The sequence below is a fragment of the Rhinolophus ferrumequinum genome, chromosome 20 (assembly GCF_004115265.2).
Source record: "Rhinolophus ferrumequinum isolate MPI-CBG mRhiFer1 chromosome 20, mRhiFer1_v1.p, whole genome shotgun sequence".
NCBI classification, from domain to species: domain Eukaryota; kingdom Metazoa; phylum Chordata; class Mammalia; order Chiroptera; family Rhinolophidae; genus Rhinolophus; species Rhinolophus ferrumequinum.
In genome coordinates, this window is record NC_046303.1 from 25,382,979 (window position 1) to 25,527,157 (window position 144,179).

General features: G+C 35.6%; 1 long non-coding RNA gene and 1 other non-coding gene across 2 annotated transcripts; one reads left to right on the plus strand and one right to left on the minus strand.

Moving 5' to 3' along the window:
- Positions 1–12,406: 12,406 nt before the first annotated feature.
- On the plus strand, positions 12,407–12,504 carry LOC117012600 (small nucleolar RNA SNORA76). The gene has a single exon (XR_004421204.1). It is a non-coding gene; the product is annotated as a small nucleolar RNA SNORA76 (small nucleolar RNA).
- A 28,000-nt stretch (positions 12,505–40,504) lies between these two features.
- On the minus strand, positions 40,505–113,474 carry LOC117012156 (uncharacterized). Its single transcript, XR_004421136.1, has 3 exons — positions 113,305–113,474; positions 43,662–43,863; positions 40,505–40,626 (listed from the first exon to the last, which is right to left on the minus strand). It is a non-coding gene; the product is annotated as an uncharacterized LOC117012156 (long non-coding RNA).
- Between the last annotated feature and the right edge of the window lie 30,705 nt (positions 113,475–144,179).

The window sequence follows — 144,179 nt, forward strand, 5'->3', positions numbered from 1 at the left end:
CATTTGTTTTTGTCGTAGGAAAACTATTTGTAATCACTCCGTATTCTCATTTATTGTTTACAGATTGAATTAACAGTGGTTCTATAGCTCTAACATTTTCAGCTCTTGGGTTACCAAACACACCATCTAAATTTTGAAAATATTGGTGTTATGAGTTTTCAAATATACAAAATAGTTCTCCTTCAACTCTCTTGGGTAGAGGTGAAAGAGTTTTATAAATGCTAAATTTCACAATGGGAAAGGGGGAGGGAATCACATGCTTTTCTGATGCTACCTGTATTGAGTTTTATCTAATCCCCAGAGATTATTTAGACGAGGAAAATCATTCTGAGGATCAGCAGTAGAAATAACAGTTAAAACTTTTTTTTTATTCCTGCTCCCAAGGCATCTTGCCTCTTTACATTACATAGACATTGCTTAAGCATTTAAAATGTAATTAATTATATCATTCAAAAGAGGAGAGAAACTGCAAGTATGAGAAAGGAGAAAAGACTGCTCCCAACAGGACAAAAGAATACAGAACATAATTACTACTCTTAGAAGGAATTGTTGATAAAGGCAAGAAAAGCATTCAAAACTCTGGAGAGGTGAGTGAGTCTCTCAGTGGCAAACGGGGTAAGGAGCAGTCAGTAAGGAATTGCTACCAAGGTACATAAATACTTTTCTTGGAACTTAAATGGTAAGGAAGCAAGAGTATCTGAAATTGTTTTTTAAAAAAAGTAAAATTCATGAGGGTTAAATTAATTGAAGGACTAGGAAATAAACTAAGTGAAACATGTAATAATAGCATGTTTACCCTAATTCAGTGTTCTTTTAATAAGGGTATTAGAGATTATATTAAACTGAATATATATTAGGTTGGCGCAAATGTAATTGCAGCTTAGAAGGTTAAAAAAAAACTGCAAAAACTGCAATTACTTTTGCACCAATCTACTAATATAACTGAAGGAATAAGTTAAATTAAGCCACAGAACAAGAATGATAAATGGGTGCAAAGTGCAGCCATTTGTGAAGTACTAAAAGGACATAGCTGGTATTGGAATCTTGCTTTTTATATTTTTAAAACTATTTTAGGGGACACATTTAATGTTCCTGTGATTGTGAGAGCCAATTATGAAACAAAGAAACACTGAGAGTCACATGCAACATTCCTTCTAATTGCCGATTTCAGTGTTCTGGAAAATATACATTGGTTCAACATAATGTCTTTCTTGCACAAGATTCCCAGGTAATGGTCAGCTAAAAGACGTTTGACATTTTTGAACAATTTGTTATACCTGAGAAGTAACGGCATGCTAGAGGATAATCAAATTGCAAGAAAATTCAGCAGAGCAATGAAACTCTCCAGATAATTAATGCTCAAGTCCATTGGAATTCAGCCCTTTCCCAGATAAGGGTCCAAAAGGATAACCTCTTCCCACAGTAACTCGAAGACAAACCAGCCTTCAGTCTGCCTCACGAAGACCAGGCTGTGAAGGTCCCTGATGGGTTCACAAGTATCTTATTACTTAATCCACAAAACACCCCTTTGAGGAAAGATTTACAATTGCCCCAGATTTATAGCTGAGAAAATGGAGCCTTGGATAAGTTAAGTTCACACAGCATGAAATTGGAAAATATGAAATATAAGCAAGAGGTCTCCAAATGAAAATCTTGTGTACTTTTCAGTGTGCTATCTAGAATTTATCTCAGTACTCTACATCCCCTAACAGAGATAATCTAAAATTGGCAGAACTTTGGGAAGACTCTTTATGAGATTACTCATTAGGGTGAATCTGAAATAATTCAACATGTACAGGTAAAAAATGGAAAAAGTTACATGCTGTTGAGTTATATCATTTGTCACAGGGCCAGACATGCTTAAATGCATAAATTTCAATGCTTCGTCTGTATTTTTTCTTCTTAACTTTTCTCACATATTTATTAAACTGATCGATCGCAGGTACACATAGCAACATAAACCTGCTATTTTAAGTTTAGTATCTATAAACAGTAACAAAATGTCATTCATTGGAAATTTGGGGATTTCTCGGTATCTTTTATAATGTCTTGAAAGATGGCCAATGTGTTTTGCCTCACCTGGCTTTCCTTAAACTGACAACAACATGTTCTAAGCACAGGCCTTAATTTTCTACAAGCAGAGACCTGAAATAAAAACATGAGTAACAGAAAATGTGTAAGAAGTTACTTTCCTTTTATGTATTCTATATAGAAACTTAAGATGGGGCAAAAGAATTCTCCATTAGTCAAAAAATAATTAACTAAGTCGTTAGAGAGAGAGTGAAGAAATCGTTTTAAAATGACGTCTCATCTCTGGGATATAGTCTTCTGAATGAAGCAAGGACAGGTTAATTTAGATGCACACGTGGAATGAGTTATTCATGCTATGCAATGTGCGGCTCACCATACGGCATACAAAAAGGAATGAGATCCAGCTTATGTCCTGGGGAAACTCTTCAAAGAGAGAAAGAAATTTGAACGATTACCCTAAGTAGAGTACAATTTTATAAGTGTCATTATGAACTTACAGCAATAGTGGCCAAGTACAATAGCAAAAAAAAAAAAACAAAACAGTTTTGCCTACAGATACTGGAAAAATTTTCACAATTGAAACACGTTATGCAGGGTGTGATGGAATATGCCCTATCAAGAAGAGGAGTAAGAGAGTAAATATAAAGGTACAAGGTTGAAAGGCCAGAATGCCATCAGGCAACAACAGCTGAAATGAGCAGGAGGAGAAGAACAGGAGATGAAGGTGATGAAAATTTAAAACAGTTCATTCCTGTGCAGTCATTATCCAAATCCCAGGACTGGTCTTAAAGATGTCTTGGCAGCTGTGAAAACACATACCAGGGTAGCGGATCTCATATATTAAACATACATGAAATTCATGAGGATTAAATTAATCGAAAGATTTAAAAATATAGACTAATAGGGAAACATTTGTGGTCTCAAATATGTGCGTAAAAGTTACATTCAGAGTTTATTTTTTTAAAAAAATGGTTCCGATTTTATCAGACGTCCTAATCCTAATCTATAAGGTCTGAGGTAGGGTTCCAGACCTGCTTTCACTTGGCCCATAGAGTGAATTTTGATGCTGGGAGACTGCAGGACACACTCTAAGAAATATTACCATCCTACAATTTCAAGGGGGGAGATACCAACCCAGAGGTCCCATGGCTTGCGTGGATTGGCTGCGAGAATCCAGAGAATAGTCTAGTTCACAACACTAGTGGAAAACAGATTTCCATTTCATTGCTATCTGCAGGGAAAAAGCTCAAGGGCTTTGGAGATTATGTCTTACTTTAAACTGCAGGTAGGAAAATGTCACCTAGATTTAGAACTGAAATTCTCAAATTTCAGTTTACATAAGAATGGCGCAGAAGAGGTGTTTTAAAATGCAGATGACAGATGACTCACTTTCCAGAGTTCCCGATTCAAAAGGATAGTGTTAGGCCAAGTGCTCTACATTTTTAATGAAAGTAAAATAAAATAAAATAAGTCATACACCAGTGATTCTGACGTGACTGATCCTCAGAAAATACCTGGAAACATTGCCCTAATGGGAAAGTTATAAACATTTTATAACATTGATTCTTGTTAGACATTTTTATCTGATTCATAGGAGGTCAACACTGATTATCTTAGCAACTATTGACATTTAAAATTCATAGATATTGACAACTTAATATACAAATGCTTTGTTTCTTCACCATTATAATTATCTGTCTAAAGAGCCATTTTCTTGATCACTGTCCTGTATATCGTGTGGGAAACCTATTTTTATTTATCACAGTTACTTCTTAGTGACACATGATCTCTAGCCAATCAGAGAATCGTTTCATTTAGGTGCATAAGTGTCAATTAAGCAACACAGGCCAATGTTTAGATCATAACTCCCCATTACAAATTATAAAATAAAAAACTCAATGCATACTTCAGTAAGTCAATTATACACAAGTTTACAGCATAATTAAAGTATTGTCTGCTCTACGAGGAGAGATTTTAAGGGTAGATTTCCCATTAGCAAAAACTTGGGTTGGCCATAACAATGCTAGATCAGAAGCCATTTTCAAAGCATATGTTATTGAAAATGGATAATTTATTGGCTCAACAAATTATGAAATAAGAGACCAGAGAAAGCACGTAAACTGTGTACCCACTGTAAATGTGGGTGTATTTGGCCAGGCGTGATGGCAGTTGGGCAATAGGGACAACAGTTCTTTCACACACCACAAGGCTCCAGTTACCTCAAATGAGTGGAGCTGATGACTGGAACCCCAGTAAGCCCCATGAAGGCAGTGATTATGATGTTTTCCTTGTTCACTCTTCTAGCCCCAGCATCTAACATGGAGGAGCCTGACACATAGGAAGTATTTAATATTATATTTGTTGGATCAAACCCGCCTCCCAAACAACTGAGAAAAAGTGCACACCATTTGATCTACCTAACTGCATGCCTCAGAAGAAGGAGCTCAGTCTCCTCTATGAGGGAGTCTGGACCCACCAGAGCAATCAAAAGACACTGCTCAGAGAACAAAATGAGGCCAGAAATTAGTGATCATGGGGATTTCTCCCCTGCTCTGAAGCTTCAAGAAACAGGAATTCTACTTATGCTAGAAATCACGTGTATCAATTATGACTCTCAAACCTGATTTTCTAAACTTTACTTATAAACGTGATTTTTATACCCAGGCCATATCATTCCCTCCCACCCACCTTCAAAATAATACATTTTAGACTTAATCACTTAAAAATGGTTCTTACTTTAAAACAGAAAGTGGTAGCAATAACTTTTGCAGTTAACCTTCCGAAGAGAGCTACAAGTGTCTCTTTCAATGCCACAGAAGTATGATTTTGCTACTCCACATAAAACAGTTGCAGTCATTTGTAGAGCTTGATGAATTAAAATGATCTGTGTCATTATTATATAAGGGCTCCAGAAACTTAATAAATATAAGCATTTATCATCAAATTAAAAAACAAAACAAACAAAAAAACATTTAGGAAGTAAAAAAAAAAGAAAAGAAAGGCAAATAAAATTATCTGTGCTTACAAAAATTTAATTCGGTAAAATAATAACGGAATTTCAGACATTCGTATAAAGTAATTTTCAGTGTCTGAAATGAAAACTATCATCCCTACTTAACCATCTCATTGTTCTAAATTTATTCTCTTCCCTAAAATTTTGACAGGATATAAAAACTTATCTGGTTTTATTCAGACTATCAGACTATATGGATTCTTCAACAGCCTTTATATTTTTTATTTAATTTTATTTTTTCTTAGTGTCATCTATCCTTTTATTTTATTGTTCTCTTGGGATGTTATATATTTTTTAATTTTTTTAATTTTTCAATTACAGTTGACATACAATATTATAGTAGTATACGACATAGTGATTAGACATTTATATTACTTACAAAGTGATCACTCCAATGAGACTAGTGCCATCTGACACCATATACAGTGATTACAATATTATGATTGTTCCTTATGCTGTAATTTACATCCCCATGAATATTTTTATAACTGCCAATTTGTACTTCTTAATCTCTTCAATCAAAACAGCATGGTACTGGGCAGCCGAATGGCTCAGTTCGTTAGAGCACAAGCTCTGAACAACACGGTTGCCGATTCGATTCTCACATGGGCCAGTGAGCTGCACCCTCCACAACTACATTGAAGATAATGAGCTGCCGTTGAGCTTCTGGAGGGATGGCCAGATGGCTCAGTTGGTTAGAGCGCGAGCTCTCAACAACAAGGTTGCCGGTTCAATTCCCACCAGTGATGGCAGCCCCTGCAACTAAAGATTGAAAACGGCGACTGGACTTGGAGCTGAGTTGCACCCGCCACAACTAGATTGAAGGACAACCACTTGGAGCTGACGGACCCTAGAGAAACACACTATCCCCCAATATTCCCCAATTAAAAAAAAATTATAATCATTTAAAAACAAAAACAAAAAACAGCATGGTACTGGCATAAAAGCAGGCACATGGGTCAATGAAACAGAATAGAGGGCTCAGAAATAAATCCTTGCCTAGATGTTCATTTAATCTATGACAAAGGAGGCAAGAATACACAGTGGGATAAAGACAGTCCCTTCAATAAATGGTGTTGGGAGAGCTGAACAGATACATGCAAAAAATGAAACTTGACCACTTTCTTATACCATATAGAAGAATAAACTCAAAATGGATTAAGGACTTAAATTAAATGTAAGACCTGAAACCATAAAACTCCCAGGAAAAAACATAAGCAGGAAACTCTTTGACATTGCTGTTGGTAATATTTTTTACATATGTCTCCTCAGGCAAGGGAAAAAAAAAAAAAGAAATGAATGGGACTACATCAAACTAAAAAGTTTTTGCACAGCAAAGGAAATCATCAACAAAACGAAAAAAGCAACCTACTGAATGGGAGAAGATACTCACCAATAATACATCCAATAAGGGTTCAGTAGCCCAAATATATGCAGAACTCATACAACTCAACACCAAAAAATCCCCTAAATGATCTGATGAAAAATGGGCAGAGGACCTGAATAAACATTTCTCCAAAGAAGACATACAGATGGCCAATGGCCACATGAAAAGATGCTCAACATCATTAATCATAACCCAAATTAAAACCACAATGTGCTATCACTTTTCACCTGTAAGATAGTTAGGAAAAGGTGACGACAATTGCCCATAGCCTAATATCTTAAAGGTTAGAAACTCCAAAGCAGACTATTGTCCCCTCCCTATCAGGTATCTTTTTCATGCTCACCCCTGCTCCTCATAATATACCGGAAAAGCAATTTTCAAAATTTTCCTAAAGTAAAAGAGAGAGAGAGGACTATAAAAAAAAGGATAATAATGGAATAAAATGGTGACAAGCAGAAAAAAAAAAGTCTCTATTACTCTTGCTTCCTTTCCTCTCTTCCTTCTCACTTAGGAAACAAAAATAGGTTTAGGTGATACAAATTGAATTTTAATTTGGATCTGCTTTAAGAACGAAAAAGGTTGGACAACGCTGACTGGAATCAGGATCATAAGGAAACTGTCAAGAGTTTTCTAAGGGAGCTGATTCACCAAGACTTCATTCTGTCCTTTCATGGCTTTCAGAATTTAGACCAACATGTAATTTGATTTTCAAGTATTCATTGAAGTAAGTTTTCCTTTAATTAAAAGAAAAAAAGAAAGAACGGCTTAGGGAAACACTGTATAAAATTACAAATTGATGCTTTGTTTTGAATATTTCAAACCAGAAAATGGAAAATGACTCAACTCAAAAGTATTGTTTGAAAACAAAAATTATATATTGACAACCAAAATAACAAAATATCCAACTAAATATTACATGAATCTTTGCACAAAAATATACATGAAACAATAAGTAGTTCAATAACAACGCCTATGGTCTTAAAAATACATTTATTTTTGAATCTTTTGAAAGTGATATTGAGATAAAATGAATAACTGAAGCTTTGGGTTTTGCTTTTTCAGTCAGATCTATTATGCCTCATCTAAAGAGATGTAATAAAAATGGCACCTGACTTCTATTTGTCTAGTATAAGTGGCTTATTATATTCTTCAAGATTTTTACATATTGTCCCATTCGGAGTTCAAAAAAACCTAGTGAGCTAGATCAGTATATTATGATGTCCATTTGGGACACGTAATAAGAGAAGATAAGAAAGTAACAGCTTTTTAGAAGCAGGTCTCTATTATTATCATTTAGTCTTTAAAAAAAAAAAAAAAAGGATTAACAATTGCTATATTCACAACATTGGGTTAGGCCCTCTGTAAGAATCAAAGAAATAAGCAGTCTTGGCCTTCAGTTAACCCTCAGTAACTTCCAGTTCCCTCTTTTCTTTCCTCTAATCTATGTGCCTTCCCCCACCCCAGAAGTGAAATATCAATAGTTACAACTGTGAAGGGCCCAAATAACGGTCAAAACTTGTTGTTAAGTCATTCCATTTTTTAAAAAGTAGTAATAATTTAAATTCCATTTGGATATAACTATTTCTTAAGTCAAAAGAATCTGAACTATGAAAAATAATAATGGAATTCTTACACATCTTTTATATGCAAAACATAATGGGGGAAATATTCACTAAGATAATTATGGAGACTGGACCTTAAGAGATGTGAACCATATAATTAAGTGTCCTATCAAATAGACTAGCCAGCACTTTGCCACAGGCCATTTACATTTGATGCAAAGACTATAGTTAGTAAATCACTAAGTAGTATCATTTGGAAAATTGAAATTGTCCTTTGGTTCAATTTAATGTGCTAGGAAATGGCCCTGCATGACATTTCATTCCTGTAAACAATATTATTTAGAAGTCCTTATAATCTCCTTCAGAAATTTCTACAAATGAAACCACAGTTTGTTAAAAAGTCGTTTGAGTAAACATGTAACATTCAAGTTTTTGACAAATTACAGCATGTTTCTCCTTAAAAGATCTACATTGAGTTTCCAAATTTTATCATGATTAAAAGACTCCAAGTAGATACGCTTTAAAGGTAAGATATTCTGTACTGAAAGTAAATTAAATATTTCCACTGTAATGTTTATTAAGTAAATTGTATCTCACTGCAAATTCCCATGTTCTTCAAACAGGGAAAGCAAGTCCATTTTATTCACAGACAGCACAGAATTTTCTTCCACATTCGAAGAGATTTAAGAATATACAGAAGTGGAAACACAATACCACAGCAAAGGAGAGGAACAGAAGCTAAATTGTGTTTCAAAATAACACAAGTTTAAAAAAAAACAACTTCTGAAAGTTGTTAATAATCATCATGGCACTTAAATGGTGTGTTTGGGGGGTGGGCGTGGGGGGGCAATGGTTGTGCACTCTTGTTTATGTCATATCACAAAATTACCCAATCACCCAGGAAAGTGAAGCAATATATTTGTTGTAAGGGAAGACTGAAAAGCAAATCCCTATCCATGTCTGGTTGGCTACTATGCTCCAAAGAACAGACTTTCTTTCATATATTATGTTCTTTTATTTACAGTAAATGACCCGATAATTCGGTACAGGGGAGGAGTCATGACTTAGTTCTCTTCATCTGAAACTTCTAGTCCAAATGTATGTATTGGAAGATTACTGTCCTCTTGATAATTAGTGCAGTAATACACTATTCACAAATTCCTGGAGGTCACTGAAATGTGGGCGGAACCTTCAGTTTTATTAATGAGCAAGTAAAGTAGTTACCGAGTTCCTGTGTTCATATAGATAACTCATCCTTATCATTGAAGTTGGGAAAGAAAAAAGAAATTATAATTCCAAGACATATGCTTATCTGACATCCAGAGGATGGTATATGGACTTCCCCTCACTTGCCTACTCCACCTGATGGGTAATGGCTGCCCAGAGAACCATGTTTGAGAAGGAACTGGGGCTGCACACAGGCTCAGCCACAGTGAGTACCCCGGATGCTTAGCAATTTCGTCTGTCAAGGTGAGAAGCAACGGTTTCTATGTCAGTTATGTGAAGAACCTGTCTTAAATGATGTAGATTTATTGCTTGCATTGATCAAGCTCACTGAAAAATACAAAATCTTTATTGTCAGATTTTGTTGTGTCTTTTGGAAGTTAGCACCACTGAAATAAATAATTTTCTGTGAGCTTTCAACCTGCTATTTGAATAAGAGAAAAAAAATTAAAAAATAAAGCTATAGTTGATAATATAGAAAATTATAAAAACAACAAAATAGAAATATACCATATATTTAACATTTAAGCATAGAAAAAAAAGTTCAGAATAATTGATATAGAACTATAGGAAAATTACTTTTTCTCTGAATATTTAATAAGGTTTGACTGTCAACAAAAATTAAAATATCCATTCTGGAATTTACTTTTACTAACTGGTAGTTATTGAACATGCTTTATTAAAAAATAATTTTTAAAACCTTCAAATATGTGAAATTATGCAAATTCCTACATATTTATTAATTTAAATAAAAATTAAGTATGACATGCACAAATATGTCTGAGTTTATTAATTTTATTAGCCTTTAAACTCTTAGAGATAAAATATGGCTATAGTATTATAATTGCAACATATATAGGCTATTGTATCAAAATTAACTATGTAAATACCATTTAAAGGAAAATAAAACAATTAAAAATTTGCACATATAATTTTGGGTTATTTTTCTTGGTAAAAGCTACGGTGAAAAATGTAAGTTTACCTGAATAAAATATAAACCAAAAAAACTTCTCTTCATCTTATTTAAAGCAGAGACATAGGAAAATTACCCTTTTTTTAATAATCAATGAAAGCTGTGCATTGCTAATTATTAGTTTTATTTTAATTTAAACAAACATATCCGTGGTCAAGATAAAGGGTCATCAGCACTCATTTTTTTTTTTTTTTACTGAGAAGTTTCAGTAAAGGCAGATCATGGCTTCAAGTGTCCCTAGATAAGACACTGTGGAGTAAGATACAGGAATAGAGGAGATAAAAGAAAGAACATAGGAAGAGGAGAGATAAAAGAGAGAAACCAGAAGTAGAATAAACAGTTTACAATGCCTATGTGGCTTAGTTATGAGGTAGTAACAATGATGTTTATTATGTTCATGTTATGTTTGAGGCATAGTGCTAAGAATTTCTACACATTATTTCACTTATATCTCAGACAACAAGCTAAGGATTAACTTTATTTTTTAAACAGTGTTGAGATATAATTCACATATAAAACAATCAACTCAAAATGCAATTCAATGTTTCTTGTTTTTTGGTTTTATATTCACAGGTATGAACAACCATCACCACAGTTATTTTAGAATATTTTCATCACCTCACAAAAGCTGGGCAAGCTAATATTAGGATCAAAGATTTGTCAAAAAATTCATTGTATATATTTTGGCTAAATCATAGCCATCATCACACATTTGTGCTATTGGTGGTCTTTAGAAATCACTAGGGGGAATTACTTCAAAAACTTTTAATCAAAAATTCTCTTGTTAGCGGAGGAGAAAAGAGAGTAAAATAGACTATGCACAATGTACAAAATGGAAGTACTGAGACACCTTCAAACTCCTCCTGAGTAGAAATGCTGTGTTTGTTTTTCTTGGAGGCACATGATTCCCATAGTCAGGACCAAAATAAAGGATGAAAATATAGTTAGAAGGGGAATGAAGATGTTTCACTACAGAAATGCTGAGGCAATTCACTTATCAAATGGAATCAACAAAGACGAACAAACTGAGCAAACATTTGTTGAGTATATTCTGTGTACCATATCATCCTTATTACTAAGGAAGAAACAGAAGTATTAACTTCATTGTACTGGAACATACACTATACTGAGCCTTTGCAATGGAATAAGTACAATGAATCCAAAGTAATCATAAAAGTTCCCCTTAAAGAAGTTGTAAATTGACAAACCTTTAGTTAGACTAACAGAGAGACACGGGGAGACAGAGAGAGAGAGAGAGAGAGAGAGAGAGAGAGAGAGAGAGAGAGAGAGAGAGAGAGAGATTCAAAATCAGAAATGAAAGAGGAGACATTTAAACTGATACTACAGAAGTATATAGGATTATTAGAGACTACTATGAACTATTATATGCAAACAAATCAGGTGACTTAGACAATAAGTTCTTAGAAACACACAACCTATCCAGACAGAATCAGGAAGAAATAGAAAATCTGAGGAGACCAATAATGAGTAAGGAGATTGAATTAGTAATCAAAAACCCCCTAATCAAGGAAAACCCAGGACCAGATGGCTTCATCGACAAATTCTACCAAATAAAGAAAAATCAGTTCCAATCCTTCTCAATCTCTTCCAAAAAATGAAGAAGAGAGAATACTCCCAAACTCATACCAAATCAGACAAGGACACTACAAGAAAAGAAGATTATGGACCAATATCTCTGATGAATATAGATGCAAAAATACTAGTAAACATAACGTAACAACATATTAAAAGGACTATGCATCATGATCAAGTGGAATTTATCCCTGGCATGCAAGAATGGTTCAACATTTGCAAATCAATAAATTGATATGTGATATTAAAAGAATGACAAAAATTATAATTATGTCAGTAGATGCAGACAAAGCATTTGGCTAATATAACATCTTTTTTGTGGTTAAAACTCTCAACATATTGAGTATAGAAGGAATGAACCTCAACATAATGAGGTTCATATGATAAGCCTACAGCCAAAATCATAATCAACAGTGAAATATTGGAAGCTTCTCTAAGATCAGGAAAAAGACAAGGGTGCCTATCTTCACCACTCTTTTCAATAATAGGTACAGAAATTAGGTAAGACAAAGAATAAAAGGCCACCGAAATGAAAGAAATCGAAATGAAAGAAATACATTTATCATTATTTATGATGTGATTTTATATATAGAAAATCTTAAAGACTCAAGAAAAAAAAAATTGTGCCCCGGGGGTCAGCCTGCAGCGCCAGAGCACACACTTGCGCATAACTGGGCTGTCTGCTCTCCGCCGGTGGCCCTTTTAACCGCAAGTGACATGGCAGAAAAAAGAAAGAAAAAAAAATTGTTGCAATTAATTAATGAATTCAATAGAACTGTAGGATGTAAAATCAACATACAGAAAACAGGTGCATTTCTATACACTAGCAATTAAACAAAATTTCATTTCTTTCTGAAAAAGAAATAAAGAAAACTATCCTACTCACAAGAGCATGAAAAACAATGAAATACTTGGAAATAAAACTAAGCAAAAAATTGAAAGATCTGTACAATGAAAACTATAAGAGCTTGATAAAAAAAAAATGAAGAAGACACAAGCAAATGGAAAGATAACCTGTGTTCATGGATAAGAATTAATATTGTTAGAATGTTTATATTACTGAGAGACATCTAAATTCAATGTCAAAATTCCAATGGCATTTTTCACAGAAATAGAACAAAAAAACCCTAAAATATCTATAGAACCAGAAAAGACCCTGAATAGCCAAAAGAATCTTGAGAAAGAACAACAAAGCTGAAAGCATCACACTCCTAATTTCAAGCTGTACTACAAAGTTAGTAATTCAAACAGTATGGTACTGGCATAGAAATAGACATAAATCAATGAAACAAAATGGACAACCCAGAAATAAACCCCTGCATATAAGGTCAACTAATATTTGACAAGCGAGCCAAGAACACTAAATAAGAAAAAGATAATCTCTTCAACTAGTGGTACTGTAAAAACTGGATAACCTCATGCAGAAAAATGAAATCGGACCACTCACTCCACTCACAAAGATTAACGCAAAATGGATTGAAGACTAAGATAAGAAATGATACCATAAAACTCCTAGAAGGAAAGAGATAAGAAACTCCTTGACATTGGACTGGGCAATGATTGTATTTTTGTTTTTTGTTGTTTGTTTTTTTGTGGTTAAGACAACTAAAGAACAGACAGCAAAAGCAAAAATCAACAAGTGGAATGATATGCACAGCAAAGGAAACCATCAACAAAATGAAAGGCAACCACCAAATGGTAAAAAATATTTGCAAATCATGGGTTTGATACGGGGTTAATATAAAAAATATTTTAAAAGTCATACAACTCAACAAAAAACAATCTGATAAAATGGGTGGAGAAACTAACCATTTTCCCAAAGAAGACATCCAATGGCCTACAGCTAGATGAAAAGATGCTCAACATTACTAATCATCAGAAATGCAAATCAAAACCACCATGAGCTATCACCTCACACCCGTTAGAATGGACATCATTAATAAATCAACAAACAACAAGTGTTGGCAAGGATGTGGAGATAAGGGAATTCTTGTACACTGTAGGTAGGAATGTAATAGATTCAGCTACTGTGGAAAACAGTTTGGAGGTTCCTCAAAATTAAAAATAGAACTATCATATGATCCAGCAACCCTACGCTCTATATATATCCAAAGGAAATGAAATCATTATCTCAAAGAGATATCTGCACTCCTATGTTTATTGCAGCATTATTCACAATAGCCAAGATATGGAAACAACCTAAGTGTCCATCAGTGGATGAATGGATGAAGTTTATATATGCATAAAGAAGTTATTGTATATAGATAGAGTGAAATACTACTCAGCCATGAGGAAGGAGGAACTCATGCCATTTTGACAACATGGATGGACCTTAAGGGAATTATTTTGCTAAGTGAGACAAATATTGTATGATATCACTTATATGTGAAATTTTAAAAAGCCGATATTGTAAAAACAGAGTAAAATGGTAATCATCATGGACTAGGGAGCTAAGGGATTTGGGGAAATGTTGTTTAAGGGTACAAACTAACAACCAGTGGGTAAGTCCTAGAGATCTAATGCACAGCACGATGATAATAGACAACTATAATGTATGACAAACTTCAAAGTTGTTAAGAGACTAGATCCTAATTGTTCCCAAGGGGGGTAAAATAATTATATGATGTGATGAAGGTATTAGCTAAAGCTATGGTAATAATCATATTGCAATATAGCAATGAATCAAATCAACATGTTGTACAACATACATTTACATAATGTTATATTCAATTATAGTTCAATAAAAGAAAAATTGTAATTTGATAACAATTACCTACATGAAGATGAATATCAGACGTTAGAATAAAGAAATGAAGTAGTGAGCCAAATTTTTTACATTGCTGTAAATCTTAACTTTAGTCCAGCATACATTCTAGCATGATCTAAGATCCTAACCCACTCATGTATATTAATAACCACATTCCTTCCCCCATCTTGGATTCCATATTTACGATGCATGATATTAGCCATACAATAACACACGGGTAAACATCTAATGCCAAAGCAGCTCTTGTACTAAAGAACATCTTTTATTTAGTAACATTTGTCTCATGCATACAAACCTATGATTCTTGAAATAATGGGTAAAGTCTATTTTTTTCTAATGGTTTCCCATCATGCTGTTTCTTTCTTAGCGGATTCATCATCTGAATTAATGGCTCCCAAAGTTAAGGTCAGGACTAATTTTCTTTTCAAAGGCTGTAGAAGCTGTACTTTATTTTATTCTAGAGGAAGAACTTAATGTCAATATCATTAATACCTCATCACCTTTAAGAAATGTCAGAGAGAGGCTCAGGGGGGAAGCGGGGGTGGGGGGGAAACAGGGACACTGACACTATTTTACCAAGAAGGGGAAACAAGTGGCCTTCGCTCAATAGTGCTAGCCACACAGAATGTCATCCTCTAGGTCCCCCTTTCTTCTCTTCATCTATCTATTTTTTTTTCAATAGATTAACTTTCTTTTGCTTTTGCTTCCTACAGTTGCCCGATTACTAGCACTTTAAAAATCAGAATGGGCTGTTTTGTGACAACTTTATAATAGAGTTGTGATATTTAGAATTTCCAGCTTGATTCTCATTCATCATTTGCATATACTAATCGTGAGTTAACGCATGCCATTGGTTGGGTTGCTTTGGAGAATACAGCGTTATTTCTAGGGTCTTAATAATATACCAGGATTCCAAAGAATCTAAAATTGCCCCTTCTCACCTATTGACCAGTCATATTCCTTGGGGGTGGCAATTTATAGTCTTCATTTTACATCCTTGTGTAAAAGAAAGGATAGGAAAAAACATTCGATGTGAGCCAGGAGATGGTACACTAAATGCTGAGAGGAAGCAGTTAGTAACTTACTCTTATACAAAGTTTACAGTTACAGAGAGATCTCAGGAAACATTCCTCAGCGTTGGGAAAGTCAGTACTCACATCATTAAAAGACTGAAGGACATGCCCTAAGTTCAGGTGGTGGTGGGCAGTGAAGGCTCCAGGTGGGGTTGGAGCAGCAGGGAGCAACAGAAAAACAAGCTGCAACACAGGCTGCCTCTAGAGAGGATGTTAAAAGGAAAATAAACAAACAAAATACCCCAAACCAAAGACAAACCCTCTATTCTGTAAATATACTATAAGGGCTGGGGGTGCTTGAAAAGATTACACATACTTAATGTTACAGGAATATGAGAGGGACAAAAGTTTTACCACCCTGAAGCTGCCTTTTTGGGATGTTGATTTTAAGATGTTTAATAAGAAACAAAAGACTCAAAAGGAACATTTGACCCTCCCCCCTTCCTACCAAAGAGATTCAAATGGAAAGGCTTATCCCAGGAAAGGAATTTTAGAATGCTGGTTTAGCTTAATTTGAATTAAGTATGGTTGAAAAAAAAGGGGGCCTGTTAGCTAGATAATCCCTGTGTCCCATTATTTCTGAGTTGTCTAGCAAGAATTTCCCTGCCGTGTGTCTTCCACTCTTCCTCAACTACTTGTAAATTGTCCATCTCATTTCTGAAATCAAAGACCCTTATTCCCCCACTTTTCTCCTTTGTCCAAAATACCATGTATACCGAATGTCGCCTCACTGTCTTTAGAATTTTCATGCATTTGTGAATTCTCCATGTGCATATATTAAAATCTGGTTTTCTCCTTTTTTTCTGTCTTTGTTAATTTGATTATTAGCCCAGCTAGAAGAACTGAGAAGGCAGGAGGAAAAGTATTAATTTTTTCAGCCTCCACAAATAACATTAAAGAAATAGTCAGACACAAATATATAATATTCTTTCCACAGTTCTCCACTTATTACTGAGACAAGCTTAATTAAGAACTTCTTACTGTATGGAATTTTCCATTAACCATGGGAAATTTAGCTACCAACATTACAAAGCATCATAATTCACCTTCAAATAAAGTCTATAGACTTAAAATTATGTTCTCCAAATTCCAAGAGGTGTTTGTCAGGATTTTTACTAATGTTTGATTTCAACTTCTTTTTTTAAACATATATATATATGTATATATATATATATACATATATATACATATATATACATATATATTTAAATTTTTACATATATATTTAAATTTTTACATTTAGATATTGAAATGTGTGTGTGTGTGTGTGTGTGTGTGTGTTTTACTCTGTAATTAAAAACCATTTATAGCTAATATATACCAGAAAGCTTTAACACTGGTGACTCCTATTCACTAACTTGTACTATCAGACTAGTTATTTTGGAATAAAATTTGTAATAAATCATTTGCCATTTCTGTACATGTATGTGAAAGTTGCATAAATATATCCTTTATTGCAATTGCTGTCCATCTGCAACAGCTTTTTCTTTTTAATTCAAGTATGAACTTGCATGCTGACATAATATCAAACCTGCTAGAACTTTTACAGTTTACTTACATGCTAAGCATGGCTCAGGTAAAATCTTTCTTCTTATGTTCAACCCATGAAACAATAGCATAAAACATACATTATGGCTTACTCTTCTGAGACACTATGTTATGAATAGTTTTAGTACTTAATAAATTAAGGTACTTCTTGAATGACTTTTTATTTATAACTTTTTAAATATTTTTCTCTGTGATATGAAATAGTACTCCTTAAAAGTAATTACTGTTTTATTTATTACTATAGTCAAATAGAAATTGTTATATAGAAAAGTATTAATTCTAAAGACAACATTTTTCAAAAATGTTGATAATAGTAGATAATTTATCTATTTTATTAAGTTTCAGTCTTTAAAATGTGGACTTTTCTGAGGAAGTCATGGGCAATAAAGTCCAGAATTTACTTTGCCAAGCTAAAAGTCATTGGTTTCCTGAGGGCAAGATGCCAGTTCAAGTATATCAAATGAAATGAGATTACATTTTTCTGATAAAGCATACCAGCGCCTTAGCGAAATCTCTCTCATTATAATGCAGCTGTATTAGCTTCATTATCTCGCTAACAATTTTACTGACACGTACATGACTTTGTCTTACAAAAAAAAAACTCAATTGTGGATTAAAAAAAAAATTAACAAAAACCTTTTGAACTGCAAAACAAACCAAATTTCGTTGACACTTTTTGAATGTCTATTAGACGTAGTGCTCATTCCCGGCCTAACTACTCTCTGTATAAGGACACGGTCTCTGTGTTCCCTACCCAAGATCTTGTTCACAAGCATATGTTGAGGTTTTCCATTCTGACAGGTGGGGGCAAGAAATATTTTTGTCCCTGTCTGAGTACCAGGTACTGTTACCCCTAATTATTTTGAGTGATGCGCCCCACCCCCACACATATTGGTATCCAGTAGTTTTCTGATGTTTGCTGCTCACAGATTCATCCCTTTTTAAAATCTGAAGATTTTAAGCTTATATTTTATAGCAGTATGCAGATCCCAAAGTCACCACTGAAGATTATACTGTTCATCCTTGTGTCAATTTTTCATCTAAGTGTTCCTTACACAATCTTAACACTCATCTTTAACTCCTATAAAGTACAGTTATGTAATTCTATCTGAATGTGTAAAATTGTTTATTTCAAATAATGGTGACAGTGATCGGTTCAGTATATAACAGTAGTATATTATCTATCAGATCAGATTTATAAATTCAAGCCATTTTCTGTGTAACCATTGATTCTAAATATGTCATTCCCTATTTTCTCAAGGGAATTATGTTGATTGCTTATGAATCTTGTCACAATATCTCTTTCTACATGAGACATAGTTAATTCAGCTTATAATTCACCACAAAGATGCAAAGTGATTTTTATCACTTGTTAGCTCATGTAAATGCATTAATTGTCTGATATTAGAAAGATGATAAAAAGGCTTAAGCCTGGTATGAAAACAAAATATAACTTGGTTAGCTTGAAAACTGATGCCATCATGATTAATTATAGTCTATAGATTATCTCACTTGACATGCCCAATTTGTGCAGCAAAGTTTTCGTAAATAAGAGTTAAGATGACTCCTTTTAAAGTTTAAGATTGGGTACCTGTTGACCTAAGTTTATTATATTCAGAAGGCTTATACATTCATAAAAAATGTTTATTTTGTTTTTTATATGTCATCACAGTGCTTTTTGTTGTTTGGTTTTCTTTTTTTTGCTATTTTTGAACAAACCATTATTTCAGAACACCCTCAGATTTACAGAAAAATTACAACTGTAGTATAAAGCATGTCAAAATCCCGTTCTTTCTTCAAGGGCTGTTCTCTTTGACTCCCTCTTATACCTACCTCCTACAGACATACTACCTAGAGAAGAGAGGTTGGGGGTGGGAGAGAATGGAACTAATATTTGTTGAAGAAGAAATATTTGAAGGCATGATGCTGAGTTCAGTGATTTACACTACTAATTCAGATAATATAATTTTATCCTTCTATAGTTTTTATTCTACTTATACCTTCCATTTTAGTGTTTATATCAGCCTGCCGGATTGCTCCTTATGAGCCGATTTCTGGTCTTTCAAGAGTAAATTTAGTTATCCTATTCTTTTCAATCTTTGCCAAATTTCTAAGCAGTTTTTCACTCCCCCTAATTGAAACCCCATACCTTTACATACCTCTACTAGAGTTTGTAGTCATAACATAGCATAATAGCTTCTATTTATTGAATGCTCCAAGTAAGAGCTGTAAGTGCTAAATTAGCATTAGCCGAACAAAGATTCTATAATGTATGAGTAAATATTACCATTACTCTCCTTATATACTTGAAATAACTGAGGACCAGATAGAAAAACTACTTGTCTAAGGTCACTTAGCTAGCTAACCCTGGTCTGTCTGGCCCCCAATCCTGTGTTGTGGGTAAGAGCATTTGTAACCAGAGCCCTAGATTTGCAAGAGTCCAGAGCATCACTGTGGCTGTTCAGGAAGCAGTGGGCTCAGTTGCTCATGTGACATGATTTGACTTTTACCAGCCTCTGCAATCCCTGATGGACCTAGCAGACAGTACCCAGCCAATGCTGGTGCTGGATACAAATGAGTCAACCATTCCTTTTGTATCCAAATCTCATCTTTTGCTTTTTCAAAAGAAATTAAATTGTGTTAACAAGTATACATTTCTTCATTTTTTATTATATTTACTTAATCCAAGTATAAAACAGTGAGTCTCAAAAAAAAAAAACTGTCTGAAAAGAAATGAAGATTTCTCTTATTTAATATTGAACTGTTCTTTTAAAAATGTTAAATGTATAAAGATGAATGAGGTTTCATTTTATGAAGAACTTCAGTATCTCTGGAAAAAAATCTTCAACGACAATTTTCCTAACATCAGAACAATATTTCCCTCATATTTTAACATTTACAGAAAGCCTGTTGGATGAAGAGAATTAGAATATATCAAAGATATCCTTATTCCTGATTTTGTCAGATTCTTTCACATATATACCACAGGAAGTTATGGGAGCTGTTGACTAACATATTTTAAAGTCATTCAAAAACAGTGGGAATTTGAGGAGTAGCCTCCTCCAAATAAGGTATCCATTTACTTCCAAGACAGGAAGTTTAAAAGAGGGGGTCACAAAAGTTTAGTGTTTTAAACAAGAAGTGTTAAATCCACTAAGTGTGGTTAGAAGTCTACTTTCTATATCTTGACCATAAGAATACACCTGTGCTGTTTATTGCTTTGTTTCCCTCAAGTGTATCTCAGTTTTTTTTTTTTATCATGTCTTTTAAGTAAATCCATCCCAGGAATAATGTGTTGCACCACAGAAAAAAAAAGGAGGTTTAATTTTTGCTACCCAGAGGGCAATGGGGCTCAGGTTAGCTCTTGAAGTACCTGTAGGGGTTGGAGATGTGGATGTCTCACATATTTCAATCTGCCATATTGGGAAGGAGAGCTGAGCAGCTGGGGCAGGAACCACAGAAAGCACCAGGACAGTGAATGCATTTCATCACAGGTTCAAAGTTCGTCCCTGCAGTTTACGTTAGTACATCAAGTTTTATTACTGTAAACAACTTGTCCTCATGCATCTAATTGATTTTAATTATTGGAAATCCAGAGAAACTTAAATGGATATATTATGAGTAAATATGTGTTCAAGATTTGTGTTTTCATTTCAAAAATAACTATATACCTATGTAACTCTCACGTATTTAGGAGCTCCGCAGGTAGAAGGCATAAGTTCAAAGTTAAAACAGAGGACCTTAAGACAAAAGTTAAATTGTCAAGAAAGATGGAGTATATTCATAGAGGTCCCTGTTTAGCACAATTGATAGTTGTAATATTTCCAGTGTATCTACCATAACTGGCTTTCTTCTCCATGTTAATTGCTCTAATAAGTTAATATTGAAAAAATAAAACGGTATGCCTAAAATAGAATTATTTCAAAACTTGCTTCCTGAACTAATTATATTAAAACAGAGCTGTGTTGGACAGTAAGCCCTTCATGTGCAAAGACTATGTTGTTTTTAGTTCTCTTACTTATCACAGCACCTAACATGTAATGCTCTTAAATATTTGCTGGAAAAACAAGTCACAGAAATGTAAGGGAAACAGAAAGGTAATTTGTTGTGATCTTACATGAAAGAGAATGGTTGAAAAGCAATGAGCACAGGAGTCTGAAAGTGACCTGGTTGCCCATTCTGAGTTGCCTGTACAAGGAACCTTTTTGGAGCCTAAAGAAAAAGAGGTGCTTCTCTCCATACCCAAGTTGGTAGGCAGCACCTAAACTCAGCTTTCACAGGGAACAGTGTCTCCCTACCCCAAGCATAAGGGGCCATAACATGCCATTTGTCTCAAATCTCTTGGTGCTGGGCAGCTGACATTCCGAGGTAACTTATTAAACAGTTGGTACCCCGACTGACTTCCTGGTGCCTGATGTGTGTTGGCCCACAGACAAGGTGGTTCTCAGGACTGCACCATAGAAAAGAAAAGTAACTGAAGTGGGGGTGAGTTCTGTCCACAGAATACACACCCACACAGCTGTGGACCAGGTGTGCCGCATGCTTGCATGGCTCTCAAAGGCATGATGGGACGGTCAGGGACACTCCTACTTTCCCTTTGCTTTGTGAAATTTTACCTTTCCCAGTAAAGCTTATTTCTTAACCTACACTGTATTACAATATGGAATTAGGTCCCAAGTCCTGCAGCATGACAGATGGAAACCTAAAGGGATGGATTTTACAAGGCAGATACTTTATTATCTCCTCATTATAGGTCAGTTCAATTCAATTCAATTAACATTAAATATTTGCTACATAAAAAACTTTGGACTAGACAGGGTTGTGAATACAACCATTCATACTTGACTTGCTAAATTATAATCTCGTTATGGAAAACTTTGAAAACCAGTATTTAATTAGGTAGAAGAAAGATATTATCAGATGTAAAATAGAGAAACCAGCAGCTAGTTCTAAATAGCTGAAGGGGGATCTACGTGTATTGGAAGGCTTTGCCAAAGAAATGGATGTGAATTAAGCACTGAATAATAAAAGAAGAGCTTCAGCTGGGTACCAGTATTCCAGGAGTTATAAACTACCTGAGCAGAAACACAGAAGAGAATTGTTCCCAGAATAGTCAGAAATACTGTGTGATTATAGATGAAAATTTCTGGAATAATGTCAGGAAGCTAAAGGTATGGATTGGGCCTATAAATGTGTATATGCATATATGAGTTATATATGTTTCATTTAAACTACAATAGTTTTGTATTTTCTTATGAAATAGAGACAAAAAGCTAGTATGTCTCTCTCTATTTTTCTCTCCTTGCATAATGTATAGCCCTCCCCCAACAGGATGTCAGGTCTAGGTTAATGTAACGTGATAATAATTAATGTCATATGAATTATTATAAATTATTCCACTGAATCCTAGTAAATGCATCTCTTCCTTTGGAAGAAAGAATGGAAACCTGCAGGATCATTTAATGCAACTCTTAAAGTAACTATAGCCTATGGAAGTTTAAATCAGTATAAAATTTCTGGAGAGCAACTTAACATGTATTAAAGAGCATAAAAATGCTCATGACTCAGACCCAGGAGTTCCAGATCCAGAAATTTACCCCAAAAAAACTAATTAGAAGAAAACACAAATAAATATAAGAGGGTTTTTATAGTGCTATTTATAATAGGTTAAAAACAACCTAAATTATCATACATTAGAAAGTGGTTTAAAGATAACACAATACATCCATATAACTGAGTATCATACATCCTTTTTTTCAAAAAAATCACACTTTTGAAGAATAGTTAATGATATAAGTGTTCATAACACAGATGGATACAAAACTGAGTTATGAGTAATTATGAAATAAAAAGAGAACAGGAAATAAAAAGAAAAGAAAAAGAGAAGCGAAGACAAGAAACACAAAAAAGAATATAGTACAAAAAGTTTAGAACTATCTATGGGCAATTTGATTTCATGCGATTTTTAATGTTTGCCTATGCTGAATGAAGAACTGCCTGTTCATGTTTCTTTTGACAGAAGTGATATAAATCTATCAAAGGAAGAGTCTCTCAATAACGTTGGATATTTAGGATATTAATGGGCTTTTGGGCTAGGGAAGATGAGACTTCCAGGGTGTGTTCTAAATAGGAGGAACTGTACTTGGCATATTTTAAAAGACGTAATGAGACCACGTAAAGATGGTTGAGAACTTGAAACATCTTTGTTGTCTTCTTCCTGTCATAAAATGTGGTTCACTACGATGCAAAGAAATACCTTAGTTTCTGAGGAAAAAAATATTAACAGTTTATTTTAATCTAGCTGTTTACTGTTCCTGATAATGTAATCATGGTGGAAATCTAGAAACCTTAACAAAAAAATCCAATGGTGAGCAGACATACGACAAGATAGGGGAAAAATGCCTTTCTAAAAGAAATTGAAAGCAAAGATTGATTTATCTTTACTAGCTTTGTCAAATAGTTTATATCATTTAGCCTTAAATAATGTACCTTATTGCTTTACATAATAAATGCCACTAAACAAAAGAATACCAATCTTGTCTTTACAATCTCTTGACGAAATTCAATGACGTATGTATGCCTCATAGACTCAAAAATTTTCTATGTGAAAATGTGCCAGATAATTGTATTGCTTTGGGATTTGACTTTTATTATGTACACAATATTGAGAAGAGATCAACTGTGGTGTGATTTACACTTTCCTTTTCAGGACTTCTGTTTCAGAACCATTTTCTCTGGGCCTCACATTTAGGATATGGTTTAAATTTAGACTTTGGTGTTATCCCCAAGTGAGTTTATGCCTAATTACTTTATGATTACATAAATATTACAAATGCTTGTTTACACTAAATATATTTAATTATAAATAAAAATGTAGTGAGGATAATATTTTCATATTATTCATATATTTATTATACCTCAGTGATTCCCTTGTTGGATCATAACTGGACCCCTATTTTAGGTAACAGCTAAGGTAAGGTTGGCTTCTCACCCCAGAAAGGGGAGGTCATAGCTTATAAAGACAGGGAGTAAAAGAGTTGGTCTTCAACAGTTCCATGTCAAAATAAAATTTGTGAAAGTCCTGGCAGAGATGGAAGATGAAAGGAAGCAAATACCTGCACAAATAACATATTTGAGAAGGATGAATGATGATCTTAAGTGGGGAGAGAGGAGAAAGAAAAAAAAAGCAGGATATTAAGAGCAGTACTTGTGTTTCTGAAGCAAACCTGCACACTGCCCCACTCCCCAGGATCATGCCCAGAGGGAAAGAAGGTGGACCATGCAACACAAGCAGCTGCATACTGCATTCCTTACAAATTTGGATTAGTCAAAGAAAAGAACAGTGTCCACTATCTTTCTGGAAACCTAGGAAGTGACACCTTGGAAGATGTTTCATATGTCACACTAGAATAAAAGCAATAAAGTAGAGATTTCTAAAAAGGTTGTCCACGGTCATCGATGGCCCAACACAGCCCAGAATTTTCTGTGGCTTTGAAGATGAGGAGGGGAACAAGCTGCACCGTCCAAGGAGAGGACAAGGTCACTGCATTCTAAGGCATATCAAAGACGCAACTCAGAAAAAGTCTGAGGAGATGAGCAGGTGTTGCAGTCTGAAGCCCAGGTAAGAAATAAGTGTACCTCACCATATGCCAACTTAAAGGAGGCTGACACTAACGAACAGGATGGAACATCTCGCTTATGTCAATTTAGACAGAAGTTGAGAACTGAGAAACATATGTCTTTCCCAAAGTATACCTCCATAACATGTGAATTGACTACATTTTCTGCCTAAATGTAGAATAGAAACCTGAAATAGGAATTAAGTGAGCAAGAAAAATAAAGTTGTTTCTTGCACAGCCAAATTCATAAACTGACTGAGACAAATAAGAAATTAACCAAGACCATGTTTTCTGTCATCAGAAATAAATAAGGACTCAACTATATATTAACTTAAAGAAAAAGTTAATTTTTTCTTTACCCAGATTTATAATTTGACAAATTTATACTCTAATACATATATTACATTATCCACAATTGTAGTAACCCTGTTTTGGCATTGTTGATAGTCTCAGAATGTGGAAGAGGCCCTGATATCAAGGTAGCATAATCTCTTTCTACTCTTTCATTGAAAATTTGTTTAATTTGGTTAATTGCTATTATCTTGTGGAATCTGCTGTTATTAATACAGTATCACCTAGCAACTAGAATGGAAGCTTGATAAAAAGAAACTTAACAGTGTTTGGGTAAAAGGACATAATATAAGTTACATATATATTTCCAGCACCGGATTTTTTAAGCAACAGATTAAATGCTCCATTCCAAAAATAATATATCAGAAATGGACTTAAATCCATTCTAAACTGGATGAGTATTAAATAATTAGATTTCAGAAGAGTATCTTCATAAAATGAATTCTATACAGAAGAAAATATGGCCAGTTGCATATTATGCTTCTTACATTTTGGGGAACTCAAATATGTCATTGTGATATTTACTGCCATAACTTTCTAACAGATCAGAATTTTGCACTGAATCTCATACGTAATCAGTTTCAAACCCAAGTTTAGAATGCTGATTTTAGATACAGAGATGCTCTACAAAGTGGCTTGTAGGAACTTATCAATTACTGAGTTACTTAGCATCAGAAGCTTTAGTCACTATTGTGGTTAAATTCTGTAAGTGGAATCACAATCTACTGAAAATTTTGTTCTACCATCTACTTCAAAAATATGTACTTTTGGGGATAACTTACCTAACCTGTCTGTCTGTATACCTTTCCACAAGTTCTCCAGTTAAGTGAATTGATTTCATGGAATATTGCTGTATTGGTTCATATGCTTCCAGCTTTCTTGTCTGCACACTTAAGAATATCAAAATGGAAGACAGACTGCAAGCCCTCTTACTAGCATTAAATGGCATATGGTTCTGAAATTTTAATTGTCATTATTTGCATTGACCTTTCTTCATTGATTGTTGCTTGAAGAGGTGGAACCTCATTCCCTACTGGTCACTATATACTAGGTAACCATCCCAATCATTTACCTTCCATGAAGCAATAAAAGAGGATCTGGAATTAGCTGTCTTTTCAGATTCCCCTCAACTTCCCCTCTAGTAATTTTACTCCAAAATATTTTATTAATAAAAGTTTTATATTAAAAACAAGATAGAAGAAAGTTATCTGTCACACTGAATAACATAGTGAAAGCATATGTATGGTTGTGGTTTGTAATTTCTCTACAAAATCAACCAGCCATGAGGGAATAAAGAGAGTTAGAAAGAGTAAATATATTTATATCATTGTTTGAAACACTTCAAAGCACAAAAATCATCATACTAATTTTTAAGTGCAAAGAAAGCTCATAATGAAATAGACTTTAAAAACTACAAATAAAAATCTGTACATCAAGCACAACTTTAAGGTGATAGCACTACGAAGAACTAGAAGAGGGACTGCAGAGAGAGGAACCATCACATCAGGTGTTACAGGTCTGGCCCATTTCAGCTTGCAGGACCATCTCCTCTTTTCTCAAGGGGAAAGTGTCAACTGGATTGAAGAGGGTCACAGGTGTCATCAGGGAAACACAGCACTCCTTGTCCACACCTTGCTTATCTACTAGCACCACACTGAAGGAATAGAGTGGGATTTGCAGCAACCTGAGCTGCAGAGCTACGGCTGGAGGAATAATCTTTGCTTCTATCCTTCTGATGAGTATGGGGAATGTGCCTACCAGCTCTATCACAGAGATGGGTCGGAGATCCAGTCTACACTACGATTGCTGCAGCCTGTAGAGGAGGTTTCCGGGTGTGGGTGTGGACACAATGAGGACTTTCTTTTTCTCATAAAACTGACCCAGAAGTGCAACTGCTGTTCTGATACCCACATTGACGTTCATGGCTTTTGCAGCATCTAGAGGCTGCCTGCTTTCCTTAGCTCGTGGCCCTTCCTTCATCTTCAAAGCCAGCAGGATAGGTCCTCCAAATCCCTCATCTTGCTGACCTCTGCTTCCATTATTTTTCTCTCTGGCTCTCCCTCTAGTAATTTTAATATCATGCTTGATTCCCTCCATCCTTGAGCCACTGCCTATACAGAGGCTAGTTTTTACTGTACCATTACAGTGGAAATATTGTTTGTACAGATTCTTCAACTACTTATTTCAGCTGATGATACTACAAAATAAAAATGTAGGATTTACATGGATCACAGTCTTAACGTATTTGTAGATTGTGTAGGCAACAGATATTTGACCAAACAAGATGTTACTCATGTGCCCCAAAATAGATAATGTTCACAGAACATTCATTTTTTTTCAAGACATTACTCATACTGTTATTTTGGACATTCTTATCAGTATATTAGACAATTCCTTACAAAAAGGGATTCGAAAATATCTATCCATCATGACTCATTATTATTATAGTAAAGCTGTTATAATGGAGTGTAGCATCTGTTAGGTAAAAGGATTACAGTAAAACAATCCATACAGATTTTGTATAACTCAAAAGAAAATACTTCTCAATCATGCTAAGTCCATTTCAAAATGGCTTCCATGAACTTTATTTCATCTCAGACCACTACTGTATAACAAAGCTGTATAACAGGTATTTGAACATCCATATATCCAAGCATTTATCTTTCAGATAATGGTTGACATTCATCTCCACTGAATTAATGAGTGGAGAGCTATCTCGTCCAGGATGTCACTATCAAATCTGAAGGAAATGAGTAGGTAGAGAAGATCCTACTCAAGACTAGGATTCCTTAAACTAAACTTGGAGCTAATAAGCCAGTAAGACCTGCCAGATCACTTTATTATACTACTTTTTAGATGAGATTGCCCCATACCTCAACTAGCTCTCTGAAGAGTTTCATAAAGCATTTAAAAATAAACAAAAACATTTTAATTACTGTTCTTTCTACTTAGGGAGTCTTCACTCATTTTTACCATAAGAAGTTTATGCAGTGTAGCTCTGGCCAGCAGAATTTTAGACGCAAGATCTGTGTCAATGAAGGTCCAAGAGCTTAATTAACTCTCGTGATATAACTAAGTTTATCAATTTGGAAACATTTTATGAAAGAATTTGAAAGAGTAAACCCTGAAAGATCTTTCTGGATTGAGAAGTGGACATTGTTTCTAAAAGAAGTCATAATGCTATAACGCTATTACAACTGTTGAATTTGTCACCAGGCATCTTTATATACTTCAATACAATCAACAGGCCTCTAAAGTTTAAAAGGGTACATTCTCTTAACAGTGTCTATGAAATAGGAAATAATCATATACATATTTATATAAAAATTATCAATTTCCTATTAACAAGTCCATACTGTAAATTTATAAAGAGTAAAACTTTAACAAGCTGAACCATAGGCTGTCATGAATTTAAAAAAAACAACATTTTTTCTATGTATATGTTTGTTATTACACAATAAAAAATCTTTGCTAATAAGACACACACACACACACCTCACACTGGCTACAGAAATATCACTTTATCCTAATAGCAGTCTCCATCATTATATATTCACATAATGCATAAATTTAAAACATTCTGTTTTATACATTTTTAAAATTTTTTGAAAGTTTTATTCACATGTGGCACAAATTTCCTATTACAAAGTAGGTTTATTTCCTACTGACAATATTATCAATTGGGAACAAAACAAAAGGAAGAGAATATATGCCCTTTTTAAAGTCCCATTTGAGAATTAAATAAAATTGAACCTCTTTTAATGGATATAAACAATATTGAAATGTATATTATTTTGAACAGAAAATTATTTTATTCAAAAAGACTCTGTATTTGTCTCATTCATAAAATGAAAGAATGGCATTTTATAATATATTACTTCCTGACATTAAAGGTTTTATGTAATGGAATCATCCAGTTATCATCTTTCAACACATTGTACTGGCTGACATTTAAAGTCTCTAGAAGCTCATGTGGCATTTTAGGCCCAACTGTCATTACTCTGTTGCCTTACAACATATTGTCCTCAGGAATAAAACCCAGTGACCCAACTAATACCACCAAAAGAGTAGAACTCATTAAATCCAAGTAGATCTAATAAACCAAATCAGTAATCCCTTAAAATATTTTGCTTCCCAGAAATCTTTTGTTCCTAATGATTTAGCTTTAATGGGAGATTATCCAGAATCATTTTCAATAGGGCTGTTGCAAAGAAACCTAGTCTAATTAAAGTTGTTTAAAACAATTTTCTATCCCTCCCCTCTTGGGAAAGTTTCTTTAAAATTTTAAGACTTTTTGTTTGGTTTGATTTGGTTTTCCCCTTGTGATTAATAAAGAAACTTTAAGGATGACCCTATTTTATTATACAATATCACCTTTCTAATTTCCCTTTTATTCAAATTGTATTTTTTACTCTGTTCTATTACTATTTACCCATTTCCATGTTTTTCTGGAGCTTCTATACTTGACTCTTTTCCCTATCTGCATTTCAAATGATCAGATGTGTCCCAGTTACTGCATTCAGTTCTGCTTTTTTTCTCTGCACCTTTCGCCATGCACTTTTGTTTTATTTTCTTTATCCTTAAACATGTCCTTTAAAATCTTACTACCTTTTAGATCCTCAAATACATTCTTGTTTGTAATTGTTAGATTCCAGTTATCCACATTCAGGTTTTGATCACCCAGCGTCTTCAACTTAACCACCTAAAAACCTTTATTTTAAGCAGTCAGGAAGTGGTAGATGGATAATGAAAATAATAACTAATATATACCGAGTTCTTAATGTTTGCTAGCATATCTAATGAGTGCATTGTATTCTTCATGAAAGATAAATGATACATATAGGTACCTCAAAATTGAATAAATAGATAAATCTAAAGATATAGAGATATATAGACTTTTCTGTATCTTTCTATTAACATGTTCTTGAGTTAATTATTTCTCACCTGTTTGTTTTTCTTTGGTACTCCAAAAACCAACTTTCCTGAAATGAAAATTCTCTTTGCATACCAGCTCTTAGATTATAGTTATAATATGCTTATGATTATTATAAGACACAACTTCTTGGTGAAACATGCGACTTGATTCATTGAAAGGGAGCAAGAAATGCTTTTTGATAGGTATTAAAAAAAAAAGACGAATCCAACCTTCTATGCGTGTGTGTACACAAACACACTCTCAAATCCCACATTCCAAGCCAAGAAGAAGTACTCTGAGACCCTATGCCTGCATCTCCAAGTTTCTGTGACCTAGGCACTATGGTGAAAGGAGGGTAACTATAACAATTAGGGGTGGGGGGCCAAGACACACACAAACATTTTTTTTCTCGTGAAAATAGCAACAGATTCTCAAATAGGAGCCACTCTCTGCTATATCCAAATCCTTACTTTCTTAACTCATTGGCTACCCACTATGTAAAAGTATATCACTGATACATCCCTCCTCATTTAATTGAAACAGTATGAGGTAGCTGACTGAGTTCCTAACTCCTAATGCCCACAGCACTTCGTTGGTCATTGTCCAAGAACAAATAGGAAAAATGAGCTGCTAACCTAATAATGTAAAGAAATGTTTTTGATTAGTCTATTTCTCCAATTCCTTCTCCTATATTGAAGGGAGAATGTTACATTTTTTTTCCAGATCTTTCCTCCTCAAAGTAGTGAAAGATAAGAAAATTAATATGTAAAGACTATGCAAGAATAAAATTTTACAGAGTTAGTATACTAAAAACGAATGTTTAAATCCAACTTGCATCTAACAACTAGCATTCTAATATACTCAATAATCTACACAAAGATACAGTGAATTTTGCTTGCTTTATAGCAGTGATTCTTAACTGTGGTAGGTTTTGCTCCCCAGAGGACGTTTGGCAATGTCTGGAGACATTTTCGGTTGTCCCAAATGGAGGGGCTCTAGTAGGAAGAGGACAATAGGCCAGGGATGCTGCTGATCATCCTACAACGTGCAGCATAGTCCCCGTGACAAAGAATGATCGGGTCCAAATGTCAATAGTGCCAAAGTTAGAAAGCCTGCTGTAAGAGGAAGTTGTGATAAATGTTTAATTTCATTTTAATATTAGAACATGTGAAGAGAAATATGGGAATCCAGTGAATAATTCAATACAAGAAGATGGTAAAATTTCCCCTTTTGTCTTTAAAAACCATTTGAAAAAGATGGGGAAGTTGGAGAGGAGGATGAAAGGGAGGAGACTTTGTTACATGCACATCACACATATCTAATTAAATCTCCATGACAGTCCCATGAGAAAGGGGGAACAGAAAGTGGTGGTTAAGAGCCGAGTTTTGCAGGCAGCACTCTGGATTCACAGTCCAGCTTTCACACTTTCTAGATGTATACTATTTGGCAACTTGCTTAACCTTTGTGAACCTCTGTCCCTCACATGTAATAAAGGGATGATAAAGGGATTTCATAACATTGTTGTAAGGATACAATTAGTTAATGTAATACATGTGTGGGGTATAAAAAGTACCTTACAGGTATTTGATTTTTATCGGTATGATTTTTCTCATTATGATTGCTATTATTGCCAACATCATTTCATAGATGGAGGTCTTGTCATGTAAAATTATTAGCCTGATTGTAAAGTTGTTGTTTTTTTTTCCCCTAAGTAATTCAGACTTTATTTAGAACTTGACTATTTTGTCTTCAAAACTCATGTTTGTTTTGGATGCACTTAAGGGTATTTACCAAATAATTCAACATCTAAACAAAGTTTAATACAATGCCTGTGGTGAACAAATGTGGCTATCGCTCATTATAGCTAGTGCACTGCCCTCAAAGGGGTCTGACAACAGGAAGAGTCGCTAAGTTTATCCTTAGCTTCTTTTCCCTCCTTCTCAACCTCCTCCTCCCCTCTCCTTCTCCCAACTATCACCCTTATCCCTCACTCCTCCCCAACTTCTTCAACCATTCTGGGAGGGGGAAAAAAAGAAAGAAAAGCACTACTAAATAATTGGTCTCAAATTACTAGCGATTAATTAGTTCAGTAATTAACAGAGCAATTCAGGCCACTCACATATATCTTTATCACTATGTGAATGGCGTTTCTGTGTTTGCCAGTCTCACAGTCTTCTGCCTCAGAAACAACCATAAGATTAGGATTTAACTAATACTCAGCTTTTATTTTCTGATTCAGACAAATCACCGTCTTCTTTTCCAGATACTGAGTTTTCCATCCAGATATTCCTTAGAGGTTGCAATCCAATTCCCATGGTTTTGGTTACAACTCCTCAATTTAGTTCAAGTTTATAATTTTAGCATTTCCTTATTATGACCATATTGTCAATTTAGCTCTCCTGATCATCCAGCCATATGGTTCAAGCAAATGAACCATAATAAAGCCAAATCCCCAGGTCTTCATATAATCATGTCGGTATTTTCTTGTCCTTAAGCCATAATAAAGATAATTTCCTTAGCCTAAATTACTTCAAATTTTCACTCTTATATTAACATTTACAATTTCCCCTTTCCTTGCTTTCATTTTAAGAAATAATGGAAGAACTCCATCTTGGCTACTACCAAACATGTTTTACTTTTTTTTTTTTTTTAATTAAATCCTTTACATCATTTTCTCCTTTTCCCAACTCAGCTCTTCATAATGTGCATTCCACTCTTTCACTCCCCTCCCAGGGTTATAGGAAAATCAAATTCTGCTACACCACTGCCCTCACATCCCCGTTATGAGCAACAAACATAACAACAAACAGTGAGAACTTTCATCTCATGGCAGGGATAAAGCAAAGTAGAAAAAGGGTTGAGAAAGGAGTTTACTCACAACCCAAGTAGGAGCATTTCAGTGAGTATTTTTTTTCACACTATATATCACTAAGCACTTGTATTAGTTTCCTATTGCTGCCGTGACAAATTATCACAAACTTAATGAGCAAAAACAACACAAATGTGTTAACTTACAGTTCTGGAGGTCAGAAGTCCAAAATGGGTCTCGCTGAGCTCGAATCGTATGTGGTCAGGGGGTGCTCCTCTCTGGAGCTGCTAGGGGAGCATCCGTTTTCTTGCCCTTTCCAAAGCTTCTAGAGGCTGCCTACATTCTTTGGCTCATAGTCCTTTTATCCATTTTCAAAGCCAGTAGCTGCCAGTCAAGTCTTTCTCATACCGCCTCACTCTAACTCTCCTCCCGCCCGTTTCCATCCCTTTTCACGTATACTCTTGTGATTACATTGGGCCCACCTGGAAACTCCAGGCTATGGTCTGCATCTCCCAAGTCAGCTGATGGGCAACAATGATTCCATCCGCAGCCTTAATTCCCCTTTGCCTTGTAACACAACAGAGGCGCAGGTTCTGGAAACTGGGAGGTGGATATCTTTGGAGGCAGGGCTTATTCTGCCTCCCATTGTGCTTGCTTGTCTTGAGGCTTCTTTTTTGTCACTTTTAAATCGTATATAGTAGAAAATAGACCCATGACATCTTCTTCTCTCAATACTTCTTAAAATCCCAGACAGCTCACTATTTTTCTAGGCTCTCCCAAGAAACTCACACCTGTCCCTGTGTACGTGTGAGTGTGTGTGTGTATGTCCCTCTTTCTCAGAACAAAAATTACAAGAAACTTTGTGGAATAATTAGTTGGCTTTTTATACATGGGTAAAAATAAATTAATTAAAATAAATAAATAAATGTTTAATAAAATCAAACTGGTCTTAGCATTTAAGTGACTTTTGTTCTCGTAAGTTGTTTTAAAAAGTAATACATAGTAGAATAATTAAATTGCAAATAAGTAAAAGAAAAATTAAAAAGTTTGAAGTATTCCTAACCCCATTACAATGGAAAATAGTTATCTCTTTTATACGCATATACATTCATCCAGACCATATTATCATGGAAACATTTCTGTCATCAATTATATCTTTCAAATTATGATGATTAAATAATACTCCATCATGTAGCTGTACTATAATTTATAGTGCATGTTCTGTGGGGTTTTGACCTACTTTCACAAGATGTGATAAATATCTCTGTATGAATATCTCTGTGTATTTTATCCTTAAGATAAATTGCTAGGAGTAGAATTGCTAAGTCAAAGATTATACTCATTTTTTTAGTTGTCATTATTTATGGATATTACATGTTAGTTTTTAAATGAGGTATATTCATGAACTTCTTAGTCTGCAAGTGAACTTTAATTTTGCCCCAGAGTATAAAATATTGCATTTTTCCTAATTTTGTGATTTCAAGAAACCTTTTTAATGCAAGTGGCAGCATTATAAACATGATTATAAGTACTTAGTAAAGAACACAACATATAGTGAATAGTCAGTAAGTGTTTTCTAAGTAAATAGATGAATGACATTTGCTTAGAGTTATGCAGGGCTACACAATGCAATCAGCCAAGATGGCACGAGCAATCTTACATGCACACATTGTGCAGTACCAACATATGCACATATCTCCTTAATTTCTTTTATTCCCAAATGACAGGTTATATTGTTTTGAAATAGCGACTCTCAGCCTTAGTATCACATTATCGTCACGTGGGAAATTTAGGAAATACTGCAGACGAGGCATTGATTTTTAAAAGCTCCCTGGGTGATTCTACTGCACAGCCAAAGTTTTGTATTCTATTGGTCAGGTTTTGTACCAGACCAGACCATCAAATTAGAACCATCAGAGGTAGGAATGGGCAACTGTATTTGCCAAAGTTCCCCAGGTGAATACCACGTGCGGACCAGATTGAGAACCACTGAAAGGGTCTTCATAATCAATTTTCCAACCCATTTGTTTTCTAGATGAGTATAATTGAGACCTGAGCACTCAATCATCTTCCCCAAAATTTAAATGTCTAATTAGATTTCACGTTAGAGGTCAGGCCACATTTAGCAGAGCGATTCAAAGTACAAAAGAAACCATTTTAAAAGCAAATACAAGTCAAATCCATGAAATACCACCTCACACCTGTTAGACTGACTATCATCAAGAAGACAAGAAATAAGAAGTGTTAGAGAGGATGTGGCAAAAAGGGAACCCTCATACACTGCTGGTGGGAATGTATATTGGTATAGCCACTGCAGAAAATAATATGGAGTTTCCTCAAAAAATTAAGAATAAAACAATCAAAGGATTCAGCAATCCCTCCTCTGGATATCTACCCCCCAAAATTTGAAAATACTTATTCATAAATATATATGTACTCCTATGTTCGTTGAAGCACTATTTATGGTGGGCAAGATATGGAAACAACCTAAGTAAGTGTCTTTTGATGGATGATCGGATAAAGAAGATGTGGTATATATCTACAATGGAAGACTACCCAGCCATAAAAAAGATGAAATAGTGCCATTGCTAAAAACATGGATGGATCTTGAGAGTATTATACTAAGTGAAATAAATAAGACAGAAAAGGACAAGAACTGTATGATTTCACTCACATGTGGTATATAAAACAAAAACCAACAAATGAAACAAACAAAAACAAAAACCTTATAGATACAGATAACAGAATGGTGCTTTACAGAGGGAAGGGGGAAGAGGAGAATGAAGAAAGGGGGTCAAATATGTGGTGACAGGAGACTGGACTTCGGGTGTTCCGTGCACAATACCAATGTCATATTATAAAGTTGTACACCTGAGATTTATATAACATTAACCAATGTTATCCTAATAAATTTAATTTTAAAACTCTCTGGGGAAAAATAAGAGAAAGACATTTTTCAACTACAAAAAATAGATGAAAATATGGCATTATTTAGAATTTCCTAGAAAAACTAGCCACTTATGTATCTTATCTATTTATTGCTTGTACACCCTTTGGTCAGATTATTTACTGAGTCATCAAGGTCCATCTTGCACTTTAAGTGATTCTAAAAGGCCTTTAAATTGGGGGAAGAATCTTGGGGTTGTGAGTGTTACACCCCTGAGAGATCCAATGTCCCAGCAACTGGTCCATTAATGTGTTAATGGCTGAAGTTTAACAGAATGAAAACAATAGGAAAAGAGAAGATATATCTTTAGAGGACTGACTGTTCTGTGCTGGGTTTCCTGTGTGGAAAATCAAACGACTTGCTACTAATTGTTTGTGTGCAAAAGTCTTTGGCAGCGATGCCAACAAAAGCACTGGATAGTGTGTCTGCTCAAAGCAAAACACGTCAAATTATGTATTCAGCAAATCCTTATTATCAGAACCTTGGTCATGTGAATTATTTGCTTTTTAGTTAGGCTTCAGGAGGCCTTTCCTGTGAACAGAATGTCTGGCCTATTAAACAGAGCTGCCAAGAGAAAGCCACAGGTGGCCATGACTTGGCAAGTGATAAAACACCAGCCATACTGAGGACAATAAAAAATGAACAGGATTTTCCATCTGGTTTTCAGCATGTATATGCAACACAGAAGAGTTTCTTGGGGAAAACTAAGTTTTATGAGTGAACATAACGCCCGATATATTTCCCCTATGTTACCAAGCCCAAACTTAATTTTGGGAATTATTTTATTCAAAGTAACTGATTTAAATGTCTATATAAAGACAGCATTTTAGCTGAAAAATAAATAGCTATATTCTTTACTTTTTCCCCATTTCTTCTTATGTTTTTCAGGATTCATCATTAATATTTACATTCTCTGTAACCTTACAGAAGAAGCACGTAGAACGTGTGTTCTGAGAATTTTACAAGTCCGCAGTCAAACTTCACCTTCTGTCTCACTCGCAGCCATAACACTCAGCCAATGGGATGCTCACAATATGTCTTTCACCTAACGATACAGACCTTTGTACTCATTCTGTGTTGAAAGTATGTTCATTATATTTCTTATCTGCCTGATCCTTCCCAAGCTCCTGAGATACTCATATTAACCCAAACCTTACTGCAGCTACTTTTCAATTTCACGCTACATTAATGTTCTATATACGATCCCTTCTCAACACTGTATATTTCCTCTCCTGTCAATGCTCCAAATGAACGTACATATACTGAAGAGCATGTGAGCGAACCCTTGCACCTGTGTCTGAATGTCTATTTTCTCCTCTTATAAAGTTCAGCCCCAGAGGTGTGGTGACCGAAAACCAAGACTAGTGCCAGGGAAACTGCGACCTATTCCAGGATCCGCCACTTTATAAACTAACCAGATGGACACTTTCAGAGCCCTGTTTTCTTCATCCATACAATAAAACTAAATTTTTACAGCTTATTGTTCACAGTGGTTAAGATCAAGTAAGCTAATGAAAAGTAAGCATCTTAAAAAGGCATGTGATTGAAATGTTTGCGTCAAAAAGAATTTTCTGAATGTCAACTATGACTTAAAAAATAGTCGTGGGGATGTATATAGTACAGCATAGGGAATATAGTCAATAATAGTCTAATACGTATGTACAGTATCAGATGGGTAATAGACTTATTGGGGTTATCACTTTGTGAGTTATATAAATGTCTAATCACTATGTTGTTCCGTACACCTGAAACTAATTTTTTAAAAACAAGAATTTTCATATTTTAGAATTAAAGTTCTTTATCATTTGAAGGCAATTTAAAATACAACTAGTCTAATTTAGAATTGAGTGCAAAAATTCATTCTTATTCTCTGAAGATGGTCATCAGTTTCTGCTTGAATACATTCAGTCTGAAAGCAACTCATTACAATCTTATGTGGACTTAACCATAATAAGTACAGGAAAAGAAAAGCACAATCTCCCAGATAGCTTATAAATTGACAAAATTTTACCACAGGATATTAGGAAAGCAAAGCCAAGCCATTTATTCCCTTGTTTCTTTTTGCTTGTCATCATGATTACCAAAAGATGGACAATTTATAATCATGTCCAAGCCTCTAGACATGGAGGTGCAAGTCAGACCACAAACATAAAAACAATCATTTTCTGTTCTGAAACTTCGACTCCTACACTCTAAGATACTAGAGGGTACACCTTGCAGTGATTTTTAAATTTAGCAAATCTAGGTTTAACTTCAAATAGTTAACCAAAAGGAAACAAGAATATTAAAAAGTAGTAAAAGACGAAAGGCCAAAAGGAATTTTTGAGTAGTTATCAAAGGAACTAGTATGGCCAATAGCCTATAAAAAGGTGTTCAACACATTAATTGCCAGAGAAATGCAAATTAAAACTATAATAATATATCAATAGATAAAACAGATTGATTAACGAGAAAATAACTGAAAATACCAAGTGATGGTGGAAATGTGAAGTGACTGGAACTCGAATACATTGTTGGTAGGAGTGTCAATTGGGACAACCACTTTGAAAAATTATTTGGCTACACGTATAGTACAACTAAATATACCTATGACCCAACAAGTCTGAACCGGGAGTGTACACAACAACAATGCGTTCTTATATCCACCAAAAGACATGTACAAAAATATAGATAGAAACTTTATTCATAACTGTCCAAAACTCAGTTCAATTCAAATGTCCATCTACAATAGAATGGATAAATTGTGCACTATTCATGCTTCTCAGTAAAGAAAAAATAACAAACCACTGCTATATGCAATAACTTATATGATCAACAAAATCAGACAGACTTAAAAGAAATAGTGTATGATTCCATTTTCATGCAGTTTTAAAATAACAAGAATTAACTTGTGATGATAAGGGTTATAATAATAATTACCTTTGTGGCTTGACATGGGGAGGGGCATGAAGGAGGCTCCTGAGGTGCTGGAGATTTTCTCTATCTTGATCTATGTGCTAGTTTACACAGGCATCCACATTTATAAAATCTAATTTATTTGTATATTTGAGAACAGTGCACAGAAAAACTATTACCAGTAAAGGCTTCTAGCTTCACAATATTATATTCTAAAATATAATTCATCTTTCTTTTTCCATCTCAGCCTCTTTAGAATACATCAAAATAATATTGCGTATAATAGAGTCGAGTTGGAAGAGTTGCCAAGAATTTAATCTAAAGTAATTATGGTGTTTGCAGAAGAAAAGCTGCTCTATAATTTTATATCTTGACTGTAAGAAAGTATATTTAGCACTGCTGAATGTCCTTCTAATATAATATAAGAGCTTAATATAAGAGCTTACTAATATGAGTTGCAGAGTTTCTCGCTGATAAAGCATTCTTGAAAAAAAATACTTTAAGTAGCAGTATTTTATTCACTAAGGCAAATTAGGTATGACCTGAGTCAACAAATGGATTTAATTGAGAAAGGATTACAATGAAACACTTAGAATTTTATAGCAAATTGAATACAAATGACTTGTACCACTCTCTTGAAAAATGGAATTTTTTAAAGAAAGTAGTCACTTAGAAAAGCATTCTAATAGTATATACGTGACTGTCATGAACTCCAGGACCTAAATATTTTGGTCACCAAATTCCCTGAGGCAAACATTTTGGGAGGAGAAGAATGGCTCATCTTGCCCATGACCTTCCTTCTCTGAAAATTGTACAGCTGCCCATGCACCCATGTGCACTCAATACTTTCACTTATTCCAAACTATTATAATAGCATCTACTTCCTTTAGTGAGGAATATGAAATTAAAAGTAACCTTACTCTTCTGCTGTCAATAAGATAAAAATGAAAGAAAACTAGAGAAGGCCAACTACCTAAAACATCAAGTACTTTTAAAAAATATCACCAAAAGGGGGGGAAAAAAAGCAGAGGGGAGAGAGACAGAAAAAAAAAAAACTAAGCAATTCCAGGAAACTTTTTTTTCCAATTGAATGGAAAGACAAATTAATCAGACAAAAGAAGAAGAAAGGATCTGTTAGAGGATTGAACGTCAAATACTTACACCTTTTATTATGGAATTAAGACATTACTTGAGTGAGGCATATGAGCTAAAAGGGGGCATTTCTGAGAAGGGCACAGAATCCCTGCTCCATGAGAGGGCAGGTAAATCTTATCTTTTAATGAGGCCCCAGCTCCACCAGAGAGCAAGCCTAAGGAACCTCCCGGAACACAGAGGAGCTGCTCACTTTCTGTGTCACCACTCACCTCTGCCCTCCTCTTAAATCCCTCATCTCCACATCTCCACCCTACTTACACTGTGTTGGTTTTGTTTTTGATATTGAAAAAGTGGAGGGCATGCTCTAAGATACAAGGGAAATGTTCTAGTTTCAGACAAGTAATCCAACTCTTTTGTTTTTATTTAATAAACATTCAATAAACTTGTATATACAAAGCACTATGCTAGGTCCATGAGGAAAAAAAGACTACAAAAGGTAAATAAAACAATTTTTTTGACAGGTTGACTTACAATTGCTTAAAAGCCTGTGGAGGGAATGGGGGTGGTGGGGAGTTTGGGGATTAACAAACAAACAAAAACATAAAGCAAAACAAAACATAAATACAACGAAGGCAGTAAAAGAGCGGAAGGATATCCAAAATGCTTATCTGGAACAATTCAACTCTACTTACCGTATGAAATATGGGTATTTTAAGACAGTGAAGGCCATTTAAAAATCTGGTTGGTCCTGAATCATGGTGAAGACAGAATCCCTGGTGGTCTCTAAAGATGAGAGTGTAGGACATGGCCAAACTCAAAATGTTCTGTGGAAAGATAGGTATAGAATAAAACAAATAATTCTGTTTTTAGGAGGCTAAATACATTTAATTGTTGCTAGAATTACCTATTTATTATGTATAGCCAAAAGAACTAGAAATCTATACCCAAGAAAAAGAAAATTAATTTCAAGATATTAAATTATTTTTAACAATGATTCTAATTTCTCCTAAAAATATCTCTTGAACATAATCCCGTGGACTAAAGTTTAAAAAGAAACAAAGCAGGTTATTAGTAGTATTTAATGATGTTGCTCCATATTTCTTCTGCGATTTAGCAACTAAAAGTAATGAAGGAGTGGATAATAGACATTAGAACTTAAGTTCTTCCATTAAGCTGGTTAAGTAAATGGGTAAATAATATGTCACAAAAATGGTCACTTAGGTACTATAATAAAAGGCAAAATTAATGAAGGAATTATTGAATTTTTTAGTTAAATTAACCTTAGAAATTATTTAATAAATTCTTGTTTTGAAAGGGTGAGAGAGTGGAGCTGTTCATACTAAGGATATATTTACAAAAACAAAAACAAAAACAAGTTTGTGCTTGGAGTCGAATTATTTTGTTGCAGAATTCAACCCTATAACTTAATAGTTTGTGTCCTTGGACAAGCCATTTAGCCTAAGCTTAAGGTTTTCAGTCAAAAGAGATTTTATAACCTTAGAGGACGGTCAGTCTCATAGGATAGGAGCTTAAATAAGATACTCTATAAGAAGATGTTTTATGATATGTATCGCTTTTCTCAAATATTGGTTACAATTTTGAATCCCGGGTCATGAAGCTATTGAAGAGGCAGAACCAGGATTCGAAACATAGGTTTATTTACTCTCAGTTCTATAGGTTTGGGTTGGGCATGACACTGCTTAGATTCCCCAGATTTCTTGTGTGTCCAGGCAGGCCTAGAGTACTCACAGCTCATGGGCTTGTCTGCTCCGATGGCAATGGGCCTTTCTTAGCAATGCACTGTACAAATAAAACTCTTTCTATTTGTCAGTTCTAGAGCAAAGTTAGAGAGCAGTACTTTTTAAACATGGATCCCTCTTGTAGCCCCACTAATGGTCTATCCTGGTTGTCAGTACCTGATGATTCGAGGTAGAACACCCAAGCGTTCTGGGAAGGCAGTTATAGCCCATAAGCTACTAGTCAGAGCCAGAGTTGTAGTGCCCACTGGAACCAGGGAGGCCACAAAAATGCCCTTAGTCTAAGTACTGTGGCAGGTGTTCAGTGATGTTGTCTAAATTATGGACACAAGGCTCAAGTCTGGTCCAATTTCCCTCAGAATTCTGATATTCACTGCTTTGATTGTACAATAAAATATCAGTATACTTTGAGGGAAAAGAAGCCATCCCAAAATTGTCTGCCCAAATTGAAAAGTATCATAAAATCAGTGAGAATATGATGGGGGGTGGGAGGGTCAGACAATTAAGTTCATGAACTCTTCCTAGAAAAAGTGCTGCATACCTCATTGCTGAATATCACTACGGTCACCTTCGAAGTACTCCCCTTGGGAAGCTATGAACCAACACCAGCGCCTAGTCCACCCTTCAAAGTAATTTTGGAACTCTTATCCTGGAATGGCCATAAAAGCTGTCATCATATTACTCTTAATGTCCTGAATGTCATCAAAATACATTCCTTTCAATATTTCCTTTATCTTTGAGTAAAGAAAGAAGTCATTGATGCTAGATCAGGTGAGTAGGGAGGGTGCTGCAATACACTTATTTGTTTACTGGCTAAAAACTCTCTCACAGACAGTGCATTGTGAGCGGGAGTATTGTCGTGATGCAAGAGCCATGAATTGTTGGCAAAAACTTCAGGTCATCTAACTTTTTCATGCAGCCTTTTCAGCACTTCCAAATAGTAAACTTGGTTAAGTGTTTGTCCACTTGGTACAAATTCATAATGAATAATCCCTCTGATATCAAAAAAAAGTTAGCAATAAAGTTGCAACAAGTTCACAGTCTTAACTGTCTGAGCTCGTAGACTCATTACAGAAGCCCTCCTGTCACCTGCAGTGGAGGCAAGTTCTCTGAAGTTGTGAACTCTGTTTGGCAGTCCTTAGTAAAGAGGTGACAGGTCTACCTTTTCCCTGGTGGAACACAGTAGACCTTCTCAAATAATAACAGAACAGTAAGTCCCCTAAAATGTCACTTCATGGAGTTAAGATAGCTCATTGAAGGACAGACATAGTCACTCAAAAAGACACCAAAACTCTCCAGTCCCAAGTCATTAAGGCCAAAAATATCTTCCGGGCTTTTTGGAACAAAGTAGGCTAACATCAGAGAGCAAAACGTTTTGAAGAAATAGTTTTGAAGAAAATCTTTAGTTTCAGGAAAGCATAAAGCTGCTTGCCTAGGAAGATACTAAATGGTAGGAAAGAGTGCAAGCTCTGAAGGAACAGAAAGAAACGCTTGAAAACTTCAATTTTAACTTTAATATTACCTTTTAAAAAGTCGAAGAAGAAAAACAAGAAATATATTTAACATGACATAAAGAAATTCAAATGCAAGAATTACTTATACTTCAAATTACAAGTATCCAACCAGAGCAGTGTGAAAATTCACAATTTTAAAGTGAGGTTCAAAGACTTCAGCTAAACTCCGGACACTTCCTGAACTACCGTGTTTCCCCAAAAATAAGATCTAGCCAGACAATCAGCTCTAATGTGTCTTTTGGAGCAAAAATTAATATAAGACCCGGTCTTATTTTACTATAAGACCTGGTATAATATATAATATAATATAATATAATATAATATAATATAAATAATACTAATATAATATAATATAATATAATATAATACCAGGTCTTATATAATATAACATAATGTAAGACCTGGTCTAATATAATATAATATAATAATATAATATAATATAATATAATACAATACCGGGTCTTATATTAATTTTTGCTCCAAAAGATGCATTAGATTTGATTGTCCGGCTAGGTCTTATTTTCAGGGAAACACAGTATATCCAGAACATGAAGTGCAACTTTACAGAAAACCAATGAAGGAACTTACCGCTTTCAAACAGAGGAGAAACTTCCCAATGTGTATAAAAACAATAGCTTTATTCTCGGATATCAAAACTTTGACTCGTCAAATACTGGGAGGAAAAAAATTGGAAAGCACCATTTCCTTCAAAGCAGGATCAGTTCACATGAAAAAAGTAGCTCAAGAAAGTCAGTTGGCAGTTCTGTTGACCAAGAAAAAGCTCAAGAATCTAAAGAACGAAAATCACAACAGACAAAAATTGGTTGAGTTAGAATTTCAAATTCACCTTTTTCAAGGGGCCCCATAGCATCCACTCTTCCACATGAGGCCCAGGGGAGTGGCCCCCCAGGGTCAGGGAATCTCAGGTCCCTACGGGAGCACGAGGAGTGTGCTGTGAGGGATCTGGATGGAGGGGGACCTACAAATTTGATTCATGTTTACTATAGGCAATCCCCTCCGCCCAAAAAAATTCACAGGCACGGGGGATATTGGATGTGTTTTCTCTGTTTAAATTAATTTTGAGTGATGCCCTTTTAGTTTAGTTTGTTACCTAATTGATGCTCCATTTCCTCTCATTGAAGTTTTATATAATTATTTTAAGATATTGTTTCCAGAATACAAATGGCTTTAATATAATTCTTAATATATCATTCCCAATTCATTGAACCCTCTGGAATTAGATCTTATAAGTACATATTGTATTTTAATTAATTGATTCACTGTTACTTAAAACCTAATTGAAGTTTGGCATAACCTGGTAGAGACAACTAAAACACGAAACATTTTTATATTTTTATATTTTTATATGTGCTGAGGTGTGACAAGAAATCTATATGACTAAGCTCATGTTGACTGGTTTCAAAACAAAATGAAAAAAGTCAACAAGTACCAAACTTACTGGTTAGCCCTAAATTCATTGGTTAATTTTAGGGAGTTGACATTTTAAAAACATTTGTTTCTTTAAAAAAAAAATCTTTGTTATGTTGTTTATAATATTCATATTCCATTTGAGAATAGGTGCCTTAATTGTCATTTTTTACTTTAGAAGCAGAATTTCAGAGAACACATTTTTCTATATGTTGTGATTAAAATACCAGCAGCAACAACCATAACAAAAAAACACTGCATTGCTTTTTTCAAAGGTCAAATTCACATTAACATTTTATGTTTTGAATAAAATGGCTTATTGTAGGATAGAGAGTACACATTTATATTTAAAGATACAGGCCTTCCATCATGATCCTGGTAAATCAAGGCTTTGTTTTTCTTTTCTTCACTCATTTAAAATATAATGCAAGATCTTGCTGCTTCTACAGAACACATTAATGTTTATGGAATTCTTTGTAAATAGGTTTCGTATAATTAATATATACATATTATATATAATGCATTTTGCATATATAATTTCATACTATGCAATAATAGGCAAAACAATTAGAAAACAAGATAGTAACAGCAAAACTAAATAATTGTCCTACAATTACTTCAAGAGATATTTAATTTTTCACTTTCCATTTTATTTCAATCAAACATATAAGACCCCATAGTTGCTAATTTATAATCTATCATATTAATCAGGATTGCATTAGTTGTAAGAAACAGAAACTCAGCTAAAATTAGCTTAGTCAATACAGAGACTATTGGCTTATTAATCAAACTATAGGCCTTGGGGCAACCAAAACCAAGACATTGAGATCCAGTGCATTCTCTCTCTCTCTCTCTCTCTCTCTCTCTCTCTCTCTCTCTCTCTCTCTCTCTCTCCTCCCTCTCCTCATCCCCCTACATTTCTATTTGCTTCTTTTGCCCTGCTTGTTTCATTCTCTCAAATAAACCGTCTTAATAAGACTAGAATCATTGCCTCCAGCAGATGCCAGGCTCTGTCTCCTCTCTTATGTTCACACCTGAAGATAAAAGGAGCTATTCCCCATACATCTAACTTAAAAAATTCAGAAGTCCTTTGATTATTTTGCTTGTTAGCATGCCCCCTCCTGCAGCATATATTTATGTGATTTCCATATTGCTAGATTAGGAAAATTTCCCTTGTGCCCTTCTGTTCTTCAGAGGTTATTTATCATTGTCATGGGTAGTTGAGTCTATGGCTCTTTCATAAATTTATGTTTTTACTTATGTGTATATTGAAAACTTAAAAATCATGCTGCTTAACACATGGATCAAAAAACTTGTCAAAATTATAATTCTCTTGTCATTCATGACCTGCTTTTATTCTAAGGTTCTTCTTATTCCCTTGAGATTTTTATCCCGGTTAACAGACCAGCCTATACTAATATATTAACCCTCAGAGGTGTTGCCAGGATGCGATAGAAACTTCTGGAGGCTTAAAGAACACACTCCATTGCTGAGAATTTCAAACTCCATCACATTTGCAATGGATGGTTCCTTGCAATAGCAACAACTCAATTTGTATTCTGGATTCTAAGAAAGAGAGAAAAAAAATCGAAAAGCTGAATAACAAGAATAAGAAAAATGTTGTGTGCTATTGTTAAAAAATCATCAACTCACTGTTTCCCCATGAATACATTCAACAACATTAACTAGGCACCTTTTAAGAACTTTTCTTCCTACTAGAGAGGCAAATAAAAAGAGGACTAAAATCCAGTCTTGCCCCCAGGAAAGCTCTAGAAGAAACCACAAAATAATCATTACAGTGGTGCTAGGAGTTCATGTTAGGAGTACGCACGTGGGACAGCAGGGGCACAGGATAGTAGAGGCCAAAATCTTCCAATGAGGGCAGAATGAGAACAACATGAACGCCTTTAAAAAGGGGGAAAACAAATCTACTAAAAATGAGTTTTAAAGAGAAATGATAAGGTGACAGAGACTTTGGTGTGGAGGATGCATGAGGTGTCATGGTCCCGAGGGATAATGATGCATGGCTCATGAGCGGCATTGTTCGTATTTTAGAATGGCCGGAGTACAGTTAAACACTTAGAGACCAAATCATGAAAGGCCTTACATTCCATGCCAAGGGTTTGACATTATCCTCTGAGCAATGATGTGACCGTTAATTTTGTGTCACGATTTCTCTGGAGAATCCTGACTAATACAAATGGGAGACCTCTAAAAAGTTATAGCCAGGGAATAAGGTGATTAATTTTACATTTTGAAGAGTAATTTTAGTGATGGTGAGTGGAATTTCACTGTTTTGTTAATTTAGGGAAAAAAAGGGGTGTGTGTGTGTGTGCATTTAGTATTTACTGTGTGTTAGGCACTGAGATGGCATTAAGGTTACAAACATAAAAAAGATAAACAAACACAACCCTTGCACCTATAAGTAGTTAGTTAAAGTACTTACAATATATACTTATTGGAAGGGAGATCAAGTAAGAGGTTATTGGAAAATTCCATCAAGAAAAAAATGGAAGCAGAAACAACAGGCTAGTTATAAGATAGATTACGGACGTATCACTGGCAAGATCCCAGCAAAACAACTGAGAGGAGTAGGAGTGATTTAAGAGAGCAAAATAAATAGACATGATCCCCAAATTCCTGTCTTGGGAACAGCAGAAAAATAGCATCAAGAGTGGGAGATTAAATAAGTCATTTATAAGAGCTAAACTAAACTGTATACAAAGCTAAGACTTTCATATAGAGTCTTCTTCATCCAATTAGTAAAACAATCTTATGGGGTAGGTATTATCATCCTCATGATTGTTTTTATTCTTTCCTTTTTTTTTTTTCACAGATAAGGAAACTGAGTGTGGGGAAATTTAAAATGTCTAAACTGACACATTTGCATGTAATGGAGCTGCATTCAAGCAGACAGAACTCAGGCCAACCCATGCCATTTCACAGGCAGCATTGTGAACATAGCAAGCTGTCTCTCACTGGGCTTTCAGATGACTGAATAAACAGAAAGATATAGACTTAGAAGTTCCTTCCAAAAATGGATTTATTTACAGCATCATCCCTTCATTTAGACTTTTAAGTAAGAAGTTGGTAGATCACCAAAAGCATCGTTTCCCTGTTTGATTCTTCTGGCATGTGATTTCAGCATGATAAATTAACAGTCTTTTGAAAGTCTTCAACCAGTATATACACTTGCTGGTTGACTGATATTGAACTAGAGAAGTTTTTGTGTTTTGTTTTCTGTGCTTTTAACAAACTATTTGTAAATCATTCACCCAACACTTCCATTGCACTATTTCAGTCACTGCAAATGATATCCCTTGGATATAAGTCACTTATCATCTACAAATACTTGGTTCTGATCTACACATGATAATCCAATTCCAGTGTGCAATAATCTGGGTATATTTCACATAAGTGTGCTCTCACCATACTTTTGAACATTATCTTTAGGCATCAAAAAGACATGCTGTGCCACTGCTTTTTCAAGTGCACAAAAATGTCTCCAATGTCAAATGATATCCAACATTTATATAGCACATGTGTATCAGGCACCATTATAGGCCCTTCATAGAAATTAACGCATCTGGTCTTGGCAATGGCTTTCTAGGTATTATTTTTTTTTATTGGGTCCCCATTGTACAGATGGGGAAACTGAAATACTACACACCTTCAAGGTCACAGGGCTAGAAAGCAGCAGAGCCGGAAGTGGAACCCAAGTTCAGAGTCAGCTCCTAATTGCTGCACTACACTTCCTCTCACAGAAAGGGTTTTCATCTTTCAACCCTCAGCCCTCCAGTTTCAGAACCAGTTATATACTTCCCTAGGGAATATTAAAAAGCAATGGTGATAGAATTCTTCCAAGTCACAGAACAGGGCTGAGATAAGGCTAGAATTCTGAGTCACTTTAAAGAAGTCATATGTCGCACAGATCATTTTCTTTTCCCTCCATATAAATCCAGGAACAGAAACCTTGAGTGGACTTCATGGCCCATATTCCATTCAGGTCACCCAATAAAGCCATGACTAAATTCCCGACTGCTACATGTGGGGTAGTGCAAAAGCAGACAAAACTAAGCATGACTGGCTGAGACAAGAAAGATAACAGAGCTAAAAATGCACATCTCAGGAATTAGAGTCCTTGCCAATAATTTAATTGTCAAATCATTAATAATGACTCAGGACTTTTTATTGCACCATTGAGACAGTATGAGTTAGAGGAAAAGCTAAAATTTTGAATTTAGACAAGCCTGGGGTTCAGGTATAGCCCTGCTACTTCCTTGGTGAGTAACCCCACAGAACACATGCAATCAGCCAGTCTCTGTTTTCTCATTTGCAAAAGGAGAACAAAATTATTTTATAATATTATTTGAAATATGGAAGAACTATGTAAGCTATAAAAATACTACTCAATGATGAGATATTATCATTGTGGCTAAGCAACCAGAGTTTATCATCCTAAGTAGCTATGTGCATTATAGCAACTAGATGGCTATGCCATTCTGAGTATCAACTACTAGGTCAAAATATTTCCCCTATGGGGTAGGCCATATTTTATTAGTATTGATATGCATAGCAGTATGTTTTAAACATACATGTATATATATTTTAATAAAATGTTTATTTGTATGTATTCTGCTTTCTAAATACCACATTTGGATGATTTGGTTTCTCTATTCTATATCTTTCCTTAGTATCTTGATCATATTGACACTACATAATGATATCTTTTTCTGGAAGATATAAAAAATAGATCCTGGAAAAAAGGGGATACGGGAAGAGAGGAAATTTTTTTTGATGGGAAATTCCTCACAAATAGCTTGTTTATAACAAAAGGGCTTAAATCATTTTTTATTCCCTACACATTCATTTTTGGGAATGTGTGTGTGTGTGTGTGTGTGTGTGTGTGTGTGTGTGTGTGTGTGTGTATGTTCTGGGAAAAGTTATGACTTGAAAACCTCTTTCCTGAACTAATTTATAAAAAAATCATAATTAATCATTAAATATTACATAAACAAATAACAATGAGAAAAAGAATTCATGCACAATCTTATGTCAAATGAAGAGATCATTCAAATTTTTAAAAAGAGAGTTATACAGGTTTTATATTACAAAGTGAGTCTACAATTCAGCCAGTAACTATTCTTTTTGTTTTGTTTAGGAAGAAAGAAATTGTTGCTATTATTACTTTCAAGCTTTTATTTCTTCTAAAGAAAATTTTTTTTAATGGCAAAGGCCCAGTATACTGAAAAAGATTTTATTTTATTGTTTCAGAGAAAAATAATTTCCACATAAAGTCTAAATACAGTAACAACCTTAGTGAAAAACTACCACAAGTTCACCTCTTTTTAATGACTTTTGGGACTCTACATATGAGTTCTGAATAGGGAATAAAAAGGTCTGGAATAAAACGCAATATGTGCAAGGTAACAGCTGCCTTGAGAAGTAGGCAGGAAAGCCAGTAAGTCCAGAAATGGTGGTTGAATTTTATCTACAATGAAGAAATTTCATTTATATTCATTTGGGGCCATTTTAAGTATGACTATAAGGTTTTTGACTGCATTAATTAGATAATCCATAACTTCAATTTGAACTCTGTTTTGTCCCTAATATTTATGAAAACCACTCAGATATAAAGCCCATGTGAAGAAAGACAATGATTGTGCATATGAATAACCATATTTTTAATATCAACACCAATATAAGTATATAATTTTTACTACTCTTTCAAATATTTTTAAATGTGACCTATTTTCATGTATTTTTTTAAGTGAAGAAATATCCAGGGAAATATTTCAAATATGGAATGACTTCCGAAATGCAAAAAAAGAATAAACACGACAAAACACTTACAGAACTGGTCATGTCCCTTGATTAAAAAGCAGCTTGTTTTCCCTTAAAGTTTTGAATAGATTGTTTGGTGTCACAAAATGACATGCCATTACATTTAATACTGTGACAGTATCCCAAAGACAAATTCAGAGAGAGACATAGCATTGCATTTTCCTTCACTGAAGATGTAGCAGCAAAAAACAAAACCAAAAAGCATTCCATGGAGAACACATTGTGCTACTGGTGCAGTCATGTGAATACCAAGATGAGAACAGCAATGCAGGCTTTTCTGGTGATTAAAGACCAACATGACATCTGCAGGTGACTCTTTGGGTCTTGATGTCTACGCAGTGATTACACTGACCCTGTAGGGAAGTGTTCTCCATTAATGCTATTAATCGTCTGCTCTGGAGGTTTTATTAATGAATGTGAACTTAGATCCAACACTGATGGTTTTCTAAATTTGGAGATTTAACATTGGGAATAACTTTGTAATAGTAATTGAAAATTCACGTGCATTTTAAAAAATCCAAATCAATTGCAAATTCTTTTGGAATTATTCCTTGCATATCAGAAGGATTTTTTTTAAACTAGATTCATTTTTTAATTTTTCTAGCTATTGCATTTATATTTACATATTTATTTATCAATTTAATCAGTCTAGGGACATTGACCAACTCCTTCAAATACTATTAAATGCGTTCTTTATGCTGTACTGTGGTTAAAATCTGATCTCCAGATCTAGGAGAAAACTATGATGAAGTACAAAAGGGTAAAAATTCCTTAGGACGTAAGGGTTTGTTTACTAGAGAGCCACAGTTAGCTCTACACAGAATTCTGTTGACCTTGGAAAGTAGCCCCTAATAGAGGGTATTAAATCACCTATTTGTGACATAATTATGATTATTCTCTAGGGCAGAAAATGGTAGCACAATATGCCACCTCAAAATATGACACTTTGGCATACTGATTATTTTGAGCTATAGCACTTGAAAAACAACAAATGCAGGGTGAGGCTTTCTCTGAATTCCCATTAACTTCCTAAAGACAGACCCTCCAAAAGAACTCAATTATCATAAATTGCCTCCCTAACAGTTTCATCAACCAGGGAAGATTGACTCTCATCACAGGAGAGGAAACTGGAAGTCCACAGAACACTCAGACAAACTTTGCCACAAATATCATACTGCCTATCTGTTCTTCTAAGGGCCCATTCATCTTTCCTAAAAATTATTTATTCTCCCTTAAGAGGTCTAAACTTCCTCACCCTTTTACCTATAAAGATAGTATTTAAGCCTGAATTCTAAGCCACCTGTTTGAGTTACTCATTTTTTTCTGGATAGCGCCCACGTCTATGTGATTTGTACATGTTAATAACTTCTGTTTGTTTTTCTCTTGTTAATATGTCTCTTATTACAGAGGTCTCAGCCGAGAACTTAGAAGGGTAAGGGGAAAATTATTTTTTCCTCCCTACAGCAGGACACCAAAAAAGTTATAAATATTGAACAATAACATCATTTATATCAAGTTAGGTATAGGCTATATCTATGTGGCACAGCCTCTGACAATTTCATTACCAGTTTTATTTGACAATGGGAATGGGACAGAAGTCATTTGGTAGGAAATCCACATACGAGTATGTCTTCAGGAAGAAACTCTCCCCTATACACAATGAGATTTCTGCAAACTTGCCCCAAATGACAATTACTAAGATTAAAATATAATTATGCTTGGATTCTTGCAGGCCAATAAAGGGTAACTGCATATGATGTTTTCTCTTCTCTGGAATAATTCCAATAGCACACCAGGATCACTTTTTAACTTATTTCATTATAAATATGTTGATAGTAAAATATGTTGATAGTAAAACTGTCAAACTGTTCAGAGGGTAAAAATCAAGTATCACAATCTCTTTTACCCAAACAACCTTGAAATTTCACTCCACAGAAGTAAATACTGTTTAAAGTTTCTTGTGCATCTTTCCAAAATTCTTAAAACTTGCATTAATTTTTAAGTCTCCTCAAAGGGTATAATTATCTAGTCTTGGAATAAAATGAAAAGAAATCAGTAATGAGTATGATGCAATTAAAGCATCAATTGACAATTTTCTCATGTAGAAACTTTTTGTTTTTCTGTGCTTACATATGGCTATCTGTGCAAATAATCATTTGGAATGATGTAACTATCACAAATGATCCAAAGTTACTCAATAGGAAACCTTGCAAGTTTCTAGAAAATTGCCGTTTATCCCCTGGAGAATATCTCTTTTACATTGGAAAAGTTTTTTAAATTATTTTAAACATTAAGTTTGAATATTTTACATAAATACCTTTATTTTAAACTCTATTGGGGGAAAACTACAATTATTTGGAGACTGGATAAAATCCTGGTGCCTTTTAATGCAATTTGTTGAAACCCCAGGTGTTTGATGGATGTTTGCCCACTCAAACCATCTGCATCACAGTAAAATTTAAAACAGTAAGTTGCGAAGTTGCATTATTGCAATATGAATAAATTTGCAGTATTAATTCCAAAACACAGTCTCCAAATAGGCCAATGATATCTGGATAGCAGTACAACTGGCCCAGACATTAGGAAATCTCTTTAATGACATAAACAAAAATGTTCAAATAAAATGTATTTTTTATCCTAATGTAGGAAGAGTGAGAAAAAATTATTTAGAACAGATGGGTAGGATTCCAAGTCACTCAATGATATCCAAGTCATCTCTCTTTGCCATGTATATTAATTTCAAATACTTCTTCATATTGAAACTAAGGACTTCCCAAAGTTGCTAATAACTATTATTTACAAATGCACAAATAATAAAAATAGTTGTTCATAGGTATTTATTGACTTTCTACAGATTAAAATCATATTACCTGAGAATAAAGACAGCTTGATAAATGATCAATAGATTAAATTATTTAAAAATGAACGTGCCCTTCAGCTAAGGAAAAATAAAAAAAGAGTTTTCATTTTAGTCAGGGTGAGGAATCTTAAAGAACGCATGGCTCTGGGGGTCTTTCCGTATTTTGGCCTATAGGCTTTCTGTAGCAAACGCATTTATTATAGCTTTGCCTCTATTAATTTTACAGAGAACATATTTGGAATCTGTGCCATATATATATGAACACATCATGTCTATACCTCCTCCCTATTCTTTCATCACAGAAAATCATTAGGAAACACCTGTAGCTGTTTGCTGGGGTTCATATCTACCTGAGTCTTGAGAATACATCTAATGTCTACCAAAATTCATCTGGACAGAGAAAAAAGTAATCTTAAAAACAAAACTCAGATGTGGAAAAATCAAGTTATCCAAATCTTGTTGTGCCTTTGACTTCAAAGGCCTCCTATATGGAATAAGCTTTGTGGGATACAAAAGGAAGGGAAGGATTTGGCCAAGAGAACAGAAGGGTAAGATCAAAGTACAAAGTTGTGAGACAGCCTGAAGAACACTTCATTGCACTCAAAGCCGCTGGCTCTGCACTTTGAACAAAACCAAATTCACCCACAGTTGTCAACTAAGAAGGAAATGATGCTAAAGATGACGTTTTAAATGTTTTAATGGAATGATTTAAGTTATTTAAGCATGAGGAGATTTTTTCTTTTCATCCAAAGCCAAAATAAACTGATGTCTATTTCTGAATCCTGCAAATTTCTATTTGCCATTAATTATGAATGTAGAGATTCATTAACAATTCAAGTACGCTTGGGGCAAAAATATCAACACAGAGTTTGTTTGGATTTCTATATCGACTGAAAGATGTCATGTACTTATTATTTCAGTAAAGCTACTGTCATCCAAAATATTTTTTGAAGTCTCTGTAATGAAATTTGGGGTCTCTGAAGAAAATTACTCCCAAAAGTTCACAATTTTTTTAATGGAAAATTTTGTTCCAGCTACAAACTAATACCTTTCCAGTGCAATTTTTAAAAAATAAATTTAAAAATAGACATAAAAACAAATGAAATGACACCACCCATAATTCCTTTACCACATTATCCTTTTAATACATATCCTTCCAGAATGTACCTATGAGTTTGTCATATAGAGATAATATTTTATAAAATAGTATCAGTCTATATATGCTTTATTTTACTTAATATGTAGTTATATATAATACCTATTACATATATAACTATGATACACAGAAATATACAATCCATACATATTATATATATATAGTTAGTAACATGATTATATGTATTACTAAGACTTTCCATGTTAATAAATATGCCTTGTTAAATTCTTTGTTAGTTTGTTACTAGTGTTTCATTGACTGGATCTCACATAATTTTTTTTGCTTTTTAATTTTATTGGGGAGTATTGGGGAACAGTGTGATTCTCCAGGGCCCATCAGCTCCAAGTCATTGTCCTTCAATCTAGTTGGGGAGGTCGCAGCTCAGCTCCAAGTCCAGTGCCGTTTTCAATCATTAGTAGCAGGGGGCGCAGCTCACCATCCCATGCGGGAATTGAACCGGCAACCTTGTTGTTGAGAGGTCACGCTCTAACCAACTGAGCAAATTTTTAACAGTTTTCTAAACTACTTTCTAAAACTCTTCTAGATGTTCTAAATTATGAGGAGGGAAGGAGAGGAGTGATCTGGATCAAACAAAGTTAAAAACAGTTGTTAAAGTATCTTAATTGCAGGACTCCTCAGAGTCCTGGTGAATTTTAAGTGAAATCTTTTACGATGTATTTACATAACAAAATAAGCCACTGGATATTTTTATTTTATAAAATCCTATTAATGTTCTGAATTACTCAAATATCAGGGTATGTACCTGGAAAAACTGATTTGATAATCTCCCTGCTATTGGATTTTTAGTTTGCTTTAATTTTATTAACTATTATTAATAATTATTTGACAAACATTTTCAGATATTCATCTCTGAGTATTTTTCTGATTATGTCCTTTACACTTTGAGATATAGGATTGCTGGCCTATTTACATAGTTAAGGATTTAATACATATCACCAAATTGCCCCTAAAGATTTTATCAGTTTACATACAGCACTTTCTGAGACTATTTTCCAACAAATTAAACAATACCTGTTATTATCATTCATTAAATTAACTTTTTTTCTCACCCTAATTGCTTTACCACCTTAGTCAAAAGTCTTACCTCTAAAAGATTTTTGGTAATCCCTTTTCTAATAGACCACCTCAGACAGGGTATAAGAAAAAAATTAATGTATAGAGTCTTACAAACTACCATTCCCTCTTCCTGTCGTATCCCCCATCACCACCATTAGTATTGTCTGTTTCATAAATTTAATTTCTAAGTCACAGCAGGAAAGTCACACACGAAGTCACAGTTGTCTAATTTATCTAAGTAAATGGCACCATTGCAAAAATTAAAATGCATGTATTGAAGGTTTTCAGATCCCCTAATCTCTACCTAGTAATTGTACCTGCTCTACAAATAGTGCTGGAACTAACAGATAGTCCAACAGTGAATCTCAAGGAAAAAGATAATTCCTCAGCCAAAATTTTCCAAACCTTCAAGGAATATCAATACTATGAAGGAGAGATTTTTGAATTTTGAAATCGTTATTAAACGTAAAAAGAAAATACAATAGAAAGAATAAGCAAAAATAAAATCTGATATTTTCAAAAGGGAAGAATAAAATAGACAGATCTGATAAAATTAATAAAGAGAGAGGGCACAAAATAATTCAACATAATATTTGAAGATACAGCAATCCCTTCTTATCCAAAGGTGATACGTTCCAAGACCCCCAGTGCCTGAAACTATGGATGGTACTGAACCCTATACTGTACACACTATAATTTTTTTCTATATCTACATACTTACTCATATATACAGTTTAATTTTAATTAGGCATAGTAGGAGATTAACAACAATAACTCATAATAAAATAGGACAATTATAACAACGTACTATAATAAAAGTTAAGTAAATGTGTTCTCTCTCAAAATATTTTATTGTACTACCATGTTTCCCCGAAAATGAGACCTAGCCAGACAATCAGCTCTAATGCATCTTTTGGAGCAAAAATTAATATAACACCCAGTCTGATTTTACTATAAGATATAATATAATATAATATAATATAATATAATATAATATAATGTAATATATATAATACCCTTATTTTACTATAATATAAGACCAGTCAAGTATAACATAATATAATATAATATAATATAATATAATATAATATAATATAATATAATACCGGGTCTCATATTAATTTTTGCTCCAAAAGACACATTAGAGCTGATTGTCTGGCTAGGTCTTATTTTCGGAGAAACAGGGTATACTCACCTTTTAACCCAAAGAAAGCATTTTCCAGCTTCTCTTTGTCATATCCAAATAGCCAGCATCACTATTCTTGGCACTTTGAGGCTCTTATTAAGTAGAATAAGGTTACAGAACCCAAGCACTGTGATACCGTGACAGTCGATATGATAACCTAGCTGGCTACTAAGTGACTAAAAGGCTGGTAGCATATACAGTGCGGATACCAGGACAAAGGGACAATTCATAAGGGAGAAGGTGGAATGGAGCAGGATGAATTGAGATTTCATCACACTACCCAGAACAGCATGCAATTTAAAGTTTATAAATTATTTCTGGAATTTTTCCTTTAATATTTTCAGACTGTGGTAGACTAAGTAACTGGAACCATGGAAAGCAAAATTGAGGATAAGGGGAGACTATTGCATAGGAAAACAGTAAAACTGGAAACTCATAAGAGTAATATAAACAACTCCACACTAATAAAATTAGATAAAATAAATAAATAGCTAGGAAAATATAAAATTAACAGAATTAACTCAAGAAATAAAAGAAAATGACTAGACACGTACCATTTCAGAAATTGAACTCATAGGCAAATATCTACTCATCGTAACAAGCACCATGCCCACAATTTTACTCAAGTTTTACTAAACCTCCAAGAAACAAAATTAATCCTTACCTTATAAAATCGATCCAAATTATTAAAAAAGAGGGAAATCTATCCAACATTTTATTTTCTAAGGCTTTCCTAACATTGCAATAAAAAATCAGACAAAAACTGTATAAAAGAAGAATATGAACATAAATTCAAAATCCTGAATAAAATATTATCAAACTGAGTACAACAACATATAAACAAATTAATATATCATGACTATTCATAGTTTATTCAAAGAATGGAAAGGTAGTTTAGCATGACAAAATTTATTACTATAATTGCGACACTAAAAATTTAAAAGAGCAACTATTTTTGTCATAAAAATTGATGCAGAAAAAAATTTTAAAATGAGTTTCAATGTCTATTCATAGAAACCAAGAAAAACTCTTAGTAAACGAGAAATAATAGGGAAAATGACAATCCATTAAAAACCTGCAGCAAACATTATAGATAATAGCAGGAGAGGAAAAACATTTCGTTTCATATCACGAGCAACACAAATTTGTCACCACTTCTAAATTTTTAAAACACTAAGAATAGCTAAGAGTGAAGGGGAAGTGGTGCTCTCATACACATTCGCTGTGATACAGTCACTGGGGAGTAGAAATCTGCAATGTCTGTGAAAATAAGAAAATGTGCCTACTATATGACATGGCACCTCTCCGTATATACCCTAGTCACTGGCATATAAGAATAAAAAGGTTTGTATATGGATGTAAGACTCCAACACTGTTTATAATTGTTAAGAGTTGGAAATAACCTCAATGCCCATAAATAGAGGAATTGTTAAATAAATGACAGATTACTATTATACATTGCTAACATAGAAAATTCTCCAACACTTATGGTTGGGGAAAAAAAGAAAAAGCAAATAGCAGAAAATTATGTACCCTATGCTATAATCTAAAGGTCTAGTCACTATGTTGTACACCTGAAACTAACATAACATTGTACTTGTAAGCCAACTGTAATTGAAAAAAATTTTAATTTTTTTTTAAATTAATTAATTAAAAAAAATTTAAAAGAAGAGCAAACAATATCATGTATTTTGCAGGCATGTATATATGTATATATATGCCTACAGACAGTTCTGAAAGAATCCCCACCAAACTGATAACAGCTATCATTTCTGAGAAGTGATTATGGATGTAATAATGGAGGATTTTAGCTTCATCTGCAATGACTGAATGAGCTTATATTGATATACTACATATGTAGTTAAACATAAATACATTTTTAATTATTAGAGGCCAATACGGGATATTTTCCCAAATTAATAAAATATTAAATTTGCTACTTGGATTTTTAAGAAAATGATTCTACTATGACTATAATCCCAAATTTCTCAGAAAGATACTAGACTTGTAATAAGACCAGAATTGGCCTTAGGACAAAAGGATAATCACTAGAAAGATACTAGATATACTAGATGAGACCACAATTAGTCTTAAAACAAAACAAACCAAAAGAAACAACAATTACAAAAAAACTCAGGAAATCAATTATGTCCCAGATTTTTCCTTCACGGTGTTTTTTTAATACTAAAGAATGGTAACTATGAATTCTAGATTCTTCTGTACTGACAAATCCTCTCCTCATGTGCAGCTACTTATGGGTTCCCAAATCTTCCTGTAAAAATACTTAAGAATCAGTTTGCTCTAGCCAGCTCTCTCAATCACCCCACATCTTCTCCTTAGTCCAGAGGGAGAAGCAGGGTTCTCTATGGCAATGTGGGTGAGCAGGTCAGCACTGAGGGCCAAAGGAAGAAAAGGGGAAAGCCAGAATCCTACCTTTCCATTACCAGTGCTTGAGCTGCAAGTCGGGAAGCCTAGGTTCTAGTCCCTGCTTGGTTGTGTTACTGGGTCAAAGCTTGAAGTTTATTTTTCTCATTTGAAAAATAAGGAAGCTAGATCTGTCAGCTCCTTTCCATTTCTATAATTTGGTGACTCTAATTCTAACTGGTCAGCATGCACCTAGAAGCACCATTGTCCTTTAAAACATCCTGGGCCAACATCTGCAATGGTAACGTCTATGCCTGCCCTCAAAAACTCTATCCTCTGAGACATTAATCACTAATACAAATGTTATTACAGAAAACTCTATTATTGAAAAGTCACCTGGAAATAGAAAGGAACATGGGAATACGGGACAGCATAGGTGTTATCTGTCATAACTACTCAACCAGAAGCAGCAGGGGTATTGTGCTTACATGACCCCAAAACTTCTTTCTTTATAAAGGCTTATTTGTATGAAAGCAAAAGTTTCTCAGCAATCTTGTTAAAAATCCCTTTATAGATTTCTCAGAAATGATTTTTGAACAAGAGTGTGGGTTATTTAATTCTAAGTATAGCTGGCCTTACTCATTGGCAAAGAGAATGATTGGCTTCATGGAGGGCAAGAATTTACCTGTCATCAGATAATGCTTCCAAGGGCTTGTCATGGTACCACCTCCCCTTTTCCCTGGCTCCAAGTTGCCTTTCCCAGATTCAGGTCAAGGCTGTGAAAATCAGAGTGTGAGCAACTGGAGAACAAGGATAGTAGGATGAATTAGCACATGAAGCACCATTAAATGATGCTTAGGGTGCTATAGAACAGCATGAAAGGCTGAAAAGGAAGCGGAGGGTCGCCCAGGAACCAGGAATCAGGCAGCCAACTTGGGGAAAACGGGGAGGTACTGGGGAAAGGGAGGTAGGGTAGAAAGGGTGTTCGAGGGTAAACACTTGGTAAGCTGGGGTGGACTGGAAAGGAGATGCAAGGCACTTTGGCTCAGGGCTAAACTCTCGCCAGAGACTGTAATTAATTTTAATCATTTCAAAAGCCATTTTGCTAAATTACTTTTCGGTGTTTACTTCACTACTTGTCATAAGTAATGCTGATTCATCAAGATTATTTCCACCCCTGGAGTTTTCTGATTTTTTTCCTCCTAAATGAACAAGTTAACATCGTTGCAAAAAAGCTTAATATCTAAAGATAATCCCTCTATTGAAAGGAAGTAGAACAAGCTTGCTGAAGTCCACCCTAACTGGGATAATTGCATCTTATCCCCTAGTATTTTGAGCATAATCACCAGCTTCACCTCACCCTGCCACCATGACAGCCAGAGGGAAACAAATTACAGCAAAATCACTCCCAGTGGTTACAATGGACGTAAAAGCAGGATGAAAACTTCATAACTAATTACAAAAAAAAAAAAAAAATTAGATGATTAAGTAGATTAGAGAGAGAGAGAGACAGATGTTTATCCAAGCTTATTGAAGTACTGGACCAAAACTTTCTAGGGTAAGTTCTCATCAATAACTGTGAGAATGAGAGAATGTCTATTTAAGATTGAATGCTAAGCAAGTGAAGGCTAAATTGATTCATGACGGATCGCTGTTGTTGGTACAGTGTCTTTGTATTCCCTGGATAGCCATCTGGAATCCATGCAGACAACTGGACTCGGACAATTTACATAATGCTCAATGAATTCTATTGGCTCTGGGGGTAAATTCTGATGCATTCAAACAAAGTCATTTATGTGGAATTGCTTCATCAGAAATGATCTATTGAAGTTATTTTAAATCGTCTGGCCACTGATGATTTTTATTGACCACCTTTAACTTCATTTAATATGTTTTTTCCCCAATAGCTACTTTTGCATCATTCAAATCTCTGTAGCCCGTTTCTTCAAAATTTGACACCTTAAGTTCGACTAATTCCGAATATCAGTGCTGTTCCCAACTGAAAGGACAACAATACTAAAATTCTCTTAATAGACATGCACTTCCTTTGAAAAGATCCATTGTCCTTTCTATAAGCACAAACTTGGATTTTTTAAAAATCTCCATGTCAAAAAGGTTTCTTTCTGTGTATCTGAATTTAAGAGTTTGAATCATAAACCCAGGAGAAAAACAAAATAAGGACAACTAAGTAAATGTATCTTCCCAAAGCTGATAAAATGACACTTATTTTCACTTTTATTTTTGCCTGCTATCAAATTTTCTTATTACCAGTTGAGCTGGGAAAATATTCTGAATTCTGTCCTCAATATAGAAATAGCCAAATGAGTTATTCCAAGCACTAAAACACAGAAGTGACTTAGAAAGAAAGAGGTTCCATTCCTGCTGTACTCTAAGTCCTTCTGTGGCCTTAGACTTTCCAAACTTTACAAAATAAACATGCTACACCATGTTTTCAAAACTATATTATAATAAAATATAATAAATAAATTTGATACGGGATACGGATATAACATAATACATAAATCCTAAATATTATCTCTGTAGACCTTTTATTGATCCACCCTATGTCAAGTCTAACTACAGTCCTATAAAGAGAATTAAAGATCCCAGGTGATTCCAAGAGAAGGCTACTTTCATATTGAATACAATTTACGTGTGCTAAAATTATACAGAAACTCACATTCAAAAGAAAGAAATTAGACACTGACCTCACACCATTCCGAAAAATTAACTCAAAGTGGATCATAGGCTTAACTATAAGAACTAAAACTATACATGGTATCAAAAATACAAATGACAAAAGGCAAAATATGAGGTGTGATTAAAAAATAGTGAATATTTAAATTTAAAAAATATATTGCAGTATAAGACACATTGCCATGAATGCCCCTCAAAATACTCCCCCTTGCTTCGAACACACTTATCCCATTGCTCTTGCCACTTTCTGAAGCATTTCTGTAAATCCTCTTTCATGAGTGTCTTTACTTGTGCTGTCGTGGGTGCCAAAACGTTTACCTTTCATGGCCATTTTGACTTTGGGGAAGAGCCAGAAGTCACACAGTGCCAGATCCAGTGAATAAGGTGAATGAGGACACACCGTAATGTTTTTATTTGACAGAAATTGCCATACCAGAAGCGACGTGTGACACAGAGCATTGTCATAATAGAGGATGAAGTAAAGACACTCATGAAAGAGAACTTCCAGAACAGCTTCAGAAAGTGGCAAGAACGATGGGATAAGTGTGTTTGAAGCGAGGGGGAATATTTTGAGGGGGATTAATGGCAATGCATCTTTTACTGTAATAATTTTTTTAATTAAACATTCTCCATATTGTTTGATCACATATCACAGACAAGTTGAACTTCATCAAATTTAAAAACAATTTTGCTGCATACACTAGTATGAAGAAAAAGAAAAACCACACATAGAAACTATTTGTAAATCAATCTGATAAGCGTCTAGTATCCAGAAAATATAAAGAACTCTTAAAATTTAATAAAAAAGACGAACATCACAAGTAAAGTGGGGAATTAATTTTAATGGACATTTCTCCTAAAAACATATACAAATGGCTAAGAACATGAAAAATGTTCAACATCATTTATCACTAGGGAAATGAAATCAAAACCACAATGAGATACCTTTTCACAACCACTGTGATGGCTATCATAAAAAATACAGACAATAAATTTTTCATGAGGCTGTAGAGAAGTTGGAACTGTCATTCATTGCTGGTGAGAATGTAAAATGGTACAGCCAGTTCGAAAAATATTGCAGCAGTCCCTCCAAATATTAAACATAGAGTTACCACATGACGCAACAATTCAACTCCTAGATAATAAACCCAAGGAAATTAAAAACACATGTTCACACAAAGACTTGTACATGAAAGTTCATCATTGCATTATTCATAATTGCCAAAAAGCTGAAACAACCCAAATGTCCCAAAATATGAAAATGAATAAACAAAAGATGACATATTTATATGCATACAATGAAATACTATTTGTCAACAAAAAGAAATGAAGAATTAATAAATGTTACAACATGAATCAAACTCAAAAAGATTATGCAAATGTCAGAGGCCTGTCACAAATGGCCATATATTATGATTGCATTCATATGAAACGTACAAAAATGGCAAACCTATAAACACAGAAAGTAGATTAGCGGTTGTCTAGTGCTGGTAGTAAGAGGAGAGGGGCAGAAAAGGGGGCTGGTGGGAAGTGACTGCTAAAGTGTATAAGCTTTTGTGGGGAGCGGGAGACGATGAAAATGTTCTAAAATTTTATTTGGTGATGGATGCACAATTATGTAAACATAACTTACATTAAAAAAACCCATTGAATTGTGCATGTTAATGAAGTCTATACATATAAATTATATCTCAATGAAGCTTAAAAAAAGGCATGCATAAAAAAAAAAACTATGCAGAAAAAAATTATACCATAATGCCCTGCCTCTAAAGTTTACATTCTGATACTGTATTCTCAATCATATAACATTACATACATGGAATTCAATTAAATTATATATCTGATGTCCCTAAAACTTTTGTATTTCATCATACACAAATTATGCTATTCAACTACGAAGCAGAACTAAACTCTTTTGCTATGGGAGGCAAAAAAGTCACATTTATTCCGAAATTATGTGCCAAGAATCATGTTGGAGGGGAAATCAAAGACTAATGATGCTATAAGCCAGGGGGTATTTTGGTTTAAGTTAGTGTGATGGTCTTTTTGAATCACTGTAGTTGCATCCTACAGAGACTTGGAGCTGAGTTAGCAGAGAACACGTTCAGAATATACTAATCCAGTCCTCCGTAAATGTGTACTGATCACCTTGCTTGTGACAGTTGTCACACTCACATGGCTGAGCCCACAACTGGATATGTATGGCATGGCTGAGAAAGGTTGCTTTGGCCCCACAGGGAAGTGAGGAACTTTATGGAAGAAATCCAAAGGGAAAAGGGCATTAGGCTGACCCGACTGGCCCAATAACCACGTGTACATAGGTTAGGAGAGTGGAACAAAGTACTCTGTCATCTCTATCACTTTAATTTGCATACCAGTCCCAGCTTGAAAGGATTTATGCCTGATATCTATGACAGAGAGTAGACTATAAGTAAAAACTGAAGAAAACAGATCTGTTCACCAAGAGATCTGGTCTCACCAAAGAGTCTGGTCTTATATATTTACTTTCCTCATCTGTGTATTTCTAACTTCAAAATAAAGTGTAGAATAGTGTGTACATCACACCATCAATTGTGTGAATAGTAAATGTATTTATTTTGTATCTGCCTATATATACATAGAACCACTCTAAAAAGATCAACAGGAATGAATAACATATGTTAACTCATATGAGGGGACTTTACGATCTAGGGATGAGGGGAGAGGTTTTTTTTGTATTTTTCTTTAATGTATCTTTAGTACTTTAAGTTTTTTTAACCATATGGATATATCATGGTTCAAAAATAAAATTAAAACTGAAAAGTGCCATATATACACACACATATATACATACATATAGGGAATACACACACACACACACACACACACAAATATATATTAATATATGTATGCATTTTTGTATATTTGCATGGGAGCATGTGGGTATATCCTGGGATAACTCTATTTACTGAAAAAAAGAAAATAATCAACAGAAAAATTATTAAACACCATAACAGAACTTACTAATGTGGCTACATAGAAAAATTAGTTCACAAAAATCAATAGCTTCCCTATATTAAAACTGCTATATGTAATACAAAAGAAGAAATGTTACCATTTGAAAAAGAAACACAACTATAAAAGTAATAGAAATAAACAGAGAAAATATTCTGACACAGAACCTAGGTAATCTTCTCATCTGCTGATATAATAATAAACTTAAATCAGTATATATTTCACAGAGAACTGGCAATGTCTTAGATTTTTGCCTTTTGACTAGTGCTAAATTAAACTAGAGTTAAGAAGTCTAGTGATGGATATACAAGTGTTTCCATTCATCCTACTAGGTTTCTGATTGCTTAAAAAATTGTGACAGAGAACAAATTGATTATTACTAGATGAGACAGGGGTTGGGAGGTTGGGTGAGAAAGGTGAAAGAATTAATAAGTACAAATTGGTTGTTACACAAAAGTCAAGTGGATGTAAAGTACAGTACAGGGAATATAGTCAATAATATTGCAATAACTGTGAATTGTTTCAGGTGGATACTAGACTTATCAGGGGGATCACTTCATAAATCATATAAATGTCTAACCATTATGCTGTACACCTGAAACTAATATAAAATAATATTGAATGTCAACTATAATTGAAAAAAAAAACAGTCAATAAGATGTAAAGTACAGCATAGGGAATATAGTCAATAATATTGTAATAACTATGTACAGTGTCAGATGAGTAATAGACTTATTGGGGTGATCCCTTTGTGAAGTATATAAATGTCTAATCACTATGTTGTTTCATACACCTGAAACTAATAATATTGTATATTGGCAGTAATTGAAAAATAATTTTTTAAAAATTAAAAAAATAAATAAATATAATTTTTAAAAAAGTCATTAACCAAGAAAAACCCATTCTGCAAAATAACTAATGCGGAACAATTCAAGATTTGTATTTGCTGTTGTTATTCATACTTAGCTGGGAAATAACAGGACATACAAAAACATAATGCCCTTTTGTCTGTACCTCTGAATATAGCATGTATCAATCACAAATAAGTCTACAGGAAGAAGATTGATTTTAAAAAAGAATCAAGCAAGGGAAACAATTAGCTCTCCCCAATAAATACAAAATGGAGAATTTTTTTTTTTTTTTTATGGGTAGATAACCAAATAGTTTTGGGAAATATTCAGGAGAAGAAACAGCGACTGAGATCATCTTATTTTAACAAGCATTATGTTGTCTTATAAAACAAACATATCCGAAGAGCCACATAAAACTAATCTTTTCTCTTTGTATTATCTTGTATTATTTGTTATACAGTAAGATTGCTAATCTTATCCTTCTGTGTTCACATATGTGCCATAACTGCACTTATTTGCTCTGCAAATGCAAGCTTTAGTGAGTAGAAACACTTGCACATCTATCATTAGACTGTTTATACTCTAGTTTAATGCAGCACCAGTCGAAAGGTAAAAATATAAGACATTACCAGTTCTCTGTGAAATATGTACTGATTTACATTTATTATTATATTAGCAGATGAGAAGATTGCCAGGGAACAGCAATCCATCTCTTAAAACAATTGCTGTCAAATGAATAATATGAAGTAAAAAGTTATTTAAAGTTCAAATAAGAATAAAGTTTTCAAAACCTGGGAAGAGAATAAATTGGTATTTTCAATATGGTCTTGCCATATTCATCAATCTATTGATAAAGGAAAAAATACCCAGAAAGTTAAAATACAAGAATCCTCCTTTGGCTCAAGGAGTTTGTTTGGTTAGTTGGTTGGTTTTGGACCCTATTTTTATGTTAAATACACATTTTGCTGAAAGCTAGGTTTTTAAGTTTGGGTCTAATAAGAGACTCCACCCCTGGCCATCATTGAACACCCCATACCTGGGCCAGGTGTGGCCTTACATCAATGCCACCTTCTCCTTGGGCTCCAAAACACTCATGATGTTTCTTCTTCTATGTAGGGCCACCTCATCAAATCTCCCCAAAACTAAATATAAAGGAACCAGATGCAACAGGAAGAGAGGACTCACAGAACTAGCAAATGATATCTTAATAATGTTTGTTTAGTTCCCAATAGTCTGAGTGGAATGGTCACTACCCAGTTTTGTTAAGGAGCTTAAGGGAACTCTATACCTCAGATACAATACTGAGTTCAGAGACCTTGAAGGGAAATTCATTACAATTAAGGGCACAATTGCAACAGCAACAAAAAATCTAAATTTATTTCAGCACATTTCTTTGAATATTTGCATGATAGTATATTCCACACATCTATATTCATCCTGTGGCCTTTCCTCATCTTTCTCTTCTGGTTTCAGATTCTGCTTTCCAAGCAACACTGATTTGGCATTAGCAAGATCACAGAGGAGGTTTAAACAATAATAATTGTTATTCAGAGGTACTTCAAGTCAAAACATGCCCTAGAGAACACAGTATAAGTTTTGGAATTCTGATATACAAACCTTGTTAACTTGCATTACAGGAATTAGTCCTCTTTTCCAACTCTACTCTGTTTACTGATGTACAAATCAGGATTCCAACAGGAAACAGATGGTGAACTCAAATTAGGATAATTTAAGGAGGGTTTATTTACAAAGGGACTATTTACAGAAGTGTGGGTGCAGGAGAATTATCAGGGGCAGTACAAGAATGCTGAGCTGGTTACAAGTTACCCCTAGGTTTCTAAGAACATGAGAAAGAGCAGTTATTGGAATGGGAAAGAGAGAGTCATGCAGAGATATGCCCCTTGAAAGGATGAGTGACCTTGCAAGGAGAATACAGCCAGCCTTAGGGCACCAGGCAGGGAGTCTTTTGCTGTTCTACAATCCAACAGGAAACGTTGAGGGAAAGGAAGCTTTAATGCCCTCAGTCACCAGTGCCACTTAGAAAACCTCTCCACAAATGTCAAGGAGAATGAATACATCTGGATCTCCTGCAGGGGTTCCCCAATGACCAAACCTAACCAAGAGCCAGAAGGCACAAGAGCCAGTTGATAAAGTATAGATGAGTCAACTTCCTGGGGCAAAGATCAAGATAGAAGAAGGGAGGCCTATAAAGATACCCGACACACATAATTAAATGCCTGTGCCTACACAGGCTCCTTAACATACAAATATACTACACATATAACTTTAAAACCTTTCAGAAAAGAATTTCCCCTAGACATTGGCACTTTGTTGATGTTTTTCATGCTCAAAATGTCCACCATCAGATACTTCAGAGATTTAATACCTCTGATAATCTGTAAATGTTGGGTAGCACTGGCACTGAGTTGGAAAGAAAAGAGGTAACTAACATTTTTCAATACTAGCCCCTTTACATATTTTATTTCACTTAATCTTAAAAATGACTTTATGGGTTATAAATTTTTATCCACATTTTACAGATAAATTGAGACCCAAATGGTTTAAACAATTAGTCCAAAGCCACACAGAAAATACAAAGTGAATCACTGATCCCAGGCCTGTTTGATTCTAAAGCCCACTCAGTTCATCCCACACCACATTACTATTGCTAACCGACTGCACTTGAGAACTTGAATCCAAAATAGTTTAATGTTTTCCTAGCAGAAAGTAGGAAAAGCAAAAACCTCCTATAGATTTAAAAGGGAAGATTAGTTGCACAGGGTGCAATGCCTATCTGGTAGAATATTAAAGGGAGAATCGGTGGAGGTAAAGGGAGTAGAGCAGTCAGGAAGGGGCTGAATGTCTACGGAGAAAGGGAAATAATCAGTCTTTGAACTCTTCCCACTCCCCTACCTTGCTGAGACCATCCTGCCACTTTTCAATGCCTATGGACTTTGCACCTGAAGTTTACACCCTTCTACAAAGGAAGCATTTTATTATTATATTTACAACGATGCAGTGCCTCGCCCATAATAATAATTTCGCCAGCCTCACATCAGTGTGCAACAGTCCATTGATTGTAGGCTCACTGCAATTACCCTGAGGGCCAATGACTATCTCAGTTGCACCTGCCTTTGTACACGTGTGCTGTCACAATAAAATTAAAATAACGCCTACTCAGGTTGAAGGATGTTGTTCCCAATGAGTTTACATCTTGATAGGACTAAATGAGTCAGTGATTCTAGGCAGACATAATGATGTCATAGGAAATCATAAGGGATATGTGCTATCAGACTCAGGATTCGTTTGCCTAGAAACTCTAACAAACAACATTGAGTCCAAATATCTCTTTTGCTTTAAGGAGTCTGAAAGCATGGATTCAGACCCCAAATAAGAAAATCTACAATCTGTACTTTCCCCACATGGGCAAAAATGGCAAATGGGAAGTGACTAGTTAGGAAAATTATGGAGTTATGTTCTTTTCGTTTTTTTTTTTTTAAACATGGACTCAGTGCCTTGCTACAGGCATTCAACATTTTCTTTTTTAGAATAGAGCTAGAAACCTCTAAAAACAGAACACAAAGAAATAACTTCCAGGGCTGGGCAGCCACTCCTCAAGTCAATAGGGAATCACCAGCAGTACTTTTATTTTTGACTCAAATTCCACAGTTGTCATAAGGCCTAACATTCTCCTGGCTTCTTCAATTTCCACACTGGTTCTACAGAACTTATTTGTGAATGTTCTGTTTACCCAGCTAGCCATCCGGCCTGACTTGTGAAATCATTTCAGACAGCTAACTGGATAAAGAGCTTAAAATAGGGTGCCTTTATTCTTTATAGGCTTAAAATTGCCAACCAGCAAGCAGCCAACTTGGGTTTTGGATAAATTCAGAAATGCTTTTGTGCTATTAATATTTTCTTTGCCATCCACAGAATAATTAAATTCTGAACTAGCTTAAATAAGGAGACCCTATTTAACTCATGGAATATATATATATCAAATATCTGATTTGGCCTCTTTAAATTACTCAAATGATTCAAAATTGAGAATGGATAAATTGTATGAAAATTAAGGGACAGTTTGCAAAAACTTTCTCCCCATAAAATTCATATACAATCATAATATGAATATTGTGCAATATTCCTATTATGATGCATATGTAGATATATGAGTCTGTGTGTCTGTGTGATGAAAGAGGACCTAGTCTATGAGTCAGAGACACAGGATTTAAACCATGTCTCTGCCACATGTCACCTGGGAGTCTCTGGAAGTGTCACTTAAAATCCTATGCCTCAGAATGAAAAAGTTAGACCATTATATAGCTTTCAAATCATGATCTGAAGAGCATCTGGCACTCTGTAGGCATTATTGGAAGTGGCAATTGGGCATCCGATCAACCCTACCACCACCATCATCACCATCAGACCAACTTCACATTTTCCATTTTTGTGTGAGATTTTGGTTGAAGATCACTTTCAAAATGTTGAAAAGCTTGGACTACAGTGTATCTTTGATCAAAATTTTTATTTCCATTGACATATAACTGTGCCTCTTTGCAAAGCAAATATCATTTCCCCTGATGTATTAAGTAAACATATATGTGTGTGTGTGTGTGTGTGTGTGTGTATAAAATGTAGATATATTAAAAAGCAATGCAGCCCACAAGATATAAAAGAATGTCAATCTCATTTTATTCCTCTGAAAATGGGCAAGCTCGTCTGTTTGGATAGATTTCTGCAATTTTCCTTATATGAATACTTTACTGTTTATATTTGAACAGTTTGATAAGAACTAAATGTATTTTCAAAGTTGGGTAGGAACTAACTAGTAGGTGGCAGAATAATATCGCTCTTTGAAATGGCCGAATTATGTAATCAGTCCTTCAAAACACATAAATACAAAATACAACACACACACACACACACACACACCTCCTTAGAAACATGTCTGCATTTAGACAACCAAAATCCCTCAATGATCAACAGAAACAAAGCAGGGGTGGTGGAAGGAGAGCCAGAATGAGGAAAGGGTGTGATTTTTCTGGTTCAACTCTCTTAGTTTAGAATAAAAATGAAAACTGTACAGACCTTACTCAGTTAAAGCTACCTTGGAGTCTCTTACACATATGTGTGTACAAGTGTGTGTGGGGAAGTGGAACAGGGAGAGGGAACAGAAGGCTAAATCCCTGGGGAAGAACCCAAAGGAGGCATGCTCATGCTGTCAGTCCAAGGACCTGCTGCAATGAGAAGGATCCAAAACCAAAGGAACCCAGGAAGCCAATTCTCCTATTGGAAATAAAGCAATGAGTAAACGGAAGACAAAGATATGAGGAGCAGGGTGGGGTAGGAATCAAAGCATGAGAGATGGAGGTTACTAGAGAACGAATTCCCTATACCAAGCTCATCTCATGTGGTGTCATTTTCAGGCTTTGCTATATTTTTGATGAACGGGAACTTATCTTTAACCTGCAACTCACATCATAGCAGATATATAAGGACAGATAATCTAATGTGAGACAGGGGAGCCAGGGCTTGGACAACGATGACAACATGGACAGACTTTTCCTTGCAAGATAAGAATTTATGTTAAAATCCAATCTTTTTTTTTATTTATTTTTTTCACTTAGAGACTTAGAGCACTATATGGTTTCAATTACTTTCACATGTTAGTGCTTTGGCTACAATAATAACTGTATATTTTAATAATTTCATAACATTTCTTTGGATAATAGATGTCCTCATGTCACATAAAAGTAGAGAAAATTGAATTTTTAAAGTACCTTGTAGGCTCCAGTCCAATTATAATTCCTTCTTCAGCAGTGTATACTATTTTTATACAATAAATATATTTCACATGGTTTGAACTTTTTCTTGTCTATTTGAATATTCCACAAAAATTGTACCAATATACTGTTGATAAAATAATTATGTAATTATGTTTCCACAAAACAAAGCTGGAACAAAAAAACGTCTACTACTACATTCTTAAAAATCTACTTTTGAAATAAGGAAAATTTGGTTTCAGTCAAAATTTGTAAGTGACTAGCCTTTAAATTTAAATAAATATGAACTTCTGTCCCTCTCAGACAGCATTAGAGAGGACTTTTGCCCTCAGAATTGAGTTCCATAGGCCTTTATTTCTGGCCTCTAAATAGTCTCTTAAGCAAAAAGGTCAGATTTACCATATTTCTCAACTGTCATATATACAAAGGACAGTTACAATATTCACAAAATAAAATAAGCAATAGCAGGTTATGACAATTCCCACAATTTGCCTAAAGAGAAATGTCATCATTCTCACTTTTATTAACAACCATCTTTGGGAAAAAGCTACATATCACTTTGACATAAGAGAGGTAACAGGAAACTAGCTAGCATCTGAGTGATCTATGCCATGAGTGGAGATAGCTTAATGGTTTTTTCTTAGTCTAGGAAGCAGAAACAACCTGGATTTTTATCTACAAAACCATAGAAATGTTATTTCTCTCATGATTTCTTCATTCAAATGTAGGGAGAAGCCATATAGATAGATAGATAGATAGATAGATAGATAGATAGATAGATAGATAGATACATACATAGATACATAGATACATAGATACATAGATACATAGATACATAGATACATATAGATGTTTGTTGTTTTAAAATCATGTAATTTTTCACATAGATATGGCACATCTGACAACCCCAAAGCCATCACATGTAGGTCATCACTATGTGTTCACAATGGAAGATGGGAGCACTGAATATCTCTTGAATTAAATTTCTCCTAGTATAGCAAGGTCTAAACTAGAATTTCTAAATGGACTATGAAAGAAGCTAAACAGACCATCAAGAACCTCGGTGATATGTCACTTGTAGCATTTTAATAGTCATTGATGATCCTACTAGTCATGAATGCATTTGTGCCTTTAAGTATATATTTTAAGCCTAAAGGATTATGTAAATAGATTTCAGATTAGCAGTTTTATGACTGCTGATGGTGAATGGGACATATTTTTTTTTTTTAATTTTATTGGGGAATATTGGGGGACAGTGTGTTTCTCCAGGGTCCATCAGCTCCAAGTCATTGTCCTTCAATCTAGTTGTGGAGGGCACAGCTCACCTCCAAGTCCAGTGGCCGATTTCAATTTTATTTGCAGGAGGCGGAGACCACCATCCCATGTGGGAATTGTACCGGCAACCTTCTTATTGAGAGCTCGTGCTCTAACCAACTGAGCCATCTGGCCACTCCAGAACATACTATTTTGTTGGCAATACTGCTAAAGACAAGATGAAAATCAGAAGCTGATATCTATTTGTTAAATTTATAATTCATATTCCAAAGTAAAAAATAATGGGGGTATATGACTATTTCAGGTGAGAGTCCCCAAGAAGAAGACTAAGGAACAGAAATCTTTGTGCATTAATCTTATTGAGAAATGTTCTGGGGATGAATTCCCTTTAAGGGAGGGAGAGAAGCAGGACTGGGCAGAAGTTAACTACAATGTAACAGAAGTTTCACCAGATCTCATGGTACTATGGAAATGGAACAGCCTTTCAAAGCTGCCCTGGATAAGGTAGCAAGGCCCAGCCTCCACTTCCCCACACTGCTGCCTCCACCAGTCATTGGACATGGTCTACCTCTGGTGAGAGTTTGTAACTTGGTTGAAGTAGCTCCCTTCAGCAGAGGCCAATGTTCTGAGAGGTGCTCAGATGCAAGCCTTCAGCAGTTGGTACAATGAGTGCTTTCACCATAAGAGGGGCATCTGGGTAACATACTACAGCATCAACTATAGTGGTGAGATTTTTACAAAGCCTAGGATTTTTCAGAATTATTCCAAATGAAGTAGAAATTATATTTAGTTTGGTAAATTAAATGGTTTAAAGTTTAGCATGTCTAGAATAACAATCATCAATATACGGCTCATAAACTAACATGAAATAAAATTCAGAGAGAGAATTGACAGAAAAAATCATTATCTTAAAAAATAATATCTAGGGCGACCAGATGTCTCAGTTGGTTAGAGCGTGAGCCCTTAACAACAAGGTTGCCAGTCCGATTCTAGCATGGGATGGTGGGCTGCGTGCCTAGCAATTAAAGATTGAGAACGGCGACTGGACTTGGAGCTGAGCTGCGCCCTCCACAACTAGATTGAAGGACAACGACTTTGAGCTGATGGGCCCTGGAGAAACACACTATTCCCCAATATTTCCCAATAATAATAATAATAATTATTATTATAATAATAATAATAATTTCTAAGAAACTAATCATGTTTAGTGCTATAATAAGTTCAATGCAGCCAATTCTCTGGAACTTTGAACTGTAAAAACCATTCTTAGGGACTTATTTCTGAGTCACCTCAAGAGAAGAACAATGAAAAAGTAACCCTTGCATTCTAAGAGTTTTTCATTTTAACCTAATGTCCCACTGTCCCAATTTTGGAGTGTGGTTTGGTTCTTAAGATGTAAGAGGCTGCCCAAAGTAAATGGGTGGCATAGGATGGGAAGAATTATGTGCACATTACAGTTTGGCAGAAAAGACATAAAGATTCTTAGGATACTGAATAGTCTTTTTCCAACTTTTTTTTTTCCTGGACAACTATGAAATGGAATACCACTTGTATTGGCTTACAAGCGCCTATGAGTTTATTCTCTCCTAATGGTGTATGTTGCTCCAGTTAGTAGATATTCAGGAGATGCCTTTTATCTTGTAGGCCCAAGAACAACTGCACTCAACAAATGAATTTTGAGAATAGGTAAGAACGAATACAGGCCACTTTCTAAAAACCATAGTAGGAGTTATGGATTAGTTTTGAAAAAGAACTGTGCATATTTTAAGACTTCATGTCTTCAAACATTTTCTTAATCTAAGAAAAATATATATATTATTTGGCTGTGACATGTGCTAAAACAACATATGTCAATGGTACAGTCTCTAAGTACCATAGCAAAACTTTAAAAATGGTACCTCCTAAAGTTTTGGAAAAGAACAAAAGAAAAAAGAATAAATGACTCTCATTTTAAAGTTACAAAATGAGTCAGGAAATCATTTTCTTGACAAAGGGCCCTCCACTTTTATAAAGTATTAGGATCTAGAGGAAAATGAGTGTATTGTATAAAGAAAAGTGAAACTGTGTCTGGTCACAGTTTTTACTGGAATGGCACATTCTGCCAGGCGCAAACAGGTTCTCCATAAGGTGATGATTATCCTGGCACAAACACTGCAGTGTGAGATCTGCTCCTCAGTAGTCTTTCCAGCTTAGAAATTGTTTTTTTCCCAGAATGGTTTACTTTCAAGAACACAGATTCACACTAACAAAGGTCCCAAAGGACTCATAAAAAAAAAAAGTTATTAATATAGCAAGTGTCAACCAATGAGATTAGCGACCCCACTGAACTGACCAGCAGATCCTTTTGTCTTAGGAAAATGAGGTAGAAAGCCAAATCATCAGACAGTGGTTGGAGGAAGGTGGAATATGACTTGGTTATTTAGTGGAATCTCATTCTGTTTGACAGACACAGACTTCATTCTACACAACTGGTATTTCTGAAAAGTGATTAGGAAACTTACATAAGCAGGGCAAGACAACATCTCTCCTGGATAAAGAGTTCTTTGATGGACTCTGGCATTGATTGTGTGATTATGCTTTTTCTGTAATTCCATGAATAGACCAAAGTTTGGAGTTTATATAATTTGGTGATTCCTCCAGGAAAGTAAATAATGTAAAATTAGGTATAAAAATGATTATTTAGAAAGAAAAAAGAAATCACAAACATTTACAAATTTAGAAGGCTGGTAAATATCAAAAGCATCCCAAACTCTACAAAAATGTATATTTGTATTAATATTACTAACTGCCTAGTAATTCACCACGTAATATGTTTCCTACATTTTGATCCCTTCTTCATATGACTACAATTTTGCAATATCATTTTTTATAGAGAGAATAGAAAGATATTTCAGTCTTTCCTCTAGCATACCAATTTTTTTTTTTTTATAGAGGTTCAGAAAAGTTTGTTTTCCTTTCTCAAGTTGTTATTACAATGTCACATCTGTATCTTCCTCCCTTGTTTCTTGCTCAGCCTGTGGGGGCGAATAAGGGACCCCTTGGAGAACCCCAGCCCTTTGATCTTGCTGGCTTGCAAATCCCCTGCTGCTGCAGCTGCTCCAATAAGAATATCAGCCACTGTCCCACTTCCCTACCCACTCCTGCACCTGGTCCTGCGAGGAGGAAATGGACAAGACAGTCGTGAACCTGGGTCATGCGAGCCTCCAAGCCACAATTCAGACTCTGGTCCAGATCTTTTCCTTGGGGTCTAACTTAGTGCTATGATGTTTCCAGATCCACAAGGACCAGTTACTGATGATGGTCTGCTCCACGGCTGGCAGCAGAGGCTCGCCCCCCAGGCCCAGGCCTGGTCCAGCCCAGTTTAGAAGGGACCCTTGCCCCCAGATTTGACCAGAGGCAACCGCTTCCTCCTGCCTTTCCAGAGAAGAACACAATGGGCCTTGAAAGCGGCTTTATGAGTGAGGGTCCTGAAGGTTAAGCTTCATCAGCATCAGATAAATTGAATCCAGCCACACTCAAGTTAGACAAGTCTTACTAGGGAACCATCCTCTCTCAAGGAGGAGGATTATACATACAGATTTCAGGCCCCTCCCTGTGGGTTCTGTTCAGAATTGGAGACAGGTCCAGACTATATTTTTAACAAGTGTCCCAGGTGATTCTTATGCCCTGGTACATTTTCAAAACAGGGCATTAAGGCAAACTAGCATATCTCAACTTTGAAACTTTAAGCATGAATTAAATATTTTACATCTCAATAAGCAATTTTATTAGCCTTAGTTCCAGGTTTCTAAGACTTGAATGTGTGGGCATGTGTGTATGGATGTGTGTATGGATGATGGTGGTGTGAATGTATACATAGAGGGTGCCAAAAAATGTATACACATTTTAAGAAATGAAAAAACTGTATTAAAATTACGCTGATGGTAACCACTTTGAGCACCTCTTGTAATTGCAGAAGTCAAACGTGACTTGTATTCATCTTTTGTTATCAGTATATATTGAGTATTACAATTTTAAGACAGTTTTTTTCTTTCTTAAAATGTGTATACATTTTTTGGCACCATCTGTATGTGTGGTGCATGTGAGAATGTGTGTGTATGTGAACCGGTGTGTGCATTTCTGTGGTGCATATGTGTGGTGTATGGATGGATACCTGTATGTGTGTGGGGGGGTGTGGAGTGGTGTGGAGTGGACGGCTGAGAAAGATGAGGAAAAATACCTCATTTTCACTGCCATGTTGCCTAAAATGGGTATCTTGAAAAATCAAGATTCTCATTTGTACTAGAAATGTATCACTTTTCTGAGAGGAGTAATGAAGATTAGTTTTGAACTACCCATTCTTAAAACACGTGTCTTTTAAATTGATATTGCTTTTCTTCCTCATCTGGATTTTAACGTATTGCCAGGTTTCTGTGATTATCTATTTTTAAGTTTAGCCTTCCCCAATACAAGTCTCATAATTAACTCAAAAGACAATATTGTTGTCAAATATATGGTGATAGAAGGAGAACTGACTCTGGGTGTTGAACATACAATGCAATATATAGATGATGTATTATAGAATTGTGCTCTTGAAACCTGTGTAGTTTTGTTGACCATTGTCACCCCAATAAATTTTGATTAAAAAAAGACATTAGACATTATTGATAAAAAGAAAATTGTATACTGTAAATAGAATAAAATTAAAATGACATTGCCCATAAACACCCATGATTTTTGTAGGTATAGTTTGATCTGATGAACCACTAATCTAAATTAAAATTTAAATATATATATATATATATATATATATATATATATATATATATATATGGTAATCAGCCTTTATCTTTCATTTGAAAAGCTCTCTTCATAGTAAAGGTATTAATTAGCTTGTGGCACTTGCAAAACATACTATAAGTGGTCAGTCTTTATGTTCATTAAAGATGAAAAATAAGAGGCAACAATTTATTAATAGCCCATTCAGTCAGTGGCAGACCCAGAAATCCAACACAGCTGCCTACATGCCTTATGCTCTATTTTCTCTTATCTTAAAGAGTAAAGATTATGGGCTTCAGAAGCAAGAGGACCTATGTTTGAATTCTTGCTCCACACCTGAAATTTTTTCAACTACAAATTATGGAAAACAATACTTACCTCATAGGTTTGAAGAAGTTTAAATGGGAAAACAATCCGAAAACAGCTGCCTATAATAATAAATGTTAGTACATTTCCTGTTTTCTTCGACCCCCTTCGAATGTTCTACTACTACTAACACTGTGCTTCGTACCTTAAACACCATCTCACAAAATTCATTCACTTGAAAAAAAAAAAAAAATCCTTCGAAACTTTTGCCATTTTCACCTAACATTAACATAAGATTATATCATTTTCTTTGCATATTTTCTTTAAATAAATGCGCTTTTTTACTTTATTCACCTGATACAATACTATATGTGAAGTCACATGGTTAAAGTTTAGTTATATTGTAATACATGTTAACTTAAGTATGTAACTATTAAAAGAATTTATTCTTCTAATACCTGAAGTCATGTTGCAAGCCACTGGGGTACGAGCATCATACTTCAGCAAACATTAGCCAAAAGTGATCCAGTCTCTAGATTTGTTAATGAAAAGGCTCCTGCTCCTTCTACTAACAGCCTGTCTTCATGAACCAGGAATAGATGCTGCTGAGTCTATCGCACACATTTACCATGGCCACAAAACAACTTCGAAGGCCTATAGTTGAGCCATTAAGTAAATTCCAAGAAATTGTCAAACTTAATAACTGCAGTTTGCAACTAAATGCACCTGGTTCTAACATACATTGAACAATAAAAGAGTATATGAAGGCATCTTGGCCACGGGCCTTATCTACGTGAAAACACGCAATGTCTCCCTAGAGCAAATCCATAATCATATACCCCTTAAGTTCCAGAATACAAAATATTAAGATAACTAAGTAGATGTTACTAGAAAGCACAATTAAAATTTATAAGATTTCTTATTAAGGTTTAAGCTAGAACTTGTTTTATAAATCTAAGACGTGTGTGGATATATGTCTACATATTGCTTAGAGTATTAACATGAGAGATAAATTTAGTAATTTTGGTACATTATACAAATAATTCTTACTCTATGTGTTCAAGATGACTAAGGCATGTTTTAAATACACTGGATGAGTTACAACATGGTACACAGTTTGGCACAGACAGAACATTCGGAGGAGGAAATCCTTTATATATAAGAGGGACAAATGAATACATGGGTTTATCAGTGGGCTTGTGAGCCTTTTCTAGTCAGCATTCTCTGAGAAGAACCAGAAGCCATGTCCCAGCCTCTGGTGAGTGGATTATAGGGAAAACTTTAAGCTAGATTCCATCATTAAGCTGTGATTACTGATGCTTTCAGGTAGGAGGTGTGAGGACTATGATCAGATCGAATAAAGTCTGCAAAACACTGAGACCATAAAATTCCTTTGGAAAATAAGTTAATAGTTCTAAATAAATGTTTGACACCCCAATATTTTCAGAATTAGAAAGTTGTTCATAAATAGGAAACGTAATTTCATATTGAGACATAAAATCGAACTAATTTTGGAAAAAACAAAACATGAAAACTAGTCTCAAGGAATTCCTTGGGACATGCCTGTGTTAATCAATTTCTGAACTGTGACATTTTTATTGTGGAATGAAAATCAATATCATGTGCCACACTGAAACTTAAGACAGTGCCGGAAAATCTGCCAACATGGACATTTTCAAGCCAATTCCAATTTGGACCAAGAAAAGCCAAGCATTTAGAAATTCTAACCGAAAACATGAGGGAAAAATAGGAAAACATGTGCCATTTCAACACACTCTCTGTGTGACAGAAATCAACATTATTATCCTTCCTTTCAACAGAATTCCATGTGCATTAAAATAAATTCTAAACACAGTTGTACCCTGTTCATTATAACAGATGTATTTCTGAGAGAATGTTAATCGAATATTTTAGTACAGAATTATATTTTACATGCACTAGTGTAGTGGTTGCCTGCTTTTTAGGTTTCAATAACTATATTTTTTAAAACTTAAAAAAAAACTAAAATTGAAATAAAAATAAAACACATAAATTTGAATACTTGTAAATACAGAATCTCATAATAAAGAATGATATTTTCCAACAAGATATTTGGTAACCAATGTCTAAATCAAAAGCTTTTTTTGATGTATTGAATAGACAAAAAGAAAAAAATCTTATATTATTCCACTGAATTCTGTATTTTTAAAATTTTCTAAAATATTTTACCTGTATTATAAGATCTCTACCTGTTGATATCTCTCTTATACTTCTTTTGGGATTGTATTATTTGACAGAAGTAAGGAATTATGTTTTTAAACAACTGAATCATGAAACTTCCCAAAGCAAACACATTTAAACATGGTTTAATTAACTTCAAAGATTTCTAAATGACTTTGAAATAAACTACATGACTAATAGTTTTTAATTTCTTATTTTAAAATAATTATAGAATCACACAAAGTTGCAAAAACAAAAAGGTACACGAAGATTCCATGCACCCTTCAGCCGGCATACGTTAACATCTTACATCATTTTGGTACAATACTAAGACCAGGTAATTGACATTTGAACAAACAACAGAGCTTCTTCAGATTTTTACCAGTTATGCATGTACTCCTTTTTGTGTGTGTGTGTGTATGTGTTTAGTTCTATGCAATTTTATCATATGTGTAGGTTCATGTATCTACTAGTATAGTCAAGATATAAAACAGTTTCATCATCACAAAGCTTCGTGTGTTACCCCTTTATAGCCACACCCACCCCATCCCTAAGCCCTGGCAACTATTAATTTGTTCTCCTTCTCTATAATTGTGTTATCTAACAAATGTAAAGTAAGTAGAACCATATAGGTTGTAACCTTCTGATATTGGCTTATTTATTTACTTATTTATTTATTTTTTAAGGAGGGCGCAGCTCACGGGGGCCCATGAGGGGATCAAACCGGCAACCTTGGTGCTAATAGCACCACCTTCCAACCAACTGAGCTAACCAGCCACCCCTAAGATTGGCTTTTTTCATTTATCATAATTTCCTCGATGTTCATACAAGCTAGTGTGTCTATCAAGTTTTTCTTTTTATTTCTGACTAGTAGTCCATGATATGGATGTTTAGCCATTTACCCATTGAAGGACATTTGGGTCGTTTCCAGTGTTCGGTTATTACAGTTGTTATGAATATGCATGCACAAACTTATGTGCAAAATGAGTTTTCATTTCTCTGAGATATATACCCCAAGTCCAATGGCTGGGTTATACTGGAAGTCCATTTTCAGTCTAAGGAATTACCAGACTATTATCCAAAGTGTCTATGTCACTCATACACTCCCACCAGCAAAGCATGAATGATTCCCTTACTCTGCAATCTCACCAGCATTGGGTGTTATTGCTACTGGTTATTCGGATCTGCTCAGGGTGTGGTGATACCCCATTATGGTTCAATACGCAGGTCTCTAAAGGCTGATGAGGAATATCTTTTCATGTTTTTATATTGCCTCTTTCTATCCTCTCTGGGGAAACATCTGTTCCTGTTTTTTGTCCATTTTCTAAATGGATCACTGTTTCTTTTTTTTTCTTTATATTGAATTTGGAAAGTAATTTACAAATTCTAGTTACAAGTCCTTTGTCAGATATGTATTTCCTCCCTCTCTGTGGCTTGTCTTTTCATTCTCTTAAGAGGTTTTCACAGAGCAAAGCAAAACGTTCAATCTTAGCGAAGTTCAATTTCTCGAATATGCTTTTAAGGATACTTTTTTCCCTATTTACTATACAATGTACACTTATCAGTTATGCTTTAAGTATAGAACATGTTCTTTCAATAAATCTTTTGAATTTTGTATTGCAATGCTTAATTTTAAATACCTTATAAATGAGATGGTTTCATACAATTGTTCCAGAGGATTACCTATATACTACACACGCGAGGGATCATTTTTATTTACTTCAGTAAACCTGAGCTGATTTATGAATATTGTCCTTGACTCTGTCATTTTTCCAAGGACCAATAAAAGTTCTGAGGTGTAAAGAGGCAGGTGCTGAGACCTGCCCTGGGCAGTCGCCACATTGGAGTATAAAGTCCATTGAATTACAATCAGGAAAGGAAGACTGGGTTGGCTCAGATTACTGTTTTACCAAGGTGATTCTAAGCACTTTTTTCATCTCTAGAAAAAATGGAAAAAATATGACTTCATATAAATAAAACTAGTGTCAAGAGAAGAGACTACCTCTCCACTATATCTAATACAAAGTTGAATTTCTTACTTGCTAAGGGGAAACTGCTGGTAGAAAACAATCTCTCTGAATGAAGCAAAGAGCCCAATTTATGTCACATTTAGAGGAAGCAAGGAGTTTAGGGATTGGCTGATTTTCCAAAGTAAGGGAACTGAAGCAGCATTGTTGCATGGAGTTGCAGGACTGGTAAACCAGGGCTGAATTAAAATCTGGGCAGTGGTTACTTGTGTATGGTTTAGGACTAGAGCCAAAGAATCAGCCTGTCTGTTTTAGGAACTTAAAGATAGGCATTTTTAGAAAAATAAGGAATCTCAGTTCCCATTCCACACCTGTTGAATCAGAAACTCTAGTAGTACCTGGGTAGATATAAAGATACAGATAGATAGATAGATAGATAGATAGATAGATAGATAGATAGATAGATAGATAGACATATCTCTCTCCATATATATATATATATATATATATATATATATATATATATATATATATATATCATGTATTTCCTGTTTTACGTAAAGCAATGTGAAACTGATTTGGGTTTGTGATAATTCTGACACCACTGGAAACATCCTGAGGCAGAGCAAACCAAGGTGAGAAAACATATAGACAAGAGGTTATAATCTCTACAGGGTTTTTTGGAGCCAGCAAAGGCACCGAGAGCATTAACTGGGATGATTCCCCTTGTGTGTCCTCAAACATAAGGCACCCTGCCCTTGTTTCCAATTCTTTTTCTCCACAAAGGGTTGGAGTCATGGAGAAGGAAAATCCTCTCAGAACCTTTGGCCTTTCATGTATCCCTCTGAGAGAGACGACATTAGCACATCATACGCTTAGTCGCTGTATTTCGAGGTCAAAGTTCTTTTTTATGATTGCAAACCGAGAGAGTCTTTAAATAAATTAGAGCAATTCAACTTAGTCATTGAATTACTTATGAAACCAATCAACTCATACCACCCTGCCCTTTGGGATACTCAGTCCTGTTAGAAGTTCAAATCTTTATGTTCAGATCAAATCGGCCCCATTTTCAGCCATCTAAACTCCCTATCTAATTATCTGCTCACATATATTTGACCCTGGAAACTTTTTTAACTTAGTTACTCTTTTAAAAATTTCTAACTCAATAACACATGTAAGTTTTAAATCAAATATAGATGGTTTTATAAGAAATAAAAGCAGGAGAAATCTCTAATCTCTACCTTCTCACATCTCTCTCCAAAGGCAACAACTTTTAACTGGTTTTGGTTCATCTTGCGGAGATATATATATATATGTATATATATATATAATATATATAAATATGTATGTGTATACATATATGTATATATATAATATACATATCTAATATATATTTACTATATATATATTTACTACTTATTTATTTATTTATTTTTTTACTGTATTCGATTTCTAGGGCCTCTGTGACAAATTACCACAAACTAGGTGGCTTAAAATAACAGAAATTCATTCCCTCACAGTTCTGGAGGCCAGAAGTCTGAAATCAAGATGTTGGCAGGGCCATGTTCCCACTGAAAGCTCTAAGGAAAATAATCCTTCTTTGCCTCTTCCTAACTTCCAATTACATCATTGCGATTTCTGCAGATATATACAGCTAGAAAATACATACCACCACCAATATTAAGATTTCTATCACCCAGAAAAATTTCTTTATGCATATCTGCATTCAATCTCTCCCACTGCCAGCCAGAGAAAATTTCTGTTACTACAGATTAGAGTTTCCTTTTCCATAATTTAATTTATACGTATTCTTTTATGTCTAGCTTCTTTTCCTTACTATGTTTTTGAGATTCACCATGTTGTTACTGTACCATTTTCCCCCATTATATGGCTACATCACAATTTGTTTATTTATTTCACCTATTAATGTTTATACTCTGGGACTATTATGAATAATGCTGCAATGAACATCCATGGACAAATCTTTTCACGGGCATGGGTTTTCATTTATCTTTGTTATAAACCAAAACTGGATTTGTTGGATTGTATGCTATTTTGTACAAAGTTGACCAACTATTCTCCAAAATAATTGTATCATTTTGTAATCCTATTAGAAAAAATGTAACTACTCCACCAGTTAGCCAAAACTTGGTATTATCATCCTTTAATTTTAGCCATTTAATACGGTAGGTGTGTAGTGATAAATCATTGTGATTTTATTTTGCATTTCCAGGATGACTAGTGATATTCGAAATCCTTCCACATGCTTACTGATCATTTAAAGTTCTCTTTTCGTAAAGTACCTGTTTAAATATATATTTTTGCTTATTTTTAATTAGGTTGATTATCTTATTACTGACTTGTAAAAATTCTTCAATTTTTTTTTAAATATAGTCCTCTGCCAGCTATATCATATCGTAATATTGCTGGAATACTTCTAATGATACTTCCTAATAAAGGCTAAACACCATGGTCCTTAGATGCCTAAAAATATGTTTATTTTCCTTTAGTTATATTTAAAATTCTGACTGAGGATAGAACTCTAATTTGAGCACTATTGTTTTACTCTGAACTTTGAACATTGTCTTCTAACATTAGAGCTACTGTTGAAAAGTATTCCTGTCTGATTATTTCTCCCCTTTTAGACAACCAGCTTTGGTTGATTTTCTTTTCCCTCTTCGAAAATTTTTAAGTTTTTTTATTTTTCCTTCACGGTAAGAAGTTGTACTAATTTTCTGTCCTCTTGGACTTTTTTCAATAACTGACTTTGGCACTTAGTGCGGCCTACCAACATGAAGACTGATGTTCTTCACTAAGAGAAAGTCGCCTCTGATGGCATGCTCCTCCCATACTAGCCTCAGGTCACTGGGAATGGTTTGTAACTTATCTAATATGAGGATTAAATTAATTAATACAGTTAAGTAAAATAGCAGGGAATTATTACCATTATCATTAGTTGTAATATTAATATTATCAGTAGCATAATTACTATTAGTAGTAACATCAGTATGACGTTGATAGTATTCTCCTGTTTTCTCTTTCTAGGATACCAGTTATTGACATGCTGGATCCTTTAGGTTGACTTTGCTGTTTACTTAATTTTATTTCTCTTATGTATTCTTGTTATACTTTCTGGATAATTTAATTGAGTTTATCTTTCAACACTAATGTTAATATATTTGGTAATTATATTTTTAATTTTTAAGCTCTTGCTCTGCTGACTGTTCCTTTTCATTGCATTCCATTGTTTTATGGATGCAATTCTCCTTGATGTTCTCTAAGAATATACATTAGAGTTTGAGGATTTGTCCACCTTTCTTCATTGTTTATTTGTTTTTAATTTTCTTTTGTTTGATGAATTTTCTTGTATTCCAAAGTAACCTTTTAAATTTATTTAAGTTGGACTTTCTCTTTAATTTTTCAAGCACTTGACAAACATGTAGTGATTCATGATTTTCTGTTCATACTTAATTAAGGCAACACGAGAATTATTGATGGAGGACTTTGGGTATATAATACAACTTGCTCCTTGGTGGCCTCTCCTAATCTATACACCTTCATGCATATTCCAGGTGTGACTTACTTCTCTATAACACTTCATCAAGTATATATACTTTCTGATTCCAGAAATATGTCGAAATAAGTACTATGCAGATGTATTCCTTACATTCACTTCATTTTTATGAGTTTACACACTTTTGTGTTTCTTCAGTCTCATTATAATGTGGTCACAAGAAGAAGTGATTATAAATATATGAGCTCACTATACTGTCTTCCCTGGCACCTGTTCTTTGTTGTTTGCTTGTTTGTGGAGGGTGATATTATTTATTTATGTAGGTTTTTTTCTAATTTTTAAAATGTTCAAACCCAGTAAGATTTGAAAGAAGAGTATAACGAACAACATAAACCTTTCACTTCCATTTAAGGACATGCAAATTTTCCCAACTGCTCCATCTCTCTCTAAACATGATACATACTTCTCTTTTGCCAAACCATTTGAAAATAGGTCACCTAGATCTTGACGCTTTACTTCTAAATACATCAGAATGTGTCTTCCCAAAATGAAAATGTTTTCCCACATAACCACAATACCATCAGAACTCCTCAGAAATCATTATTAACCCAAATACATTATCCGACCTTCCAGATCATCATCACATTTTCCCAATGATCACATAAAAAAATCTTCAATAAAGTTTTATGCAATTTAAATGACTTTATGACTCTTTAGAACCCCCAGTGTGGAACATTCTCCCACCTCTCCACATTTATAAAATGTAATCCTTTGAAGAGCATAGTCTCTTCATTAATGTCTTTCTCTATGCGTTTGCTTCTCAGCTGAACTAGTGGCAATTTACTGCTCTCCATCCTGAAACTTCCAATTGCCTTTTCCCCTCTTCTTTCTTTTGCTTTTCTTTAAACTCTTTCAGACTTCACCTCGCATTACATTCCCCCTGGAAGCTGAAAGTAAGTAACTCCTTTGCCCTATTAAATCACACTATCTTAGGATCCTCATTTTCTCTATGCCATTGTTTTAAACATCACCAACCATCCTTCACACTACATTAATTGCAAATATCCCAAACCAAAGTCTTATCATTCCTCCTCCTATAGCAATACCACTGTCGTGCACACCTATGTAAAGTATTTTCTTGGTATGAAAAAAATAGAGACATGCTTAGAGTTCAGACTCACAGAAACAAATGTATACACGTTCACACTCTAAACTATTTCTGGATAAAACTCATTTACCACATTATGCTTTAAAGAAATGTTCCCTTTTGGTATCTAATGTGTATTTGATTCCTGTATTTCAAACAAGTTAATGTTTCTAAAAATTTCAATGATCTAATGATTTAAACAGAACCCAATGTAATTGTTTTGTTTAGTATCCTCAACTCAAAAGCAGATAAGAAACCAGAAATTGTATGCAGCATTAGCAAACAGAAACCATTTATGAAATACACCATGATAACATGCAATAATATTATTTCCAACTTTGGGCATAAGAAAATTAAACTCCCTGTCTTGTAAATAAAATACACACCACAGATGACATAACGATTTACGTAGCTGCTTAACTATTTAAATAAAATGCATGATAAGAGACGATGTTTTCCTCCTTTCCTTCGCCCATTAAAAATAAAAGTCAGTGTTGACATGACTCTCAGCAGATTTTTTAGAAAATTCATTTACTAGGACAAGAAAAGATTCTTTTTTTGAAGCATACAAAATTGTTGTCTTGAATATACTTCTGAGAGACTAGTGGCCTGATGCACCTATAAACTGTGATGTTCTTTGGTTCATACATGCATTTTTAATTAGGCAAATGAAATAACTTAGGGCCTAACAGGAACAATTTTAAGACTATTAAGGCAGTTTTCCAGCAAAATTTCCAGAAGATGGTCAGAGAATTTGTCATCCGGCTCTCATTAACTATAGTAAGAGTTTTGCATCCTCATAAAGCTTATCCTTCTATCTTTACTTTGAAACACAAATATTTAGTGGTTATAAGGATTTGGTGGGGAAAATAGCTGATTAGTATCTAAAAAATAATTTGTAATAATTGCTTTCTTTCCTTGAGAACAAAGTTGATAGACACACAACATAGAATGTAATGACAGCGTAGGGATGCACTGGAATTTCGATTTATCATGTGTTCTCTTGATTTAAAATTATTTCCTTAACTATTAAAGAAGTGTACATGCCAATGGCACCCAAGTATATTTATTTTGTCTAATCACAAGTAAACAATAAACTGACAATCAAAATAAAATGTAATTACAGCAATAAGAAAAACAGCTTTTTACAAACAAATGTGACCTAGAGTAAATATGTGATATCACAGATTGTTATTCAAGGCTGTGTTCCACAGAACCATGCCTTACTCAGATCCACGCCTTTGTCCAGCCTTGTTTATCCACAGGTTCCGTCTTGCCTACCTATTGAGAGAACTATGACCAAGGTAAGCAGGATATACCAACCTGAGCCTATAATGTAATGCGTCCGTGGCAGTTACTCCCCCAGTTTGCCCAGTCTACCTGATTGACAGTGGTTTCCTCATGACAGCCAGGCCCTCTCTGGCTCTGGAGCCCTGGCTGAACCTCCCATCCACTTGTTTGATACCCTAACACAATGCCTAGAAAAGCCAAGGTTCCTGCCTTGAGGGCTTTACACTGTTCTTACTGCAAGCTCCCTGCTCTGAACAGAACACCAGAAATACTCACCTCTCTTCAACAATGACCATTCCCTGGAACTTTCTGTTATTACCTCTCAGTGCCTCCTACCAACATAAATTTTAATATCTTTGTGGATCAAGGTCTTTGAATGTTTATTTGGACTCTTCACATCTGATGGAGATACAATTTATAGCCACATTGGATTTCAGAGTCCAAGTACATTTTCTCCTCACTTTGTTTTTTCCCTCTCTTCAGGAGAAACCAGGATATCTAGGGGCTACATCCCCCAACTTGAGGTGCTTGGGAGCACTGGTTCTTAACTAAGGGCTGAGATACTTTTGAAAAAGAGCTATGTAGTGTCCTCACCCCACAGAAATACACATATGCACAGACACTCAAAATTTGTTTCACATGTTACAAGGGATTAACAAACTACCTAATATCAACCCAGGCTTAAGAACTCCTGATTTAGACTTCAAATCCTGTAAGATTCAGGTACATTTATATTTTCAGGTGCACATGAACCCCTAATTCCCAATACTCTACGTGCTTGAATACAAGAACTCCCTGCCACATGGAAAATCGTGTTTATAACAGGGGTAAGTTTAAAAATAGATAAACTTTTAGAAAACAATCAAAGGCTTATTTATACTATTTAATACTTTAACTTAATTACAAATCTATGTTTAAGATTACATTTATAAAAGAATAGATTTATTTGAAAATGTTGCTTTTTTTCGCTCTTAGATTTTCATGAAGCAATTATGCTCAATTTCCCACGTTTCTCATCCATATCATTCACACGCATCTTCCATCATTTAACTAGCGTTTCTTGTTGAGTCATCTACCAGTTTTCAACAACATCTATTTTTCACTTCTGTTCAAATTTTCAAAATACAGTACTTTTAATCTATGTATGATGGAAACTATAACTCAAACTACAAACCAAAACATTAAGCTTCATATTCACACTGTAAATACAGCCTCCGTGACAGAATCACTTTCTTTTTTATGTCAGCAGGCATCAGCACCTGCAATAGTGAGGTAATACTACTAATAAAAATCACATAAACGCATCAAATTCTTTAGTGGGGAAATGCATTGTTTTTCAGCCAATGTGCTTACTCTAAACTGTCTCTTGATGTGCAAATTAAAGTAATTCTTTAAAAGCTCTAGAAGATGAGAGCATTGAAAATTAATTAAAAATTGAACAATTTTCTTTTTTCTAAGGTATACTTTTTAGGAGAAAAACAAATTAGACTAAGGTAGATAAGATAAAACCTTATGTTGTTCTGTAAATTGAGTTAAAATTTCCCCACTCCAAACATATCGACACACATATTCCCAAAAAGAAACTAAAGCCTTCTTAGGTATATTTTCTGTAAAGTCAATTTCTAGAAACCCTCTTCCCAATCTCTACCTTTTATAACTTTATTGGGAAAACTGCACAAATATAAAATATAAGAAGATAGATAGACAGACAGACAGATACTAGATATACAGGTATAAATATTATCTCTAGTATTTTCTATAATGACTTATATTTTTCCCCCTTGCTGTTTCTTCCTCACCCCCATTATTGCTTCTTTTCTGTATGTTCTTAGATATTTCTGGGGTTTTCTTACTGAGATGCTTCAAAATGTTTTATGAGCCAGTATACTTTATTAAGTAATTAATCTTTGCTCTTTTTTATTGTCGTAAAAGAATAAGGAAAAAAATGGAATTATTTGTGTTTTGCTCAAGATAGATTTCCTTCACCTAGTCCAATAAGATAACCAGACAAGCAGATAACTTCAGTGGATGAAGACAGCCTCTCTTTCTTTAACTAAGCCTGAACTCATTAATACTGTACTGTATTGTGCCAGGAGAAAGGAACTTCAAAAGACCTCCCAGCCCTGGAGCGACATTGAATTCCAAGAATGGACCACAAAGCCATGGAGGTGGCCGATATCAAGGGCTTATGAGGGGTTGGAACCAAAGTATCTCACAGGAACCAGCAGTGTTGAAGACGAGAAGAACTTTTTTGAGTACCTCACTCTATATTAGACCCCTTAGATCTTCACAGAACCCCAGGGGAGGGACAGCCCCAGTGACTTCCTGAAAGTCCTAATGAATAAGAGCTTGGCATCAAATTAAATTTGACTTGAAGAAAATAAAGAAATTTTAAATTTTTTTATATATCCAATATTGTTGAATTATTTACTATAATGATTATATCTCTAGAATATCTCTAGAATATATCTCTAGGAGAACCCATGCCTTTATTTTCCACATCCAGAGAAGAAGAAGGAGGAGGAGGAACAAGAAGAGGAGGAGGAGAAGGGGAAGGAGAAGGAGAAGAAGAAACACAGTCTCTATACTCTTAAATTCCTTGAATTTTCATGTTCCATAATTCTATATTACCTCTCCCTCAAACTCTACTTAGAACTATTCTTTCACCCTTAGAACTTTCCTTGCAATCACAAACAAAGTAGTATATTTGTTGGATTCCAGTTCTAGATTTTATTGTAATTGCACTACAGAACATATTATTGCATTAAGAGTTAATCTTTAATTCTAATTATTGTCAGTATTGTAAAATGCAAACCAGGTTATATGGAGGCATAAACTTAAAATAGCCAACATAATGAGAAAAATACATTTTGATCAATCATTTCATGGCATATGGCAGTTGCTGCAAACTGGATAGCAAGGACAAATAAGAAAATAGCACAGTTCATGAAGGCAACAAAATTGATCTCCTCTCCAGACCAGCCTAACATTCTTCTACGCTAAATGATGGAAGATATATTCTCTGATGACAGTTGGGTTGAGAGGATTTTATGGACATTCAACACATATTGATTTGTTCCATTGGATCACCATTATTTTTATTAATTTGGGATTTGGGGTTTTTTTCCACTTATCCATCAATTTGAAATACATTTGATTGTAAATGTATTAAAGGGAGAAGCACATTTTAATGTATTATTCTGTTATAAGATTTTTGGTACAATGTAAAGTCAGCTTGCAGGTCCAGCCCTTTCCACAAATGGAATCATTTTTGTTTTTATTGTTTTTAATTGAACTACTTGCAGTTGTTATTTAAAAATAAGAGGTGTCTGGTAAAAACATAGATACGTGACTTAAACTTTGATTAAAAAAAGACCCAGCATGGCTAAACCCACTTTCCCTCATTTATTCATTTCCTCTACATGTCAACAATCTCTTACTTTTTTTTTTACTTTTTTTTTTTGTGTGTGTACATAGTTTCTCAGAATTGTGTGCACTTGGTCCACTTCACTCAAAGTTACCTACATGGCTCAGGAAGACATGAGAGTTTGAAAATCTGGCTTAAATTTTCTTTGAGCAATTTCACAAATGAACTAGAATCCTGATAATTTCTGAGATTCTTTCCTAATTCATACCAAACGACCCTAAGCTATCCAGTGTTTTCTGTTTTTAAGGTAGGTTTGCAGAGAGTGAATCAAGTAACTAAATACATCCATCTAAAATTATATTGAATATGTCTTTGTACCAGTAATTGCAACATGCCCTCTTGCTCAACAATAAATCTCAGCCTTGGACATGGATAATTACCTAACATTTTTTGCCCAGTATACTTCACATGCTTTCCCTGGGAGTACTGTGAAGCTATATAGAGATAAATAATATGATAAAAACAAATATCTATATTATGACAAAATGGCAGTCACTAATGCCAATAGGATTACAGCTCAAAACATAAGAAAGAGAGAGTGATCTAGACCCTGGAGTAAAGACTTAAAGGTATTCATTTTCCTATCACCATTGACAATACTTTCTATCATAGAATGAGAGGCACTAAATAAATTGGCAAAATGAAACCTCTCTGCATATGGTGTTCACTCAGAAGGGTAAAGTGCCAAAGAGACCGTCAGCCATGGCAAGTTGGACCTTCTCTGGCACGGTATCATTTCAAGAACTGCCTTTGACAAAGGCTCAGGCTCTTGTGCCCATTAGACTCAGTGTGAAAGGTCTCCATTCACTTGCCAGCTGGCATAGTAGACCGCTATCTAAAGATGTGAACAGCTAGAGCACTGGCCTCACTGCAACTGGAAACCAAAGTCACAATTAATTATGGATGGAATGTGGCCAGGCCAGGCTGCAATTGTAATCAAATGAGACCACACTGAGGAAAAATAACATTTTATCCTGTACCGGGTACCTCACAGATAGATTTATGACTACACTGCCAGTTGGAGATAAAATAAAAATCAATCATATTATTCATATGAGTAACATAAGCAAGTACTGGTGAAACAAAAAATATGCTTCCTATGATTGTGTTGCAAATACTTCATTTATATACAGCTTTATTCAGCAGAATTGCCGATCCACAACTTTTTTTTTTTTTTAATGCAAGCTGAGAAATACACTATCAGCTGGCACTGTAATGAAGAGATCTGGGAACTTTTCACTTTCAAAGCCTTGATTGCAAAAATATATTACAATATTTCCTGCTTTACTGCCTCGCTCATATTTTATTCTGATAACTCTATTGCATTTTGACATGTGGAGTGTGGAAGCTACAGAATATCTGCAAGCAACAAATAGAACAGCTTGGTAATTATGCCCATGAAAAATCAAAGAGAGAAAAAATAATGCTAATTCTGTGCATTAAAAAAGAACGTATGTTTCTTTAGAAGCACAATTTAAATCTCCATCTAGTTCTGCAAAGGAAGAAATCTCATTAGCACTCCCTAAAAAGATTGGCTTGGGAGGGTTAACTCACCAAGCTAAACAGAGAAACTGACACAGTAAAACCACAGGTTAATGGGGAAGAATGTCTCATGGACTAGAATTAGTTACAGCCTAGCAAGCTCTAGTTCACTTAAAAAAAGATATTATACATGTATATATGTATATGTATATATATATATATGTGTGTGTGTGTATATATATGTATATGTATACTTATATATATAAATATCTGTTGGTGATGCAGTGATAATGGTACACACTTACCATTAGTAGCTGAAGTGACATATTCTTATTTAAATTCCTTAGACCGTGACTATTTTACGTTAGAAGTTTAAGTAACTTTGGCAATGAAAATTAAAATGTACACCTATTTCACCCCCAAACCTGTAAAGTATGGGGAATTGAGATCTTTAAGTCAATAACCTAGGCAAGTTCACATAGAAATTGGGATCTCCCTGCCCAAATCTTTAATTCCATCTCAGCTTTGACCCCTTTCTATCACTCGCCCAGCTACCTGTGCAGTGAGTGGGGTGACTGTAGGGGAGCCAGGGGATTCCAGCAAAAGAAGAGGGTAGAAAGGAAAGGAGGCAGAAGCCACAGCAGGCTCATCTCCTCTGGAACACTGTTCACTCACCTCCCTCCCGTCCCCACTCCCAACCTCCAGCAGCAAAAGCCAGAATATCCAGGTGACTGCAGCTCCCATGCAGTCACATCTAATAACCGCGGAGCCAAGAAGAGGTCTTTTTCTTAAGAAGCAAAACATTAGGCATGATCCTGGGAAGGGACATGGATAGATGGTAAAATTAATAATAATAATAACAATAATAAAATAACCTATAAGCCAAAAATGGGGCGATTGCATTAGTGGATATCTTTATATTGCTCACTCTGGAGAGGGCTGAAGCTTTGGGTGCAGCTTCTAATTATAAGTAAACAATAACTATTGCTATCATGACAATGGTTTTTTCCAGAGGCGTCTTTGTTGATTTGGTGGCACACTGATTTTGCCTGTCTTGGTTGCCTTGTTTCTCAAAATTAAGTAATTAAACACATTTGGTCACTTTAAAGGTAGTTTTTTGCTTTGGTCCATTTCATTTCAGGCTCAATTAACAAGTACACTGTAAAGAACCATAAAGAATTCTTGGAAGCAGATGCTTCAAAGGTGGATGGGGAGAAGCACCATCTGTAGAACACTTTTGAAATATGAAGATTTAGGGTACGGGTTAGTAACGGTCTCCTGGAACCCCTTTGCCTGTGTGAGTGAGGTGAGTAATGCTTCAGTTTGTCTTCATGCAGACTGAATTCCTTTTTTCTCTGTAACAGAATGACAGAACATTGGGATTTGATCACTCTTCATTTTTTTTCCTGAAGTAAAACGCAAGACTGAGAAACAGAAATTTTCAAAGTGTTGAGGAATATGAGAATGTGAGCCTGTGAGTGTGTGTGCGCATGAGTGTGTGTGTGTGTGTGTGTGTGAGAGAGAGAGAGAGAGAGAGAGAGACAGAGAGAGAGAGAGAGAGAGAGAGAAAGAAAGAGAAAGTACGCAGGGAGAAAAAAATAAGACCATCATGCTAGAATGTAATCTTCTATTTTTTGTCATAACTCAGCATTCTATCTTGGTTTTTAAAGGAAATCTCTTCATCTCTCTTCACACTGGGTTTTGTCCTCAGCCCCACACTAGGGTATTTGTTTCTCACCTGGGTCTATAAAATTATTTTTACAGCCCAGAACCTGTCACCTTCCTAGAGGCTTCTCGTCCTGCCTCAGGCAGAATTAAACAGCTCACTTATTTGTGTCCCTATACTGGAATTACATTTACATTCACGTCATTTAATTTTTAACTATGTCTGCGCCTATTGGCCTCCCAACTTCCCGCCCTCTATTTTGCTACCCATCCCCCGCCACACCTGCACCCCAATTCTCAATTGCAGTGTGACTTATTTGAGTCCAGGAAGCACATTTTATCTGCTTTGGGATCTGAAGTACTGAGTACACAGTCTGACACCCAACAGGTCCCAAACCTGTTTGTGAAATTGTGAAACAATTGTGAATAGTTTGTGAAATTGGATGAAGCTTAAGAAATCAAAATGTATTTGAAGGACAATTGCTATGAATGAATACAGAACCTTTTTTTGGTTTATGTTGTTGTTCTGTTTCAGAAAATATATTTCAGAACGCATTTTAATCTATCTAATCTTACCGTCCCTTCAGTAGAATCTTATAAAAACAACCATCTTGGGCAGACAGGTGGCTCAGTTCGTTAGAGAGCGAGCTCCGGGCAACAAGGTTGCTGGTTTGATTCCCACATGGGCCAGCGAGCTGCACCCTCCGCAACTAGAATGAAGTCAATGAGCTGCCGCTGAGCTCCCGGATGGCTCAGTTGGTTGGAGCACCGGCTCTCAACCACAAAGGTTGCCGGTTTTACTCCTGCAAGGTATGGTGGGCTAATAACTAACAATGGCAACTGGACCTGGAGCTGAGCTGTGCCCTCCACAACTAAGACTGAAAGGACAACAACTTGACTTGGAAAAGTCCGGGAAGTACACACTGTTCCCCAATAAAGTCCTGTTCCCCTTCCCCAATAAAAAATCTTAAAAAAAAAAAACAAAACAAACAACCATCTCATACGGGATCCCTAAATGATTAACTTTACTACATCTTTAACTCAAAAATCTGTAAAGTGTCTGGGGAACTACAATCTTCAAATCAACGGTCTAGGAAAATGCTACATAGAACTCTAGTCTCTATTCTCCGTTCCAACCTTCTGTTCTCCCTAACCCTCCACACATTTCTATAAATTACTGAGTTCTCTGTGCAAGTAGGTGGGGTGAATGGAAGAAAAGTCAGGAAATTCCATGCAAGAGAAGAGGAGGCTATTTTGCACAAAGCACCTCGCATTACGTGCTCTACACATATTATTTTATTTAACACCAAAGTGTAAGTATTAATATCCTTGTTTTACCATTAAAAAAAAAAATGAGTCTTAAGGATTTTCAGCCACACAAGTGAGTAAACAACAAGGTCACAATTCAAACTCTTTTTTGTTTTTCTGATTTTAGAGATTAAGTGGCTCTTTCTATGACTAAACTGTAGCATATTTATTGCATTACCTTCTTTGTACTAGTTGATGAAAAGTATTTCTTGTTCCATCAACAGGTACTTATTGAGTGCCCAAGTAATAAATACACAACATCTGATATACATAATACATTTTTTTAAATCTGCAGATTGCCCTAATTTTCAGAAAGATACTAGGAAGGAAAAAACAAAAAAGCAGAAGACTGCTACTTTGTGCTTTGTTTTTCTACAGAAGGTGTTTCAGAGTGGAAATTCCTGGGTCAGGGGAGAGAATCTCTTATAAATATACATTTAGGCTCCCAGCTGTGGCTTGATTCTCTGTATAGTAATTTACATAAAGAGTGATTCAGCTCCGTATATTTCATCTATTTAAATCATTTTCATTTTGAAAGTTGGCATAGTAATATTTATAGCTTGACATATCAAAATAATTTACATGTTTTTCTCACTAGTACATAACCATAGAGAACATTTTCTAGAAAAGATTTTTATGTATTCTGTTTATATAACAAAGCTAATAGAAATCATACCTGTGCCTAAATTGTAGCCGCACAGACTAATTTAAAACGACAAATCCCTTCGCTTTTCGCTGGACCTGTACCAGTCTCGACTTTTGAGTTCAAAAAGCAAACCCTGTGCTCTGTCCTCCTACTGCGGGCTCTTTCCAAGTAATGTTTCTCTTGCTTAGGATGCACATTTCTGCCTCCTTGCCATCATTTGGCTGCTTCTTCCTGATGTTTTCCCTCAGCTTAGGACAAACTATCCTGAGACCGTGGCCTGCATGGGTAGACTTTCATTTCATTCTAATCGGTTTCTTTGGTAATGCTGTATACAGTTTCTTTCATGTATTTAAGTTTTTATTTTTCCTCAGAAGGGGCTCGTGTCACCACGGAGGTGAAGGCCGTACCTCATTTAAGGCCTCGCAGTGCCCTCTTCTTATGCTTAGATCAAAACACTCCGCTGTCGTTTTTTGCCTCCCCTGAAAAGTAGACGCCTCAAGGCAGGGAGCAGCAGGGATCACAGTGTAACTCTCTACCCACGTGGGACTTGTACACAGAAAGGGAATAAGCCATAGGAAAGGGTGGATGTATGAAAGGGTGGATACATTCTATCTGCTCAACGTGGCAACCCTGGCTATTTTATGTTGCTCAGCAGCTCACAGATGAATGAAAATGGATGATAAATTATGATTAAATGCCATTTAACAGAAAAAAAAATTTTTCAAATACTGCAGTTCATGAAAAGAGTAGAATATGATGTGACTAAGAGACTATAAAGGCTCTGAAGGTGGTCTGCCTGATTCTATATTGTTTCATTTCTCTACCTCTGGTTCCAAACTACACCTTCTCTCCTACTTCTCGCCAATGCTGGCCCTGAAGAGGATGGATATAAGAGGCTGAACTTGTAGAGTCCAATTCTTTGTGACCACTGCTTCCCAGAGACTAGATGAGAATGTCCTGTGGCCCAGGGCCTGGCCCCTAAACTTGACCACTGCTCCCAAAATCCCTGTTGGCTTTTTTGTTGTTGTTGTTGTTTTCCTGAACTCAGTTGCCTCATTGTCATTTAAGAAAACATATTTTACAATGAAAAGATGTGAGTACAGGGAAAGAAAGCTGAACTAATATTTCTTATTCATTTTATATGTGCAAATATTATACTATAGGCTGTTAGGGATAGGTATAATTATTTTAGAATTACGTTAAATAGTAAGTCATTTGTTCATCATCATGCAGTGACTAAACAAAGAGCCTGGGCTTGACCCAATCTCCACGCTCCGAAAGCTAGTGTCTTTCCTACCTAGCACAGGACTCTAGTTGCTGGGAGAAATGAAGTCCTCAAAAGCAGATGGTTGTAAAACCATCCCGATGCCAGCATATGCAGTGATTCCCAAGTATGTGCTTGGGCCAGGACTGCTGTCTTTTGTGGTAAATTTCTTTCTCATTATGTTATCTCATGGCCCAAGAGGTACTATGGGAATGAAAGAGTTTCTTCAGGCTAGACACATAGTAGGAACCCAATTAAAAGTAGTTGCCTCCCTTTAACTTCTTACCTAAACTACGATTGGCCTTAACCTCCACGTAGTGTGTCTTCTAAACAATAGGACAATCTGCCTGGCACTTTCACTCACAGCCACTTTAGATGCTAGTTCTTCCCTAAATCCTTTCCTGATTGTTTTCAAACAGGAGGCTCTTTTCACTCTTGTCCAGTCCTTAATTTCATTAACTCTAATTCACCATCAACCATTTGATACATCCTTATCGTATGTACTAAAAAACAAAAGATAATTATATATGGTGTCAGACAGGTACTGGATTTATAGGGGTGACCACTTCATAAGTTATATAAATGATTAACCACTGTGTACACCTGAAACTAATACAATATTGTGTGTCAACTGTCACTTTTTTAATATTTAAAAAGAAAGAAAAAACATTGCCAATTAAAATATGACACATCAACTGTAAACTGAATCCACTTCAAATACGTAAAAAATGTGAAAAGTGTGCTTCTTAAAATCATTTCAAGGTGCGTCTATGATAGTCGTCATCAGTTTGTCCCGCCTTAGAACTGGACTTGTGTGCTCATGCATAGTCAGTCAGTCCTTGGCCTGGTTCACCCCGGGAAGTGGAAACTTCCAGACACTTCCAGCAATCCATTCTCCCACCTGCTTGCAAAACAGCTTAGTAGCCCAAAGATAGTCCTTGCAAGAGGGCTGCAGGTGACAGCTGTTAGTGGCAAGACTGTGAGCAAAGAAGCTTGGGAATGGGTGTTCAGACTTGGTAAAGGGGCTCCAGGGTGATCCCAAAAGGCAGTTAACAGCATTCACTATTAGACATATTTAATATATGACTAAGACAGGGAGGCTGGTGTAATGTATGGGCTATGGACTCAGATGTCTCCCATCATAATCACATTTCATAGATCTAAGATAACCGCAACTATATTTTGATCTAAAACAATAATAATTTCATGAATTGTTGGAGAACTTTTAAATAACTTATGTCTTAGTGGTTTCTATTAACATATCAACTATATGTAATTTATGGTGATGTTTACAATTAATTATACTTTTGTTTTCTTGTACTTAAACTAATGGACATACTTAACGAACATTATAAAACTATTCATATGATATGCAGGACAATCGATTTGGTTGCCTGGCTATAGTCCCAGGTTTACTAAAGAGATCTTGCTTCCTGCAGGTTAGATAGTTTATGTCACTGAACTCAATTCTGAGTAGCCATTAAGATTCTGAGACTCTGTTATGAACATTTATGAACTTAAAAGATGGAGAAATTATTTCTGCTCATCACTAAAGGATGTGTGGGAGTTGGCATTAAAATCTCTATTACTTAAATTTCTCTTTCCTAGAATGGTATTGCTGGTATGCCTAGAATACTCTAGCCTCAGGGCAGGGTGTAGCAAGACTAAATCCCGGAGAATGTGTGGAGTTAGTTCCAAAAACAAAGATTTCAATTCCATCCAAGAAGAAAAGACAGAATCAAAGAGCAAAACCAAGGTCAAGTACGGTGTCAGTCTAGAAGACTCCAATGAATGAATAAGTGCATGAGTTTATAGTAATGGATGAAAGCCAGACGTAAACGAGGAAGCAGGAAATGGGTACAAGGAGACTATCCAATTGAATTCTGGCAAAAAGCACCTTTAAAAATGTGAGGACACCCTTGCTCTGTTGTACAGAGGCAGGAAGGGGATTTAGGAGACATTGTCTATGCTAGAATCTGGCAGTGTTTGTACTTGACTAAAGCACCACATTGTCTCATGAAGTTTGTATTTCTTATCCTTATACAAGATGGTGATTCAGAATCCTCTCAGAGTTGTTTCATAGAAACACACTCCACGCAACAGCCACAGCCAACTTCTCTGGGAACCTCCAATTACTGAGCCGAGACCTATTCAAACTTTGACTTCTGGTAGTTTTTCTTTAGCTTAATACTACTATTAAGCATCATCTATTTAATAGTCCAAGTAAGCACTTTTTTAAAAAAGTGTTAATGAGAATGTAGTCCCTTGTCATCTCAGTTTCTCAATGACTCAATTATGTGACATTTACTTATGTCCTTTGAATGACAACAGTCATGCCAGCTGCTGGCTGAAGGGGAATTTTCCAGCAGCACTTAAATAGACTGTTTATCTTCATTAGCTCTTTGTTAGAATTCACTTTGAACAGACCTGGAGGCTGTAATTCATCGAATTTGAGAGCAATTCTATCAATGTTTTATGTGGTTTTGGTGTCTACTGAGCTAATTCTTTTTTGGTTATTCATTTGATGTATAATATTTTAATTATATTATCATGTTTTAATACATGTCATGCATTAATCTTTATCTAAATTTAGTTTCTACATTTTAAATTTTAAATTTGTATCTACCACAAGTGTGCTCTCATTTTCACTATACATTCTAGTTTAAGATCTAAGCAGAATAAATGGTAAAAAAAAAAAAAAAAAAAAAAAAAAAATCTCTTAACTAGGATTGATATCAATTTTAAATACCTTTGTTGGTGTGTTACAGAAGTTGTTTATATATAATCTTTCCTTGGCATGTAATACAGTAAATTACATGCTTGTAATACAGTAAATTACAGATATGCTTGAACAACAGGATAGTGTAGTTACTCAAAATTTTCTTATATGACATTCTCCTTTGCAATTTTTTTAAATGTATAACACTACATATATAATGAATAACCATTTTTGATCATTTAAATGATACATCTTCTATCGCTGCACAGAAAAATATGCAGAAGTGACTAGTAATAAAAAGTCCTACTAAACACATGAAGGTTAATGGAGTTTTCCATATATGGGTGTATGGATTTTAGACTTCAAAAAAGTAGTTAACAGTCTCCCATCTTTGAAGGATCAACTTGTGTGTAAGGTTGAGTCTGGTTTAAACTAACAAACAATAATAATAATTGGAAAAATTAAAAGAAAAATATATTTCTAGAGCTGTTGAGAAAAATATTAAATACAAGGTGCCCAGTGGGATTTCCTGGCCAATGAACCAACACTGCTTCCAAGAGTTCCTACCCTACTTTTCACTAAATTTTATTTACATTCATAATATGAAAATACATTTGTAAAGATGGCAGTTTTAAACATTGTTCTGACTACTGTATGTAATAAACGAAAGAGGTATTTTGTTAAGCTTGTTTTCCATAGCATATAATCAAACAGATGCCTTCTTGTTTCTAAATTTATGTTATTTACTATACGCTTACTAATTTGAGGAACTGCTAAGTGTGTACTGTCCTTCAAAATTCTTGCCCACTTCATAGTCTTTGAATTGGTTGTTCTGTAAGTCTGGAATGTTCTTCAACTTAGTAGCTGTCTCTGGATCCCTTATTAGTTTTAGCCTTCCCTAACAAAATATCAAACGTAGAGCTCTTGACCCTATCTCTGTCCAATCAACCTATTTGTTTCTTTTAAAGCACTCTTCGAAATCTATCATTGATTTACTCATTTATTTATTAACTGATTTATGTCTATATTCCCACTAATCCAGTAGAACTTCCAAGAAGGAAAAACCTTTGTCTTCTACACCTCTAAATCCCTTGCCCTGGTATATAATAAATGCTAAAAAATTATATAGATTGAGTGAATATGTGAATGTTTTATAAGTATTCTCTCATTTAATCCTCCAAATAATCCCATGTGATCATTTCAAGGGAATTGAGGCTCAAATAGTTTCAGAATCTTGCCCCAGTTCACTTGAGCCGTCAGGCAACAGAAGGGTTAAAGCCCTACTCTGAATCTTTATGGACTTTGTGGGGTTTTCTTTTTGCCTTTCATACTAATTTCATTTAACAGTATTATTACCTTCCCAGCACCTGCACCAGAAACCCAGTCTTCCCTTCCTTTAGACCCCACCCGAACAATTGGTTACCAAGTCCAGCCATCCAGCCGATCGAGTTCTCCTCTCCATCCCTCTCTACACAGCCTTGGTCTTGAACCTCATCATTTCTCATCAGCACTGCCCTTGGCGTCTTAACGGGTCTCCCCGCTATAAGTGACTTCCTCCGCCTTCAACACTTCCACCAGGACAACTGTACAGATTTAACACTTCAATTAAATTCACTCAGTGGCTTCGCCATCATTAGGGTGAAATTCACACTCCTTCGCTCTGCAAACCCCTGGAGGATCTGGTTCTTGCCTTCTTTTCCATGCTCACTTCCTTACTCCCTACATCAGGGAGTGCCTGAAACAATGGCATTCTTCCTTATTCCTATGTTTTTATATTTGTTTCCTCTGAATGTGTTTCCCCAACTTGTCTGCTTGTTTGCATCTAATCATCCTTCAGGACTCAAAGCGAACATCATTTCTTTCTGAAGGCCTTACCCAATTCAACCCCGTATGGTCACCACCACGAAGCAGACATGCACGTGCTATGGAGCACCATAAAACCCAGAACAAGCCTCCATACCATGGCTTTTTATAGCGTGTAGTAATGGTTACATTGTGTTGTTTGTGTTTCTTTTGTGTTCTTTCGTTGGTTTTCTTGTTTTTGTTTTTAATCTGGCAGTCCTTGGACTCCCTGAGGGCCTGTTCCTAGCCTAGTACCTGGTGTGCAATAATTTTGCACAGTTATCTGTTGAAAGAATGAATCAAATAGTGAATATACTTTTAAACATGATTGTAATTTAGTTCAATACAGAAAAGAAAGTGAAGTATGAATTGTGCCGTGAATTTATTAACTAGTGGCAATAGCCTCAGAAGCACAGACGATTATGTTTCTGTGACACTAAAAAACCCTCTGTGGGAGAACATGGTGGGTGCTCTTCACCGCATCAATCCAGTCTCCAAAATAGCTTCAAAGTACTGTGCTTAGTACAATGGGAGATACATAAATAAGACAGTTGGCTTTGGAACACTGCCCACCAATGCAAGAGACATCAGTCTCCAAAGAAACTCATATGAACCCCATGACTTCCTTTTACATAAAATATATGATCCAAAAATTCATCAGAAACCGTTTGATCTGGTCTTTATTTTCAACTGAAAAATTGTCTTGAAATACCAAATTACCTCTAATCATTAATTCCATTTATTTGCTCTAACAATCTCTTCAAGACCTATTTGAAACATTTTATAATTTGAAAAGCAACTCCATGTTCATAAGTTCAGTGGCTGCTTAAATATACGCTGTGTTGTTTGGGGTTTTTTTAATCTTATTGCAAGAAACCTCTGGGTTTAAGCCCTCTTGAGAGATAACTTTCTAGTCATTCTCACCAAATCCTATTTTGCAGATTTCAGAGATGCATAATGCTATATATAAATTTCAAACAGGACTTCCTAGAGAGTAAGGACTAGTGCCAGCCAGAAGAACTGCTCAGGGGGCACAGAACTGCAAACAAAAAGCAAGGTGGAATTTCTTTTTTTTCTTGTGGGCCTCAAAGAATGATTCTGCTTTGCCTTTGTCCAGGTTTCCATGGAAACTCTGGTCCTGGAATGTGCAATTCTTCAGAGCCTTCATCGTGAATGCAAGCTAGACAAACCTAAGCTGTAATCTATTTCAGTTCTGCCATGAGTTGGTGAAATCAAGGAATAATTGTATTCATAAAGAGGTCAGTCACCATGAAAATGAGTAAAATGAGCAAACAATGGGTCGGGTGATACCTTTAATTTTCCTTCTGTGTTTGGGTAAATATAATGTAGGAATCTATAGGATTTAGGTTTCTTACTTAATACATGAAATAATTAACTGTATAATAGCAGTGAAATCCAAAGGTACCAATAATCAGCCTAATCTTAATTTTATCCAATGAACTTAAGCAAAATGAAAGAAAAAATTTCAAAATAGTATAAGTAGACCCAAAAATCATTTTTAAAAAATCTATCTACAAGAAACAACTTAGGAAAAATCTCATTTTAAGGACAGGTAAAAGCAGGAGAGCTTATGTTTTTAGTTCAGAAGGAATGATGTTGATTAAGATGGATGATGAGTAGCACCTCAGAAGTGTTATAAGCAAGCAAATGCTAAAAATACCATGTATTGTAAAAGAAGCACAGAAATTCCCAAAACTCATAGAGGAACAGAGCAAGAAAAAACTATCAGGTTCCTGGGTATGAGACATGAGGGAAGCTAGGGTAGGATATGATACATACTGCTCTGGTTTCCTCCAGTTGGCATTTACCCAAGAATGGAGTAGGCAATGTGGTAAATAGGAAAGATGTGGTTCTTTCCCTCAGGATGTGTATCTCCCAGCAGAAGAGAGAGGAGACAGACACGAAAGAGCTGATTTTACAATTACTGAATTACGAATTGCAAAATGTGCTATGGAAGAAAAGTGTAGGGTTCCATGAGAGGATGGAAGGAAGGAAGCCAGCCTTACATGTGTTGCCTCCCTCACAATAATCACTTGAGTTAGATGCTGCAATTCTGTTTCACAGGTGCTAACAGACACATAGAGAAAGTAAGAAATTTCTCCCAAGGTCGATCAGAAACTAGACATTGGAGCCAGGATTTAAGCCAGTGGTGGTCTCTCAGGGTTCGTGGTCTTTTTCTTGTATCACATGATTTTGTGAAGTGGCCATCCCAGTTTTATTCTAAATGCTAAAGTTAAGAATTAGAGAAAGATAAAATACATTTCTCAGAGGATGCTAGAATTTGTGTGATATCTAGATCTCTCTGAATTCTCAGTAAGCGCAGAGGGATTCTCTTATAAGGAATCCTTTTGGAATTAGCCATTTTATCATAATGACTTTCATTTAACTATTTTTGAGTTTGCCTACCTAAGACATAGACACACCCTCTGTTAGGATTCGCAAAGCCAACCAAGGGGCTGGCCTGGGAAGTCAGCACATTTCCCTCACTACGCAAGTGTGTGAGTTTGGAATCCAGAGCTCCTCACTCAGCCCTCATTCAGATCTTCTCCGTGATCTGCCCGCACTGACTCCTGTCACTCACTTTATTATCCTGGTACATGCCTGTCATTGTAACTCAACTATTAACAACTTAAAAGATATAAGACATATTTTACCTATCTTTGTACCATAGTGACAAGCATAGTACTTCGTCACTGTAGGTATTCGATTGTTAAAAAAAAAAAGAGTTATAAAATTCTTCTAATTTGTGATAATAATACTTTAATTAGATACTACAGCTTCAACCAGATACAAAGTTGACATAAAAGATACACTGTCAACTAATTCTGAATTCTTTATCCAGGAGTCTTATTTCTGTAAGAGCTTATTAGCCACTGTTGTGATGACATTATTCTGAGATCTGTTTTGGAATGAGTCAAACTACTTTCTGCATGGAAAGCTGGAGGAAGGGATAGAATATCAATCCCTCTGATAATATCCCTAAACCACCTAATTCCTGGAAGTAAAGGCTTTTAAGTTTTGCCAGTTTTCTCCTCCTTTCCCGGAACTGTAAGCTTTGTAAACTTAGAGGATGCTTACCCTTATGGCCCTCTGTAAACAACAAAACGCAACCTAGGGGCTTTTGTTTTTAAAATACATTTCAGTATCCACTTAGGTGAAACACAGTGCAAAACACCTTGAAAACACCAGATGACCGTGTCTACAGAACATCATCCTCAAGAAAGGAGTTGTTCCCATTGTCCTAGATTACCTACACAAGGAGGACCAGAGGGCTATCTATGACCCTGCCATTTTGGTAAAAACAAGCACCATAAGAATACAAGCCCTGATTCATTTCTTCAGATCCTCTTAGTTCAATTCAGTTCAAATATTTACTAAGCACCTACTGCATGCCACAAGCAGTGAGAGATGCTGTCGATGCCAAAATGAATCAAGGTGCATATGCTGCCCTTAAATGGGGGGATACAGATAGAGCAATGGAAAACATCTTCTAGTATGAGGAACAGGCTCTCTTCTCCCACGCCTCCCACCCCCCACTACCTACCCTCTCTCTATACTCAGACAACTCTTTTTCCCCCATGGAAATTCAAATAGAAAAAAATTACATAAAGCTTTAATGTAGTATAAACAATACAATGACTGACTCATAATCTGCTACTTCTGACTCATGATCTTCCTCATTCCATAGTTTTTCTGAAAACGTCTCATAGTCTCCAAAGTTTTCCAGCCCAGCATCCAAGTGTGGACCGGAAGTTAACAAAGATTCTTGGAGGCTCTCATCCCTGGAGATGAACATTAGGTGTACGAACAATGAGGATTCTCTAATTCTTTCAATGTTTGCTTTTGAAATCCTTGAAACTCCTAAAAGGAATATCCTTTTTTCTCCAATATCCCCAAAATTCATTTATCTTTTTATCGTCTGTCTATTGGTTTTTATGTGATTCCAGATCCCAACACTTGCTAATACGTGTTCTTCATAACACTAGTCCAGGGGATACTTACAGAAAGATGGTAATTTTTGAAGAGAAGGTTCTGTGGTCATATAAACTTGGAAAGCTCTACTTACTACCTATCTTTCATAAGACACATTAAGATAAAATCTCTGAGACATCTTACAGTATAGAAATGCAATTTATTTTATTTAACCTGGCACTTCCCTAACTTACTTGGTCAAAACACTCTTTGATCTTAAAACTTATAGCCTGAGAAATTCATTTTTCATGGAACACATTTAGGAAACTCTATTGTAAACTGATACCTTTGGAATTATGTGGCTGAGAATGGAAGACTTCCATTCTCCAGAGCTATCTTGTAATTCATTCATTTATGCAATATTGATTGAGCATCTGCTAAGCACTTAATTACCACTTGTTCATTTAAGTCTGATCCAAACTTCAATCAGATCCCTAAACGTGTGAAACGTAAAGAACCTCTGTAGAGCTCTGGAGATGAGCACCAAATCCATTTTGCTAGTAGCACTGTTATGATGATCTTCCCTCTTTCCAGTAATGGACATGTGGTCGTATTCCTTTTCCTTAGCCCCAACCTCAACGCTGCATCCATTTGCAGATTTTCCATATGGTCCCAGATATGTCTTAGTCTCTCCTCTGACTTCCTGTCCAGTTCTTTCCTGACTGGACAATCTGGAAAGAATCCCCACCAAGGATCCAGGGAATTGGAACCAGATCTCTGCTCACATCTGGCTCCCTGATACTACCACCAGGCCCCATGTTACACTATATTCATTTTTTTTTCCAGACCCGTTCCATTATTCACACTGTGGCTTTATATGTCTGATTCCTGAATCCCAGCCATTTCCAATTCCCTATGTCTTATAACAGCAAAGCCCGAGTTGTGAAAATTCTCTCTTCCCTTAGTTTCTAGAACTGTTCAGAGTTGTTTTGTTTTCCATCCTTCCTTTCTGAATACTTCTTTGCCACTTCTTTCATGGGTTTTATTGTTAGCTAGTTTCCTAAACATAGTCTATTCTCAGGCACAGACAGTCCTGGGCCCTATGTTTTCTTTCTTTGCACTCTCTTATTGGCAGTTCATTGACCCTTAACACTTCAACTATAATAGAAAATATGATCAAATGTTAAAATTTGACTTATCTTTCATCTTTTCTGAAACTTAGAAATTTGTGAACACCAACTGTGAATATTCTGAGGGAAGCATTCATGAGGAGCATGTTAGATACTTCAAAAACTTCTGTGTATCAACATATACCCAGATAATAGAGAACGTCAGATAATAGAGAATAATCATAAATACCATTGTTAAGTTGATATCAAAATGTAAATGTCTTTGTTTCCCATAATCATTTTGGAATACACTCAAAATATCTAATACATCTTTCTTCCAGAAGATGTAAGAAGTTTAGATTTCTATTCTGTCTAGCATCGTTAAACACTCATCTCAAAAGACAAATACGTCATGTATCATTATTTAACAAATGTCTTAGGTAAATCAAGAGTTGAAATTGTGTTCATATATGAAAGTGGTAATTCACTGACTCACTAATTGAACAACGGATTTTCTTTAGTAGTAGTCATCATAGATTGTTTCAGTAATAATACCTTATATATTTGTCATATATTATACCCTTCGAATACTTCCAGGTTGTCTATCCTCAGTAGATTCCAGTGAGAAATGAGGAGTACAAATTAGAATTTCCACAGTTTTGGATATTGGGTCACACAGAGTTTAAGTGACGTGTTCGAGATCAAATAGAAGAGCTCCACCAGAATATAAGTAAGAAAACTGCTCTCTCCTGTTCTTCAAGTACAAGACCTTAACAATCTTCACATAGTCTCTTGTAATCACTCCTGTGATGAAGCAATAGAGATGAAAAAGGCAATAGTGTACCACAATACATATATTCCAAAATACTGTCCCATCTTACAAGTAAGGAAAGGTTAGACCCAGAAATGTTATGACTTGACCAAGTTCAGAGAGATATAAAAATAATTGCACAACAAATTTAAACTCTGAAATTGCATTTATATGGACAATGGAAATATAGATAATATGATTACATTTTACTCTTTTTAGTTGTCTTCATCAGCTTCTGAATATATTTTCTGGTTTATTTTTCAACTCTAATGTTGAAGTTGAATTTGTCCTGTAACACTTCTCAGAGCTAATTTCCGGAGAATAAAATGATGTGAGGAGAGAGACCTAATGAGGTCAATCATTTAATTTCTTGTGCTATTTTGATTTAACTGGGCTAATAATGACTTTTTTTAAGTCTGTCCTTTATGAGTGTCTTTTCCCCTTTTGTAGAACTATTGTTGGTAATGCACCAATAACACCTGAAGGGAACATGAGTTCACTAGTGGATATATCCTGCCAAGTCAGACAGTCTGATATTCTCTTTACAACACAACATTACAAGTTTTTGATGTGATAACGCTTGAAAAGAGTCACACATTGAAGCGATATAGATTAGACAGAGAAAGGGAGAGAGAGAGGGGGACAGGGATAGAGATAGAAACACAGATAGAGAGAGAGACAGAGAGCTAGAGATTCCCTACTATTACATGTAATTGATGTGAAATACATCAATAAAATATTTTATTTCCACTGGTTTTCATATCTTTGCTTGATTTCAATCTCAACTTTTCTTCAGTGCATATGCGTACTTACTACTTCAAGTTGATAAAACTCGGATTCTGGATTTCTAACAGGTAACTGAACAGATACAACCATGTGAGAAAAAATTTCCAAAGACGTGCAACAGGAATAAACTTGCAACAGAAAAGTGTATAATGCACTCATCTCACAAACAGCAATAATGCCAAATATGGAAATACGGCAGAGAAATAGTTAACCAGTTTTCAACTTATATTTTGACATGTAAATAAATAAATACATATCTGGTTTTAATGTATAGTTATTCTGCAGAATTTTAAAAGTTAGAAATTTAAACATATATGGGACTTTGAAGTACTAAAAAGGATGGCACCAGATCTAAATTCCAATCCTGCCTCCACCAACCTGGCTAAGTCACTCACAGCTTAGCCTCAGTTTCTTCATTTATAAAAATAGTAGCCATCAAGTCCACCTGGAAGGTCGCTGCCAGTATCAAATATGATAACAGGTTGCAGATTTCTTAACATTAAAACATGAAAAATAGTAGCTATCTTTCATGTTCTTTCTTACTACATTTTTTGCTTATATACTTCTCCAGTAAGACCATATTTATTCTGCTTATATATCTGAAATTTTATATGCATGTAATAAAATTTCCACATTGTTCCAGGGTAAATGTTATACAAGTACACTGAACTCATTTCTCTAGTTTCAAGCACATGGATTATCTTTTAGTTTGATATTGTTGTTGTTGTTAAGAAATAACATTTATTGATTTGTCATCTTCCTGAATTTCATCTCCCTATATTCATGATCTTTTTCATGTCTTTGTCTAAAAATGGAGTCTTTCTTCTTAACTTTAATTTTCAGCCACACTATCCCACTCAGGCATTACCCTATATATTTCAAATCTGTTTTATAGCATGACATCAAATGTGTCTTGCAGTAACTCCTCTCATGTGAAAATTGCAATACAAAACAGATAACCAGCATCCACTGTCTGGAAAACTAAGGTGTTTATACCTGACCTCATTCAAAACCTCTACAAGTAAATGGAAATCATGGTTCTCCCTGACAGTTACTGTATTATCCTCTCATAATTAAGATTCCTCTTTGAAAATCTTGCCTGGAGCTCATACTATTAGAATAAGTAATCACAAATGACACGCTACCTGGAGCAAGGTATTCAAGGACTTAGAGATTTGGGGTGAACCATACCCTCTCTGGGGCCCACAGATCTACAAATGCCAACTATGGCAAAATTCCAGTTTCCTGGAAATGAAAGCAACCCAACTACATCATGGAATACTAGCCCATTCTACTTATACTGTAGTCCTTGCTCAATATTATTTGGTTAATTTCCACAATCTAATTTCATATTTTTCAAATTCCATGTTGAAATCAAATTAGTGTGCTATCACCACCATTTTCAAAATTAAAGGAGAATAGAGTACTATGGAATGAAATTGAACGAAACAAAAATTTAAATAAAATCAGAGGGCATCCCATGCAACAGGGACAAATACTAAAATATTATTTTGTGAAATGTTTGTTTATATGTGTGTGTGTGTGTATGCCTATGTGCATATGCCTGGGTAGTGATATAAGAGGTATTTTTTATTGTGGACCATAGTAAAATACTTTGAAAATCACTGAACAGTGTAATGGACACACATCTCAGCAGCCCAGATGTCACTTCAAGGAAGGGCTTGTTGCCCAGCTGCTGAAAGCACTGTCATCAAACACCATCCTCTAGCAGCCCCTTCAGGGATGGCCTGTGCTGCAGAGCCACCTTGCATCTCAGTTAAGGTCTCACCCTTCCAACAGTTGACATGTACAAAAAGACCAAGCTGTATCACATCATCCATAAGTCACACTGTGTGTTCACCACCCAGAGTCAGCTCCCCTTCCATCACCATACATTTGATTGTTTTGTTCCAAACCAAGAAAACTCTGACAAGACATTTTAATTTCATAGTCCCCCAAGGAGTCAACCGAGACTTGTTCACATCTGCATAGCAGGTCAATCTCTCCCTCTATCCGATCCTGTTTCCTTCCTCTCTCTTCTACAGATGTTAATCCCAAGGCATTTCCTAATAAACATCCTACACACTGAACTTCACTTCAGCAGCTGCTGCCCAGAGAACCCAATTTGTGATATCTACTCGATGGAGTGTGAAGGGAACCAAAACTTTGCCACTGAAGCTTCTTTTTGGGATATTGATTTTAAGATGTTTTTTTTAAGAAATAAGAATTCAGAAAGAAACTTTGCCCCAACCCATTTCCTCCTCAACAGATTCAGATTTAAAAAACCTGCCTTACAAGGAAACCTTGGCTTAATCTCTGTAAGTATCTTCACCCCAGCATTAGCCAGGAAGACTCCAAGCCTATTAGTTAGATACCCATTGAGTCCCATTGTTTCTGAATTGCCGAGCAAGAATTTTCTTTCCACGTATAAATCTGCGTATATTTGCTCTTCCTCAACTACCTGTGATTTTACCCATTCTCACTTCTGAGATCTAATACCCCACCCTCTTTTTCTCTTTCGTCCAAAATGTCTTACACACCCAATGTTGCCTCACTGTCTTTAGGATTTTCATGCTTATGTAAATTTCCCATGTGCATATATTACACATTTGATTTTCTCCTTCAAATCTCTGTTAATTTGATTGTTAATCCAGCTAGAAGAACTCAGAAGGGATGAGGAAAGGTATTAATTTCTTTTTCAGCCCTCACACTTTCAATAAAACGAGGTGTATTTTCCTCCATTCCTAGAGTACATTCAGAGACAAGATGGAACATCAGGTCGGTTTGAACAGGGGGAATGGAGTAATGAGCTTTGACCTAAGCCCCCAGCCACAATATGAATGAATTAGAGGAAACAGCTGCAGCCTGAAGTCTCTCAATAAAGTGATGCAGGGGTTCCGTGTGACATGGTTTCCATGGTCAGCCAGAGTTCTTTGTTTCTCAGGCATTTTCTATGCTGGGAATGTTCCCCTAGCTTTTCAGCCTCCTCCCAGATCTGTCACTCCACTTGGGGAGTGCAGCAACTGTGGCTGCCTACAGTGGTGACACCAACACAGGACCCCCCATCTGCCTTTCCTTTCACACTATAAATAAAGCTCTTGTCTATAATAAAATGACTGAAGAGGCCCAGAGACAGATTGGGGGTTGAAGGAAACTCCTGCAAAGGTTCACTTGCAAATAGAAACAGTAGACTAACTTAAAAGGGCTAGACAGCCCCTAGGAGGTGAGTTCTCACTGGAAACCCAGGTCTGGTGTGCCTGGACTCATTGAGGATGAGAAAGAAGTGGATGTTGTTAGCACGGTCTACTGAAGCCATATTCATATGCACCCATCGCCTGTCCCTATCATAGCCAGAGGAATCGCATTTTTGCAGATAAAGGACAATGAATGATCTCCAGTCTGTTTAAGATTTGACTTCTAGGCCAGACACACAATTTTAGGCTTTTATAGAAGAGATTTTTCGTTTATCATAAGACCTTTCTGTTGACTTGAAGACTTGGATTCAACAAAGCAACCAAGAAGACTAAGCATAATCTAGTTCTGAAGCTAGATACCTGCACTGGATGAGATACAGTGTTTTCACTCTGATGGGAGTTGCAAGGGGTGGTAGGCCATTGTCGCTACTTTCTTCAAAGTACAAATTTCAGTCACTCTACATGCCAAGAGGGAAATGTCTAGGATCTGCTTAGGTGACATACTTGCAGGTACTCAAAATAACTATAAAAATAATGAGAAGATCGAAGCAAAAAAAACAAATAATTCAGTCATGTTAATTCTAATCACACTATCTGAAATAAATTATGATATCTTGTCAATAAGTGTTTAGACAGTCACACACTGGCAGTTAGGAAAGACAGCATTATAGACTCAGGCAAACTCATAAATAACAAATATTTTCTGCCATGATTTCACCTTGAGATCATTTGGCACCGATACTGGTGGGGAGGTATCATTCTGGCTTTGGTCACATATACACTCATTTTACATGATGTCTAGATTCCATCCCTCAGAGTCTTTTACTGATTTTCTTTAAGTGGTTTCCAAGCAGTTTAAATTAACCATTCTCTCCAAGAGAGAAGAGCTTAATCCTTCTCTAATTATATGACCTGATTGCGAACCGTGAAAGTAAATGATGTTAATTAGTAGGACAGACAGAATAAAGGAGGCAGAAGAAAAGCCTTTTTTGCTTTTACCCTTTCATCCCCCATTAGTCGCTTTCCTGTGAATACTTTTAATTTGTCTCTCAAAAGGAATTTTCAAAGTAAGTGATTTCTCACTTTTCCACTTCTCTAAATAGGAAACTGGACCATTCCTATTCTTTCTATGGTTAAATTAAAAAAAAAAAAAGGAAACCATCTCAATATTAGAACAGTTATTTTGCATAGTATAATAAATAATATTACTTAGCTCAGGAAAAATACCATGAAAGAGTGCATTTGTTTTCTATTACTACATAACAAATTCCCCCAAATCTCAACAACTCAAAACAATAAACATTTATTACCCCATGCATTTTCTGCAAGTCAGGATGGAAGTGGCATACCTGAATAATTCTGGCTCAGAGTCCCTTATGAAGTGCAGTCAAGGCCTCGAATGGGGTTTCAGTCATCTCAAGGTTCCACTAGGGCTGAAGGACGCATTTCCCAAATGGCTCATTCAGATGGCCGTTGGCAGGTGGTCTCAGCTCCTCACCACATGGACCTCTCCATGTCGTTTGGTTGTCCTCAGACATGGAAACTTATTTCCCCTAGAGTGAGAGAGTACAGAAATGGGCAATATCTTTATGACCTCGTCCTGAAAGTTATATACCATCATTTGTACAATCTTTCCTTTGTTAGAAGCAAGTTAGTTAGCCCAACTCACACGGGGGAGGACTCGTAGGTTCAGCCTTTCGAATTTGTGGATATACTTTAAAATTACCACAGAGGGGAAGTCTATCTGAAGGTCACCTATCTCAGCAATCTCATATACAATATCTGGAATCTCCATCTGAAAAATAATCACTCCTCAGAAAAGAAGATCAATTATTGTCCATAAAAAATGAAGAAAGTCTATCAAATGCAACAATGTGGAGGAACCTTGAGGACATTATGCTAAGTGAAATAAGCCAGCCACAGAAGGACAATTACTGCACGATCCCACTTATATTAGTAGGATAAGTAGAATAGTCAAAATTATAGTAGCAGGAAGTAGAACGGTGGTTGCCAAGGGCAGGGGGGAGAGGAAATGGGGACTTGCTGTTCAAAGGGTATAAAGTTTCAGTTATGCAAGATGAAGTTCTAGAGATCTTCTGTACAACATTGTTAGTTAACAGTACTCCACATTTAAAGTTTTGTTAAGAGTGTAGATCTCATGGTATATGGTCTTACCACAATATAATTAATTGAAAAAATATACGATTCTCAATAAAAAGTTATTCTAGGTGGTTTCCCTGTGGTTAAATATAGCCATAGATAACTTATTACAGACACTAGCACTTTCAGATAATTAATTTTTTATTTTATTTATTTATTTATTTTAAGGAGGGCGCAGCTCACAGTGGCCCATGCAGGAATCAAACCGGCAACCTTGGTGTTATTAGCACCACACTCTAACCAACTGAGCTAACCAGCCACCCCCAGATGATTAAATTTTTGAAAAATTTTAAGTAAAGTTATCAACTTGACCTCCTAATTATAAACTTAGCAGAAAGATCTTCTAATGAAAATTACATCATACAATCATTTTTATGACACAAACATTAGTTTCCTATTGCTGTCATCATGAATGAGCCCAAATGTAATGGCTAAAGCAACAATCTTCATTATTGTACAGGCCTAAAAGACAGAAGTATAAAACAGGTCTACGGAGCTATGTTCCTTCCGGAGGTTCCAGGACATAACCTGTTTCCTTGCCTTTTCTGGCTTCTAGGCGCCACATATATTCCTTGGCTTGTGGCCACTTCTTCCATCTTCCAAGCACCTTGTCTCCTCTCTGATCTCCCTCCCTTTTATCGGGATCCTATGATTACATCAGGCCCACCCAGTTAATCCAGGAAAACATCCCTATTTCAAGACCCTTAACTTAATCACATCCGCAAGGTTCCTTGGGCCTTGCACTCACCGATTCCAAAGATTAGACACGGACAACTTTGTGGGGCTGTTATTGTGTGCACCACAACTGATTTTAGGAGGATGTCAGAGTTCAATTAAACTGTGGAAAATACCCTGACAGACTTAGCTAATACCATATGAAGAAGGCTTAAATTAATTTGACCTGTTAACACATAATTAGTGACCAAAATGATTGATTTTACGTACCGCTATGACATGTGGCCTTCTTTTCCAAAATCAAGGCTTACGAGGCTGGCAAGTCACATTTGCTTTCAATACTTGTTATAGTTAACATCCTGGATAAGTTAGAATTAAAGCCTGAAATATGTACAGGCAATCCTCTCAAAACATCACTTTCTGTCACCAGTGGTTCCAATCCCATGTCCTCAACCACCCCACAAAAGATGAAGAAATACGAACTGCCTTGAGAAATGTTCATTTTGAAATATATGAAGTTTGTGAAAGAAACTCTCAACAAGATCTTTTGAGATTGGAAAACAGCTTTCCATACACACAGAATCGCAGAATTTGCAGAGCGTGATGAGACCTACGAAATCTGAAAATAATACAGTTCTTTTCTACCCTTCATGCCCACCCACACCGTCATTTTATATATGAAGATTTGAAGGATCAGAGAGTTTAATATACACTTCACCTCTTAGTAAACCTAGTAAGTGACAGAGCTTCACCTAGAGGCCAGTGTATTTTTACTGACCCAATGTATTTTTACTTTATTACATAGCCATCACAAGTCCATGTTTGTTACCTGTTTAAAAACAAAAAACAGAAAAGTAATACAATGTGTGTGAAGGCTGTGTATGGCACGGGGCAATGGTAGGAATGGCTGCCACTTACTGAGAACTTACTGTGTGCTGGCTTCTGTAACAGACACCCTTAAATACACTATCTATCAATATTTTAACTCAACAAAGTAGAAAGCATTACCGCTGCTACTAAAATAAAAAATGAGATAACAGATTTTTAGAAAGGTAGATAAACCTGACCAAAGCAAGAACCCGAGGATGTGGACTGTGTCTCTCCTCTTAACAACAAAGCTCATGAATAAATTATCGCTACATTTCCGAAGAAAGAATAAGGAAATATGCACGTTGAATAAGCAATTTCAAAATGATCTAACATGATGAGACAAGATTCCTACCAATTTCATGCATTCAAAGTTATAAATCCACACAGTGTTAATAGATTCATTTGTCTGTTCAACAAACACTCATTGAGCATTCATCATGTACCAGGTGCTATCCATATAAGATGTGAAAAAGATAAATTAGGTGCCAGTCTTATTTAATAAATAAATCAGAAGATTTCAGGTAGTGGTATACAACATGTTTTTAAGAACCATATAATTTCAGCAGGGTAGAAAGGAAACAGAAAGTTTTAGAGGAAAGACCTCTCAGTAAGGTGAAATTTGAGAAGCAATCTGAATAATGTGAAGAAGATAAACATGAAAGGGCTTTCAAAAAGACTGTGCCAGGCAGTGGGGAAAGCACTGCAGAGATCCAGATACAGGCAATCTTTGACCTACTTAAGGATGCAAGAAAGCCAATATGATCTGAAGCCAAGTGGGCCAAGACAGGCCATTAGGCAAGGGCTTGTCCACAGATGGTCTTGTAGATCATTAAATATGCTTTGGCTTTTACCCTGAATATGAAGAAAAGTCTTTGGAAAGCATTGATGAGACTAAAGTGACTGGATTTAAATTATAAATAGATTGAAATCTGCTATATGAAGAACACATTGTAAGTGAGCAAATATGGAAGGAGGGTAACCAGTTAGGTAGCTTCTGCAGAAGTCCAGGCAACAAACAGCAGTGTCTGGGGTGCGTTGGTAATGGGGGAAAGTATGAAAAGTGGTTCAATTAAAGCGTAGTTTAAAGATAGACCCAAAGAACTAAATGGTAGATTAGAGAGGAAAGAAAACAGTTGAAGATGACCCCTAGCTTGTTAGCCTAAGTGCCATGGATGCATATAAATACCATATACTAACGTGAGAAATAAACGAAAGGAGCAAATTCTGAGGTGAGAAGGTAGAGTTCAAGAGCCCTATTTTTACATATGTTAATTTGAGATGCCAATGAGATGCCAAAATATAAATAAGGAGTAAACAAATATACATAGACATCTGGGACTCGAGGAAAAAAAGGGTCAGGGAAGAAGATTAGAATATGGGATTCATCAGCACGAAATGGCATTTAATTTAACGCCATTAGATTGGAAGAGCTTGTCTAGGAAGTATAGTTAGGGAAGAGAAAAGTACTCCAATATGTAGAAGTTGGGGAAAACAAGAAGGGTAGCAACAACAACAATAACAAAAAAAACGTAAAGGAGCAAGTAAAGAAAATATGAAGAAGTATAAAGGAGATTTTCATTTTTGGGAAAAGTACAGTGAACACAGTGGTAAGATTAGAGGAGCTAGGGAGGGATGGAAAGCTGGGTTATATTAGGTATGGTATGATATCAGTGACCTGAGTAGTGTGGGGGTTCAGAACGAGCCACCCCAAGATGTGCTTCAGTGGTTTGAAGATTACTTTGAACTAGGATCAATAGAAACTTCTTTTGGTTCCTTTAACTACCTAGAAGAATTTGAATTAAAGGCTTTGCCAATAAGACATTATCAGAGTCCTATCTTTTTTTATTATTATTACACTTATTGGGGTAGCAATGTTTAGTAAAATTACATATATATAGGTTTCAAGTGTACAATTCTGTAATACATCATCTATATATCACACTATGTGCTCACCTCCTCGAGTCAGTTCTCCTTCCATCACCGTATACAGAGAGTGCCAAAAAAATGTATACACATTTTAAGAAAGGAAAAAAACTGTATTAAAATTATAATACAATGAATGATGCTAGCATTCATTTGATTAACTCCATCTTTTGAGCGAACATCATACTACACATTGCTATTGTAATTCAATTCAACTTAGAAAAGTAATACATAGATAACACCTCTTAAAATGTATACATTTTTTTGGCATCCCCGGTATTTGACCCCCTTCTTTTGAAACCTGTCTTTTTTTTAACCTATCTATAGGGCAGGGCAAACTACTAATTACTGAACATCTGCCCTTTTTATCATCCTGCAAAGACCTTTAGAAGCCTGCAAGGCACCTCACCTCATCCCTAGCTCAGGATATCTTACAGACCTCAATCTCTCTTTCTATCTTTGAACCTCTCCTGTATGCGAGGTTTCTGACTGTGTCATGTATGTGGGGTTCAGGTGTGCAGATATTAACTTTGATTTTTTTTTTCTTGTCAATCTGCCCCCTGTTGATTTGATTAGTTGGCCAGCCAACAGAACCAGAGGAGGGAAAGGGGTAGTTTTTCCCCTTCCCCACAGTAGCATGGACTTCCGGTTGTATCCAAGGTAATCTAGACTGATTTAATCGAGAACATAGCATGATTGGTTAAAGGTATGAAAAAATTATGCTTTACTTCTAAACAAAATTGAATTATGCTGAGTGTAATTATATATTTTTATCATAAAAATCCCAACGTTTGGAATGTGTAGGGAATTGTAGTTTTCTGATTAACTGAATTTTCTGAGTAGCTGCCCAATCAGGGTTTTAACTTTCAAATTATTCTCAAATATGTCTGTGCTTTGATATTCAGTGTATGTCAGTGTATTAAAATGAACATGGGCTAACATGCTTTCTGAATATTAGTCTTATGTTGAATAACTACAGGCAGTACACTGTGGAATACCCTCACATTTAGAAACAGGGAAAATCAGATTAAAATTAATGTCTAGGAAAGCCTTTAGACAGGAGAAAACAATTCAAACTAGCTATATCAGAATAAATTCTGGTGCTCCGCAAAGAGAAGAAAATTCCAGCATGACCTCTTTGCCTTGGTGATACTAACTCACTGACAGACAATTTGCACAGATCTATGTAGATCTTCTTAGCACTAGTTGGAACTGCTTAATCTGATAAAACGTCTTAGTAAAGGTACAGCTGCCAATCACTGCTGTAGCCCTGAGGAATGGCCCCAAAAATCAGAAACTAGACTAAATGTGAGGTGACAAAAAAAGTGCCAAGATGGTTTTTTCATTCCCTACCCCAACTTTTTGGAGCTTTTTATTTTATGATTTCCCCCGATTTTACCTATAAATTAGTAAGTAAATATTAAATTTAAAAAATTAAAGACTATAGGGAATACCAGTCTCTGCTTTATATCAAATATCCTTATATTTTCTTCATCTTATAGTATAAAAATATTTTCTATTTAGGCATATAGCACAGCTGCATCTGGGCTATTAGTTAATTAAATTCTACAAACAAGAATTTCTCTTTTTCTGTATAATAGGAGTTTAGATGTTATTTTAAATAATTTTTCGATAAAATAAAATTTATTTTTGTTTTATTTTAAATAAAATTCAGGTATTATTCAAAATAATATCAGTAATGCCTGGTAGACATCATTGTTTTGTTGGGGAGGAAGAAACATTTCTCTACTCTCCTAGGTTCTTTCAGCTGGTCTAATAATTAAATTTACATGAAACAAGAGTAACAAGAGAAAATAACCAAACTTAATTACATACATACATATGGGAACCCCACATATATGAGTGAGTCGGAGACCCCACATACATGAGAGTTTCAGAGACAGAAAGTTAAAATGAGGTATATATGGCATTCTGAGCTGAGGTGAGGTATCTTGGAGCTTTGAGAGGGGAGGAAGGTAATTACAGGACTATAAGAAGAGCAGAGGTTCAGTAATTAATAGTTTGCCCTACTCAATAGATAAGTCAAAAGAGGTTATCTGTAATAATCTCTTATTATGGGCAAAGCCCCTAATTTAAGTTCTTCTATTAGGTTGGTGCAAAAGTAATTGCAGTTTAAGAGATTAAAAATAATTGCAAAAACCATGATTATTTTTGCACCAACCTAATACATAAAGGAGGGTTTCAGGGCAGAAATTTCTCTTGAACCCACAGGGTCTCAGTTGCCTTCAGCTCAAAATAATGTCATACCACAGGGGCATATCTTGGGGTGACTCATTCTGATCCCCTAGAGTGTTAAGTCAAAAAGTATAGTTATTTTCCACATAGTTTAAAATTGACTGTTGTAGATACAATTATAATCTAAAATATTAAGGTGATCCTATCAACAGTGAAAAATTCAGTTTATTTTCCTATACTTTGAGTTTGGGTTCTCTAAAATTTTATGTGTGTGTGTGTGTGTGTGTGTGTGTGTGTGTGTGTGTGTAATTTATAAGTAAAATAATGGTCTAAACATTATCTAAAAAACAAATTGCTTTTAAAACATTCTTATTTTTTTGCATTTCCTTTCAGGGATGGGATTTATATACCTACTTCCTGACTATTGTCAAATACGGTTTTATTTGCTAAAGAAATATGTTTCCTATATCCTGACAAACAACATGAAACAATTTATATGCTAGAACATCTGTTTTCGCGCACAAAGAATATTAATCTTTTCTCTTGTTATTTATTTCAACATCCCTCAGTAATGGATTATATTCATGACCATCTTTGCTTTTATCCTGATAAATTAGGGTTCAGAAAGTTTGGATGGTTTGGTTATAATAAAAACAAAAGATATAAGTAATTTTCAGTTTTCTTTTTTAGGTAATACAAAAATGAGACACTATGTCTTCTACCTGTAGCTGCTCTCAAAAGACCAGACATAATCCTCTATTTGTTACAAAAAACTCCTGCGACTCACAAATTCCTTTGAAATGAACAGAGGGTCAGGGATGCATGAATGATAAAGACTCAAGCAGAGGTTATGCTTCTAAAAGTATCTTTGAAGGTACACTAAATTTATTTTGTACCTGATAAATATAAACTCCATCAGTGCTCCTGAGAGAGCTGCATAATTTTTTTAGATACAGAAATACCTGTATTTCTGTTTCTCACATTTACACATGTTACTCAAGCCCCTAATTTACTTGTAGCTACTATTTGATTACTAGAAATAATTAACAATACTTCTTTTTCCCATTTGTTCCAAGTGTAGCCTTATGGATTAATAAATCCTACTTTTACACAAGGTCTTTTGGAAAAATAGCTGACTATAGCTTGTTTCTTAAATTTACTTGGTCTGATAAAGAGCAACAGAGTGTGGAACAGAATTTAAAGATACCAATTTGGGGCAGATAAAAGGGAATCCTTTTTCTGCTTCCACAGTTGTTATAAAGTGTAAACCATCCTCTTATTTTGGTAGTTGACAAAATTAACCATGCTGCAGCACATATGTGTGTACACAAGTGTAGAGAATACAAGAAAGAAAGAAAGAAAACAAACAAACAGGAAAGAAACCCTATCATTTCCTCAAGACTGGCTTAGACATAATTCTATCTATCTCGCAATTCACTCAGGAACCAGGAAGCAGAAAGGATTGTTTTTAAAAGACAAGAAGAGTGAAAAAAAAAAAGGTATATCCTGGAGAAACAAACTAAAGCATTTCCTGAATTTGATTCCAAAAGACTCATAGAAATCTATTTCTGTGTAATTTTATGTAACAGAAACATAACTACAATGGCTTAAGCAAATAAAAGGTTTATGATTTCACATAATAGGAAATTCTAAAGTGGGTCGTTTAGGTCTGGTGCATCAAATCAAGAGTCTCATCAAGAAGCCAGGCTCCTTCTTCTCTCCTCACTACCATTTTTAACAGATGTCCCTCATTTTCATGGTCCAAAGGTAGCCTCACTTCCTCTAGATGCTATATTTTTGCTTCGACATAAAGAAGTATGAACATGCAAAGATCAGATAGCAAAAATGAAAAAGCTAATCATTTGATTTCTAATTATATTTCATTGGCCACAATTGTGTGTCCAATGACCAGCCAAGCTGGGGACTGGAACACTATTTTATATTGACCAAGATGTAATCACTCTCCAAAAAAAAATTTGGTAGTACTAAGTAAAACTACAGGACATCTTCTGGAAGAGGCAAAAGGCTATGGAGACAATAAATTTCAAAAATCAGTGATTGCTGGTGGGAGGGTAGGGGGTGGATCAGCAGAGCGCAGAGGATTTTTAGGGTGGTGAAAATACTCTGTATGATACTATAATGATGAATATATGTCATTATACTTTTGTCAAACCCATACATAGAATGTACACCAAAAATGAACCTTATGGTAAACTATGGACTTTGGGTGATTATGATGTGTCAATGTCACACCATCCTTGGTAAAAAATAAATAAATAAAAGTACTATTCTGGTGAGTAATACTGATAATGGGAGAGACTACACATGTGAGGGGGTTGGGGGTATATAGGGAAACCCCTGTACCTTCCTCTCAATTTTATGTAAACGGGCACTAAAAAATAAAGTCTTATTTTTTTTTTTAAATACATAATTAGAGGGGAAAAATAGAGGACATGCAGTTCAGCTTAAATTTCAGATAAATGAATCAATTTTTCACATAAGTAAGCCCCATACATACTTATACTATATATATATTTTTTACTTACTAAATCTGGCAGTTCTAAGAAGGGAAAACTAACCACTGGACAGGCAGCTAATATTATCTGCCATAGAACCCATGGAGAATTTCTTCATTCCCCTTTACAGTGTTGATCCATTCTCTCTTCAGGGAATCTAACTTGAGTATCTAGCTTCAAAGATTAAATAACTGTGATAGTTAATTTTATGTGTCAACTTGGCTAGGCCAGGGTGCATAGATACTGGGTACAATGGCAGCCCAGATGTTGCTATGAAGGTATTTTTAGATGAGATTAACCTTTAAATCAGTACACTGGGTAAAGCAAATTATTCTCCGTAATGAGGCTGGGTCCCATCCAATTAGTTGAAGGCCTTAAGAGAAGAGACTGACGTCCCCCGCAAAAGAGGGAATTCTACCTCAATACTGTCTTTAGACTCAAGCTGCAACAACTTCAGCTCTTCCTGGGGTCTCCAGCCTGTGGTCTAGTCTGCAGGTCTTCAACTTGCCAGCCTCGCTAAGCCTGTAAATCAGTTCCTTAAAATGAAGAAATAAATCTCTCAAAGGTAGTAAAGGGCAACGAAATTCGCTACCCCAAAATATGCCTCTTTGGCATAAGGATTATCTTGAGCTGGTTATTTTTAAGAAACTGTAGACATAGGAGAAGCTCAAAAAAAGAAGTAAAAGTTACTCCTTTATAAGAGACATTTATATTTATTTGAGAAATCTCCATTTTTAAGGGTAGCGCCCTCAGTAAAATCTCTAGCTTTTACTCTAGACCAAATCTCTAGAAATTCTTATGAACGGAGATGGCACTCACTTAAATCCACATAACAACCAGACCCTTGATTACTTTGCTTTTCCTAGTAACCTCCCATAACTGGCTTCTTTTCCCTCAACATCTTTATTTTGTCTTTCGCTAGAGATGGTATTTAAGGTGGTGGCTTGGGCCATTTAGAGGAGTTACTCAGTTTTCCTTGGTGTCTCCCATGTATACAGGAAGTATACCTGTTATTAAAATTCTATTTCTTTTCCCCCTGTTAATCTGTCTTTTATTACAAGGGAATCTCAGCCAAGAACCTGGAAGAATAGAGGGAAAATTATTTTTCCTGCTCCACAATAAAGAGATAGACAGAGAGATACCTACATTCCATTTGTTCTGTTTCTCTGGAGAGCTCTGGCTGATACACCAATTAAGTCAAAAAGTGAAGAAAATTTTTGATTGAAGAAGTTTAAGAGTGTAAGCAGGCCTGTAAACCAACTGAAAAATATGCAGGCTGGATTCACATAGTCTTTTTATGTTTAAATGAAGAGATGATAATCAGCTAATAACCAATTTTTTCCACTGAACTGAAACCTTTTGTTCAAAACCTCCCTTGCAATGGCAGCTGCAGATGGATTTAGAGAAACATTTGTTTTTAATCTGTACTTGTTTTATAATCTAGTCACAGGAGATACTTCAAAATACTTGGCTTTGGATAATTATTCATACTTTAATATTATTTTTTTTTCTTCACCAAAATGAGGTCTGTAAATTTCTCCACCCAATTAATCTATTTGCAGGAGTCAAAATGTCCTAGAGGAGTTCAGTGAAGTTGAGTTAAATCAGAAGCTAATGTGCTATGGCAATTTTAAAAAGTGTGTATCAATGAAATTACACGTACACATTTTCTAATATGTTGCTAGACCTTGTACTTAAAGAAAATATCTTTTTTATTCTATAAAATACAAATTTCTTACACCAGCAATGTGTTGATTTCCCTTTACCTAAGGATGTGTCTGCAGCAACGACTTTATCAATATTTTTAAGAGACTTCCTGGGTGGGTGTGGCTGGAGAACCTGTCATCCTTTGATAAAAAAAAAAAAAAAAGTTCTAAGTGAGGGCCAAAATAAAACTTTTTCATTCACTCCCTTATGTTTATTAAAAAGAAATATGTGTGTGTACGCATGTGTGAATTCAATTAGTATTAGATAGTTTCTCTTAAATTTCAAAACAGGAAGTCCAGAATTATTAATATTTTAGGTCAAATTTGTATTCGGAATAAAATATGTTAACTATACAATAAAAAAACGAAATAGAAAAAAAAATGAACACACAGTAAGGATTTCAAGATTTTCCAATGTATTTCTGTTAGAAACAATTCTTCTGTAGATAACTAGAATATTCCTTTTTGTTCCTCCTCCAGGCCAAACCCAACTTCTATCTGTGTAAGTTCAAAACTTAAGCAAAAGCTGTACCTAAAATTTTCATTGTCTCTTGTTTTTTTCTCAGGTCATGCAGACCTACTTTCTCCAAGAAAACCTAGTCTGTCTTATTCCATGCCTGGTGTTTTCCTCCTGTTGTATCAGTGTAGCATTCCCTCCCCTACCTCACCCCTACCCCCCTACCCGACCTGACTCACGTTCATATGGTAGAAATAACCTAGAGTAGGTGTTTTTGTAAAGTTACCAAGTCACCCTTAAACTGGAACAGGATATCCAAGTCAACACACGTTGTTGATACAGGAGACCTGTGAATCTCTCTCCCCAGATGCTCACCTTGCTCCCAAGCTCAAGTCAGCAGGCCCTACTTTTCTTTAAAAGATTGGGGCATGCTTACTCTTTAAAATGTGAAGAGAAGAGATAAAAGGAGGATGACAAAGGAGTTGGTCTCAAAGAAAGAGTATCTCGCCAACAGGGAAAGCAGTGAGGAAGGCAGGAGCAAAAACACAGGGATCCTAAAAGCTGTATCCTGTTTTCCCACCTTGCTGTTAGCCGTGCCAACTTGGGGACTATATGCTGTTTTTCGACTCTTTACAATCTTACTGGGAGGTTATGCAAGTCTTCCTTCCAGACCCTTGCCAGATCTCCCAAGTCAAAATCTAAATTCTTACTGTCTATTCCAGCCCAGTCTTAAACAGTGTCTCCCAATTATTCCATGTTTGCAAAAAGGTAGGTTTAAAAAATACAACAAACAGGTGACATACAGTAAAGCAAGGGGACTGTACTGGAGACGTAACCTGTGGGCAGAGGTACTAGGTCTGCCAATTAGAAGCTGTGCAATTTTCAGGATATAATTTTTGTGGCGTTGTGGTTTAGCATAAAAAAGAAGGAAAAAAAATACGTTCTATAAGAATGGCTAGGTCTTATCTGAGCCTCGGTTTGCTCATCTGTAAAATGAGATAAAAATTCCTAACTCTGGGGAGAGGAGAAGGTGGGAGGAAGCCCTGTTATGAGATGAAATTATGTATGTGAAGCACCAGCACAGCTTTGGCAGGTTCTCTTTCAATGGGTAGGTGATTTCTTCACCCTTTCGCTCTCAGAGAGGTTTTCATATCTGAGCTGGGAAGCATGGATATGGTCTGTGGATGCCATGGTTAGTAATCCAAGATCCCCCACATTTGTGGATTGTGCATTCTAGGAATTGTGGGAGTTATTTGGAGGAGTAACTGAAATAACATATGGTAAACTGAATTTTATATGTGTTAGTGTTTTTAAATTAAAATGTCACCTCAAAAATACAACTTTAGGCGTGTATAGTGCTCATATATAAGTCCTGTTCACTTTTCTCAATCTCTTGCAAACATTGATACACAGTTGCTGAGACACTATAAGAATTCCGAAATCCAAATACAGAAAACAGCAATTACTTTTTTATGCAATAAAATGCTAATCCATGCATTTTTCATTGTTTTATTTGAAAAATTTAGTCTTTAGACTATAATCCCAAGTACACTGGCAAGATTTTTGAAAATAAACAAGAAAAAAAATCTAAAGGAAGACATCTATTTTTAGCTTCCTACTAAACCATTCCTTGTTTGGCTCTAGTTGTTCCAAAATTGGTCACAGTTTAGTTTGAACTGCTCTATGAGGGAAAAAAAATAAACTTGTAAAATGGATTTCTAAGCATGTACTACCAAATTTAATTAATTTTTAATTCAAGTATAAGTAAAACAGGCCATGTCAGATATTTATCACCAACTATTTGTGAAACAATCAGTCTATCTCACTCCCAGCCTCAACCTGCTGTTGACCCTGCCTAGGGTTCTGACACTCCAAAGAGGGCAAGGCAGGCTTTCTCCCACCCCCCTCCTGTGGGCTGGGGCCTCCATTGTCTGGCTGATGGAACCTGGAAATCAGCCAGAGCTGTAGCCTGCGTGTGTGGTTTAGTGTTGCTTTGTTTTGAATGATCACACACATTTTGGCATAAACTGCAGATAGAGGTTTTATTTTATTTACTGAAAAGAGAAAACCCAGACAAATGAGTTCTGGATGAAGTTGTCTAAGGTTATAAGAAACAAGTTTAGGTAAATGACTGAAATGGAAAAGCGTGGCAAAAGGAGAAAGGAAAAAAGAAAGGAGACAATAAGTATGTCAAACCTTATTGGAAGACTTCTCAGAAATATCACCAATCAATATCCAACTTTATGCATAGATACAAATTTAAAAATAAATCAGTCTGCTTGTCTCTCAGAAGCTACAGAGGGAGAAAAGCAGTTTCCTTAGAGTAAGTGTGCAAGAGTTCAATATTTTTCTTGGTGTTTAAGAATAAAATCTGAAAATAAGGCATATAACTTTGCTGACAATTGTATTTCAAAAATTTTAAAAGTATCAATGAATAATTCCTCTAGAATGATAGACGTGTGTGTATAAAATTGAACCCCATCAAAGAATTCACATGGATGAAAAGTCTCAGAAACTACCTTCCAAAGATGATGTCAGCAAGCAAAGGGCTTGCAGAGAACTACTTGTTTTTCAGTAAACTGAAATAAAAGACTTCAGAAAGGCATAAGGCTGTCTGTCAGGAAATGAGCTTAAGCAAAGGAAATGGGAGATGTCTGGTTCAAGGGATTTGAGGAAAGCTTTTCCCAGTGGGGACTTTTGTTTTGCTTTTCATGCTTTGACTTTCACATGTACAAAAAAGGAATACCAAGGTGATAAGATAACATCTAGAAGGGTATAAGCCCCAAGCTTTTTCTATTACAGAAAGCTGTTCACTTGAAGCCTATTGCCAGTTTTTCTTGATTTGGGCTGAAACACACGCAGGAAGAGGAAGGAATTATTAACAACAGGTTGAGCACTGATGTTTTTTTACCAAATGAAAACAGAAGCTGGGAAAAGTATATTATCTGGCCTAGGAATTTGGAATCAGGACACTGAAAGGGTACTTTAAGTCATCTGCCAGGCTACTCACAAATAGGCCAAATGCATGGGGGGGGGGGGGTTGGTGTGTGGATGGGTGGCTTCACCGCGCCCCCATCTCATCCAAAATTAATACGCAGTCTTAATTTAAAACAGTTTGCTCGAAGTTTCTGTAAAAGTCCCATAACACTCCGGCCACAACCACCACAGATTGTTGTCTTTAACCCTTCCTATATAGAATTTTGGAAATGTTTATAGGAAATTAGTCTCCGAAGACCAAAAAAATATAGCTGACTCCAAGAGAGAAGCTGAGACCAGAAGAAACCGGGTGGCCCAAGAAAGGGAGAGAAAGAAAGCCAGTTCCTGACCAATGTCCAGTTCACATGAGGCCAGCTATATGTCCTGCAATTTTTTTTCATGAGAGCCATGAGGATGCTCCATAGAAAATTCCTCAGCCAGGTTGAGCGGGTAGCATGCAACCTAGCAATTTCTCACCAAGACTGATAGGACTTAGAAAGAATGAAACAAAAATATGCTCAGATGGAAGCATTTTTGCTGCAGCAAAACTAGTGGGTGAAGATGGGAAGGCTATTATCACTTTTTCAAAGTTCAGGGACTGCCCTCCCCCAAACTGGGAAACACTTTATCTCCAACACCGAGACCGAGCCATCTTCTTTGTGTCTCATCTTATCTGCTCTCAAGGTGCAGCAGATTTTGCCAACTCCTGGCAGTTTTACAGGAAAATAGCATTTGTTTCAGAACGGCTTTCCCTAGAACGGGCTCTACTCCAAAATGGAAGTCACAGTAGCACATTTACATTTACCTTCACTCAGGAAAGCTGATCGCAGCTGATTGGGAGAAGGAAAGCTATTGACTAAAACATTCGGTTTATGCTAAATAGTAGCAAGAAGTGTTAACCCTCCCAGGGAAATTATATAGTTTTAGGTGACTTGTAAAGCCTAAGGAACAAATATTTATTGACGGGATTTCTGTGCACATGTTTTTGGCTAAGGCCTTCCCTCATTTTATACCTTGTAAAAAAATAGACTACTTTATTATGAACAAAGCTGGTTCTTAGTAGATTTATCCCTTAATGGAAAGAGTACTTTGATAATGCAGTGCCTTCAAGGAAGCCAACCTCCCAAACGCTGAAGGGAGGTGTGGAATAGTGGGGAAAGCAACAGAGGAGGACTTTCATGCGTGCTCCTACTGCGTGAGTAGCACGCATGCTACTTGGTGTGGGAGGGGCAGAGAGCTGCAATAAACATAAAACAGGAAGGATCGTTCATGAAATCAGCCACTTGGAACAGGGTTGTCTTGCTCTGCATGTTCAGGGGAAGCAGCGAGGTACCTGGAAAGTGAATAGACTCTACCGTCAGGAAGGTTTGGATTTGGACACCACCCCACAACTTACTGGCCAGGGTAATCACACATCACTTACTCATGTCGACATGCAGATTCTTCATTTCAAACGCACTTATGTACATCCTCGGAGAAGAGCTCATATGCAAGGCACAGAGAGACTCTGTGAAATAAATGATATTAGAGTCACAAGTATCAAGATGTGTGACAGTGTACAAACAGTGGAGACCTAGGGCTCAAATTTTCTTTCCTCATAATATTTTCTATCTAGCAGCTGGTTAGCAGTTCTACAAGAATTGCATTCCTCACCAACCCTTATCCACAGCAACACTCCATTTTATTCTTTTGTTGAAACATAAATGTAGACAGAAATGAGCTATTTATAGCTATCATCCTGGGCTATAAATCGTAGGGGCAATTTGGGTGCTGACTTGGAAGGTCAGGGTCCAAGAGACTGGAACTAATTAAAAGGCTGGGTTCTAATGAACTGTGTGAGACAAATGAAGGGATTTTTTTAAAAGGGTGGAGCAAGCAACAAAATGATGAAAAGGACAGCTGTGGACAAATTTGATGACCTGCTACAAGTCTGGAGGAAGAAAAGGCTAAATATTCTCTTTACTGTTTAAAAAAAAAACCACATACACAAAAAGTAAAACATGAAACAAGCTAAGCGGTCCTGATGCTTTCAATACAATAGACCCCAAATTTTCCCTTAGCTTACAGAACTGATCAATTCTCTCTATATAAACTATCAGATCAAATACTAGAAAAGGTCAAACCATAATAAAATACATTTTAGAAAATACTTATTCCTATCCAAACAAAACCTAATATCTCTTTTTGAGGATAAAATATGTCTGAAAGCAGTTTTGCATATTAAATGGAATAGCAATATACTGCACATTATTTTTAAATTGTTTTCATAATCAAGAACACTCAATTTTATTGAATAATTTACTCAACATCTAAAATGTCTCATTCCTGGAAACTCATTTTCTAAGGAAAATTTTGCAGATGTAGACATTTCTGAGAAAAAACTCAGGATGTTTAGAACATCGTTCAATTGTTCTTAATACTAATTCAAATCTAATAACCAAAGAGAATTCGAGAGAAAATAAAATTTTGATTTAATAGTTAAGAGAAAAGAAATATGCAAAGGATAAATGGGAAATTGCCAATACCTTGATCATAATATTCATTCAGTTAATGAATATTACTGAGTGTCTTCAACATGGTGTGCGTTGGGGAACATAACCCTGAAGAGGACAGATGTGTTCCCCATCATCAAAGTGGAACATGGGAATAATGGCTGAAGAAAATTTACAATTGTGATGAATGCTACAAAAAGGAAAAAATGAATCCAAAGGAAGCTCTGACCCCAGGGAAGTACCCCAACACCCAAAAAAAAAAAAAAAAAAAAGCAACCTGTTAGAGTAAAAACAAAAACAAGCAAATAGACAAAATGATGAAAGAGTAGAATCCTCTAAAGAGTGAAGTGGGTGGCAGGACTGTATGCCAGACAAGAAAGAACTGTAAATGCATAAGCCTGGATGCAAAAGAGAGGGTGATGTATTTAAGTAATGAAAGAAATCCAGAACTGCTGAGAAAAAAATCAAAAGGAAGGGTAATAAAAGACAGCATTTGGGCTTTAAACTATGGCTAATCAGATCACAGAAGGTCATGCAAGCTTTGTAAAGGTCCATATTCTAAAGATGCCTAAGCCACTGAAAAGTTTTTAGTAGAAATGTAGTTTGATTTGCACTTTTCAAAGATCACTAATGCTGGGTGGTCGGTGGGCTCCAGGGCGTAGCAGTGGATCAGAGCAACAACTAACACTTGTGAGCTTCCTATGTGCCCCACACAATATAAAGAGCTTTACACACATTACCTTGCGTAATCCTCAGGAAAACCCTTTGAGGTAAAAACTATTTTATCCCCATCTCATTGAAGAAGAAACTGAGGCTAATCAAGGTCTCAACAAGCAGGGATTTTGAAACCTAGAAGTCAGACTTCAGAGTCCATACTTTATTACTATTTACTGTGGATACCAGAAGATTAGTTAAGAACCCTTTACAGAAACTCAGATAACTGTGGTGTAGGGAATGAGGTTAGAGAGAAATATAAAGATTTACAAGATATGACATGCATTTTAGTGCTGGAGTCCAGGAAGTAAGAGGGAGGAGAGGGCTGACCCTAGGTTTGAGCGTTTGGGTAGATGTTGCTTCCTTTAAGATAAGAAACACTCAGCAGAGGAGTCTGAAAATTTTACTTTTGGACCTGTTACCTGAAAAGCTTCCGAAGGGAAATGCCAAAGAGATTGTGGCCTGTACGGGTTGGAAGTCCAATACCAGGGTCTGGGAGGAGGAGAGAAATTTGAAATCTTTAGCAGATGTGTGGTTATGAAAGCCACAGGAGAGAATGAAATGTCCAACGCCCAAATTTCAAGTGCAATTTGTCCAAGGTTCAACTTGAAGTACTTGTTAAAAATGCAGATCCATGATCCCATCTCCCTCCAACTCACACTACTCCTACCCTGCGTGTATCCAGGAAAGGAGAGGCAGGTGACTCTTACACAGTTGGTCAACTAAACTTTAAGAAACTCTAGAAGGAGAGAATGAAATAAGAAAAGGAAGGATTAGGACAGGGCTTGATTAACAATAACACTTAAAGGGTAAATACATGAAGGGGATCAGACTATGCCACCCCAAAACATGCCATTTTGGAGTAAGGATTATTTTGAACTGAAAGAAACTGAGAAACAGCAGACATAGGAGGAGCTCTCTGCCCTCCCCCTTTTTGCCTAAAGCAGGGAGTAAGATTCCCTTCATACAGGTAACATAAATTTCCATTGGTAAAGGTGTTTCCCTGCTTCCATATCAAGAAGACCAGAGATAGCAAAGAGATGACTTTGCGTAACAAACCTTATTAAACAACCAGTGTTTACCATACATTTTCTAGTCACCTTCCCATAATGTATTAAGCTTTGTTAAAATGGTATAGAAGCCACCAAGTCTAACTGCTTCCTTGGGTTCTCACTTCTTTTCTGTGAGGACTCCATGCATGTAAAATGAAAAATAATTTTTTATGCTTTTCCTCCTCTGAATCGGTCTTTTGCCAATTTAATTTGCCATCCTCCAAGACTGAACCTAAGAGGGTGGAGGAAAAGGTTCCCCCCACCATACATGAGGAATCCACAGCAAATATATATGGAAAAATAGCAGCCAGAAGGATAGGAGGAACCTAGATGAGAATTGTGTAAAGAAATCCAAGACAGGAGAGTGTATTTTAGGAGAAATTTGGCAACAATGTCAAATGCTGACATCTTATCAGCATATCTGAGGCCCATTTCTGTTCCAGACCTGAGAACCCCATGGAGAACACATACAACTACAGTTAAGGGGGAGATCAGACTGTATCTCCCTATCATACCAGGCACTATTATTATATGCTTTATATACTTTTACTTAAAACTTACATAGACAGGTATTATTAATATAATTAATAGCAAGTAAACAATTGAGGTATATTGAGATGAAACTACATTTTGGGATTTTGATTTAATAAATGGTAGAGCCATGATTCAAACCCAGATCTGTTTGATTCCAGGTGGCAATAATCTCTCAGCTACAGAGTATCCTATTGCCTGTTAGTGTCATGTCAGAGCTGTGTTTAGGAAGCATAAAGGAGGTGCACAATACAGAAAAAGATGGAGACAGAAGTGTCAGGAAGCTTATGCAAGAGCTGAGCCTTGACTGAGAAGGAATTGGCCAATCACACAAGGAAGGGACAGGTGCTTTCAGTAAAACAGCACATGCAATCAGTGATGGAAAGAGAGCATCAGCGTCAGGGAACTTGAGAAGCACCAGGTTCGTGGAAGGGAGATAGGAAGTGTGAGGGGGAAAGAGTGGAGGTAGGAACTTTATCCTGAAGAGCAACCATCTAAATATTTTAGAGGACCTGCTGGGGCAGATTTGTGTATGAAATCTGTGTCAACAGTGTGCAGGAGGAATTAGAGGAAGAGGAGAAGAGTGAATGCAGGCTAAATAAGCCAGAACCTGGACAGTGGCCTGATTGACAAGGGAGAAAAAGAGAGTGTCAGAGGGATCACAAAGGCATGAGATAAGAACGGGATGACTTCCATCAAGGTGGGTGGGGAGGTGACAAAGAGAGAGGTACTATATGGAATGAATACCAGTTTCCTGACTGAGGCAACAGGACAATTGGCAGGAAATTATTGGAAGAAAGCAGTTACGGAGAGAAAAAACTATGAATTCAGTTTCGGAGTTTGAATTCCCCGTGGAACTTCCAGGAGGATGTGTTACAAAGGTGGCTGTTACAAATGTGTTACAAATGTGTTAAAACGTGTTACAAATGTGTGGGACTGACACTTAAGAAGAGTCCTGGGTCATGGCTGAAATCACCGGGTACTTATACAATGGAGATCCCCAAACTCATCTGACCAAAGCAAGTGTTCTGAGAAGAGCTTATAATTCTCTCCTTCTGAGAAAATAATGAAGGTTTATCAGTGAGTCCTTCCAATTTTTTTTCAACAATGGATTAGCTATTGAAGAAAATTAGGAAGAAGACAGAGCAGGGAACCCTATCTGAACCTTCTCCATACTCTTTATTATTCTATCAAAGACCTTTTATCAGTTTACTTGAACTATGTTAAAAATATTCATCTCTTTCCTGCATGTATTGTGAGGATAAAGACCATTTTCAGCAATCAGACTGTGGACATTCCAGAAAATGCGGACATCACTCTGAAAGGACCACAGTAATTGTGGTCCCAGAGGCACCCTGTGGAGGGACTTCTATCACATCAATGTAGAGCTCAGTCTCTTGGGAAGAAAAAGAAGAAGCACCAGGTTGACAAACGGTGGGGAAATCAAAAGGCATCAGCTACTGTTTGCACTATCTGTAGTCATGTACAGGACAGGTTCAAGGGTGTTACTATATGGGGCTTCTGTTACAAGATGAGGTGTGTGTGTGCTCACTTCCCTATTAATGTTGTTATTCAAGAGAATGGCTCTCTTGTTGAAATCTGAAATTTCTTGGGTGAAAAATATATCCGCAGGGTTCAAAGAGGTCACGTGTTGCTTGTTCAGTATCTCAAGCCCAGAAAGATAAGTTAATTCTTTCTTGAAGGAAATGACATTGAACTTGTATCAAATTCAGCTGCTTTGATTCAACAACTCACAACAGTTAAAAACAAGGATCTGAGAAAAATTTTGGATGGTATATATGTTTCTGAAAAAGGAACAACAGTTCAGCAGGCTGATGAATTAGATCTAAGATGTCCAGCTACAGAAACACCAAGATGTCAGGTGATTCCTTATTTGTGATATTTTAAAGATCAAACGAAAGTTGTGTGTTGGGAAAAAAAAAAAAAGGAAAAAAGAAATATCATTCATGAGGATAAATGGATTTTATCTAACACAAATATATTTTATGACTCATTCTTTTATTTTTATTCTCCACTTTTCACTTGCTTGTGACTCTCCAATATCCACAGACTTGTTTTTCTCAGTTTTGGTGTATCATTTGGATTAAAGATGAGGACATTACAGTTGTACCACCTTTTGTATTGTGACATTTTAAGTAATTAAAACAATTTAGCTATCATGGGAAGAATTCTGTTGTCAAAAAGACAAAATCCATCCATGAACAATGACAAACATGATGCTTATTCTGTGAAGCAATAGGCTACTAAAACATTGCTTTAATTTCTTTCTAAAGGCAACAATATCACAGAGAAGCAATTTCACAACATCATTTATTCTTGATGTGATATATGTATTCTTTAAGAAGTTTAGGCAGAAATGTGACACAATGTTCTTAAGTAATGCTTTTAAAAGGGAATTTCCATAACAATTATGTAATTATCAACTGAAAGTAGCTGCATTGCTGGACAGGAAGGTCCATCCCAGCAAAAAAACCCCAGTAGATTTCCGTTTGAACATTACTATTGAGAGACTGATAAGGTAAGAAATAAGATGACTAATTCTAGTTCATGAAAAGAGAGGTCTTCCCCTTAAGCAGCAAAGCCACTTTCTTGTAGAAAGATAGATCACAGTGTACAATCAGCTTATCCTTTTGTGATGCACTGACTATGGATAAAAATCCTGGCTAAAGGAAAGGTAAATACCATCCACCAGACTGTCACTGAATAGTCAAAATTAAGAGTATTTGCTCTATTTTTTCCTCTCACTAGATTTCTTCTCTTTAGGGGAGTTCCTATAATTGTACATTATTTTCAATTACTTGGGGACATACTACTTTTGCACCAACCTAATATTAAGTCAACTTTAGCAGAGTCCATTGAATTTGAGGCTACTTAGTCACCACCACTCCCACTATATTTGATTGCCCCCAAAAGGCCTTCTTGGCAAGAGCTGGTAGTCTAAACTAGGCATGCATATTCAGAGAAGAAAAAAATAAAATAAAACCAAATTTGGTAGGCTGAGCTTATAGAAAGAGCTTATGTGAAGGAGAGGAGTGCTGGGAAACCTTACAGTTTAAGTTCTTTCTTAATCAATAGGGAAAAAGAGAAATGATGGAGCAGAAAAAGAAATCTTTTGACTACAATCATTATTGATAAAAATATTATCCTTTCTGATTTTTTACATTAATGTTCAAGTCACGGGGGTCACAGATACAAAAATTATTGAAAATTTGGTAATTTTGTATGGTAACATCATCAGGATGTTTGTCCAACCCATGCACCACCAGTCCCCCTTCTCTAACAATTACCTTCCCCATAATCAGGCCTGATTATAGAATAAGACCTTAGTCCCATTCTTGCGGTCATCCATCAGGGCAGACAGGTAATGAGAGCTCGTCCAAATGACTGACTCTCTTTTCTAAGCCAGGGCTGGAGTTGGGATTCAGAAGCTTTGTCCCTCTCTCCTGGCTGCCAGACCTAGGAAGTAATATACAGCAGAAAAGCTTGTCTATAAAGAGAGAAAAGAATGAAATAGATGTGAAGAGGTGCAGAAACAAGAGACCACAAAATAGCTTGAACTATAAGGTAGTTGGTGATTTAATTAAAATGGACAATACTGGGATAGGAAGAGTGAAAATTTAAAGTCTTTCTGAGACAGGTTAGTCAATATGGTTGCTAGGTAGACAGGGGGGTCCCTGGTGGAACAAACAAACAAACAAAAACCAGCCATATCCCCAAACTCCAGGCCCTGGAATGTCTCTTTCACTCCCGGACAAAGACATGAGAATACGCCTTAAGGTTAATAGATACTCTCAAATCCCTTCTGGCGGGACAAAGGAGCAGATCTGATGGATAGGAAAGGGTTGGTTCATTAATCCCTTCAGGATGAACAAACAGGACAAACCTAATAGATGAATTCTATTAGAAGTCTCCAGCCCCCTTCTCGAGCAGGCAGGGGAAAGTATAAAAGTAAAAGCCTTTTGCCTTAGCCAGTGGGCACCCCCATTCGGGACCCCCTCCTGCTTGCGAGCTGCAACCACTTCTCCTGCCTCTAATAAACTATCTTCCTTTACAACTTTTTGTCTCTCCCTGGTCCGTGTGTCCATTCTTAAACTTCACGAGACAGGATCCCGGCCCAAACCCAGACACTGCCGGCAGATCTAACATCATTTACATCACTGGGGGACTCACGGAAAAATATTCCTACTTCATTTCTTTGTACATGTGACAAACATTGTAATTGTATAGATGAAGGGAGATGTGAACGAGACATCTGGTACTAGGGAGATGTCAGGACTGAAGAAAAATTGTAGACTCATCAGCATAGACATGGTTTTTTTAATTTGTGGGGCCAGGATGAAGTCAGAAAAAGATACAGAATGGACAGAGAAGAGAGCCCAAAACCAAATCTAAGGTCCTCCAGCATCTACTAGTTGAGTAGAGAAGGAAAAACTAGCCAAGGTAAGCAAGGAGGAACAGCAAATGAAACATAAAATAATAATAATAATAATAATAATAATAATAATAATAATAATATGATGATGATGATGATAATGACGACTGTGGAGACACAGAATCTATGAGAATAGAACGTTTCTAAAATGAGTCATCACTCTTAAAATAAATAAATAAATAAATAAATAAATAAATAAATAAATAAATAAGAGCTCACCAAAAGAATGATATCTGTATTGGTTTTTTGGTCTAACATTAAAGTCACATATCTAAAATAAAAAAAAAATACGCATATAGAAACCAAAATTTTTTTTAAATGCCTCAGAGAGACCCAATTGGATTTTGTCAAGAAAGAAATGCAGGACTAGGTTGTTTTACAATATTTCTTGCAATGACCGAAGTTGGTAGGATTACTCTCAATGTGAGACTTTAGAAAAATGTTAATAATAAATTTTTTGAGATTCACTTTGTAGAAGGGGTAGGATATAGTTTGATGGACGATAGTGAAAACCTATTCCATTGACGGGCTTTGATAATAAAAAGAAAGACTTCACTTGGCTAGAGTGACAATTCTATCCCAAACAGTTTTATGAAGGCTGCAAAGCAGCAGAAGACATAATGGTGACCCTGCCAAGGTTTGGGGTGGAGGGTTTGTGAGGCCAGGGTGGGGAAGTGCTTATTATCTCGTAGTAATATCTATACATCATCCACTCCTCCGGTACGCACCCAATCTAAATAAAAACATTAAAAACAACATGCTTCTTATGCCAGTACTTCAAAGCAAGTCCTCTGCCTCCCTGCCCCAGTTTGACCAGCCAGCCACCCTGAGTCTTCCTTTACGCAAAGACTGGTGTAATTAGCGGGCTGAGTTTCTTAGTGGTTAAGATCTTGAGCTCTGGATTTTACCAGGCCTTGTTAGCAGCTCTTTTCTTCCTATTATTAACTGAGTGACCATGCATGTCTAGAGACTTAACAGCTCTAAGCCTCTCTTTCCTTGTTAGCGAAAAGAAGAATACTGAAGTTACTTCACAGTTATGCAAAGAATTAAATCAGAAAATGAACATAGCTCTGTTAAAGAGAAAACCATAGGCCCAAAATGGTGTCACTCGGACTTAAAGCTCATGATACCAAACCCAGATTTAATATCTGATCTAATTGCAGTTTCAACCTCTCCCAGAAACATAAACTTAATCAACCAGTCTGGAATTTTCTGGTTAGGCACCAGTAAGGTAATCTGTCATGGGGTCCCCCATCCCTCCCTATAGAGAGAAGAGGCAATCTGCATGATAAAAACCCTTCCCATTCCCTTTCCCCAAAAGATGTCCTGGTCTGAAAATAAACTTTTCTTTTCTTTTGTAAATAGCTCCTTTGTGTCACACTTCCTGTTGCTAAATGAGATGCTGCCCCATTCCTGAATGGCTTAATAAAGCCAATTAGATCTTCAAATTTATGCAATTGAATTTTTTTTTTTAGTAGCATTTAGTGTAGTGCCTGTAATCACCATTCAATAAAAAGGTAGTTTTGTATTGTCTATCGTATTGAGTTCAGAATGTAGTATTACGTAAGAGGCCTTTGAACCTGTAACAGGGTTTGAGGAGAATAGGAACATGACTTAAAAGCTCATGAAGATGACTGTGGCTATGTAGGTAGCAGGAGATTTAGGCTGCAGCTCAGTCTCCTAGTTCGGCCCTCCTTCCACTACACCCCTTCTTTCCTGAAGCAGCCTGTGTAGACCAAGGGGTCATTGGCAATCCTAATGTATATAAATGGGTATTTGCTGTAAATGAATGTTGAAGAGGACACAAAGAAATGGAAAGACAGCCGTGCTCATGGATTGGAAGCATCAACATAGTTAAAATGGCCGTATTACCCAAAGCAATATACAGATTTAATGCAATTCCCATCAAAATCCCAATGGCATTTTTTAAAGAAATAGAACAAAAAAAATCATCAGATTTACATGGAACCACAAACGATCCCAAAGCCATCCTAAGAAAAAAAAAACAATGCTGGAGGATCATATTCCCTGACTTTAGCTTGGTCTACAGGGCTACAATAATCAAAACAGCATGGTATTCGCAGAAAAACAGACACACAGACCAATGGAATAGAATTGGGAACCCAGAAATAAACCCACATAAAGATGGATAGATAATTTTTGATAAAGAAGCAAAAACCATACAATGGAGAAAAGACAGCCTCTTCAATAAATGGTGCTGGTAGAACTGGAAAGCCACGAGCAAAAGAATGAAACTAGACTGTTATCTGTCACCATGTACCAAAATTAATTCAAAATGGATCAAAGACCTAAGCATAAGACCTGAAACAATAAACTGCATAGAAGAAAACATAGGTACTAAACTTATGGACCTTGGGTTCAAATAGCATTTTATGAATTTGATTCCAAAGGCAAGGGAAGTAAAAGCTAAAATAAATGAATGGGACTAAATCAAACTTAAACGCTTCTGCACAGCAAACGAAACCATCAACAAAAAAGGAGGCAATCAACTGAATGGGAGAAGATTTTTGCAAACAGTGCCTCCGATAAGGGGCTGATATCCAAAATATACAAGTACCTGATACAACTCTAACAACAAAAAACAAACAACCCAATTGAAAAATGGGCAGAGGACCTGAAGAGACATTTCTCCAAAGAGGACAACATACAAATGGCAAATAGACATATGAAAAATGCTCAACATCACTAATCATCAGAGAAATGCAAACAAAAACCACAATGAGCTACCACCTCACCCCAGTCAAAATGGCTATCATCAATACAAATAGAAAAAAGTGTTGGAGAGGCTGTGGAGAAAAAGGAACCCTCATTCACTGTTGCGGGAATGTAGACTGGTGCAGCCGTTATGGAAGGCAGTGTGGAGGTTCCTCAAAAAATTAAGAATAGAATTACCATATGACCCAGCAATCCCTCTCCTGGGTATCTACCCAAAAAATCTGAAAACATTTATCCATAAAGACACATGCGCTCCAATGTTCATTGCAGCTTTATTTACAATGGCCAAGACATGGAAACCAAAATGTCCTTCGATAAATGAAGTTAAAGAAGTTCGATAAAGAAGTTGTGGTATATATATACACAATGGAATACTATTTGGAAGTAAGAAAAGATGAAATAGTACCATTTGTGACAACATGGATGGATCTTGAGATTATAATGCTAAGCGAAATAAGTCAGACAGAAAAAGTAGAGAACCATATGATTTCACTGATATGTGGGATATAAAACTGAAAACAACAAAAGAACAAGACAAACAAATGAAGGAACAAAAACTCATAGACATAGACATAAACTATTGTTTAGGGTTTACCAGAGGGTAATGGGTGAGGGAGGCTCTAAAAGAGGGTAAACGGGGGTCTAATATATGGTGATGGAAAGAGAACTGACTGGGTGGTGAATACACAATGTGAGATATAGATAATGTATTACAGAATTGTACACCTGAAATTTATGTAACTTTACTAACAACTGTCACCCCAATAAACTTTAATTTAAAACAATAAAAAGTAATAAAATAAAACGATGGATTTTTTAAAATCAAAACACTTTATACATTTCTTTCTCACTGTCATTGAACTTTTTCTTTTTCTTTTTTTTTTCTTTTTTTGAGTGTATAATAAATGGATTTCTGAACCTGTTTTAAATGACAGAGTCAATCTTTGTTTACAGCCTTTACCAGCAAGGGAGTCCCAGAGTTCACAATTGTAAGAATCTGCATTAGGACAGGGAGACTCTCACCGGCCTAACACTTCATATCACCATAGGAAAGCCACTGTGAGGCAGCTGTGAAATCCCAGGGCTGTGGTCAAAGTAGGGAACTCCGGGAAGGACAAAGTGTTCTGTTTGTGTAGTAGAAGGGTGTGGCTTTTGTAGCTAGTAAAATAATCCCAACACAAAGGCCTCAGATCCTGCGGAGCGTTCGGCAGTGAACTGACTCAGCGGAAAGTGGTGGGAAAGGAAGCTTGTTCTTAGATTTCAGAACCAACCGCCGCCCCCCGCAGCTAACCTTCCCAACTTAGTTCTGTCCCAGTTCAACAGGAAAGGGGTTTCAGCAGCTATGCGCGCGTGCGCGGGCACACACACACACACACACACACACACACACACACAGAAGAGAGGATGAGATACGCCCGTGGGGAACTCTGGTGGAGGCCACTGCCCGCTGTTTACAACCTCTCTGCAGCTTCCTGCTTTTTCGTTGTTTTAGTCAAGCAAAACCTAGTAGGTGTCAGGGGTGAGGGAGGCCCTCTCCGTATGCTGAATCACCTTTGGCATCAGCGGTGAAAGAGGCTGCCACATCACACATCCCCACTTAATATTGGGAGGATTTCTGAATATCGTGATAAATAGATGCTTTGATTATCAATGTCCAAAAGAGGTCTGTGTTTTGAAAGCAAAATATTGATAGTTACACATTTGCTGTGTACAAATGAACTGGTGAGTTAAAATCCGTCAAAGGTTTCAATCATGTAGTTTTTTGGTTCTACACAAACACATCATTAGCCCCAGCAGTTTAGACTTCATATAAATAAACAGAGCATATTTTAGAAACTGTTACATAATTTAAAATTTTCTGATCCCTGTATCTGGAATTAAGGATAATAGGTCTAAATCATGCAAAATCAGTCCACAGTGATTATGAAATTGCTCAACTCTAATTTTACTCAGATCATTTTGTCTAAATACCACTTAACTAACTTCACCTAAAGATAGTTCTAAAGAAGTAGAACTATTTGTGAAAAAGATCATACCTAACTTTATGTTCTATTAATAAGATTAAAGTTCTGTGGAACTTCCATTCCAAATAAAATTTACTAGGATGAACCGAAACACTGTTAATTTACCTTTCCTTAAACTACCAGAAAGTTGTTATTAAGAACAAATTATTTTTAAAAAATTCATGAATTGGATATAATGCTACATTTACAAAAAAGTTCAAAAATATGTATAGTTAAGAGAAGTTTTATTGTGAGATTTTTGCAAAATCATTTAAAGTTAACCCCAGGACAATCTAATATGTTGACAGTATTCTATGGGTTACAATGTTATACATTCTTGAATGTTTTTATTAAAGTTTTAAAGAATGGTTAAAGTATGTGTGATTGACAAAAATATAGCATCTCCCTTCCCTTCATCGAGATTAGTAAATGTAATAAGGTAATAGGGTTTTGGTGGGTTTTTTTAGAATGGTCTTTTGAAAGTTTTTCTTTCTGTAACTGATTACATGACTCCTTTCTTATCCTAGAAGTTCTGAAGGGCACAATTGGGAGCAGTAAAGGATAAACTGTACTGTCTATAATTATGTGACAACAGAACTCCATGAAAGGTAAGGTTCCTTACAAAATTCAAGGCAGGTCGTGAATATTTCCGTTTAAAATGCATTACCATTGAGAATTACCATTTGTCGTTGGAAGATATGTATTCATTCCCTGAAAAATATGTTGAATATCTAGCAGTGCCCTAGATTCTGGGCCTACAGTGAGGAATAAGACAGACGGGGTTCCCGCTCTCCTGGACCCTGCATTCCTGTGAAGGTGGACAGGCATTAAACACAAAAACAACTAAATAAACAAGAGTGGGAAATGCAAAAATAAAATTACAATAGAGTGTGATAAGAGAAAATAACTAGAAGTAGCAAATAAACAGAGTTCAATTTACATTTCAGATAAACAACAAATAATGTTTTTAGAACAAATATGTCCCATGCAATATTTGGGACATTGCTTATCTGAAATTCAAATTTCACTCACCTCTTGTATTTTATCTGGCATCTCTACCTGGGAGACTTCTTATTAGTAAATTGGAAGGTTGGGAAAGACTTCTGTAAGAGAATGTGATATTGACAGCATGCCAGAAATAAGCTAGAGCAGAAACAAGTGTGCAGGCCTGATAGGTAAAGCACATGTGTACAAATCACATGGTTGAGAAATTGTGATGGTCAAGAACTGACCAAGAGAACTCTTTCCCACCTCGTACCCTAGGCCAATGGGAAACATGCTAAGGAAGAATGGGGAAATGGACTGTAGAGGCAGGGCAGATCCTGTACTGAATGAGAATACACAGTAGGAAGGGCTTGGAGCTTCCTGTGTAACATATTAAAGACCCTCACAGAAAAGGCTACAAGGAGGAGAGAATTGTATGCACCTGAGCTCAGAAGAACCTAGTTAGGTAGATACGCTCTGTAAATGAAAATTCCTTGAGAAATTTTTACGATTTTAATTGATTTCCTTCTATCATCAGGAAAGCCCTACAGGGAATAACTTTAAATTTTACTCCATTCACAATGTAGTTTCTTTTAAAAATTGTGTTAATTCTTAAAAAAAAAAAAAAAAAGAAAGAAAGAAAAAGGGGAGGAGGCAATTAGATATGCACAGCCAGATACAGCAATTTGGGGAAAAAGGGGAAGAGACAATTATTAATAGAGAAGCCTGGATTTTTCCACCCCACACTTCAGATGAGATAACAGTAAGCGGTGGGAACACGCTTAACAGAGCAGGGATTTTCAGGGACCAGCCCAAAATGTGTGTGCCACCCACAACACACAACACCTCAAATTTGACTAGGGGTAATCTGGAGATGGTACTTCATGCTGTAAGTACTGGATCAAAATGTTGCCAAACTACTCTCTTAATCAGAAAGCTCTGTATTTTGAAAACCATTAAAAGGCTTGCACAAGTCATTGCTTTACTCCCTCTTAGAACAAGAATGATTCAGATACTTGATGTATAATTAATACAATTTATAACAGAGAAATTAAAATCTAATTGTTTATAATAGCAAAAAAAAAAATGAAAACAATTTCAGTGACTAGCAATAGGGGTATTACTATTTTATGGACTATTATGCAGCTATTACCACTGAGGTAGATATATACAAGCTGACTTAGAGATTGGTAACCAGGCTCTTGGTTTGTATGAGATTGGGGATGGGCAGTGCTCAGGATTTTCAATGTTGAAATCAGGAAATTCCCGGACAAACCTGAACGAGTTGGTCATCCTAGAAAAATCTCCAAAAACATTAAGTGACAAAAGCAAGTTATCATATATGAATAGTTAAAAAAAAAAAAAAAAACAAGAACTATCTAAATTTACATGCAGAGATATATGCATTCAACAACTGGGATTAGGGGAGAAGTGGAGACTCGTATTTTTGTGTTACATTATTATTATTATTATTAAAAAACATGTCTTGCTTTCATAGGTCACGGCAGGAAGGAAGGAAGAAAGAATGCTTTTAGGATTTTTTTTTAATACTTATTTCTATTCATTTCTGTTTATATTTAAGGGAAGATCTAGGCCATCAAATTATATTATCTTAGGCTGTTAGCTGTTAGAAGAATATCAGAGCTTAACTAAAACATATATATATTTAATTTAAATAAATTTAATCTCTTAAACTATAAATATTATAGCTAAATTACAACTATTACAGATAAAGCTAAAGGGCCCTTTGATAATTATCTTCAACTTTATATCTAAGACT